Source organism: Beta vulgaris, chromosome 5 (genome assembly GCF_026745355.1).
Source record: "Beta vulgaris subsp. vulgaris cultivar EL10 chromosome 5, EL10.2, whole genome shotgun sequence".
NCBI classification, from domain to species: Eukaryota; Viridiplantae; Streptophyta; class Magnoliopsida; order Caryophyllales; family Amaranthaceae; genus Beta; species Beta vulgaris.
The window spans coordinates 6,411,449-6,525,941 of NC_079206.1; the positions used below are offsets into that span (position 1 = coordinate 6,411,449).

At 34.8% G+C, this 114,493-nt stretch overlaps 14 protein-coding genes across 21 annotated transcripts; 6 read left to right on the forward strand and 8 right to left on the reverse strand.

The window, feature by feature from the left end:
* Window positions 1-4,135: 4,135 nt before the first annotated feature.
* LOC104892431 (putative transferase At4g12130, mitochondrial) lies at window positions 4,136-7,703 on the forward strand. Its single transcript, XM_010678364.4, has 5 exons — window positions 4,136-4,799; window positions 6,130-6,383; window positions 6,506-6,604; window positions 6,938-7,096; window positions 7,183-7,703. The coding sequence occupies exons 1-5, from the start codon at window positions 4,360-4,362 to the stop codon at window positions 7,398-7,400; spliced, it is 1,170 nt and encodes a 389-aa protein (XP_010676666.2). The 5' UTR covers window positions 4,136-4,359; the 3' UTR covers window positions 7,401-7,703.
* Window positions 7,704-8,255: 552 nt separating this feature from the next.
* On the reverse strand, window positions 8,256-14,016 carry LOC104892432 (probable leucine-rich repeat receptor-like protein kinase At5g63930). 3 transcript variants are annotated; one of them, XM_048645088.2, is made up of 5 exons: window positions 13,068-14,016; window positions 10,961-11,038; window positions 10,245-10,505; window positions 9,265-10,152; window positions 8,256-9,132 (listed from the first exon to the last, which is right to left on the reverse strand). In XM_048645088.2, the coding sequence occupies exons 1-5, from the start codon at window positions 13,492-13,494 to the stop codon at window positions 8,654-8,656; spliced, it is 2,133 nt and encodes a 710-aa protein (XP_048501045.1). In that variant the 5' UTR covers window positions 13,495-14,016; the 3' UTR covers window positions 8,256-8,653. The 3 variants fall into 3 exon arrangements, with proteins under 3 accessions (XP_048501045.1, XP_010676668.2, XP_010676667.2); XM_010678366.4 differs by having other exon boundaries at window positions 10,961-11,091; window positions 13,068-13,205; XM_010678365.4 differs by lacking the exon at window positions 10,961-11,038 and having other exon boundaries at window positions 13,068-14,011.
* A 22,513-nt stretch (window positions 14,017-36,529) lies between these two features.
* Window positions 36,530-40,918, reverse strand: LOC104892433 (zinc finger CCCH domain-containing protein 39). The gene is made up of 2 exons (XM_010678367.4): window positions 39,407-40,918; window positions 36,530-37,133 (listed from the first exon to the last, which is right to left on the reverse strand). The coding sequence occupies exons 1-2, from the start codon at window positions 40,182-40,184 to the stop codon at window positions 36,883-36,885; spliced, it is 1,029 nt and encodes a 342-aa protein (XP_010676669.2). The 5' UTR covers window positions 40,185-40,918; the 3' UTR covers window positions 36,530-36,882.
* Window positions 40,919-47,811: 6,893 nt separating this feature from the next.
* LOC104892436 (L-type lectin-domain containing receptor kinase S.1) lies at window positions 47,812-48,582 on the forward strand. Its single transcript, XM_010678371.2, has one exon. The coding sequence runs from the start codon at window positions 47,812-47,814 to the stop codon at window positions 48,580-48,582; it is 771 nt and encodes a 256-aa protein (XP_010676673.2).
* A 3,359-nt stretch (window positions 48,583-51,941) lies between these two features.
* Window positions 51,942-52,721, forward strand: LOC104892437 (probable calcium-binding protein CML13). Its single transcript, XM_010678372.4, has one exon. It carries the CDS (start codon window positions 52,024-52,026, stop codon window positions 52,474-52,476), a length of 453 nt encoding a protein of 150 aa, XP_010676674.1. The 5' UTR covers window positions 51,942-52,023; the 3' UTR covers window positions 52,477-52,721.
* A 1,885-nt stretch (window positions 52,722-54,606) lies between these two features.
* Window positions 54,607-60,856, reverse strand: LOC104892438 (uncharacterized). Of its 2 annotated transcripts, XM_010678373.4 has the most exons (8): window positions 60,419-60,854; window positions 59,301-59,426; window positions 57,637-57,735; window positions 56,662-56,804; window positions 56,053-56,161; window positions 55,763-55,870; window positions 55,449-55,589; window positions 54,607-55,338 (listed from the first exon to the last, which is right to left on the reverse strand). In XM_010678373.4, the coding sequence occupies exons 1-8, from the start codon at window positions 60,503-60,505 to the stop codon at window positions 54,784-54,786; spliced, it is 1,368 nt and encodes a 455-aa protein (XP_010676675.2). In that variant the 5' UTR covers window positions 60,506-60,854; the 3' UTR covers window positions 54,607-54,783. The 2 variants fall into 2 exon arrangements, with proteins under 2 accessions (XP_010676675.2, XP_057250902.1); XM_057394919.1 differs by lacking the exon at window positions 57,637-57,735 and having other exon boundaries at window positions 60,419-60,856.
* Window positions 60,857-69,128: 8,272 nt separating this feature from the next.
* On the reverse strand, window positions 69,129-69,797 carry LOC125491529 ((+)-piperitol/(+)-sesamin synthase CYP81Q2-like). The gene has a single exon (XM_048645672.1). The coding sequence runs from the start codon at window positions 69,795-69,797 to the stop codon at window positions 69,129-69,131; it is 669 nt and encodes a 222-aa protein (XP_048501629.1).
* A 1,137-nt stretch (window positions 69,798-70,934) lies between these two features.
* On the reverse strand, window positions 70,935-71,920 carry LOC104892708 (cytochrome P450 81Q32-like). The gene has a single exon (XM_048645671.1). The coding sequence runs from the start codon at window positions 71,889-71,891 to the stop codon at window positions 70,935-70,937; it is 957 nt and encodes a 318-aa protein (XP_048501628.1). The 5' UTR covers window positions 71,892-71,920.
* Window positions 71,921-76,353: 4,433 nt separating this feature from the next.
* LOC104892710 (alcohol acyl transferase 2) lies at window positions 76,354-80,244 on the forward strand. The gene is made up of 3 exons (XM_048643920.2): window positions 76,354-78,469; window positions 78,849-79,058; window positions 79,309-80,244. The coding sequence occupies exons 1-3, from the start codon at window positions 78,026-78,028 to the stop codon at window positions 80,014-80,016; spliced, it is 1,362 nt and encodes a 453-aa protein (XP_048499877.1). The 5' UTR covers window positions 76,354-78,025; the 3' UTR covers window positions 80,017-80,244.
* A 2,533-nt stretch (window positions 80,245-82,777) lies between these two features.
* On the forward strand, window positions 82,778-91,362 carry LOC104892439 (hypothetical protein). 4 transcript variants are annotated; one of them, XM_048645087.2, is made up of 5 exons: window positions 82,778-84,335; window positions 84,428-84,502; window positions 88,611-88,742; window positions 90,363-90,488; window positions 91,026-91,362. In XM_048645087.2, the coding sequence occupies exon 1, from the start codon at window positions 83,101-83,103 to the stop codon at window positions 84,223-84,225; it is 1,125 nt and encodes a 374-aa protein (XP_048501044.1). In that variant the 5' UTR covers window positions 82,778-83,100; the 3' UTR covers window positions 84,226-84,335; window positions 84,428-84,502; window positions 88,611-88,742; window positions 90,363-90,488; window positions 91,026-91,362. The 4 variants fall into 4 exon arrangements, with proteins under 4 accessions (XP_048501044.1, XP_010676677.2, XP_010676678.2 ...); XM_010678375.4 differs by lacking the exon at window positions 90,363-90,488; XM_010678376.4 differs by lacking the exon at window positions 90,363-90,488 and having other exon boundaries at window positions 88,611-88,665.
* On the forward strand, window positions 86,991-88,145 carry LOC125497948 (uncharacterized). The gene has a single exon (XM_048645670.1). The coding sequence runs from the start codon at window positions 86,991-86,993 to the stop codon at window positions 88,143-88,145; it is 1,155 nt and encodes a 384-aa protein (XP_048501627.1).
* Window positions 91,363-94,880: 3,518 nt separating the features above from the next.
* Window positions 94,881-97,108, reverse strand: LOC104892440 (UDP-glucuronate 4-epimerase 4). The gene has a single exon (XM_010678378.4). The coding sequence runs from the start codon at window positions 96,636-96,638 to the stop codon at window positions 95,283-95,285; it is 1,356 nt and encodes a 451-aa protein (XP_010676680.1). The 5' UTR covers window positions 96,639-97,108; the 3' UTR covers window positions 94,881-95,282.
* Window positions 97,109-99,856: 2,748 nt separating this feature from the next.
* On the reverse strand, window positions 99,857-103,448 carry LOC104892441 (7-deoxyloganetic acid glucosyl transferase). The gene is made up of 2 exons (XM_010678379.4): window positions 102,841-103,448; window positions 99,857-101,359 (listed from the first exon to the last, which is right to left on the reverse strand). The coding sequence occupies exons 1-2, from the start codon at window positions 103,388-103,390 to the stop codon at window positions 100,398-100,400; spliced, it is 1,512 nt and encodes a 503-aa protein (XP_010676681.2). The 5' UTR covers window positions 103,391-103,448; the 3' UTR covers window positions 99,857-100,397.
* Window positions 103,449-104,478: 1,030 nt separating this feature from the next.
* LOC104892442 (hypothetical protein) lies at window positions 104,479-112,548 on the reverse strand. 2 transcript variants are annotated; one of them, XM_010678381.4, is made up of 6 exons: window positions 112,026-112,548; window positions 109,228-110,232; window positions 107,733-107,927; window positions 107,462-107,595; window positions 106,532-106,642; window positions 104,479-105,039 (listed from the first exon to the last, which is right to left on the reverse strand). In XM_010678381.4, the coding sequence occupies exons 1-6, from the start codon at window positions 112,215-112,217 to the stop codon at window positions 104,967-104,969; spliced, it is 1,710 nt and encodes a 569-aa protein (XP_010676683.2). In that variant the 5' UTR covers window positions 112,218-112,548; the 3' UTR covers window positions 104,479-104,966. The 2 variants fall into 2 exon arrangements, with proteins under 2 accessions (XP_010676683.2, XP_010676682.2); XM_010678380.4 differs by having other exon boundaries at window positions 107,462-107,616; window positions 112,026-112,547.
* Between the last annotated feature and the right edge of the window lie 1,945 nt (window positions 112,549-114,493).

A 114,493-nucleotide genomic window follows, 5' to 3' on the forward strand; every position in this document is an offset into this window, starting at 1 on the left:
TGCACTTAAAAAATAGAAGAATATCATATTATAGTTGTATATCCTATGTGCCGCAATTAATTACCAGTCGAAATTTCTATATTATTTAGTTTAGTTACATATATTCCCCAAAACATGCCTATTTCCTCGAGATTGTGATATAGTTGTATTGCCTATGGTATAGCCGTTGTATAAACTCTTTTCATTTACATATGAAAACAAAAGTTCAGTATGATAGAAAATATATGATCGCGACATCAAAATTAAGTGAGAGTCATAAACGACAATCATGTAGACAAGAATTTTATATCACTTCAAATAATCTGACTTTCGTGGACTCTGTTCACGTTAAAATCAGTGTGCATTAGGCCAAAAACACGTATCATTTATGAGCAAATTGATATATCATTCATAAATCCAATATATTATGCAGAAATCTACTATATACTCCCTCCGTTTCACAATATAAGGCACGCACGATATTCGAGGTCGAACTTTGACCATCAATTACTCTCAATTTATCTTAATAGAAAATTTTAAAAAATAATACTATTATAGTATTTTTCAAGACGAATCCAATGATATAATTTTTATAATTTTTATTTATCGTATTTGAGAGATATTTGTGGTCAAAGCAAATTTTCGTAAAGCGTAAATGCCTTATATTTTGAAACAGAGGGAGTAGTTGAGATTGAGGTGGGAGAGGAGCCTAAGCTATAACACTTACACATAGTTGATGCAATACTCCTTAATGCTACTTACGTTTTAAAACATCTAGTTTTGCACATCACATTTCATCATTCAACGGGTCCGTCCTATTTAACTTATTTTTACTTATCTAAACTTATCTCAACTTAAAAACTTGTCTGACCTTATCTTTACTTATTAGACCTTGTTAGTTTTTATTTGAATTTATCCGAATGTATTAGATATATTGCGAGAGTATCACACATTATTATAAGCCCTTATAGACTGTATTTACCAAGCAAGGCTTGACCTAGTCGTAAAGGTTTGGCCTCATAACTTTAAGGTAATGGGATCAAATCCAACTAGGAGATCTTTAGGGTGAGGTCACCCCTTACCATCACCCCTCCCTCCAGGAAGTCTGACCTGCAAACCTAGCTGGTTATACATGTGTCAGTTACCACTTTAGTAAACTTATTTTTTCTGATACAAGTACTAAATAAGTATAAGCTAAACAATATAGATCCAACATCATCGAACATTTTATATTTCCCTCCAATCCCAACACCTAAACAATTTTTTTTATAATGTAAAAAATTAAGACACCCTTTCTCATAGAAAGATCCTCACAAATTAACAACGAATTCACATGAAGAGTTTCTTAAAGAAGGATAAGTTAAAACATCTGTTTTTTCACCAAGTACCCCTGAGGTTTCATGAAATGCATCAGCGCAGGTACCCTCGTTGTTTCAAAAATGCACCAGATGCCTTTGTGATTTACATGAAATGCACCAAATACCCTTAATGACTAACGACATCAAGTTTTCGTTAGCGTTATTTACCATTTTGCCATCTCTAACACTTTAACCCTAACCTTAAACCTTAACCCTAACCCTCCCCCAACAACCCCTCTCCTCCCCCACCACCCTAGCAGCCCAACTTCGCAGCCCCCTCCTCTACCCCGCAACCCCCTCCCTCCACCCCGCAGAACCCCACCCCCCCTTCAGCGCTCCCCCGCAGCACCTCCCCTCTCTTTTTTGGAGTGGTTTAAGGTTCAAAATTTTTGAAATCTGGTGAGTTTTATTCGCATTTTTATGACGAATTGGTTTTCGAATTGGGTTTTCGAAGCATAGAAGGGGGGGAGATGGAAGGAAACTGACGATGGCTGGCTGAGAAGTGGGTTTTCGAATGTTCGAAGCAGAGAAGGCGAAAGAAGTGGGTTTTGCGCGGCTGAGAGGGAGGAGAAGGGGGCTGCAGGGGGTGGGGGATGGGGGGGTGGGGGAGGGGGAGCTGCTCGGCGGGTGGGGTGGGGGAGGGGGAGCTGCTCGGCGGGTGGGGGTTGGGAGCTGCTGTGGGGGTTGGGAGCTGCTGCGGGGGGTGGTGGTTGGATGGTGCTTTGGTGGTGGTGGGGTTAGGATTTGAAGTTAGGGAGGTTATGGTTAAGTTAGGATTTGAAGTTAGGGGGTTAGTATTAGGATAGAGTTAAAAGTTAGGGTTTAGTTCCCCTCAAAAAAAAAAGTTAGGGTTTAGTTAGTTAATTAAGGTTAATTAGGATTTAGGTAGAGTTAGAGGGGTTAGATGGGTTGATTAACCCTAATGACTCACGGAAACTTGACGCTGTTTGTCATTAAAGGTATTTGATGTATTTTATGTAAATTATAAGGGCATCTGGTGTATTTTTGAAACAACGAGGATACCTGGTGCATTTCATGAAACCTCAGGGGTACTTGGTCAAGAAACCGTTAAAACATTCATCAAAACAATTCTTAGGGTGCGTTCTATTCAACTTATTGGACCTGAACTTATTGGAACTTATCTGAACTGAACTTATTGAACCTGAACTGAACTTATTGGAACTTATTAAACCTGATTGGACCTGATTCAACTTATTGGACCTGATTGAACCTGATTGGAACTTATTGGACCTGATTGAACCTGATTGACCTTATTGGACCTTATTGGAACTTATTGACCTTGATTGAAACTTATTAGACCTTATTGGACCTGATTGAAACTTATTAGACCTTATTGAATCTGATTGAAACTTATTTGACCTTATTAGACAAAAACATTGACCATGAATAACATAAATATTACCACTAACGTAAGTACTACCCCTCAAATTTTTTTATGGAATAATAATTATTATAATTCGTCCTTTAAAAAATAATGATTATTAATTATCTCTTATGATAATTAATTTAACAAAAAAATTACTATTTATATATTTGCCTATACATAACTTTCATCACTAATATATCTAATAGTGTTGTTTTAATTTTATAAAACACTAGTAGAAAATCAAAAAATTAATTTTATAAAATACTAGTCGTTACTAATCTAAGCTGAGCAAAAGGCAGTTAACTTTCATTGTAAGGGTGCGTTTTGTTCAACTTAAAAAATTAAGTTTCAGGTCCAATAAGTTCAGATAAGTTGCAATAAGGTCTAATAAGGGCAATAAGTTCCAAAAAATAGATGGAAGATTCTAAGAATAATGCCGAAGATGGATGATGCTTACCAGTTGGCTATCATCGTGGCAACATGCACGCTACATAATTTTATTCGTTTACATGATTTAGGAATTCCAGTTTCACAAGTAGTTGAAACCATGGAACCAAGATCTGATTTAAATTTGACTGACAAGACGAGAACAAAGAATATGGAGATAACTCGGGCGAAAATTGCAGATGAAATATGGTTGGTTGTTGATGAAGAAAACGTATTGATTGAAGAGAATGATGTAGAAGATGAAGAAAGATACTCCGATGAAGAAAGATACTCCAGTGATGATAATGAAGCAATCAATTGATAACATTTATATCTTTCATAGTTATTAGTAACGAAAACATGTTATCTATAGTTATTTAAAGACAAATTGCAAAATATTGTAATTATAATAATTATTATTATTATTGTTAACCTTAATTATTTGACCATGATTATAATATTATTCAATAGCAATATGAATAATCAAATAATAGACAATAATACAAGTATAATACTATACATTATGGTACTTTAATAAAAAATTCTAATAATAACATAATCAGCTAATAGTAATATGAATAATAAAATAATAGACATAATACAAATAAATAATAAAATAATAGACACTAATACAAGTATAATACTATATAATCATTGTGATACTTTAATTAAAATTCTAATTATAACATAATCCGCTAATAGTGATATGAAATTATGAATAACAAAATAGTGGACAATAATACAAATGTTTATTAAACATTGACTATTTGGACCTTATTGGACCTTATTAGACCTGATTGGAACTTATTGGACCTTATTAGACCTGATTGGAACTTATTGCACCTGATTGGAACTTATTGCACCTGATTGGAACTTATTAAAACTTATTGCACTTATTAGACCTTATTGCAACTTATCTGAACTTATTGGACCTGAAACTTAATTTTTTAAGTTGAACAGAACGCACCCTTCATTGAGTAATTTCATCGAACACCTATCACTTACCCTTCTTCCTCTTCTCAACGTGTCCACACCACGAACATCCCCTCAACTCCCACGTGTCATCACCTGCTCCCACCTCGCCTTCTTCTTCCTCACTTCTCTCTCTCCTCCAGCCCTGCAAATCCTCTCATTTCTCTCTCCTCCATTACAACCACAAAAACAACATCAAACTGTAAAAAAAAAAAACCCAAACAAACAAATGCGAAAATGACCCGCCAAAAATTACCCCTTTTCACTCACCATGCCATCAAATTCTTCTCTTCCAAACATACCCACCTCGACAATGTGGGTCCCCTCTCATCCCGGCTCAAATCCCGGTCCGTTATCCGGTTCGCCGGTCCAGACTCGGTTAAATTTCTGCAGGGTCTTCTCACCAACGATGTTCGCCAATTCGGCGAATCTGTTCACGAGAAAGTCTCGAATTTAGCGACGTCGAATTTGCCGACGGTCGGAACGCCGCCGGTTTACGCTGCTATGCTTAACGCGCAAGGCCGGTTTTTGTACGATTTTTTCCTGTACAGGCCTCCCAGGCCCGACGAGAAGCTCGATCGGACCGGGTCTGGGCCCGGCCCGACGACGGATGAGGTGGAGTTGTTTGCGGATGTTGATGGGTCGATGGTGGATGAGCTAATTGACACCCTTAAGAGGTGAAGTTTTGTGCTTTTTGTTTTTGTTTTTGTTTTCGGTGTTTACGTGGTGTTTGATGAAATGCTTGTGAGAAGTTTTGTTTTGTTTAATGTTTGGGATAAATGATAATGACATGCACATCAACGTTTTTAGATGGTGTACACGCTAGTACATAGTCCATGGTGCACACATGGACATGGAATGTACATGGATAATAAGTCGAATGAACACATGTACTATCAAATGAACATATGTGCATCTCTCTTAGTACATGTTCATTGGTATTGATGTTTGTGTTAATAATCCAGTGCTTTATGTTCATCGTGCGTATGGTTTTCGTCATATGGACTTATGTATGTACTAATTTGGCCACATCAGTGTACATTTTATGTTGTTATTTGGAGAGTGACTAAGCGCGATGATGTATATGAGATTCAATCCCCTGTCTTGGGTGGTATAGGTATCCATACAAGAAATTTAAATGACAGGATAACTATTATAACATTTTTCTGATAATAATACTGTTTAGATTGTATATTAAATCAGTAAATGTTGGATTTTTATGTTAAGCGATAATATTACTAGTACAATACTCTCTACATGTAGTTGAGATGATGGATCTGGTGTATAAGATATTTAATTAATGCAACATTTGTAATCAAATGTACAATGTATGTAGTTGAAAACCCAAAAATATTACAAACAAAAAGATGTTCTGACCATTAAGGAACTATGAATTTCCCACTTGAACTTTGGACATTTAGATTATTTTATGATATGCACATTTGGACATTTACGGGGGAAGATTTGTTTTAGTGCTAGTTGTGCATTGCTTCAAGCATGTAGATAGGGTGTGGTCAGAAGAGTTATGCTACTAGATACTGCTTTTAGGAAGTTCAGGCTGTTCAGTGATATTATGACACTGTTTTCTCGTTTATTCTGGGCGGCTGGTGGTGGAGCGTGGGTAATTGGAGCAGTGATGGCAAATGTATTACTTGAATGATCCTGATATGTATAGTGAATTTTACTAATAAATGTGGCACTCGTGCTCTTGCTAAAGTAGTCACCTTCATCTTGGGATGTTTAGCCATCTTTTGGATATGCATCCCGGAGCTTGTATCAAGGAAAGGGCTAAGCCTTGAGCATTGATTTTAATTTTAAATGGATTAATCAGAAGTAATCACTTCTAACTAGCAGATTTGAGCTTCTAAATTCTGCTACTTATGTAGTGTTTGAGTCAGACATGTCGGTCTGCTTTTTTCTTAGAGTTTGCTGCCTTTAGTTTGGAACATTTTCTTTTCTTCAGCTTCACTTTGCACCTTCTGATTATGTGTTGCAATGATAATGTAGATACCGATTGAGGTCTAAGGTTGACATTGAGCACACGGGAGATAAATTCTGTTGTTGGCAGCGGTATGGTGGAATTGTGTCAGATAAATCTTCATCTGCTCAAGAGCCAGAGGTTGCTGGTGTAGGTTGGGGTGGGAGTATTGACAGCTCATCTATGTCTTCTTCACAAGGTGGTGAATGCGGGTGGCAGTGGTTCAGGGATCCTAGGTTGGATTGTCTTGGCTTTCGAGGGATATTCCCCTCTGGGACCCCACGTGAGTTTTATCACTATCAGCAGCTACTCTTCATAGTTTTTATGATAGATATTAGTATACGAGTGATCTTTAGGCTTTGGTAGGGAAGAATTGAGTGTAAAGATGTTCATTTGTTGTTGCAGCTCCATTGGTTGAGGCTGACAAAGAAGTTGCTGAAGAAAGCTATCTATTATGGAGATTAGAGAAAGGGGTTGCAGAAGGTCCCATCGAGATCCCAAAAGGTCCTTTCTTTACTAAATTCAATCCTTGAAGTTCCTTTCTTTCCCTTTCCTACTCTAATCGTGCAGCTCGTACTCAGAAATCTCCCGTCATGTTTCATGTATGTATTTGTTTTATGTAAATGGACTTAGGAGCTTTTGATTTGGTATAAAGAAAACAGACCTGTCAAATTTTGGTTTCAAATTGCTTATGTGTAACCCATACTCCTAAACAAAGTTTATTGGTAGACTTGAAACCTTTTTACAGCTATTTCGAGCTGTGATTCCTTTTCATTGGGATTACGTTGGATCTCGTTCGCAGCAAAAAAACTGAAATATAAGCATTTTCGTTTGCAGATGAGGCCATTCCTCTAGAATATAATCTTGCGGGTTTAAATGCAATAAGTTTTGATAAAGGGTGCTATGTGGGACAAGAATTGATTGCTCGAACCCACCATCGGGGTGTCATTCGAAAACGTGTACTTCCTTTGAAATTTGTTGACGATAATGGCAAAGGTGGGCTTAATTTCATTTTGCAATGTTTTCTTGCTTTTCTCTTTATGTTTGTTTGGAATAATCCTCATTTCTCTTTTCTCCACCAGAACTGGAGCAGAAAGTTGCTCCCGGGTCGATAGTTGTAGACGCATCATCAAGCAAGAAGGTTGGAACAGTGACTACTGCACTTGGTTCTCGTGGACTTGGTCTTTTGCGTTTGGAGGAAGCCTTTAAAGGATCCAGTGCACTTGCTATACAGGGAAGTGAGGATGTTAAAGTCGTTGCCATTAAACCCGAATGGTGGCCTGCTGAGTGGTTCCTGTGAATGATCAGGATTGAGCTGATACTGCTTGACCGTCATGGATTTCTTTTAAGAGAAGTTTTGCAGCTTCAGTCTGTAGGGCTTAGACGGTTAGACGAATTTTCGTAGTTGAATAAAGAGGCTGTTTTTGACCCATTGTTTCATCTTTGAAGATTTCATATAGCATTTAGGAGAATACAGAGTCAAGATACACCTCCGGCTAACATAATGTAGTCTAAGAGCTTTATCTAATAATACCATAAAAGGATATGTTGAACCTGGGAGGATAATTGATAAAAATCTTATGAATTTGAAATATTTTCCTGATGATCTTTTTTACTTTTTTTGGTCCCTTCAATTATTATTTGCGGTTTATTCGTTTGCATCAATACTACTCCATGCAAGTCCCTCCAGTGATACGATAAGTTGGACAGTTGAGCAGGCAACGTGAAGCAAGGTTAAGCCAAAATGCCTTCATTCATGCGGATTGACACAAATGCTTGTCGACATGCATCCATGAGGAGGTAGGTGTGCCGTATTGTTTGCTGTTGTATTATTTGTCAAGGTTGGAGTCTTGAAGATGGCAAACGGGTCATTGGGATCGAGTTCATTGTGCAGGTGCTGATGCATCATTCAGTTTGATCTCAGGTCAGTTCGAATTTCTATGCTAATTAAATCGTACTAAATATTAGTTTATCATGACAAATCAATCTGTGGAATTTCAGGCACGGTTAACTTTGATTGGTTTAAATCCAGATCTTTGGGGGAAGATAATTAGATCAAATTATTGGATGGGAATCAGGTTTAGTTTAGCTCTTCGAAAGTTATCCTGAAAAATCTGGTTAGAGCAAATTCACATTATTACTAAATCATCAAGCGGGAGGGGAACTAAAATAATCATTTAATGCCCTATATCATAGCCTAATTTACAAAACTTTACACTCGCAACTTAGCTTCAGCCTTCTAGGGAAAAGTTACAAAAAGAACTTACAACTTTTGTCATACATCCGGGTCAGGGTGTACCATTCTCACCCGGGTGTACCGTGAGCATGATATATCCAAGGCTATTATTTTTCTTGTTGCTCTTTTGAAAGCTCCAAGTTTGCACAATAAGAAGAGATCTGAGTGAGCAAATGAGCTAAAAATAGCCTTGATTGTACCATGCACCTGGTACACCTGAGTTTTCAATAAATTCACTCAAACTAAAATAAGAAACCTCTAAATCCAAAGGGAACCGTGGATGCTTAGTTCGAGATGTTACTTGCACTCTAGAACCACTATTGACTATTACGTCCATCTAGCTCTTGAACCACTACCTCCATGTTCGGTCTTTCGTCTGGAAGCTCATGAGTGCAAGCCAACGCGAGTCTCACCAACCTTGCAGCTTCTGTCATGGAGAAATTGCCATTGAGGTTCTGGTCAACAAAGTCCTCCAATTTACAAGACTCTGCTGCTGATCTCAATGCATTTGTTAGTTGTTGCTTCCCAGTAATAACATGGAGTACTACTACCCCAAATGAGTACACATCACTCTTTTCAGTGAATCGACCAGTAGTTATGTACTCCGGCGCAAGGTATCCCATGGCCGCACTCATTTTGAGGGCTGAGAAAATTGTGTCATCCGCTAGTATTTTACGTAACCCAGAATCCAAGATCAATGGATTGTAATGGTTGTCTATCGCTATCTTCTCTGCTGATATATTTTGGTGAACCACCGGAGCTTTATTTTCATTTTCTTCATGCAAGTACCGAAGTCCTGGATAAGAGAAAAAAGGAAATCAAAACCTCGATGAAAACAGTAATTAGCGGTTTGCTGATAGCTTATTGTATTAGTGGAAATCTATGAATAGATCAATATTCGGAGATCTTGTAAGAAAGTGAAATTCACCTTTGGCTATGCCTTTGATGATGTTAACCCTAGTAGTCCAATCAAGAACGCGATCATTTCCATTGCTAACGTCGAGATACTTTAAGAGGTTTCCCTTAGGAGCGAAATCGTATATGAAAAAACACTCTCCCCTTCCTCTTGAGCAACAAAACCCTCTTAAGCCGGCAAGATTTTCATGTCTCAGTGAAACTAGCAAGTTCAAACCCTTCACAAACTCTGCTTCCTCAGACTTGCAGCTATTCACACTAATACTTTTGATGGCTACAACTGACCCATCTCTTAAAACCCCTTTGAAAACAGTTGAGAAGTTCCCTCTTCCCAACACATTTGCTTCTGAAAAGTACTGTGTTGCAGATTCCACCTCCTCCAAGTTGTACCTGAAGTTTTGAAGAGCCTCCTGGGAGAGATCTCCACTATTTAAACCATCCGCTAAAGGGTCCCAACCTGTGGAGTATGCTAGACTGACTAGCGGCGAAGCATTCTTGCTATGTAGCTCATTAGCATGGTCGGTGCTGAACCGACTCTCGGAGGCGTCTACCGTGGTTGCAATTTTCTGTTTCTGCCGTCTGTATCTGATATATGTCAGAAATCCTACAGCAGCCAATGTTACTAAGCCTGTAATGACCCCAATAACGATAACAATTCGAGGGAATTTCGTGGGTTGTGAGCACGTAGGAGGGCTACAATTGGTTTGGAGGTCTGTTGCATTCTTGGATTCTTCATGTTTCGGTGTTGTGTGGTTGTTCAAGATTAAACCAAATGGCCGCGGTGTGTTGACATCTACATTCGCATTGTCAAATGAAGTGCAAGCTCTTAATTTGAAAAACGGCGCTCCACATAATTTTGTGTTGTTTTGATATAGAAACCCTGTATCCAATCTCTTCAATGCTGCATTATTCAACCAAAATGATCTGTTTAAGAAAAACTTCACCTTGCAAGAAAATCAATTAGGTTCTTAAGATGAGAGATTGGAGACTTACAAGTTGGAACAGTTCCTGAGAGCGAATTGTTCCGAACATCCAGAATTTTAAGTGGTTGGATGTTGGCTAGGGTTACAGGAATTGGTCCAGATAGATGATTGTAGCTTAAATCAAGCCTCTTTAACATATCTAAGCTGCCCAAACTTGGAGGAATAGAACCATTCAACTGATTGTTTTGCAAATAGAGAGCACCAAGCTTGCTCAAGGAGCTTAGTTGTGTTGGAATGTTGCCTGTCAAGTGGTTACAGCATAGGTCTAGCACTGCAATTTAATCAACTCCATAGTTAGATTATTGCTCTGTTCCAAGATTTTATTACTCGTTAAAATTATCCACTTGGCAGGTTCTAAGGGTCTGTTCTTCCTAACTTATTTTCAGTTCAGCTCTGGACAATACTTTTACTCTCACATATTACTATTCATTTCATTTCAGTTCGGTTTAGCTATTTTATGCCGAAGAGAACAAACCTTAAATTGACTGGGAATTTGGTAAATAGTAATAAATGAGGGTGAGGGTAATTTTTATTGTCATTTTGTTAAAAAAAAAAAGGTCCCAAATCAACTTCTATGTTAATAAAACTTAATCCTCAAAATACGTGTATTTCTTCACAAATTTCTAGTCCCAATTAATAGCACCTTCCAAAATGGTAATTCGACATCGAATTTTCTATGCAAAATTATTCTTACGATATTATCATTACCACCATTTATTATATTACCGTCTATCAGATGAGTAATGAGAGAATGGGCTGGATGAGTGGGTTTTCCACTGCCAAGTTGGAGGCTCCTCAATCCCACTACAGGCATATAGACACACATTTGACTTCAAGACTGAACCTCTTGCAAAAATCTACAAAAACAAAAGAAAACCAACTACTTTTGACTAGGACTAAAGTTTAGGTAAGATCAATTAGCCAAAAGTTTAGGAACAAAACTTCAAAAGAGAACCTTTATGTGTGCCAGTTAAGAAAAATCATACACACCCCATATTTGAAAGAGACTCAATATTTTTAATCATGTGGACGTATTAATTTAAAAGTAAACTTATAATCCATTTGTGTACAATATAATTTATACATGAAATATAATGTCGTGGGTAGATAATGATAAATTGATAATACATGTACATCGGGAAAGGAGTAGATGAGGGTGTGCAAGGAGCTCAACAGAACAGAACTTCCAAAATTATAAAGGTCCCAAAATATATTATTTTAAAAATTTTACTTCATATTTGGATAAATAATCCTTGTTTTCCACCCTTAACAAATTTATCAATGATTTATCTTTAAATTTTCAACTTTTTATCTTTAGAACTCTAATCTTCCATCTTTATTTTTTATAAATTTAAGGGCCCAATTTTTATGTTAGAACCAGAATCCCAAAATCTGCGAGACGACCATGTGTGGGAAATAAGCCATTACTTTATAAGAAACACAAAATGCCATTGCAATGAGAGGGAAAAAAAATATAGCACCTACATATAAATTTTGTGAGCTTATTATTTTCATTATATTGTTACCATATTATAATTTTATTTGAAGCATGTGCTCTTGGATCATTGGATACCCCTAATAGGCTCTCTTGACCACATGAAACAAAATCTCAATGGCATAGGGGGGGGGGGGTGTGTGTGTGTGTGTGTGTGTGGAATCCTCAATAATTGAAGTCCCTCCAACAACAAACAAATGAGCTTACAATATGACTCTCATCCAAGAAATCAAAGGAAAAGACAAGCACTCATTATCATGCAACCCACACTCAAAGATTTTACTCCATGTATGATGTTAGTTTCTCATTTACATGCGCTTATAAGATAAATCGTTATTTTATGTTGAGAGAAACTGAATTGAATTGAGAGAAATTGAAATGTAGAGAATAATTGAATTGAATTGAATTGAAAATAAGTCCAAAAGAAACAGGACCTAACTTCAACTAAAAACTACTCGTACGAACTCATTAATATTCAAGTTTTAAACATACAACCATCAAAATATTCATATCAAAATCTTTGTATCTAGTGTGGGGGACCAATATTGAGGTAATATGTATCACTTGATACTTTAAATAACTAAAAAATCATTATAGAATACTTTTTTTTGGAGTATTATGATTTTGTTTTGGAAAAATTAATTATGTTGATTGTCGATTTTGCAACTCCAAAATCATTGGTTTTAAATCTATAACATGCACAACAATTTAAAATCTTGGGTCCGCAATTGCGACTATATTTTATGAGTATCCAAGAATAATGACCTCCAAAATATCTTATTGTGTTTGAATATTCAAATTTCATTTTTAGATAATGGAATTCAAATACGAAACTCTAACTTATAAATTTAAATTCCTTTTCGGAAAACACCAGGAATTCGAAATAAAATCTTATATCAAAACACACCTAATTAAAAAGTGTATTTTTTTATAGTAAAAAAAAAAAAAAACCTCTCATAACAAGATTAAAAGAAAATTAACAATGTTTTCACATGGGCAACAAATATTAAATACTTCATATCTCGTTAATTACAAAATACTAGTAATCACAATTCACAAGTTGGGTTTTTCTAACCTATTTGTGTATTTTTTATTTTTAAAAAGAAAAACTAGGTCTGTTTTCTTATATTGAACCAGCTTACAACATCCTTTCGTATTAGTTAATTAAAAATATTATTCTCGAATTAGATATTAAGTAGGTATTAACTATGAGATTTATATCATTAAATAACTATGTCATATATATCAATTTTGTCGAATAAAGGTAAAAATAAATAGCTAAAACATATACACGAGGTGAATAGGTTAGAAAAATCGTAACAAGTTTTATAAACTAACCTTGAAGACTAGTCATGTGGGTGATCTCAGGAGGAACAATTCCAGATAAATTGTTGTAATTAAGGTAAAGATCAGTGAGCTCAGTGAGTTTACCAACTTCCCTCGGAATCTCACCGGAAATTGAATTATAATGCAAGTAAATCCCTGACAAACACTTCAAATCTCCGATCGCCGGAGAAAGTTTTCCGGCGAGTCCTCTTCCTTGTAATGAAATATTCGCAACTTTCCGGTGATCATTGCAGGCAACTCCGACGAAGGATCCATTACATGGGTCACCATCATTTTGCCATGTTTTTAAGACTTTGTTTAGTGGGTCTAATGAAGCTTTTATGTCCATTAATGCTCTTAATTCTGTATCTGCTAAAATGGGTTTTAATGAGATTAATACTAACAAGAAAAAAATGTTGAATTTGAGAGTTTCAACCATTTCTTGGGTTTTTTTTCACAATTTTCTGTTAGTTTTGTAAGTTTAAAACAGAGGAGTTTTTAGTTAAGTTTTTGGGTTAAGGTCTGTTTGGAGGAAGAAGATGTAGTGGGAACATGAAGTGGAGGAAGAGGAAATTGAAGAGGGGAGAAAGGGAGTAAGTAAATGTGTTTTCAAACAGGGCATATGATTTGGGTGTAAAAGGTGATAGCAGCCTTTTTTTTAGTTTTTTTTTTAAATTTTGTTGGTTATTTAATGCTTCTATTATTAATTTACTACTTGTAGTAGTATGAGATTTCACACTTGTGAATTCTTATGTGAGATTTTGAGTTTGTTTGTTTTTAATGCAGTAATGCTAGTATTTAATTTGTGGGATAATAGTGGGCCATTAGTTTGCAGAATTGTTTTAATAATGGCAAAAAAAACGACAGCTTTGATGGAAGACTAAGCTTGATTAGTGGGTAATTACCTCCAGCTTTTCTCTTTGATTTGTTGTCTTTTTACTTTTCCTCACATCATTGTTAATACTTACAACTGTTTGCTAGGATGAATAGTAGGGAAATAGTGTTAAGTAATAATATGGTGTTACAGTAACATAAGTTGATTTGAAATTTCAAACTAATATCCAAGGGGTGGAGCTTTGCCTAATTTAAAGTGAATACGTGATAAGAATAGGATCATTCTAAAGCATTCTTATGGATGATTATAGAAAAAGATTGATCTGGACATCCGAACTAATATGAAAAGGTGGAGGAAGAATGACACCAATTTGCCACCCAGTCTGTCGCCTGATTCACTTCCCGATACAATATACACATGTTGAATTTGAACATATATATTCAAACTTCTTCAGATCTTCACCTACATTCAAAACAAGAGCATTAATACTCCAAGGAGTCTTCCAAGGTTTTTTGATTGATTCAATAAACGTTATTTTTTTTTGGTAATTTTGGACAAATTAAGGAGTATTTTAGGTATATTCTAATTAATAATATGGGTTGTTTTGCATACCTATTTTCACAAGGAATATCAAAGATATTGAGATATGCAAACCGTGCACGGTGCATATATCCACCGTAGATTTGTAGTTTTTTCAAAAAGTGGCTTAGTTTGTATCTTTAAATTTGGAAACTAACAAAGTACTACCTCCATCCCTTTTTAATAGTTACATCACTTTTTCATCAGAGTTATATCACTTGTTTATTGGATTATAACGCGTAAATCCACATTCTCATTTTTCATGTAAGTATGCATTTTCATATGACTCACCCCTCTCTCTATATATCATTCTATAAAATTCATTCTATAAATTGCTAAAAGCATAACTTTTTACGTTATATTGGATAATTGATCTTAAGGATCTAAAGTAACTAGACAGTTTGGAAATATGCTTCGGTAAAGTTCTTGTCTCATACAAATGTCCCACAAGACTTGGTGATCAATTATATTATTGAAATTTGATTTAATTCAACCCTAAAAATATCTGATGGCTATACCATTGGATGATTCTTAGCTTGCAATTTTTATTGGGGTATTCTAATTGAACCGCATGATACCTATTGATAAAAAGAGAGATTAATTTTAGGAAGCAATTTCCAATTAGTTCATATAAACAAGTGTTCATTTAAAATTGATTAGGTTGTCTAATGTTCTTTCCTATAATAACTTCAATTTCAAATTTGGTCAAATTGCTATTTCAAGCTCATATAAATACGTATTCAATGATAATTCAATCTATTTATTAACTGACTCTCCTGAGATACATAGTTCACCTTCTACTCAGTACTCACTTAAGGTTGGGACTATCTCTCTCAACTAGACAATTCAAAGAATTTTCTCATTAGGCAGCTAGCACTATTTCCTTATGTTGTATTTCAACAAGCTCATGTTTTAGTTAATGGTTTTCGTTATTCTATTTAGTATTTTTTTTTGCTTAATTTAGGTGCAGCTGTTGTAAAAAAAATATGATAATTGATTGGATTATACTTATGCAATGACTTCAATTTCAAATTTGATCGAATTGCTATTATAAGCTCTATTAGAAATAATTATTCCTGAAAAGATCACAATTGGACAACAATCAGGACTTGATATAGATTATTAATTTCAATTTGATCCACAAAATTTCCACTTACTAGTAGAATTTGTTTTATTTGGAGAACATAAAACAATATCACTGTTAGACATAAAATTTTCATGAAATAATGAGATTGGAATATATATATATATATATATATATATATATATAATTATATATAATATATATATTATATATATATATATATATGGTACTCCATATTGGCCAATCTATAGAAAGTAGTACAACGTTGAGGAGCATGAAATGTCATTTTCGAGGGCAAGTATAGGGGTATGGTCAGATATTGGTGGCTGATAATAAGAGTAGCAAAATTAAAGAAAGGGAGTAAATAATATAAAAGATGCCAATTAAAATGGTAGGTTGTCCAATTTTCTCTATCAATGAGGGGGGTAGATTTTACGCTACGAGAAGTCAATTTTAGTTAGTGTTTTTGGTTCATTTTATGAAAGTGAAGTTACTTGGACACTTGTATTTTGTAACGGTGATTCATCGTTTATGCTTTCACTACTATTCCATGTGCATCCATCTTTGTCTCAAGCTAGCTACGCTTTAGCTTTTTTTTCTTTGTTTTGTTTTATCTCATTAGACTAGGGATATTTTCACAGTAAACAACATCAATTCAGAAAATATTATATTCTACCTAACACATAAGATTCCTCGTTGCATAATTAAGTCATTAACTTGTTTGTGTCCTCGAGTTATGGACCTTAATAGAAGTCTCTCCATTCTTAGTACTTTTTCCGTTTCAATTTAGTTGTGACACTTTTAAAATCACGAACTTTTAGATAATTTTTGGAGAGGAGAGAGATAGAGAAAGGAAAAAAAAAGGGTCTCGTGTGCTAGGAAAGAAATAGAGAGAAGTTATTACCCAAAATAAAAGTGTCACAACTAAATTGAAATTTCTTAAAATAAAAAGTGTCACAACTAAATTGAAAGGGAGGAAGTAGTTGAATTGGTAAACTTTAAAGAGTAAATTAACGAATTTTGTTGCAAGAAAGAGGAAAATAATAATATATACCTGTACAGTGAGTCTATTGGTGGAAAAAAAAGGTTGAATCTAAAAGAATTATAACGTATTTAGGCGTCATTGATAAATATCTACATATCATATGCCACTTATATGTATCAAAATCTATTTGTAAGTGACTATAATATAGCATTGTCTCATTCAAGAAATCATTGAAATACCAATTATTGAAATACTTGAACCCTCTACCTATACCATGAAATCATAGTATTTTAATTTTTTTTCTATGTAGCTTTACTTATATCTGAAAATTTACGAAAACTTTAAAAAAATTAGAAAAAAGTTTAGGAAAGTTTACAAAAATTAAGAAAAAGTTAGAAAAAAGAAAATAAATTTAGGAAAAATAAGTTGAAAAGAACAAATCAATAGAATGATTTACATCTAACCATCAATCTCCCCCCCAAAGGATGAGGAGCTAGCTCATGTGGTAGAGCACTCCCCTCTGATCCTTGAGGTCAGGGGTTCGATCCTTACCCCCAACATTATGTTGGGGTATTTCCTTGGCATGCTTTGCGATTTAATTTCCTAATAAAAAAAAAAAAAATCAATCTCCCCCATACATCTAACCATCAATCTAATGACGCACTTGCAATCTTTCACTAATATTTAATTTTCATGTAGACTATGTGCGTTGCTAAATAATAAATTTTAAAAAGTAAAAACTCATGTAATAATAAACAAAAAGCCTATAAATTACAATTCGTGCATCAAACGAGGTCAAAAACCAGTTCTTGTTCTAGACATCAATCTAACTTGTTTATATACAACATAAACACATGCACGACATGCATGGACCTTTTGGTAAACATGTGGTCAAAATTTTAAGGAGATATCAAATCATATAAATTTATTTCACATTAAATCTTAATGAATTCAAACCTTATAAACTTATTTTTTTTTTTATCCATATGAGCCACGAAGGCGGTACAAAGTACAAAGAAGGGGAGGGGGGATTCGAACCTGTGACCTATCGTCCACAGCACCTCAATCTTAACCACTAGGCCAAGACATCCTTGGTTACCTTATAAACTTATGGGAAATTCTCAATGGTACCATTCAACTATCGACTTTTCTCAATGGTAGGCATTATTCTTTTACCTTCCCAATGGTACCACTATGCTTATGACTTCTTAATTAAATTGATTTTTTTTATTAAAAATAAGTTAAAATTATTAATAGCTATAAAGTAGAAATACAATCCTACCCATTATCTTAACTTTCCCTCCTATAATTCAACATCCCAACGATTCATCACATTCCAATTACCCTTTTTTTTTTTCTTTTTGGATAAAAGTTCTAACACCTCGTTAATAACTTAGATGCACAAGTGCCCGACATATACAATCACCTTACAATCACCTTCCTGTAGATTGGATATTTTCACAATTTTCTAATATCACAATTAATAATGACTATATATGATTAGATTGTTGCAATCAAACGATACATTGACTTTTTAACATTATTGAATAAACCAACATAAAGCTTCCTTAACAACAGCCTAATGTTGCCATCACATAACTTTTGCAGATATTTCCTCGCAAAATAGTTGCAAAATTCGCGACGATTTACGTGTGAAATATAACAAAGCAAGATATTGGGATTTTCATTTGGTTTGCAACACATACGACGAAAAGGGTGAGGGAAGATGATGAGTGTTTTACAGAGGAAGGTGGTGTTGAGGCTTTTTTTTTAAACAGAGGGAGGTCCGATTTTGATGAGGATGAATTTTTGGTGTTGGGTAGTGCGTATGACAGCCAAATTAGATTAGGGTAAATATTCTTTTTTTTAATATTTATTAGTTACATTTACAGTTTAGCCTAATTTCTGTTAATAATAAAACACTTTAAATAAAAAGTCATAAATATAGTGGTATTATTGGGAAGATAATAAAAAAATGTCTACCATTGAGAAAAGTTGATAGTTAGATGGTACTAGTGAGAATTTTCCTAAACTTATTTCAAATGAAGAAAACACATACTTATTCACATAATTATACGAATTTCATAAACTTGTTTAGTCATCTATGATCTGAGGAAGATAATAGGGTAACTCTGATCTATAGGTTTGGCAAACCCTCAAGGAGACAAGAAATAGATAAAGTAGGGGTAACACTGCCTTAAATAAAAGCCTTATACTAATTATAAATTAAAAAACTTATATGAACCTGGTTCATACTAAATTTAGTAAATCTAATGCTAGTACAAGTGATTTATTGAGAAAAAAATCACTATGTAAAACAGTAGAATTAAAAGAGGAGTAACTGTAGATTATAATAGTTATTATGTGAAAAAAAAGATCAATATGTTATACTATGTAACTATTGTAATAATAAACTTATGTAAGAAAGGGTGACCATATGAAGAAGAACTCTCACTATGCTAAGTAATGGTAAATCAGTGCAACTTTAGACTGTAAATAGTAACCATATAAAAAAAAATCACTATATTACATGTGCGACTTTGATCCATACGAATATTATTGGGACAAGATCCATGCAAAATTAGCTTTTTTATAAGGATTGCGACGCTTAGCTACGGTCACTCATATGATTAGGAATGGCAACGGGTCGGACATGGACCGGATTATGCATAATTTGACTCCGACCCTACAGAAAGTCGGATTTTAAATCCGAGCCCGACTCCGAGATCCGACCCGGCCTAAAATCCGAACATCCGACTCCGAGATCCGACCCGACTTAAAATCCGGACATCCGACTTAAAATCCGAACATCCGACTCCAAACCTGATCCGACTTATTTTTCTTCCAATTGTTTAATCATTTTTTCTGTGGGAAAAGCCTATATAATACAACTGGCTGAAAGTCGAAGTCAGATTATACATAAATAATACATTACATAAATAAGAAAAAAGGATTGATTGACTCAAAGTCGGAGTCGGATTCGGATGTCGGATTATTTTATGAGATCCGATTCCGACCCTCCTCGGACTCGGAGTCGGATTTTTCCAACGGAGTCGGAGTCGGATTACTTTTTTGTCGGAGTCAACTCGGATTTTTTCCTTCGGATCGGAGCGGACTAGGGTCCGATTCGGATTGGATTGCCATCCCTACATATGATATACATACTTTCCTCCAAGCAGAAAGAGTTTAGTTGAAAAATAAATCACCAATAATTCACTATATCATGGCTCCTATGCTGGTGTCTTGTAAGATGTAGTATAGTGGTGTCAAAACAGGTTAGTAAACAGGTTCTGGGTATACCCACGGCGAACCAGGTCATACCCGGACAGGTCAGGATTCTGATTGTCAGTGCCCCAGGTCATGACTGGTCAGGTTTTGTTCAACTGGGTCGAACACATTTGAATCATATGGATTCCCGGGTGCCGGACAGGTCTGAACGTTCCGTTTACAAGTCGATCCATTCTCGAGTATAATTGCCCTTTGACATTTTTTTAGCCAGGTTTGCGAATATCGTATTTAGGTCCATGTGCGGTTGAGTTAAGTGAAATGTACTCGGGTTGAATTAGTAATAATCTTACTCATCTTAGTTCGATTATTTTAAACATCGGGTCCATTCGCTGTTGAACGCCAATTCAACTACGGGTAACTCCTGATCGGGTCATCTTGATTTTGTTATGTATATTGTAAATGAATCATATTAATAAAAGTATTAAGATCGATATATATATATATATATTATATATAATATATATATAATATATATATAATAATATATATACACATATGTGTGTGTGCGATAAATATAAGGATGACAACGAAAAATCAATAAAAACACCATATTGATTACCGTGATGTTTAATGTAGTCTTTTAGTCAACTCTTATTTATCAACTGCGTAAAACGACTCTAATGAGTAAAGGAGTAGAACGACTATTCGTATGTTTTAATATTATATATTATAACCAACGACAATAATAACGAGTATACGATCAATTCCAAACTTTATATAAACAAGTAAAATATAGTTTAATATAGTATAAGATTAACAACAATGACACTCCCTTGTCTTTATAAGCTATAATATTATTTAAGTTAATTGTTTTTATGTTATACTATAGTTTAATACTAGTATAATATTTGTGGTCTTCTCTTAACTTTGTATATATAAGTAAATGAATCGTATTAATAAAGGTATTAAGATCAACTATACATACATATGTGTGTGTGCGATTAATATGTGGATAATAACGAAAAACCAATAAAAACACTATATTGATTATCGTGATGTTAGTGTATTCTCTTAGTCAACTCTTATTTCGACTAATCAACTGCGTAAAACCACCATAATGAGTAAAGGAGTAGAGGCGACTATTCATATGTTTTAATATTAATATCACAATTCATAACCAACGACAATAATAACGAGTACAAGATCAGTTCCAAATTTCATATAAAGGATTTATTATTATAGTAATACAAATACGAAGAGGAATAATAACAATAACAATAACAATAACAATAAATAGTATAACAAATGATAATCATACATTCATAGATTTACAACGACGGTTCATATGACTATATGAGGTCTACCGCCTACGTGATTATAACGCGGGTTCATATGTTGCACAAGACTAATAATAGTAAATTATATCCCTATTCATTACCCCATAAAAGCTAAACACTATATGATTATCATGATGTTTAGTGTATTCTCTTAGACTCTTAGTCAACTCTTATTTCGAATAATCAACTCCATAAAACCACTCTAATGAGTGAAGGAGATAGAACGACTCTTCATATATTTTAATATATATATTATAACCAAAGACAATAATAACGAGTAGACGATTAATTCCAAACTTTATATAAATGATTTATTATTATAAGCATTATGATTGATATTTAAGTTTGAAAATAACTATTATAAGCATTATGATTTTCATAGGTAGAGTATGTTTACATGATGACTGATTGTGCTATTGATTATAAACTAGTCTAACAACTCTTAATATGTTATAATACTATAACAAATGACGATCATACATCCATATGTTTACAACGATGGTTCATATGAGGCCTGAGTGACTATAAACAAACTATTGAATCAATATGTTTAATCATTTTAGTAGTACTATACTATTTTAGATATTAGTCTTCATGTTAAATTTAGAAACTCAATTCACAATTCTAATTAAATAATAATAATAATAATAATAATAATAATAATATGCTAATTAATAAATGATAGTTATAGCTTAAATACTAATCATAATAATTTCAATAAAATAACCAAAATTTCAAATTAAAGTTAATAAGTTACTAAACCAAGACAATAATTAGAAAGATTATAACTTATAATTAAATAATAATTAAACCCTAATCATAATAATTTCAATAAAATAATTAAACACTAAAAATAATAATTTCAATAAAAATAACCAAAATTTCAAATTAATAAAATAATTGACTAATTATTAAAGTTTGAAGTTACTAAACCAAGACAAGAATTAGTAAGAATATAAAAAATATAAGATTGTGACAAGTCATCAATCCATGTGCTAGATCATTCTCTTTCCTATTAGCCAAAGATTAATGTCATGGATCATAAATTATAACCCTTGATTTTGGAAAGTATCAAATCTAACCATCAATCTCTCCAACACTCAAACTCAACTCCCATCTCTGATTTCCCTTTTCTTTTTCATCTCTCCTTTCTAAAACCCTAATCCCCATCCCTCTCTCATCCAACCACCCTTTATTCCTTCTGTCATTCTCTCTCCTCAACCTGCCACCCTCTCAACCACCCCACGGCACTACCTCCTCCCACTCCTCGTCGCCGGTCTTCGCTCCTCGTCGCCGGTCTTCGTTCGTCATCGCCGGTCTTCGCTCGGCGTCCCTGTCTTCGCTCGGCGTCCCTGTCTTCGCTCGTCGCCGTCGCTCGTCGTCATCTTCGCCTGTCTTCGCTCGTCGCTCGTCGTCGTCTTCGCTCGTCGTCGCCTTTCTTCGCTCGTCGTCGCCGGTCGTCGTCGTTGCCTCGTCGTCGTCGGTCTTCGCTCGGTCCGGCCAAATCTAGTTTGTTCAAGAATTTTTTTTTTTTCCATTTTTTAGTTTAATTTGTTAACTTTTGTGTTGATTAATTTTGTTTTTGTGTAATATCGTTCAATATTGTCCCCAGATTTATTGACTTTTGTGTAATTTCATATAATTTCATATTTATATAATTTCACATTTATTCTTTTTGTGTGATTTTTATGTAATTTCACTAAATTTTGGTTTTTTTGTATAATTTATTATAATTGCAGATTTATTATAGCATCATATGTTGTTGTTTAGTATAGTGTTATGAGCATTTGAGGTATTATTTGGTGAATATTAAAATTGGATAATTTTGTAGAAAAAATGAGGAAAATTAAGTAGAATATTAAATTGGGATAATAAATTTGGAGTATAAGATTTAATAAGATATTTTTTAATATTATTTGAGAATGGGGACATTATATAATTATAGAAAATATAAACAAGTAAATGATATTTCAAGTTTAACTCTTAAATTAAATTAAATTTATTTTTTTATTTAATTAATTATTAAATATAAGAAAATTTATAAATTTATAAATTTAAATGATTTTATAGATATAAAAAAATAATTAAATTTTAGTAATATCTATTTAAGTACGGTCGGGTTTGAGTTTTGATGCAGGTCTGTCTGAACAGGTCAGGATATAATCTTGCCAGGTGCCGGTCAGGTCTGGATAATCACAGGTCAGGTTTCGGTCAGGTCTGGGGACTGACCCTCACAGGTCGAACCAGGTTCAAGTCAAGTCAGAATCAGGTTGACCCAGCGGTCAGATCTGTTTCTGACACCACTAATGTAGTATTTAGTTACTGTTGTTAAGAATTTTTATTTTACCAACTTTGTTGTTCCATTCTTAATAATTTGCGAGGAGATCCCCAATTTCGAAACATTGTTTTCCAAAATTATGTAAGTACAAAAGGGATATGATATAATTTTGCTAAATTACTAGGTGTGCAAGATCTGTACTGAATTGTTAATTCAAATTTGAACTTTTAAAGGGCGATATCTTTTGTATGGTCTCTAATTGTACTGTTGTCGAAATCTATTTGGAAGATATAGCAATCAGCAAAGCATGGAATCTACAAACCTCAGTCCCTCCAATTTGGCTTGTGCATTGTTAGACGAGTTCTTATCACTGGGTCCACTTTTTACTTTTGTTACCTCGCCAAAATTTAGGAAAAAATGACAAAAATAATCTATACTACTACCGTTCAACTCAAAATAATCCTAACAATAAATTGATAACTTGTCCAAAACCAAAATGAATGATCTTCACTTTATAAAACGCTAACACATAACCTAAAACTTTTCCCAATTTCTCATCATTGTTATGTCTTGCAAAAAAAATCATTACAAAACCCTGTAAATAATAGAGACATAATGTTTTCCATGCAATTGTATGTCTTACTTGGCACTATTGAATCTCCATAACCAAACAAATTTAACAATCTTTTTTATTTGATTCAATTCTCTAAACATCTTTATTTTTCCCGATTTATGATAGATTTGTATTACCATGTGACATAATCAATACTTCTATATAAAAAAGTTTCTAATTTATGTACTTCATTCATATATATAGCTATTCCACTTCGGCTTTGCATTATTCACAAAACCTCACTATGACTTTATATTCTTACTAACACTTTGGCGTTCCTTAAATAATCGCTACATTTTTCTTTTATAAGAACATACTGTGAATTACTAGTTCACTACATACCCATATTTGGTAACAATTTCCTCTTACATATCTATTTCTCACATGGTTATAGCAATGTACCTAGCAAAAGGTTGTGTTCATATCATGATCGTGTCAAATATAAAAGGGTCGGAAAATCCTTAACACTAATTCGACCCATTTAATAAGACGAGTAGTGTCGTGTTGACCCGTTTCATTAAACATGTCACAATAACACTAACCTACTGATTCAATTTCCTCTTTGTATAGTAAAATAAGTTATACTTTTTGTCCTATTTTGTTTGCCACGTTTCTTGTTTAGGATGTAACCTAAAGATTGCCACGACATTACGAACATACTTATATTTACTTTATTTGGTCGTTCCATCATGTTTGTCTTTCATGAATACCAACCAACCAAAAATTAAGGGTGTGTTCCCTTGTTGAACTTATCTATACCTAAATTATTGGCACTTAAGTTATTATATAATGTGTGATAACTTATTAAAACTAATTGAAACTTTTGAACGTTATTGGGACTTATCTTGTTATGAATTAAGCGTTGGATTGTGTTTAATTAGTGTAGATTAAAAGTCAACAATAGAATATTAAAGAGTAACCAGTAAAAAACGAAGATAAGTAAATGGACACAAGAATTTACTTGGTTTGATTGATGTGACATGTCGACAGTTAGGGATTCAGGAGCTTTTCTTAATCTTTAAAGGAGGAAAAAAGGGGATTACGAGTATTTCAAAAGGCTTGAAAATTCATCACCCAATAATCACCTTTTATTAGACAAGGAAACCCATATATATAAGGGAAATTATTCATTGAGGAATAACCAATACGCGTCACAAGCAACAATGGAAAAGTCGAAAGAAAAAAGAAACGAAAAAAGGGCGAAAAAGCATCTTTCCAACGCATCCAAGTTAATGTAGTAGCTTCCCAACTTTTCTCCCAAACCATAGCTCCAAAATTAGATTTTCAACACACAATTAAAATATCTATATTTATCCGATTTTATTAAACTTAAATTAAGAGCTTTTAAGATGAAAAGAACACACCGTATATATATATATATATATATATATATATATATATATATATATATATATATATATAATATTAACACAATAAGCAAACAAATAAGGACAAAGGAACCAGCGCTATAACCAATTATCTCAAACCACTTACAAAGCTATACTATAATATGAGATTAGTCAACATCCTACACTTGTTTTCATGCCCTTTCGATTTTGTTGTATTTGTAAGATTTAGCGCTACTACGTTAGTGCGTGCATGGGATACGCAATTGTGGTCCTAGACTCTTACTACTCCCTCTGTCCCATAATATAGTGCTCACTTCTCATTTTTCACAAGAATTAAGGAAAAAGGAAGGAGTTTTAGGATTTCACAAAAATATATATTCTAGTAAATGTTTATTGAGTATTTTTGTCTTGGAACTAGTTTTTTTCTTCTTTTTCCTTTAAAATAAAATGAAAGAGCAATAAATATTCCTTGGAATGGTGAAAAACAATAAATAGGGGGCACATATTTTAACATAAAGTAAGGGGTATTTTGGAAAGTTTTATGTATAAATAAAGGATAATTTAGTCCAAAAATTTGATAAAAAAGAAATAGGCGAAACATTTTGGGACACCCAAAGAGGAATGTAAGCACTATATTATAGGACGGATGGAGTAGTAAATTACTCCTAGTAGTAAGTGCTAAATCCGGTGGATGTTTCTTGTCTTTCGGAACTTTGACATTGTTGTTAGCACTTCAATTAATTGGATGCGTGTCTAACTAATTGTGGAAGTGGAAATTTAACATCAAATAATGGGAATCAGCATGTGGTCTGTGGTTGACTAATGACTAGGACTCTTATTATAGGGTGTTCACGACTTCCCAGTTCACAATAGTGGTTTGTGGAATTTAGCAACCTACAGACTACAGGTGGTAATTGGTAAGACTCTTTGTTATGCCAATTTGAAAATTCAAATAATTTCTCAAATATCTGTTTTGATGGGTTTTAATTTGTAACATTGTTCCCTATATGCTTTTTGATGGAAATAAAGTGGAAGTGTGCAAGACTATGATAAATAGGGGAAAAGATAGAATCAAATGAGACATAGGTCATCCATAGAAGTTCACAATCATGTACGTAAAATATCATCATTATATCACCATAATACATTATCTTTTCTTGTAATAAAAGTCCAAATCTAATTATTTAATGCTTTTTCTTTATTGAAAATTTGGAAAATAAAAGCGAGTAAAGTATAATAATGAGCACTTCCTAAATAGGAAGAGGTGGTAGCTCAGTGTAGTAATACCCCGAATTCTAAGGCATTATCAAGGATTTGAATCCTCGTCCCAATAATATGTTAGGAATTTATTTCTAGGCTATTTAGTCTTGTACCCAACCTCTGAACTTATGTGCCCTGCAGACTAGTAGCCTAACAATGGGTTAGTTTTCGGACCAATTTTCTTTGCTAATAAAAAAAATGAACACTCCCTAAATATAACTAAAAGTCAAAGCCAAGACCAAGGTGCGTGGAATCAAATGGCTCTACCAAAATACATGAACATATAAACTAATTAATAAAAAAATACCCGAGGTATTGTCCGAACTGACAAATTACTTACTTCATAAAAGGTGTTAGTCATCATAATAAAATTTTTCCAACCCCCAACCTTATCATAGTATATAATACAACAATCATAAGTGAGTTCCACTCATATACTTCTTGTGGAACTAATTTAAATTATCGATTTTTCTTTCAGTCGTTGCATTATGTATTCGTCAAATTAATTTCACTGGATTACAAAAAATATTCTCAACTAATGATGCATCACTAACATTTAGGACTCTATGCATAAAAAAAAAGTTAGTTTGAGAAGGGTATTATGTGAAAATTTAAAAAGGTTGTATTTGAAGATCATACATTTACAATGTATAAAAACCTTCAATGTGGATTTTATAGAACACTACCTCAAACACTAAAAGCTCGCATAAAATATTGAATAATCAACTAACAATTTTCACCTTTATAAGAGTTCTATAACTTAGTTGAACCTCTAAAAGGTACTTCAAAAAATGTTGTCAACCACGCCCTTAAAACCCTTTGTAAACAACAACTACTTAATTTACAAAGTTTTGGTTGTTGGTACCTAAGTCAAAGTGAATATTGTAAGGAAAATTAATATTTACAATATTTATCCTAAACCAATGCGAAGATTATTTACATATATGATCTATTAAAACGATCTGAGATCAAACCTTGTCTTTATCATTGCCACACATGGTTGTCCAATAGATTTGTCAAGTGGGTCGGCCAGGTTGATTTTGGTTAGAAAATATTATATTATATTTGGGTTGGTTCACTTTTGTCTTCAATACTTTCTCAAAACCCATAAATTTCAAGTTTTACTTGACCATTGAGTTAATTTATTTTAAAATGTCCTTTATATTTACATTTCCAAACATGGTTATATAACTTGTCTAAAAAAAAACATATACGAAATATACATTCCAAATAACAAGTCATAATAATATGGTCATTCATACCACAAAGAAGATGTTTAAATAAGACAAAAATCATAATGTTACAATATTTTGCTCAAATAGACTCTCAGCTCATAACCTTACATTATTGTATAGAATATAACTTATTTTCTAGTCGAACTTGATCCAAAGTGTATGAGGTTGTTCGACTTCTAGGTAAATAGGATTCGAATTGCCATAATTAGTCAAAACCACTTAATCGAGTCATTTATTGAGTAGAGTTAGTTGTGTTTACCGTCTAATTTAATTAGTAAAGTCTTATAAAATTCGGTTTTTTCACCAAATGCCCTCGAGTTTTCACGAAATTCACCGGGTACCCTCGCATTTTTGAAAATACACGGGGTACCACTCAGTTTTACTATAATACACCCAAATGCCCTTAATGACTAAAGGTGTTAACCACTGTTAGTCATTAACCCTAATTATCTAATTTAAACCCTAATTAATCCTAATCCGAAAAACTAACCCTAACCTCTAAACCTAAACCCTAACCAAACAACTTTCTCATATTCTCATTACTCATTCTATCAAATCCGTATCTACGTATATAGCACTCTAGTGAAAATTAATCAGTATATGATTCATTTGACATGGACTAAATTGAATCTAAATCATCTGATTAGTACCTGAACCAAACAACTTGGTAAGTCAACATGATTTATATTGACTAATATGATATAGAAGTTTAAACATTAATAGACCAAAATATAATTGGATCCTAAATAAAAACTTTTGGTACCTTCTTTTGTGGCAAACTTTTGTTTTCAAAGGACTAAAATTTTTGAAAAGTCCAACGCGACAAGATCCAAAGTTAAATTTTCAAAAGGGTACATTTTTGGGCCTTGTAAGTTGTAGGGTCGTATATAAGTAAACGTGTGGGGCGTAAGCCTTGAAAAGTGCATTAAAAGTGCCCTTTTTCTATGGGTAGTTTGAAATACATTTGTTTCAATCTTTTTTTACTTTTCACGCTTTCTTATTTCTTGAATGGGCAATTAAAATGTTACCGTAATGTTATAGTGTTGGACCCAAACTGCAACAATCGGCCTTATATCAACCAAAGAAATAGAGTGGACTCACCCAATGTAAAACATGTTTCATCGAGTCATGAAAGTTTGGTGGATGAGTTTTTGAGAGGAACTATAATTAAATGGAGGGTATTGTGAGAAATATAGAAACGAGAGAGGGAAATAGATTAATTTTATTGAGAAGAGATCTAATATACAAATTTAGTTCTTATAATGGTAGTATTTATAGGCGTATAAATTACTGTATATAAATCATATAGTCAACCAGGGTTTGTTACAGGTTGTAGGACGGAAGAAGTATTTCATCAAATATTTATTACAATGTCTGATTGTAAATACTTGTCGGTGAACTTCACAATGCCTATTATAATAACTAGGGGAGCTAATGAGCTAGGATGGCTCACAAACTATTTGGATTCAACTCGCTCAAAGCTTGTCTCGAAAGGACTCGATTCAAATTCGAGATCGACTCGAGACCTTAACGAGCCGAGGCTGAGCCTAATGGAGTTCGGCTCGAAAACTCGCAAACACGTTCGATAAAATTTAGATTACTATTTTATATTTAAATTTGGAAGTCAACTTGACCTCTACTCCACTAGGCACTATAGTGCCACATTGGTTAAGAAAACAAGCACCAACCTTATTTTCTTTATAAATAGCTACTACTCCTTACCTCAACTTAGAGTTTGATTTTGTACCTCCTTGATTAGAAAACAAAAAATTATACTCTATTTTCCTCACAAAAACAATGAAGTATATCTTTAAATATTTGATTATTAAATAATTAAAATAATTGATAATTGATTATTTAAATGCATTTAGAGTCTTATTGCAAGTTGGATTTTTTTTTTGTAAAACATGAAGTCCCACATCGAAATTTTAGTGAAGTTAATAGGGAAACCAAGTTATAAAAGTAAATGTAGGATGAGTTTTTTCTTTAACATAACATCATCCCCTTTAAAAAATCATTATTCCTACTCATGAGTGGGAATATCTTAAAGTGGGTGATGTTATTAATGATCATGGGTTTGGGATAGGGAGAAAATTGCCTCTCATATAGCTTCAATTATTTCTTCTTTCCTTCCAGCCTGATACTCTTGTGTGGGATATGACGGCTGATGGGGAGTATTCTGTCAAGTTAGGGTCGATGTTGGCTCAGGGTCTTCATAATCCGAATTTCGAAAATGTTGAGTCTGCTTGGCTTTGAAAGCTGCATGTTCCTCCCAAAATTATTTTTTTTATGTAAAAAGCTTGTCATGATGGGTTTCCCACGAAAGATAGATTTAAAAAATGTAAAGTTTTTTCCATCATCAACGCATTTTATACTGCAATGCCCCTGAATATCTTTCTCACCTTTGTTTTGAATGTCCCTTCACTTTAGATGTGTTCGAATGTCTTCATGACAATGGTGATTGACCAAAAATTCCTCAGTAGTTCACATTTTCAAGTCAATTCTTCTTTCGGTTTTGGTTTGTTTATTGCCATTTTGAGCTTTCTTTGGAAGTAATTAACAAGTTTTCTTTTGTGTGGTGGTTCTTCGGGTCTGGTCATATTTTCTCCCGAAATGTTCCAATGAAGGCTAGCGTGACTTGTCAAGTTGCGCGGGTGCTTGGGAATGCAAATGGTGCCAAACACCCGTTACGTCAGCTTTCGTAGGAACGTTTCGGGAGAAAATGTGACTAGCCACGTAGAAGTCCAAAAAATGTCCCAAAAACAACCAAATGAACGTAAAAACAACCCCATCTGTTCATTTCTCGTGAAACATAAAATTGCCTTGGAATGAACATAAAGGCATCCATATATTCGTTCCAATCTACATGACTCCTTTTCAATGACCTCCCGTGGCGTTCAGAGCTCGGACCCCGAGAAAGTCCGAAAGCGTGTATTATATACTCCCTCCGTCTTTTATTAGTTTACCCCTTTCTTTGGGGCACATTTGCCGAGATACTAAGTTGAATCTTAATATCTCTAATTTACGATAAGCAAAAATTACAAAAAGTTGATATTTGGATAATACGCATTGAGACGAATCCAACAAGATCTCACATGACTATATTTTTCCTTAAATACAAATTACAAAAGATAGTCAAAGTCATGTATGTGAATAGTATCAAAAGTCAAAAGGGGTAAACTAATAAAAGACGGAGGGAGTAACTTCCAATTTTGACTGTTTTTCTGACATTATTGGACTTCTCCGGGCCGGGTCATATTTTCTCTTAAAACATTCCTAGGAGTGCCTACATGACTTGTGACGTTGCGCGGTTACTTGGCTCCATTTGCATTGCCTAGAAAAGCCTTTGGACACCTCATTTATTCACTCCTCGTCAAACCCAAAATTGCCTCGAAATGAACGTAAAGGCATCCGCATAGTCATTCCAAGCCATATGACTCCTTTCCAATGCCCTGCCATGTTGGTATGAGCCATCCTGTGGCCTCTGTAGCTCGAATGTCGGGAAAGCCCGACGTGTATTATATCCTTTAATTTTGGCTATTTTTGGGACATTTTTGGACTTCTACGTGGCTGGTCACATTTTCTCCCGAAACATTCATAGAAAAGCCGACGTAACGGGTACTTGGCACCATTTGCATTGCCTTGAAAAGTATCTTAACACCCCATTTGTTCATTTCTCGCGAAACCTAAAATTGACTCAAAATGACTCCATTCCAATGACCTCCCATGGCCCTAAGAGGCATCTCGTGACGTTCGGAGCTCGGGGTCCGAGAAAATTCGAAAGCGTGTATAATAACCTTCAATTTTAGTTGTTTTTGGGACATTTTTTAATTTCTCCAGGCCTGATCATTTTTTCTCTCAAAACATTCCTACGAGTGGTGACGTGACTTGTAACGTTGTGCGGGTCGTTGGCACAATTTGCATTGCCTCGAAAAGCCTCTAACACCCCTTTTGTTCATTTTTCGTGAAATTCAAATTGCCTCGAAATGAACGTAAAGGCATCCACATATTCGTTCCAAGCCACATGACTCCTTTCCAATGACCTCCCGTGGGCCTAGGAGGCATTCCGTAGTGTCCGGAGGTCGGGCCCGAGAAAGTCCAAAGCGTGTATTATACGTTCAATTATGGCTATTTTCAGATTTTTTGGACTTTTGTAGGTTGGGCCATATTTTCTCCCGAAACGTTCCTATGAAGGCCGACTTGACTTGTAACGTTACGCGAGTGCTTGGCACCATTTGTGTTGCTTCGAAAGCCTCAACACCCATTTGTTCATTTCTTGTGAAATTGAAAATTGCGTTGAAATGAACGTAAATGCATCCATATATTCGTTCCAAGCTACATGACTCCTTTTCAATAACCTCCCCTGGCTCTAGGAGGCATTTTGTGGCGTTCGGAGCTCGGTCCCCGAGAGAGTCCGAAAACGTGTATTATAACCTTCAATTTTGGCTGTTTTTCTGACATTTTTGGACTTTTCCGGGCCTGGTCATATTTTCTCCTGAAACATTCATAGGAGTACTGAGGTGACTTAAAACGTTGCGCGGGTCCTTGACACAATTTTTATTGCCTCGAAATGAACGTAAAGGCATCCACATATTCGTTCCAAGCCACATGATTACTTTCCAATGATCTGCCATTTCGATAGGAGCCATCTCGTGGCGTCCGTAGCTCGGGTCCCGGGAAAGCCCGAAAGTGTGTATTATATCCTTGAATTTTGGCTATTTTTGGGACATTTTTGGACTTCTACGTGGCTGGTCACATTTTCTCCCGAAACGTTCCTAAGAAAGCTGACGTGACTTGTAATTTTGCGCGGGTGCTTGACACCATTTTCATTGCCTCGAAAAGCCTCCCGTTTGTTCATTTCTCGTTAAACCCAAAATTGTCTCGAAATGAACGTAAAGGCATCACGTATTCGTTCCAAGCACATGACTCCTTTCCGATGACCTACCATGTCCCAAGAAGGCATCCCGTGGCATTCAGAGCTCGGACCCCGAGAAAGTCCGAAAGCGTGTATTATATAACCTTCAAGTTTGTCTGTTTTTGGGACATTTTTGGACTTTTTCGGGTTTGATAATATTTTCTCCTGAAATGTTCCTAGGAAGGCCGACATGACTTGTAACGTTGCGCGGGTGCCTGACACTATTTGTGCTGCCTTGCCTCTAAACACCCAATTTATTTATTTCTCGTGAAACCTAAAATTGCGTCAAAATGAACATAAATGCATCCATATATTCGTTCCAATCTACATGACTCCTTTTCAATGACCTCCTGTGGCCCTAGAAGGCATCCCGTGGCGTTCAAAACTCGGTCCCCGAGAAAGTCCGAAAACGTGTTTTATAACCTTCAACTTTGGCTTTTTTTCAAACATTTTTGGACTTCTCCGGACCTGGTCATATTTTCTCCCGAAAGATTCCTAGGATAGCCGACGTGATTTGTAACGTTGCGCGGGTGCTTAGTACCATTTGCATTGCCTCAAAAAGCCTATGAACAGCTCATTTATTGACTTCTCGTCAAACCCAAAATTGCCTCGAAATGAACGTAAAAGCATCCACATATTCTTTCCAAGCCATATGACTCTTTTGTAATGACCTTCCATGTCGCTAGGATCCATTCCGTGGCGTCCGTATCTCGGGTTTAGGGAAAGTCCAAAGCGTGTAGTTATAACTTTCAATTTTACCTGTTTTTGGAACATTTTTGGACTTCTACGTGGCTTGTCTCATTTTCTCCCAAAACGTTCCTAGGAAAGCCTACGCGATTTGTAACGTTGCGCGGATGCTTGGCACCATTTGCATTGGCTCGAAAAGCCTCTTAACACCCCATTTGTTCATTTCTCGTGAAACCCAAATTTGCCTCGAAATGAACGTGAAAGCATCCACATATTCGTTCCAAGCCACATGACTCCTTTCTAATGACCTCCCATGGCTCTAGGAGGCATCCCGTGGCGTTCGGAGCTCGGACCCCGGGAAAATCTGATAGCGTGTATTATAACCTTCAATTTTGTGTCTTTCTAGGGCATTTTTTGACTTCTTCGAGCCTTGTCATATTTTCTCCCAAAACATTCAATAATGTGTTAATAATTGATTATATTGATATTTTCCCAACATAATTAATATTTTCTATAGCGGACTGTGAGGTAGGAGAGGTCTCATTTGTCTCTTCTTCTACTCTCGAGAGCATTCATCCCACGAGCATTCGAGCGGGTACTAATCTCAGTTGGTCCCCCTCGTAATTTTTGTAAGCTAAACTTTGATGGTTCTAAATTAAGTAATGGCAATACCTCTTTAGGTTTTGTGATTAGAGATAGTGATGAACTTATTTTAGCTGGTGCCAAGTCCCCAGGCTCTAATATCTCTATTATTAGATAGTGATGGTGAAGTTATTTTAGCTGGTGCCAAGTCCTTAGCCTCTAATATCTTTATTATTCAAGCTGAGGCTTGGACTCTTAGTAAAGGCATCAAGGGAGCCTCTTTCCTTAACATCACTCATCTTAATATAGAAGGCAATATTTTAGGGGTCATTAATTCCATGAACAATTCTTGGCGTATTCCTTGGGAGATTTAGCCATTATTAAAGATGTAGGTGTGGATGCTCGTCGGTTTCAGGTTTGCTAGTTTCGTCACTGCTTTCGTGAAGCTAACAATGCTACTGATGATTTTATGGCTAGGAAGCGCATGATTACCTTTTTCTATTATATTAGTCTCCTCCTTACTGTATGGATTTCTCCCTCATCATCCACAAAGATGTTTTATGCTAGCCTCTAGATTAGGGTACTAGTATATGTTTGTTCTACTTATCAAAAAAAAAAATTAAGTTCCACATCGAAATTTTAGAAATGCTAAGAGGGAAATAAAGCTATAAAAGCATATGGGATGAGTGCGTTTATCTTAAACAAAACATGGAGTCCCATATTAAAATCTTAGCAATGCTAAGAGGGAAACCAAGTTATAAAAGCATAGGTATTATGAGTTTGTTTTTCTTTAACAAACTATGAAGTCATATATTGAAATCTTAGCAATGCTAACAGGGAAACCAAGTTATAAAAGAATAAGATGGGTGAATAAACAGGCTCACCTACTTTCTTGGGAATACTTGCCCTATATAGTTGCGCCTACCGCCCAATTGTAGCTTTAGTATTGACTTGGGCCTACACGGTTGGACCTAAGCCTAACCTTTTCAAATTAAGTTTCGAATCGAGCCTTGAGCAGAGCTTGGACTTTGTCTTCTCGACCTTGAGCCGAGCCCAAACATTTGAGGCTTCTCAAGCTTCTAGCTCGAGCCGAGCTTGACTTCTAGTATTTCGAGCCGAGCTGAGCATGTTCGGTTTCGGTTCGACTCGTTAATACCTCTATCATAACATATAGTATTTTGTTACTTTAGTGAGTTCTTTTATTTTACTCCATCTGCCTTTCATTCATTGCTCCATTTTCATGTTGGTGTCAAAATTCACAAATCTTGACCGTAAAATGTAATTGATAACTAAAAAAATTACCGATTAAGTCATATTAGATTCCTTATATAGTCTGTATTTTGGAACATTGACTTTTTATAATGAGATTTTTATGTATTGAAAACGACAACAAGAAACCATTTAGACATTTGCTTTACCACAAGTTCAATGTCATCAAATTCCAAATGTGGACGATTTTAGCTACCCAAACAATGACATTATGTCACGAAAGAAATCATAGCATTAAGCTAGATAATATCATTATGTTTTTGTCTTACCAAAGTTAATACTACCATAATTCAAAATTAAAGTTACATGCGATTAATTTAGGAATGGTAGGAAGAGGTTTTAGCGTTTTTAGGTCAACGCCAGATTCAAGGTTGCATGCACGCTAACGAACTCTCGGTTCGTATGAATTAAAATCCGGCGTATAAAACTAGATAGACTACCTGTCATGTCAATTAATCATATTCTTTAAGATATCAAATAGTCTATCTTTTAGGTAGGCTAGAGCCATAGTTTATTCTCCAAAACATAGGGCCCAAAGAGTTAACCTATGTACAAATATTGTTGACTGCAAATCTCAAATTTGCAAATTGCAATTTAAAATCAAGCTCTTCTTAGTTCTTAGTTTTAGGACATACCTATATGTAATTTTAACTTTGTGAAAAGTATGAGAAATTGGGGAAGAACAAATCTTCAATTGACATAGGAAATTTATAAAGGATTTTAGGGGGAAATCTTTGGGAAAAGAGAGATTAATGAGGTTTTAACTTTGTCATTTTCGTTCTTGGGAATTGAAGATGAAGAATGTAAACCTCCGATTTGACCGTTCTTCATTTACTCCTCCCAAAGTCCCAACTCAAGCCGCTTCTATTTGCCTGCCCTAGCCCAGGGTCGGCCCTGGCCACCACAAGTGAATGCCATAAAATATTGTCGAAATAAGATTCGAACTATATACCATGTCCTAAGATACGAATGATACTTCATTAAACTACCACCTCTGAATCACTATACATCCCTCACTATAACATCTGATATGATTTGGTAACAATCCTCTAAAATATTAAAAGTTCGTAAGGCAATGTGTTGCTTGCACATCCTGAGTGATCAAAATGGATTCGTGCCAATATCTTTTTCAGTTGGTACAATGAAAGATACTAAATGCTGCAAGAGTGCATTAGATAGAGACATAGAGTCATACTTCCTGTCAATGATTGTTATTGATCTATTTTGCCTCTTTAACATTGTATGATAACAAATACCGATAACTGTTATTCTATTGCTCTGCTATGAGCTCGATCTACATCTTGATGTATGAATTAATGATGAGTGAAAACAGTTGTTGCCTGTATTTGGCAACAATGTACTACAAATTACAAGTTACAAACCAAAGCCAACAAAACCTGAAGAATCAAAACTGGCCAATATTGCGCTTCAGCGCAACGCCAACACAGGAGAGAAAGGAATCACAACACATTCAAGCAAAACCTATTGATTAGCTATATGATAATACTAACTTGACCAAAATTTGTAGTAGAAATAAGAATGACGAATTATTACTATAGACACTCAGATAGCAAAGACTAGCATCAGAACCTTAGCTTTCCACTTCATTAGGTAAGGTGAAAGGCAAATCATCGATCCAATCACCATAAATGCGATTAATCTTCTTGGTCCCTTTCCATTTCAAGAAGCACTTCTTGCCCTGACCTTCTTGGCTTGAAGAGACACCAGCATCAATCTTCACAGCATTTGGATCGTTAGCAGGAGCATGAACAGGTTTAAGAGGGGCGAAGCTCACAACTGCTGCTTCAGCCTCAGCAGGACGACCACCAGGCAACAACAGCTCTGATACAATAACAAAACCTCATAAGGATTCAGAGAACATAGTGGTTCTAGTACATAAAGCTGAGACTGCACAAGATTATGAACTCCAATATAGTAGTTTTTTCTTCTCATAAAATCCATAATTGTATGGAAGCAATAACATTCACAAAATAGAAACAAAAATTACAAAATCTTTAGAAAACAAACAGGGATTCAGATATATTATTTTATCACCAAAGATAGAATATGCTACTCCAAACAGGACGAAAACAAATTTATCATCGACAAAAGAAGCAATAAACTACATCCTTTCGATGTTAAGCACTAAGCAGTCGTACTCCTCTACCTATATACAATGGACAGCTAGCGATATTGTGTCTGAATACTGTCACCAAACTAGATCCAAAACCAAGTTTCCAGCAAGTATCGTCAACAGAGCAAGGCCATGACTGGAATATTTACCTATCTCACCCACAGGGCATCAAAGCGATCACAAGTTTCAACCCTAAGCATCTGTCTTCAAGACTACTGTTGCCCTTCATTAAAACAAAGTTAAGGTGCCAAAGATTTGTTGCTTTCAAGCACTGGCGAAGTTATGCTGGGGAGGAAGGTAGCCTTCCCCTAACAGTCCAACACCCTCAAACTTTTTTAGGGTTTGGTATACTTTATACAATGCAATCTTTGAGTTCACTAATTATTGGCCCCCTTCATATAAATTGTCTCGCTTCACCTCAGGATTCAACCATCCAGGAGAAGTTGAGACTGTTACATCTGATCCAACCACCTTAATCCTGTAGTAGAAGCTACAAAGTCTTCTAAGCTTTACAAGTTGAAGAGAAGGAAAACGTTCTAAACTTCACACTGATGTACTATTCAAATAGTTCATAGCTTTGTTTGTGCCTTTATAAATGCAGGTGTTTACTCTAGCTTCCGTGTCTCTTTAATTTATTAAAATGAAAGAATTCTTCTACTGATTATTGGAACATCCTTTACAACTTCTCCACGATCTTGGCATTTCAAGGGGAGTAATGTTACTATTGAATTTGGGCGAACAGAAATATGCACATTGCAGATCTCCATTATGACAGGAACCTAATCATAAGAACGAAAAAGGCCAGAGAAAAACAGCTGCTGGAGATAAACTATTTTTCTACAATCATGAGACAGTGAATCAGCGATTCACATATATTAAATAAGTGAACCATGTATTTAGCGTATTGAAGCATGTTTTGAAGATATCTTATCTTCATAATGACAGGAACCTAATCTCAAGAACAAAAGGGGCCAGAGGAAAACAGCCGTAGGAGATAAACTATTTTTCTACAATCATGAGATAGTGAATCAGCAATTCACATATACTAAATTAAACCGCGTATTTGGCGTATTGAAGCCTGTTTCGAAGTTATCTACCTTAAAAACACTACCCATTTAACAGAGCTCTATCCTATTTGACAAAGGTATACCTAGGCACTAACAATGCAACTTAATTGCACAAGATAAAACCCAAATGAGGCAATTGGTGGGAGATTATGCCCTACGGGTTGTAAGTCCACCTTCCAGAGCAATGCCCTGGGGCCTGGGTTCAGGCCTAACGGTTGTATAGAGTGGGTGGGGTTATGAGAATGCTGAAGCTTATCCCCAAACAAAAAGAAACACAAATCATAAGTAGTCATATATACCCATAAACTAAATCTACATCATCTATGATTTAGCAACCAAACACCGTAGAAATGAGTTCCAAAAGTAGATTAAAGTCAATGTTCAACATAACTTGAATAATGTAAATTTACAAAACAGAAACGAATTTGAACACAATAAGACGAGTTTGTCATGATCTTATGATAGACTAAATATTTTCTCCATTCCTTGTCAATAACTAGAGTTCCTTTTTACGGAAGTTTACTTTTAATCTCTACATGCCCATTTTTAGCAACTTTTCCCTCACATATTTACTATGTGGTATTGGAGACCACTTGTCTCCCACATGTCTCTACTTAAACCACTGTCATGCCCAAGGAGTAAGTGATTACTCAACGAAATCTGCAGGTTAATCGGAAAGAAAAAGGAAAAGGAATCCACTACCCATATTAACAACTCTAACCTGTAGTTTCACAAGTAATTTACCAGTAAAACACATCTGAGTCATCTATGATTTAACAAACAACTATCAAGTAAGCAATCTTAAATATAGATTCATGGAGTAGAAAGACAAATGAGCCAATATAAGTAGCATAAATCTACAAAATAAACACGATTTTTTCACCAATAAAGCTGAATCTGTAATGATGTTATACCTGCTTGTCCATGCGCAAAATGGCAATTGTCACCAAAAGGGCAATGACCAGTTATCTCAAACTTAGTACAAAGCTTTGTTTTCCAATAAACCGGCCTTGAGTTCCCCCTGGATGCATCCACAGCGGCGATTCCATTAGCATTTCCTGGCATCCGATTAACCTCAAATTGATCATTTACCCTTGCTTGCACCATAGGTGGCCCTGTTGTACCAATGCTAATAGCAGAACTCTCCCTAGAACTATCTCTAAATCGCACCACCGAACTCTCCCTAAATTTGGCAGGCTCTTTGTGAAGAAAATTACACCTATCACCATATGGACATTCTTCTCCATTGTAAAATTTCTTACAAAGTTTCATCTTATGAATAATCCTATCATCATCCTCCCAATTCTCACCACCACTATTCCCTCTATCTTCAGTTCGACCACCCACAAGTTCTTGCCAATTAGGAGGGGGCTTCCTCAAATCCTCCTCCCCATGAGCAAAGTTACAGTTTTCGCCGTTTCGACATTGACCCATCCTAAATTTTGCACACAACCTGGTTTTGTAAAAGATTTTCCCAGTTGGTTGATTAACAGGAGGATTAGAAGTAGTTCTATGATTATGATTCATAGATCGATCATCACCCGAATTTTTTGGCCTTTTCAATGGAGGATTATCATGATCATATTCGGAATTTACCTCAGGTTGTTCATTAGAGAAATGAGACCAATACCCCATTGAATCTAATCCATTAGGGAATGGCACAAAAGGTGGGAAAGGATCAGAGAAACTCATATTAAATAATCTCTTGAAACCAAATATAATTGAGATGCAAAACCAATTAATCTTGAAACCCAAATCAAATCAAATCAAATAAATTGACGCTAAAGATCGAAACTTCAGACAACCCCACTTAACAAAATCAATCAAATTACTCAAAGATTGAATCTCTTGAAATACCCACTGATTAAAGTCTATCTAATTCCTCAAAGATTGAAACTTTTGAGATACCCACTAATTATAATCTATCTAATTCCTCAAAGATTGAAACTTTGGAGATACCCACTAATTAAAATCTATTTAATTCCTCAAAGCTTGAAACTTTGAGATACCCAAAAATAAATCAATCTAATTCCTAGACACAGAACAAGAATTAGAGAAACCACAAAACTTTGAATTATAAAGAGGATTATAAGAGCAAAACAAAGAATTGTACAATTGTATAGTATAAAATATATATATATATAACTATAATATATATGAGAGAAGGATAAAATATTTATAACCCAAGAAATCTCGAGAGAACATGAAAAGTAGTGGGTGGAAAATGTTAAAGGAAAACACAATTACAAACCCTAGCCGCCTAACAACCCAAAATTTTGAAGGGGAAAGAAAATCGTCGCAAAGTGTAAAGTAAAACAGAAAACCATCGAACCCTAAAAGCGCTAAAACCCTAACGGCTCCTACTCTTACTTTATGCATAAACCCCCATTTTCTTGATTAAAATTGTTTTGTCATAAACCAAAAAAAAAAAAAAAGAAAAGAGTACTTCATACAACATCCTGTATTTTATTTTATTAGTTATCCTATTTTAGTTCGTACTAGTATTTAAGTGATGGCCAAAGGCCCACTTTGAGCCAGACTGATCTGAAATTCCTTGCATTTGTAGCCCAATTTCTTTATTAGGCCTTTTTACATTGATGCAATTATGGGCTTTCTCCTAGCCTTTTTATATACTAGTATAAATTAATAGTGCAAGGGGGAAAAAACTCAAACAGCTAGTTTTTTTGCACCACGGTTTGTTCATTGCTATGGTTTTTTTTTTTTTTTTTTTTTTTGAAAATTTGGAAAGAAATGACTCTAATTATTTTTCATATTTTTTATAAGTCTCAATCTACCTATACAAATATATTAGAAGGTATACATGACAACGTCTATGCGTCATGTGACACCCTCCTTCTACCACTAGGATTTTGCCACGTGTCTATCAACCAACAATAAGTGAGATGATCATTATTTTAAAATATATATATATATATATATATATATATATATTATATATATATATATATATATATATATATATATATATATATATATATATATATATATATGTTGAACCATGGGCTCGAACCCCTTACCTCAAGTAAGAATTTTCAAACACTCGTCAACTGATCTAAAATCTTTTAGTGATTCATGTTTCTACAAAATTATAGATATCTGTTGTAATTAGCAATATGACAGTCAATGCCTACTTCTAGCCATAAAGTTTATTTTTCCTATTTGATTTCTTTTTTACCGCCATCCCCTCGCTCCATCTCATAATGATGTCTTAAATCGAACCGATGACCTAATAATAAGAATCAAGATACATTTCCTACTACATCAAGTGATATATGGTGAATCATTTTAAAATTAAATTATTAATAGATGAAAAATATAAGTACCCGGAAAATTGCCCGGATCTAAAAACTAGCTATTGAATTTTTCCTATAATATCGGTGTTTAATATTTTGTGACTTATATAGGTCCTAGCGGGTTACTTACCTGCAGTATCAGGTTTTATGTCAGTATCCGGGGCATACCCCGGACCTAAAAACTAATTATAGATTTTTTTCCTATAATACCCATGTTTAATATTTTGTGACTTATATAGGTCCTAGTGAGTTACTTACCTGCTATAGCTAGGAATGGCAATGGATCCTGGACCCGACCAGACCCGCTAGGATCCGACCCATTTATAAGGGTCTGGGTCCAAAAATTTTAGATCCAATGGGTCCGGGTCTGCTCCGGGTCCACATATGCTAGACCCAAACCCGCCCCATGGACCCATTTACATATTAGAATTTTTTTTTTACCTAAACTCTAAAATTTTGTGAGTTATGATTTTGTGAACTTGTTAGTGTTGTAACTCCACTAAGACATGTCACTTTGTAAGTTGTAACATTTTAATATTTTACGAGTTAATTCTTAAAAAAAATTTTAGAGAATGCTTTAACCATGGATACAAGAACCTATATATATTAGGGGGAAATTTTTTGATTACATATATTCAAAAATGTGATGAAAACTTAAAATTAAGAAGGACCCATTTGGGACCCAGTAAGGACCCGCTAGACCCAGCGGATCTGGGTCTGAAAAATCTAGACCCAATGGATGTGGGGCGGGTCTGGGTCTGTAAAAAAATAAACGGGTCTGGGTCTGGGTCCAGGTGGACCCGCCCATACTCGCCCCATTGCCATCCCTAGCTATAGCAGGTTTGATATGTCACATGTTCTCAGTTTGTGAATTTTCTCATCTCATTTTTGTTTAATGTTTTCACCTCTACCTTCATCCCTTTCAATTATTTGACTTCTGCGATTTCTCCTGAATTTCGTCACCATGATTGTTCAACATCCGGGAGGTTATTCCAATTCAAGACATTAATATAAAAAGCTGCTACTAATGTTGTGCCGCTCAACAACAAAAATTATTCCTTTGAACCATACATGAGCATATTCGTACTTGTAGTAACAATAAAGTAAATAGAAAGCTGCTACTGATCTTGTGCTGCTAGTGGTTGTTGTATAGTGGAGGTAGCTGAAGTGCTTGCTGCAGGCACGAAAGTTCTATGCTTCTTTGTCCTCCCACATTTTATATTTGGATTAGTTGGTGGTGGCTTTGTTGGGTTTTTTCATGTCCTCTTGCGGCCTAATCCACCACGATTTGTATACTTATTTTGCTTCTTGATTCTTATCACCAATTGGCTCTCCTCTCCTTCACTAGGTTCTTTGATTCTTTTTTTAAGCTAAGTACTACCTGGCATATTTCTATAAGGCGGAGGTGATTAGGCCATTGATGTTGTCCTGTCATAGAGTGAAAAGAAGGACCATAAGGTCTTGGAGTAAGTTGAGACATGATAAGCCTCATGCACAAAATCTTCTATACTAAGCCTCTGACTCTCCAGGCATCCTAAAGCATGGTAGCAAGGGATGCCCTACAGATCCCACTTGTAACAACCACACGTCTTCCATATTAAATTCACTACATATGTATCTCTAGTTGACAAATAATCCACCTCAAATTCAAGAACACCAGCTTAAGCAACATCACAATATGACACTTACTCACTGGCCTTATCTAGAGGTGGACATTGGTCGGGCCAGCACGCAGGCTGGGCTGGCCCGACACGAGCTTGCTCAAGGGACGTTCTGTCCCGGTACATTGTCCACTACGTGGGTCGTGGGCCTACCACGGTCAAGAAATTTTATTTCCGGCCGATCCCAGCACGAGCCCACCTATATGGTCCGTGACCGGCCCATGGGTCGAATGCTCATTTTCTTATTTTTTGTCTAAAATTGTAAAAAAAAAAACATAAAATACGAGTTAGGCCCGCGCGAGGCACGAGCTCGCCCTGCAGTCCACTGGACAAAATCTGCAAATTTTAGGTCTGGTCCGGCATGACCCCCATTCATGGGCTCGGGCCAAGCCCGTGAACAGGCCCGACCCGACTCATGCCGAGGTCTGGCCTTATTAATCATTCTCACAACATAAGGCATAATTTACACCTTCAAACTTCTTTTAGGCATTTCTCTTCGCATTACATCTCTTCATGACATACCTTATTATATATCCATTCCATCATGGATATGATATGTTTTGTTAGTGCCTGCTTCCCTGAGTACACCATTCAAACTTTCACATGCATTATTAAGCAACATACCAGACTTATACTTAGTTGTAAAAGCATGTCTACTCCAATGACAAGCTAGAATATCAGCAAGATATTTGTATGCTTGAGGTGACAACATCTTCATAGACTCCATTTGAGAATCATAATGCCACTGACGTAAAATTTGACAGATGCATTAACAATCATTACATTAACAATCAGTATATCAATATTCATACATTATCAATCAGTACATCAATATTCATAAATTAACAATCAGTACATCAAAAATCATACACGTACCTTAGTTGAGGCTATAGATGCTTTCCAAAATGACTGTCTATATAAATCTCCAGTGAAGGATCTTTTGAAGTTGGCCCATATCTACAACAGAAGCTCACCTCTGCATTTGGGCCAAGTGCACTAAAAGCATTTAAATTTACCCTGGAACAAAAAACTAATTGAGTTAATTAAGTATAGAAATCAGGCAAATTAAACAGCATTAAACATTTCTTAGGAAGTTTAATTTACCTTTTGTCTGTCAAACATTTAAGTGATGTTTGAGGGATTCCCTTCCCTAACCCAAATCACAGAATCTGCTACACTTTGAATATCCTTCACAAGAAGATCCAAGAACCATGCCCAAGTTTCACCATTTTCCACTTTAACAATGTCCTAAGCAACTGGAAAAATAATGTTATTTCCATCCTCAGCCACCACAGTGAGGCTGAGGCATATTCCAGGATGTGGCCCTCTCAAATCGCAACCGTCGACCCCAATTATGGGTCTACAACCTGCCAAGAAGCCTTCCTTACAAGGTTGCATACATATGTACAATCTTTGGAAACAAGGAGATTGGGTTTCAGTGTCTACTAGCTTCACCACAGCTGTTGAACCAGTATTATACTTTCTTATTGCCTCAAAATATCCCCACACCCTCCCATGTTGCTCACTTGCATCGCCATGGATCATCCTCGTTGCAATCTTCCTAACATAATAACACTTATAATATCATATTTCAACACCAGTTACCCTCATTACTCTTTGCAAAAAGTCAACTAGCTTCTAAGATGGTGTATTTCTCCATTCATCCAAAAACCTCTCAACCAAATCTTCTTAAGTAACCTTGTTGTTTCGGTGTTACCTGTCACAGTTGTGTTCTAACCTTAGACTTTTGAGTTGGAATATAGAATCACCCTTAACCTTTATGCAATGAACCTTGAACCTATTTTTTTTTCTTTTCCTTACAGGTGCATTTAACCCTTCTATTTTTCTTCCACTCACAACCACACCTATGCATACAATTAACACTCACTCTCTTGGTACCATTGTGCAAAAAGTAGTAGTTGTATTGATTGTCAATGGCGTGGTACCTCAATGCCTTCCTAAATATTGCACTAGATGGAAATTTCAGACCTAAAGACAACTTGATCTTACCTTTGAAGTCTATTGTAGGGTTAAACACTAGATACAATTTGCTCATCATAAGAACCAGACAGGTTGTGTACTTCATCATCAGATTCATTCAATTCGACCTCATCATTGGCCAACTCAATGTTTATTTCTTCCTCTTTAACATGCTCAGATATCCTTTGTTGGCCACTATTTCCGCCCAAGTTCCTAGTTACACTTTTATTTATGTCCTCGTCAACATCCTCAACAAATATATTATCATCACTATCATCCTCATAATCCCCTTCACTTAAGACTACATCACTATCATCCTCATAATCCCCTTCACTTAAGACTACATCACTATCATCCTCATCACATCAACTGACCCAATATCACCAATTGTTGGCTCACCCTTTATTGATCCTCTCTCACCCTCTGATAATCTATCCTCACCTTCTAGAATTGGATTCTTGTTATTAGAGTATATATGTAAATATTCTTGACTATGTAAATATTCATATCTTTAGTATGTGAATATTAGAGTATTATGATAGATTAGGCAAGTTAGTCTTGTATATATACTCTAATACTTGTTATGGTCAAATTTTACAGGTTGAGGTTGATGTAGTGGGCGACGACATGACGTTGAACTGCGTCAAAGGAATAACTGATCACCAAATAAATGAATATGAAGGATGACTTGGTCATTATTGTTTTGGATGTTCGCATGTCCGTTGTGTATTATTCGAATAAGTAGTCAAGGAACGTAGCATTAGAATAGGAAGATCATGGGAGACTGTTGGTCTTAACCTCTGAGATCCTTGGGATCGCGTCAAAGGGTGAAGCTGTACAAGGCGCGCGGATTAGAGAGAAAGAAAACAAGTTAACAAGACTCTACTGCTACTACTCTATGAATATTCAAGCATACAAAACACTCTATTAAACACTGCTTATTATTTCATTTTTATTTACTTCCAAAAAATTGTACTTAGATTTTCTACTGAGGTTGTATTGACAATCGTTCACTCTAAACGTCACTTTCATATAGTGGATTGGTAGACTCATATCCACCAACGGTTTTTTACCCATCTTCATTGGGGTTTTTCTGCGTCACCGTCTCATTGTGTTATTCCCTATTGATCTCCCTTACATTCATTTCCCCTAATTAATTAAGTCATCTTAGTCTGGTTGTTGATATCCCAATATTAGCATGTGGCATTAAGGCAAAAACGTAAACAATGTGACCCCCACCGTGGGGAGCACATGAACACGAAACTTCTTCATTTTATATAGACATACACCCTATAAAGATATTCAGATTGATAAAGTCCAAAAAAATATATATACATATACAATTTTTTATTTAGACTTCTATCCATAGTCATGTATATGTCTATTATTTATTTATTTATTTATATACTTCATTATTATTAGTAAATTGTAAAAGGCATTACATTCCATGTGTCTCATATGAGATTCAAGCAACCTATCAGTAAAATAACTCGCCGAATTTATAATGTTTTGTATTTTTTTTTTTTATTTTGATTAAGATATTAGTCGTCTAAAAGATGTTAGAACTTAGAAATTTGTCAAGGGACCAACTCAACCAAAAGCTTAAGCTGATGGTTGAGGCCCCAGGAATAGATCTATACTCTATCACACCCCCTCACGCAAGAGCCCTTTGGGCTTGAAGTGTGGATGCAGCAAAGGTCTCCCTCATACCTGGCGCGAAATATTCCACTGAGAAATGAGGGGTGGATGAGATTTGAACCCGTGACCTTTTTGTCACGCTGGCTCTTGATACCATGTCAAGGGACCAACTCAACCAAAAACTTAAGTTGATGGTTGAAGCCCCAGGAATAGATCTATACTCTATCAAAATTTCACTGTGATCATTTGTAACTAGTACCTTTCGATGACATTAAGTTAACCACTAAACTATCTTACACAAGTTTATACAAGCATTGCATGGGATAGCTCAAAGACTAATGTAACATGTTGGTTTGCGACTATGCAATAAGCACGAGTAACAAGGAGAATTTTTCACTTTCTATGTGGAGCATCAAGCATGGGCTATGGTACTAAAATCCTTTGCTTTTTGGGTGCAAAAACAGACTAAAATCTTTTAATAGAGAATGGACGGTGGAAAATCGAGATAAAAAGAACTAAAACTTTCACGTTAAGAAAATTACTTAATTTACCAAAAAGAAGAACAACAATTTAGAAAGCTCACATAAACAAAAATAGAAACGATGCAATCAATCACTCTAAAGTCTAAACCCCCTACAAATTACAATTGAAAGATCAAACCCACAAATTCAGTCCAAGTATAACTTCACAAAAAAAAAAAAATCCACAACGTACAACAACAACGATATGGCTACAATTTACGTTTACATGTACCCTTTACTCTTCTCTATTCTAGTGTCCTTTTTCTTCATAAATTCTCTTGCACCAGTTGAACCATCTATCTTATTTAGTTTCGAAAAATTCGACACGAGCTTGCTTAAATTCGACTCTAAAATCGGCGTTTATTGTGATGCAATGCTTGATGTAGAAGAGTTGTCTATTAAGATGACTAATGCCAAAAAATTCAGTGGTGGTATCGTAACGTACCAACAACCAATTAAGATAATGGAAGAGAAGAATCCCAAAAGAAAAGGCTCTTTTAGGACTCATTTTTCATTCTCTATGTCCCCTGAAAAAAATGAGTTTGGTATTATGTTTGTGATGAGTTTACTTAAGGGTCTCCCAAATGCTCTTACAAGGGACTTCATCGGTGTCAAAATTAACATACGACATGATGATACACAACTATTTGGAAACTCGGATGCGGCCAACCATGTAGGACTTTATGCTAGTACACCTCCATGGGCTAAGTTTGCCAACGCCGCGGATGCAAACTTAGTGCTGGATAGTGGCGAGAGACTGCAGCTGTGGCTTGATTATGAAGCGATCTCGAAACGAGTTGAAGTTAGGGTTGCACAATGGGGTAAGAAAAGGCCGGTTGCTCCATCGTTATGGCTATCAGTTAACTTGTCAAAGATGTTTAATACTCAAGATGTTTTCCTAACATTAGCCTCCATAACTGGAAACTCCACTCAAGTATGCAAGTTATACTCGTGGAGCTTCGAGTTAACAACTTAAGATTAGTTTAGTTGTTATTAAGGAGGGAATGATGTGCATGTGCTCTATTAGAGTTACTTATAAGGAAACTATACTCGTTTCCTTATTAGTTTATGACTCTAATATAACATACTTATTATCTCAGTCGACTCTCAATTCTCCTATAATAATGTAGTGGATGATTCTATGGTATATTCATCATTATGTTGCATGGTTTTACCTTATTCTTAAAGTAAGGGTTTTACATGTAATTTATTTTCAGTTTATTATTTTACTCTTCGATTTATATATGGGTTTGTTTAACTTTTAAGTAATGAGGGTTAACTATTGGATAAATATTAGTTCATAATTAACAAATTCTCTAGTGTTATCGAAGTTTTTTTATTTATATAATTACTTGTAATCTTCCATACAACAAAGAATCGCTCAGATTCACGTTAAGATAATGTAACAAGATACTAGTATGAAACTGAAGAAAGACTTATATACATATGAATATATGTTCCTTGTGCAGTTTGTAACAAGCCAAAAATCTTATTATTAAAACACGCGAGGATCGCAAAGTCATGGGCAAGAATTGTAACTAATACATGTCACTCAATCTCATACGCAAACGTGGCGCCACTTGATCTCTAACTTGACATTTTCCGCCACATACCATTTGCAATAGAGGGAACTTCCGACCTTTTATTTCATATGTCATGATCTTACCACCAAAGTTATGTCTCTTACATGTATCCAAATTTCAATTTTTTGTTAATTGCTTATATCTTATGAATAATATAAATAATATTATTATAAGAGAAAATGAATAGTACAATCTACTATTATTATTAATAAGCACGAGCAAGAAATGTAACCTGCTGGTAAAATTGTGATTGAAAATATACACAATTTTTTTTCAATTATACTTTAAATGAAATTGTAATCTCAAACTACGTACAAGCATCTAATATTGATCTCAAGCTATATACTTAAATTAATATTTTACTTAATTCAGAAAACGTTATATAAAATAACATGTAAAAATCTGGCATATTATCCGAGCCAACAACTAGTTAAGTTGTGAAAAAAAGTACATAAGGAAGTGCAAAAGGTTCAACTAATGCAAAATGGAAAATTATTAAGGCAATACAATAAGAAAAGTGGACGACCAGAATTCGACCACAGTGAGCTAGACTATTATTCTAATGGAGACTTATACTAAATTTTGCAAGACGTAGGAAAAGTAATCCAAAAGTTCAGTTAGCTAGAGTTGGAAACAAAGGCAATCAAGTCCCCATCCCTCTATAAGAAAGCTCAAAACATCAAAGAGAAAGCTGACATAGTCACATGAACAAATATAATAATGGCTCCAGTCTATACTATACATTCCTGTAAGGCTGTATATTTGTTGAGCTTTTACTTTCTTGTTTTGATGTTAGGTTTATGCCACAAATAAATAAAAAACCACCATGAAATTTCCTTAATTTCTACCCGTAATAAAGTATGTAATTAATTGTAAAATAGCCTACGTATCCGGAGCAATGATAAAACACTAACCGATAAAAGACTTTTTTACAAAAAGTAAATTGGATCGGAGGATTTAAACAAAAAAGTGGCTTTGAAGCCACTGTCAATTAGTGTTTCATCATGGCTCTACGTACCCGCCGTGCTCAACTACAGTTGTCATAACCGAAAAGATTACGGGCCTAGTCTTTGGGATTATATTACGCCTCCACAAGATAGAACTTTTCACAAATTAAGCTTGGCCTCTTCGTCTCAGGGTGTGTTATTTGTGACTTGAAATCTTGTAAAAATGACATATGATTGACTTTGAATGTACATATCTATCAATTTATAAATTTTTTTGAGTAAATGAGATTGGATTACCAAAACTTTTTAAGACGGTCATTTAGGATAGAGCAATTATTATTGCCGTAGAAGAATATGTTAGGGCTTGTTCTTCCTAACTTATTTTTAGTTCAGTTCAATTCAATTCAATTCAATTCAGTTCTGTTCAATTCAACAGTTCAGTTCAATTCAGATCGGTTCAGTTCAGCTCAGCTTTGGACAATATTTTTACCCTTACATATCACTATTCATTTCATTTTAGTTCAGTTCAGTTCAATTCAGTTCAACTGTTTTATGCCGAAAAGAACAAGCCCTTAGTCTAATTGATTGACGACTCTCTAACCATTCCCTTTCCTCTCAAAAAAAGTTTAATTTATTATCGCTTACAAAATAAGATCCTCAATTGTTCCCATATTACAAATACACTTTTTTTTTTTTTTGAGGGGATATTACAAAGAAACTTCATCTCACTTACCTAGTAAAAGATTTTGTTAATACTATATAGACGATAAGATCTCATGATCTATGATTTGGTAAAATGATCCCAAGATCTCGTGACCGTCATTTCATTCTGTAGAAGCAGCAGACACGTGTAGTTTAGCAACCTAGTGATTCAGTAAATATTTATAATTTAGAAAATCTCTCCGTCATTAAAAAAAATAATTAAAAACGTAATCTCCAAATTTTATTTATTTCCTAAGCCGAACTTATTTGAACCGAACTAAAAATAACTAGTCTAAACTAAAGTAAAACTATAAAAAGAACTAAACTAAAAATGTAAAGGTCTTATTTTTTCAGCTTGAATTGAACTGAAACGAGTTGAACTAAACTGAACTTTTGCAATATAATAATAATTATTATTGAAATAAGATGAAATGAACTAAAATGAGAACTAAATTGAACAAAAACTATCATCAAAAGAAGCTAAGAGGCTAAGATTATACCAATTGGTAGATGGTAAACTAGTGTCTACCATTAGAATGGTAGACACGAGCCAAAACGCAACCCAAAAAACATAAAACGCGTAATGTACATCAACGGTTCTTTAATGAATGTATGAAACTAATGTACATCAATTATTCTCCAATGAACATCGATCTCGACGATTCTCCTTTGTTGACCTTTATCTTTATGTTTCTTAGTTTGTTTATTGCAAATATTTCTTTATTCATTGCGTTTTCTTTGTTTGTTCATTAAGTTGAGTGGTTGTTCATCAGATATTTCCTCTTAAATTCATCTTTTCTTCTTGTTCATTGATGATTCAGATGTTCATTAAGTTTCGTGTGTTGTTCTTTTGTTCAACTTTCATCTTCATGTTGCTTAGTTTGTCCATTGAGAATATTGTTTTATTCATTATATTATAGTGCAAAACGCCGCCATATAGAATGATGCGCATCATTTAAATGGTAGACTCGTGTCTACCACCTCATTTGCGAGACTATACTACTATTCCAAATCAGCGTGATTTATAAAAAAAAATCTTAAAAAATCAAACATAGACATCAACCTCAAATTTCCTCCCACGTCTAACGTCTTTATAAATTAATAATTCAATGTATCCTCTATTCCTCTTCAATCAATCTCACAGTCTCACTCCCACAAGTAAACAACCAAATCCCAAAACAGAAAATGGGAAAAGAATACGAAGAAGAAGATCAAATAGCATCAATGAGAGAAGCATTCTCTCTATTCGACACAGATGGAGACGGTAAAATCGCACCATCAGATCTAGGCATTGTGATGCGTTCTCTGGGTTCGAACCCGACTCAATCGCATCTCCGACACATTTTGGAGAGAGAAAATCTTAATTCACCCTTCGATTTCCACCGTTTTCTCGAATTAATGTCTAAGTACATGAAATCAGACGACCAACCTTTCGAATCGGAGCTCCGAGATGCGTTTCGGGTACTTGATAAGGATTCTTCGGGTTTTGTTTCGGTTTCGGATCTTCGACATATATTGACCAATATTGGTGAGAAATTGGATGGGGATGAATTCGATGAATGGATTAAAGAAGTTGATGTTGGTTCTGATGGAAGGTTTCAGTACGAGGATTTTATTTCCAACCTCCTTGTCAAGTGAAACTCATCATGTTTCTAGTGATACTATTCTCGTCTGTCGTATTTTACGAAATTCTATGTTGTCTCCGACTTTTTGAAATGTTAAACAAGATTGTATGTTATTCAATTTAAAGTTTAGGTTGGGTAACGTATTGATATTTCTTTCTATTGCCACCACTTGTTGTAATATTAATATGGTTTGGTTTCAATACTCAAATAAAGCAGGTGATAGTCTAATGGTATTGGCATCACCTCCTATTCTAGATATGTTTTTATGCAAAGAATTTTATCTTACCTTAAAAAAAATCAATATTCCAATAATCAATGATCGACATATAGTTCTACTATCAATTTATTGAGTGACAGTTGCCAACCCTCTTATCATTGAATTTTTATTGGTTAGGAATATATTAAAATATTATTTTTATATCTCTTCTCTCATCATTTATTACATACATATCAATATTTTATTCTAATGTGTCTAAGAGGGTTGGCAACCCTAAGGGTTACTCAAACATTTTCCAAATTTATTATACTATACGATCTATTTTGTCCAATTTATTTTTTGATTATGGGAAATTAAGGTTCAAATCTTTGAAAATAAAAAATTTCAATACTCCCCTCAAAAAAAAAAAAAAATTTCAATACTGATCTTGTAAAGTTGAACCATGTGGATGCTCTATCCTTGAAAGGGTGTTGTTGTATGGGATCTTTTATAATTTTAAGATGCTCAAACTACTATACTTTACTCCCTCTATGTTAATTTTTTATTCTACCTATTTGTTTTTGGATGTGTTTAACACACACCTTTGGCTATTAATATAAGTTACATAGAAATGAATTTAACAAAATTTCAATATCATATATCGATAAAATGATAAGCTACAAGCGGAATATATTTTCTATTTCTTGTAAAACTAATCATGTATAATCAATTGCAATATTGCATAATTTACCTGAAACTTCAACTAGTATGTAAAGTAGCCGAAAGTAGTAATCATGTGGTATAATCTTTCCGTAGTATTTATTTTCTATCATTATACATTATTTAATTACTTGCTACAATTATTTTAAATAATAATAATTCATTAAAGAAATAATATATCATCTACATGACAAATTTTAGCTTATGTATGACACGAGTCACAACTCTAATTATAATTTTTGAGAGATCGAAATAGGAGGAGAAAAAAAGTAACTAGGGATTATTTGATTAAATTTTCTTTTTTAATGTATTGTTTTTCATAATTCCACTGTTTATAATTAAATGTACATTTTCAATTATAATAATAAAAACAACATAAACAGTCCACATTCATATAAAAATATAGTCTTAGATTAAAAGATTAGATGACAACAAAATTATGGTAGCTATTGTAAAGCTTACCAGAACTGAGACCCATTCTAAAACACCCTTCTACATTGTAATCAGTGAGATGTCAAACTCCAATACTCCACGGCTGAGGACACAACAAATTCAATCTAATCAAATTTTGCAGAAAGAATGAGCCTCAAGTTAAGCGAAAATGGCTATATAGCAATATGCTTGATTAGGGGTGTAAATGAGACGAGACAACTTGTGAGTTATTAGAGATCGACTCGGTCAAAGCTCGACTCGAGTGTGCTCGAATTGAACTCGAGCTCGACTCAGGATGTTGGTGAGTCGAGTTGAGGAGCTCGATACTCGCCCCGAAAACTCGTGAGAAACTCGAATACCTAATTATTAATAGCAAAATACCTAAATTTAACATTTTTCTACCGTATTGTTGCTTTTAACATGGGACACTTGCAACTACTCGAAATCTACTCGGTCAAAACTCGACTCGAGTGAGTTCGAGTCAACTCAAACTCGCATCATTGTCTCCCTAAGCTTGGTAGCATACAATGGAGAGGAAGGACAATTTGGTGAGTTCGACTCAACTCACTAAATTGCAAGTTACTCGAAATCTACTCAGTCAAAACTCGACTCGAGTGAGTTCGGCTCAACTCAAACTCGCATCATTGACTCCCTAAGCTTGGTAGCACACAATGGAGAGGAAGGACAATTTGGTGATTGGTCTTGTATGAGACCCACCTCTTGTTCTCTCTTGTTATAGTATAATCATGCTCTTTAAAAGAAACAGATGCGTCCAACAAACCAAATTTGCAAGACTTCACACCAACGGCAAACGGCTTTATATTCAAACTAGCACAAATAGCATTGCAAGTTTCATTCATTTCACACCATCGACATCTACAAGACTGCACACTGTAACACTGTACAATGCCCCATTCAAGCGGGAAGCAACGTAGGAAAGCTAAATCAGTCGACATTCAAAAAGAAATTTAGCTAGAGTTTCTTTTGTGGGTCTTGGTTCAACAAGTGATCAGCATGGTTATCCAGCAATTGCTCATTAGAGTAACTTGGTTTAATGTCATTTGGAAGAAAAGAGAGAAGACTACTATCTATATCTTTAGAGTGGTCGTTGGTATTCTTACTTTCACCACATTTAGATGAGTCCCGAAAGCTTTCAACATCACTGAGGAGTGGTTCCTTGGTGCTCTCCGCCTCATTGATTTGTAGTGGACCTGTGGAGCATCCTCCATCATATTCGGGTGGCTCAACTGTATCTTCTCCCTCGTCACCTGGTAATGGACCTTTACAACTGTCTTCGTTGCCCTTAAGCAGATCAGCCACTTCTTGGTGATCGTCTATCGGTGTGTTGTCGGAAGTATCATCTGTCTGTTCAATATTTGATGGATCTCTGGAGCTTCCTACTTCCTTGGAATGGTGATCATCGTATTCTCTCTGTTTTGCTTCATGAGAGTTATCAATATCACTGGGTTTTGGAGCACCTCGAACCAACTCCGGGCGAGGCTCCACTCCAACACGTCTAAGATGCAACTGCCAAGCACAAATTATTACATAATCATTTACCAAAGCTTGCGAAACACAAAGGTGATCCAACAGCCTAAAAAATATTCTAATGAGATGCAAATTAATTTGCAAGATACCTGAAGATGCAAATTGACTTCATCAGGTCGTGACAAGAATGGAAAATCACCCCCGGATTTTAAGTATGCTCGCCTGGCTCCAGGATACCTTTCGCTCACTTCATCTTTAAGTTGTTGGGGGATCGCACAATAGTCATTTGTCTGTAAAGGACATCAGACAGGGTTTGTCAGCCTTACAAGTTTGTTTAAAGCATATGCTATGCAGATAAGCCACTCTTAGAAGGGGGGAGGGGAATCTTCCGGCTTACACAGCATCATGCACAAGCTAATATATCATACATGGAAATTAAATGAATTCAACTGGAGAAACATACATCCATTACAGTTATAGCTGCATCTGACAGCAGAAGAGGTCCGATTGAAGCTGAATCAACTGTCAGAGTCAATCTGGATGCCAAATCATCCTTTGAAACTTTTTCAACCTATAAAAGGTTAGGAATGTCATGCTAAGAAAGCAAAAAAATTAATGATTGTTTCCTGAAGAACGTAAAATGCTTTGGTCTTGGATTAACAAAACAACAATATGAAAAGATGAAAATTGCTATACATAAATGGAATCAAGACAGGATCAATATGGAATCGAGATATTCATCATGGACTTCACCTGGGATACAACAAAGTCAACAGAATCTGCGATAAATGGCTCATGGGGGCCATCACGAATACCCGTCAAGACATATCGTTTCAAAAGGAATGAAGGAGCCCAGCTTACACTGCATAATTGCATAATAATCAGAGCATTTCCTATGTAACATGCAAAATAAAGGGGAAATCGTGTGAAAAAGATATTGGTACAATACAATCATACGTTATAATGGTTCCAGTAATTTGGATAACATTTAGAAACAAATTTGATAGAAAACAATTTGCACTCTTGCAACATCAAATCTTCGATCCCGTATAATTTTCATACAGATCAAGATGATTCTACCGAGTTCAATAAGAATTTTAAACGATTCAATTATCAAGTCAATGAGGACAGTGTCTTCTCAATGTAAACATAATTAATTGAAAGATGCTCGCAGAAAACAATACCTAAAGCAGTGAGTGCAAACTTAAGCCATTTTCAGATCAAAATCCTTCGCTTCACAATGAGAAACAATACTATAGGGGGAAGCACAAAGGGAATGGACAAGAAAATATTGCATGGAGTTGCAATAATGATTGACTGAAAAGTGAAAACTGATATACAACAAAGTGAATTTTGACTTACACAGGAGCCCAAGGCATTGAGGCTGAAAATGTACGTGTATCCAAAAATGTATTTGAAAGAACTAATGATTTTACTCGTCTTGGACGATGTTGAGCGAACAGTTGTGCCAAAAAGCCTCCAAGTGATGTTCCATAAATGTGGATCTGATGAATGAAATGTTATTAGGGCCATATAACTTTTCAGAATAAAAAAATGGTCAATGTACATACAAGCAAAACTATGGAAGAACATAGAGGCCGTGAAGAGCCATGGAAAATAAAGCAACATATACAGCATTTTCTCTTGCAGAGCATTGGACATGTTACTTTTTCGATGAAGTATCAGTAATTCGCCAAGTTATCACGGATAAAAAGTCATTACATATCATCAGGAGAATCCAGCCTGGCAAGAGCAGAAATAGGTTGCTTCAGTTCTAGGATCATCAGAAATGGGTATTGGTGTAGTGTCCTTTCATAAGTCGTAACACACAATTTTTGCTAGTGTACTTTTTTCTGCTAAACACCTTATCAACCATTAGAAGTAAACGTACGCAACTGCTATGCGTGTTCACAAAGAGTAACAGCTTCTTATGCAAACTGGGTGAATAAAGCAAAAAATGAAGTTTATTCACAACTGGCCTTTATGTTCTCAATATCTTCCATATCCCCAATAAGTCTTTTCACTTGTTCTTTAAGAGAGAAGTATTCCCTTCTGACTATGCATCTCTGTGCCAATGACCCTATTAACTTCCCATGAGATACTCCAGAAACCCTCCCATCTTAGTAGCTAATCACACCTAGAAAACTCTCTATGCAGTGCTTAGAAGAGAGATATATCGGCACAAGCAAGAATGCATTTGTTCCTACACATAAAGGTTCCAGGCCATATAACACTGACACAGTATCATGTAGTTTGAACCAGTCCAAGTGAGCAGGAAATGAATAAATTGCTAGGCTGTACATAAATAAGTGAGAGTGGAAGCTTTGACATGCTTACATGATGAACATCAATTGCATCCAAGAACTTTTCAAATGCATGAATCCACTCATGATTATTCCACACACGTGGAATATCAACAGAGATGACTCGATAACCCTGGAGAAGAAAATTGGCAAAGTAAATCAATTAAGTTCAAGATGAAAAGGGGAAGCAGAGAAACTAAGAGTTTATTGCAAAATCCAAATGCTAAGCATAGAGGAAATTTTCTATTTATACAAAATAAAACATCAACTCCACACCGAAAAAGAAGAAATACTGAATTGGTTTTGGTTCCGGTGAGAAAAATTCTTCTATGAGAACATGAGAAAACTTAGTAACCCGTTTTAACCAATATGTAATCCATTTTGTCTAAAACGTAACCATAAATTCCCTTGTGGAACCAATATTCCAAAAGGATTATATCTTCAAAGAAAAGGATTATCGTGTAATAGAGGATTACATTTTTATTAGAATGGATTAGTATTCCCTCTCCCGTTCTCATATAAGAAGTTTTATACTTGCTAAACTTATATCACTAAAAACCAAAGTCGCTCAAACACTTAATTTATAAAGTAACATAGCCAGTGAATAAAGATATATTCCAATTGTCATTGTTTGAGTCAGCACGATTGGAAAAATTGTAAGATAAGCATAATATCCTGCAGCAGTGGAAAAGGGGGAGTCACTCTCTGTTGGACTAGTCTAATACTAAAAACATTTTAAACAATCAGTCAAACACGATTTTGTGTAACAAATTCATTTCTTGAAGCTCCCATTAATTCCTAAAGCCACAAGGGAAACTTGAGATTATTAACAAGGCTTTGCAATCAATTAACATTCATTAGCTGTCTAGAATTGAGATCAAGGATGTCAGCTTAGTTGCTGATTTCCTATACAGAAAATGGGAAGAAGCAGCAGTCATATGAATTACCATTAGAAAGGTTGAAGATAAAGCAGTTTGTGTTATGCAGGGAAAGGAACACTAGAGCGTCATAGTGTAGAAAAACATTGTCAGAGTGGATCCTCTGAAACTCCCATCCCCATGTAGCCACGCCATGAGGCGTGCAGTGCTATTGAAATTTGAATGATGCATGTATCAGTTTCACCTTTGAATTTGCATGGGGGACACATTTAAATAGTATTTCAAACAAAGACAAGTTCTATCTCATATCTGAATCTTGTCAATAAAGAAATTATGGGAATACATATTCCATTTGGGACACAGATATTGTTTTATGAGTCATGATCACTCCGCTAGGATCTTATTCTCTTAAATTCTATGCATTGATCAGGTATCCCATCTCCATATCAAGATGGGTGTTTTCATGAAGTATAACGACGTAAGAATAATATACCAACAGAATTATCAATTGACTTGAAACTGGTCCATGTTCCTTGGATAAAAAACATGAAATATGGGAGCTCTCTGCGACTCTCACAGTTCATAAGGGTTCTAGTTTTCCAAAGCTGCGCACATGACATTACCAATAGGTGTTCCGTTGAATTTATGAAAATGAACATATCATCAGGAGAATGAGCTTTCGTAAACTAATAATTATGCGTTGATAGCAACTCAAGAGTTGGGAATATAAACAAAAACAGAAAGTCTAATAGTACATAATTTTCAAAATGCAGCTGTGCAGAATGGAAAAAAAAGGGGAGTCACAACAATCAAATAATACCTTCATCGACAATGCCATAATTTGTTTATAATACACATCGGCGGATCCTGCTGTCCCCGGAATGCAGATAAGTGGAGGAACCCCCTTTGGACCAAAGTCATAATATCTCCATTGCTTTAAGCCAACCTGTAGCAAAAGGCAGTGAGCTACCAAGTAGCATGACTAATAAAAATACACTATTTTGCAATTTCTTCCATGGTCACAGAGTGTACAGAACATAGGCTTCTTCCCAAGCAATCAACAAAAAGAACTGATGAAGACAATAAGTAGATCAATGGAACTATAAACCACTCAACAAAGCAAGTAAAACCTAACACACGAGTGGAAAAAAAGGAGTACTGCAGATTGTATCAAGCAATCGCAAAATTGAAAATGAAGACATTTGACATTGAAAATTCCCAATCTTTACAAGAAGATCTGAAATCCACCCATAATTGCCACATTATCTCAACCCCTCCTAATTAAAAATTCACCTTGCTTTTACTACATTATTCTTATTACTACTTTTCCCGTTCCCATCCTCTCTCAATGCTTGATTCCAATGGCATATGATTGAAAACTAACCATAATATTTTCTAGATCAATACAAGGAAACATCACAATATTATCGGACAATCCAAAATAGTATACATGACTACTATTTCCGGATGGAGCTGAGTATGATACCATACAGAACTTCAAAAGCAACAAAAAGCTAGGCACTACTACAAGTGATTGTCAAGATTCCAAGATAAATCCACTAGAACTAGTTGTCCCTACAACAAGAACAAGATCGATATCCGGCCCGATCATCAAGATACAATCCTAATTCTCACCAAGACTTCAAATGTACATAGAAAATTCACCCACCACAAAGTTTAAGTTCAAATTTCAATCAGTCAACTACCCTTCTCCAAATGAACACCATATTACTAAAATTTCCCAAGAATACTAATTCCAAATGCCCATAATTAAAAGAATCATCAAGATAATTACCATTATATAAATCAAAGCAACATGGTCAGCAAGAACTGAGCCTAAAATCATAAAAGATTGGAAATTGAGCAATTTGAAAGTAAATGAATCAATAATGAGAATAGGGTAATATTGAAAGAAGCAAAATTTGTAATAAAACTTACAGGAATTTGGTGGAGAGGAACTTGGGATTTGAAGTAGATGTAATCACCAGGAGCCGAGAATACGCCTTTGCCTTTGATGTTTTTCATTGGAGCTGATCTTCTTACAGTTTGCTACCGTTGAACTTTGAATTATGAATAAAAATGCAATGACCCAAGTTAATCTTAATTTCAGAAAATGCTTTGTTGGTTCAAATCAGATCAAAATCTGGGTCTTTCTTATTTTCTTTGAATCTTCATCAATGGATTGAACTGGGGGTGTCCGAAATCGGGATGATGCGGGAAGAGAGATAGAAGAAGAAGCACGTGATGGGTCCCCCAATAGGCCCAATTCCAGCTGCAAGTCAGCGATTGTTTTTAATGGGAAAACAGACATATGTTGTACTAATTTCAATCTCCACGATGTTCTTGATGTAGTATTTGCGGGTCAAGTACTTGAGAATAGAGGAAAAAGGTTAAAGGAATTCATACTCCTAAATATTGTAGTTGGAAGGTTCGACCTCATGACTTTAAGGGTATGAGGTGAATCCTCAACCACCTACATTAAGGGTGCGTTCTCTTCAACTTAAAAAAATTAAGTTTCAGATCCAATAAGTTCATATAAGTTGCAATCAGGTCCAATCAGGACAATAAGTTTCAATCAGGTTCAATCAAGGCAATAAGTTCCAATCAGGTCTAATAAGGTTCAATAAGTACCAATCAGGTGCAATAAGTTCCAATCAGGTGTAATAAGGTCCAATAAATTCTAATCAGGTGCAATAAGTTTTAATCAGGTCCAATAAGGTCCAAATAGTCAATGTTCAATAAACATTTGTATTGTTGTCCATTATTTTATTATTCATATCACTATTGGGTAATTAAGTTATTATTAGAATTTTAATTAAAGTACCACAATGATTTTATAGTATTATACTTGTATTATTGTCTATTATTTTATTAAATATTTGTATTATTATCTATTATTTTATCATTCATATTACTATTAGATGATTATGTTATTATTAGAAATTTTTATTAAAGTACCACAATGTATAGTATTATACTTGTATTATTGTCTATTATTTGATTATTCATATTACTATTATCTGATTATATTATTATTAAAAAATATTATAATCATGGTCAAATAAGGTTAACAATAATAATCATTATAATGAATGAAGTGAAGGAAGGCTTTCTTTTGGCTATGGGGAACTTTGAGATTTTTTCTCTTTTTTTTTTCCTCTCGCCTTTATAATAATACATAATGTGTAATTGGGTAGTTAATACAAGTTACAAGTGAGAGATGAAAGTAGAGTGAGAGAAAAAAAGTTCATGCATTCTACTACCTTCAAGTAAATGAAAGTGGTATGAGAATTAATGAGTTCTACTACTTTAGTCATAAATTATTCATATGTGTCAATTTCTCACTTGTTAGCAATAAATGTTAATCAACTTTTGATTTGCTACTAGTGCTTTATGAAATCAAAACAAGACTTATTAGTGGTGAAAGTTATGTATAAGCAAATATATAAATAGTAATTTTTTTTGTTAAATTATTTATCATAAGAGATAATTAATAATAATTATTTTTTTAAAGGACGAATTTTAATAATTATTACTTCATAATAGATTTTGAGGGGTAGTATTTACGTTACGGGTAATATTTATGTTATTGCTCGTCAATTTTTTTTGTCTAATAAGGTCAAATAAGTTTCAATCACGTACAATAAGTTCTAATAAGTTTCAATCAGGTCCAATAAGGTCTAATAAGTTTCAATCAGGTCAATAAGTTTCAATCTGGTCCAATAAGTTCCAATCAGGTTCAATGCAATCAGGTCCAATAAGTTGAATAAAGTCCAACCAGGTTTAATAAGTTCCAATCAGTTCAGTTTTGATAAGTTCAATTCAGATAAGTTCAGGACCAATAAGTTGAAGAGAACGCACCCTAAATAAGCTTAATGCACGCCAATGTATGTTTTTTTTTGTTTGTATAACATTATATTACAACCTAGGTTTTTATGAATATGACTGTATGTTTTTTTTTGTTTGTATAACATTATATTACAACCTAGGTTTTTATGAATATGACTCAATATAAAAAAAAAAATTACTTCCTTCTCAGTATATATATAAAAAAAAGAATATGGCTCAAATTGAAAAGGAGGATGAAGTTATTTAAGAAACTAACAAGTATAGTTCTATTGAACGAGCAAAAGGAGAGAGGGATTCGAATCCTCGATAGTTCTGAACAAAGAACTATGTCAGTTTTCAATACCGGAGCTATCAACCACTCAACCATCTCTCCAACATAAGTCAATTTTTATTTTATTCTTATTCCTCTGAATGAAACATAGTTATATGAGCTGATACCATCACAAGTTGTAGAAAAATAAATATAAAAGTAACAAAACCAGTATCATAAAGAACACAAAATTGTTTGAAATATATATAAGTAAGTATAGTTCAAAATCGGTATGATTTCATAATTAAAGTGTATGCTCTTTTAAATTATAATATATAAATAGAACATAACTCAATATGAAGAAAAAAAACGTAAAACTAGTGAAAAAAAATTAATTGGCTCCTTGCTTATATATATACATTTTAGTAACCAAACCCGTCCCAGTTTGTACAAAATCAAATAAAAAAATTCTTCTCAATACAATCTAATACATTTCCAATTGGTACTCATATATATACATTACCAATTTGCAGTTTTAATTGGAAGATGTACGAGTATTATTTATTCTGTTTAAATCTTTTAAGACTCAATCAAATAAATGTTTATAACAACTCTAAAGAGAATCCTACTATTATTTTTTAGAAAGATAAATAACTTTGAGTAGAATCCTATAGAAGCGAATTGTTATTCTTGTAAAAAAAAAAAGTATTGTTACTATAACTTAATTAACTCATACAATATTTCTCAAACTATTGCCTTTTATATGCACTTTGGTCCCACTCTTCATATCCTTCTACTTTTCCCACACCCTCACGCAGGGGCGAAGCCATGGGGTTTTGACAGGGGCCATGGCCCCCGTCCCCTTGTCAAATTTCTATAGAAAAGTGGTGAAAATCTCGGCCCTCCGAACTTGCGATTAGTTATATTGGCCCTCGTAACTTATATCGGCCCCCCTAGCTTATGTGTTCTGCCTTCGCCCCTGCCCTCACGTGTATAAATCTTGCACACGTACGTAAAATGCTCACCCTGCGCCAAACTTAATTGTACTCAAGAGTGCTTCAATTTTCACTTTCACATTCTTAGATACTATGAAAACATTCAATGTGTTCATTCAAGTGCAGGTTAATTTCGTGGTCAGGTTGATTTCATATCAGGTCGACCCTTTTGGCGATGATCCAAATTATTCGAACTTGAGTCCACCCAACGGGTTGAGGGCTACATTCAATGATTATTTTAAATACGAGTACTAGACCTATCAAAATAGTCAGTCAAATTGGTTTTTGGTCAGATGTATTCGGCTTCAGATCAACTTTACTCCAGATTCATACTAATTTCAATGTCGATCGAATTGACAACCTCTTAACCATGATCCAACTTATTTAGTTTCAGGTTGATTCGTCGATCCAAGGACGACTTTTAAGTTTCCATTTTGAGCATGAGTTGTTGTTGTGTCACTTTATAATTAAACGCCAAGTCGATCACAAGAAAAATAATTTAGGCAATCAAATTGACAGAACAAAAATAACTTAACACTAAACTAGCATGAAAACATACATTGGTGCAACTGCCACTACGACAACCACCTCCACTATGGCAATCACCACTAAGACATCGACACTCATAATGTTATTTGTGACTTGAAATATTGTGAAAATGGCATAAGGTTGACTTTGAATGCATATATCTCTTATTCTATAAAGAGTTTTGATGTGATTCAAATTTGAGGTGATAGCTTGTTCCAAGAGCTTTTCAACGACAGGACATATGTCCAAAATTTCACTGAGAAACGAGAAAATTATGGCTGTTTCAAGAACAACTAAGGAAACTGGAATTTAGTCCCGCGCCCGTCCGGGCGGGTTTTGGCTCGACCAGGCAACAGCGCCCGACCTGTTTTCACGGGTTTTTACATTGTTTTCCCCTAAGTTTTTAAGCCGTCATTAGAGTTATACTAGGAGACTATTCTAGGTTTTATTAGAATTTACCTATGTTATAAAAGGACTTTTTTGGTGATTATTGTTTGACACACAACTTTTAGCCTCTAGTATGACTCATTATATTATTCTTTCTGCTTTCTTCCATTATAGTGAAGAAGCTTTCGAATCTCCCACATGTGGGTGATCGAACCACGTAAATCCTTGTGTTCTCTTGTTTATCTTTTTTATTGATTTTCTCGCTCTTATTAGTTCTTTAATTTGTTCCGCATTAATCAAACACTACAACACCCTTTCCGAACAGATAACAACAATATATGCATAACTACAATAACTTACGTGAGAAAAAAATATGGTGGGTAGTTTGAAGCGTCTTTTTGCTTAACTTGTTTATTGAGACTAGTTTTTGGACCCGTGCAAAATGCACGTGAAGTTTTTATTAAGTAAATATACTTATATTTTAATGGTAATGATTGCCTATTTTTTAAAAGTGGTTGCATTCAAATGTGATACTATATTAATATGATGTACAAATTCACAAACAATTAATAAAATAGTAAACAAATTTAATTGTAAACTAAACAATTAACTATATTAACTATGTTACATAATAAAATCATCACATTGGGTAAATAATTTAAAAGTACGTGTTACCCATCTAAGTAAAGTTTGCAACGAATTACTCCTTACGATTACGAATGTTAGCTCAACTATATGTGCACGAATACCAAATATTTACACTCCCATGAAACTTATTTGAGGATTAAAAGATATTTTTATAATTATGTATTAGAAATTTTTAAGAACTTCAACCGTAATTTAATTAATAAATATATTTTTTTCATTCTAAAATACACAAAACACTTGCCGTTTTAGGATGTTTCATAATAAATGACACGTTACTTTAATTGAAAATTACTCCCTCTAGTTTTATTAGTTTAGCCACTTTCCTTTTTGAGTTGTCCCTTATTAGCTTATACATTTTTTTTTTCTGTTTTTTGGAATGGTCTCACTACTTGTTTATTATTATCTTTACTTTCGCACTCAACTTTTGTTGGCCCACAACACAATACGATATGCCAATAAATTAATAATTTATCTTTCCTTCTATGACCCACATATCTATTTCTTTTAAAACTCTATGCGAAAGTAGTGGTAAACTAATAAAACCTGGAGGGAGCACTTCTCTTTATCTCAATCTTTATCTCTATCTTCATCACATGAGTTCCTCTTTTTATTTCTCTCTATCTCTATCCTCTCCATAATCCTCCCCTCGGGCCCCATGTTTCATTTATTTTATAATAAATGACATATTCGTTAATAATTTTAATCTCTATGGTGCAGTTAACTTAACAAATAATTTTGCTAATCTTTTTTAACTTTTAGTAAAGTTTTTCTTATAGATAATTTGTCTTACTCCTAGACGTATTTGCTCGTTAAACTGGCCACTTGTTATTTCCTAAATCATATACATATCCAAACACACAAATAGGTAATATGGACCATTCTCTTCAAACGCTATGTTTACGGCTATCACCATCCTCTATTCTACTGAATTTCCTTATCCATTAAAAAAAGCATCCAACAAAAATCTTGATCCCAATCTTTTTTCCTTAAATCTAAATAGGAAGACATCAATTTTGGACACTTCAGGCAAAGAAAACAACGTTCTCTATCTTTTATTAGATTTTGTTAAACTTTGAAGTGCAATCCCCCAACTTTGCATGTCGTTTTAATTTTCTTTAATTTATTTTGATATTCGAGCTGATGAATTCTATGGAACTGAAGGTGATTTTAGAGAAGAGGGACATAAAGAATTGAGTTCAAGTTGAGACGATTTCTTGCCGTTATCAATTATTAATTTATGTTTTCAAGGATTTACGTTCTATTCATGTTGCCTCTATCTTGTGATTGTGTCGTCGCCCAAGTTATCACTTATCTCTTCAATCATAAATTTCATGATACTGTTTTACTATATTGTTTTAGAATTTGTTCATTGCTTCTTCTATATTGTTTAATCAAATATGCTAATACATATTCATAAATTGATTTACCTGTAATATTCAAATTTTAATTAGCTTTGTTATTTGAAATTATTTAGGATTTACGCATCCATATTATACGTATTAGTTCTTAATTAGTTGTGTTCATTGCAAGCTTTTCCCTTTATCTGGAACTTATGCCTTTTTTTATGAAGAAAAAAAGCAATGAAAAAGGCAGTTATTTTTTCTTTTTGAAAAAAGTGAGGTTTTACGAAAATTTAACTTTTCAAGTTGATATTTTAATGGATAAAATAAAATATGTAAATTCGTGGCTATTCTCATTTTTTTCTTCCTGTAATGGGTGCAAATCATCTTTAAAATTATTAGAATGGGACTTTTGTATGTATTTGTATATATAGCTAACTGGTAAACAATATGAATTGTAAGTTATATTATGAAATTTTTGTTTCATAAATTTAACATGTGATAATACAATCTTGAATATCATGGTGTAAATACTTATAAATATTAAATAAAATATTTAAGACAAAAAAGAGCGACAAAATAATTTATCCTATGTACTAATATAATTTAACAAAATTAAAGTGAAAATACATTTTCCACCTTAGTTATGGACCAACCATCATAATAATGTAGTTTTTGGACCCCGTGGATAATGCAAGAAATATTTTTTGTTTAATAAGACTGTTTATATTTCATCGTTACCTAATACATACATATATTTCATGATTGCATCAAAAATTGATAAAATATAAGATAATGAAATGTATATTTTATGATACTTTTCTTTAAATCATGTTATGTAGATTTATAAATGGTAAATAAAATATTAAAGACTTTAAAATATTGACATAAATCATTCGTATATTTTAAAATGTAATCTAGTAAAATGGAAGAGGAAATACGCTACTTACTTTGGATAAAAGATAAAAAAAAATGGCACTCATCTAATAAAATAAGCAATATATTTCATATATATTTACTTTTAACTGCTCTTTTAATAATAGTATCACTTGTATTTTTCGCACGCGATGCTTGCTTGGTATTTTTTCGAGACAGAAAGTCGTTTTTTTTTTTGTATAGGAATCAAAATTTGATTTGTTAGTATGAATGCATTAATACTTGTAGACAATTGTAATCATTTATGGTGGCTTAGTTATTATATAATTGTTTTCAACATTTTTGTTAACTTTTTTAATGCTATATTTGAGTTTGATTTTTTTTTTCTTTTTTAGGCAAAGTAGTTAATTTATTCATGAGGGTAGTAAAATAATGTCCTTGGGGAACACCATAGCTCCCCCTTCCTTTATATAATAGAGATATAATTGTGTTCAATATTTTTTTAACTTTTTTATGGTATATTTGAGTTTGATTTCTTTTTTTTTGGCAAAGTAGTTAATTTATTCATGAGGGCAGTAAAATAATTTCCTGGAGGGACACCATAGCTCCCCCTTCCCTTATATAATAGAGATAGATTATTTCGATACCAAACAAAAGCTTTCACATTGAATGTAATAATTTATTTTATAACGAATCAAAATACCTTCAAGATTTATATTTGAAAAGGTAAAATGCAAATATAGAGTAACATAAAATTCAATTAGATATTGTCATAAGTTGTAGTCATAAATCTAAAATATTTATCTAAGTAAAAAAAATTTCTATGTTTTACAAATATATTGCAATACTTTAAGAAAAAAAAAATGAATTTTTCGCAAAGATGAAGATTTTGGCAGCTATTATACAAAATAAATTTTGCTACTATATTATATTGATATAGTGTTGTGAAGAATCAGAGTGTTGAAGAAGAACGCGAGATTTGGAAAGAATCACCAAACCATGTTGAAAATCAATCATAATAATATAATTGTAGCAAATATGAGAATTTGGAAGGAATTGATTTGTTCCCATACACGCCTCATTGCCTCAATCAAAGAGGATTTGCAAAATATTACTTCAATAAATGACATGTGGCAAGTGAATGAGAGGGGTCGAAAAATCAAAGGAGCAATGAGAGGCGAGAAAGAATATGGGGCTGCCACGTAGGCTGAATTTTTCTTGCTTTAATATTATATATGATTCCTTTACTCCTATTTTGAGAACAATAATAACTTAGATTTCTTTAGAGCAGCTTAGATTAATTTTAAAAGTTCCACTTAATATGGGCTTGTTTGATAATTTTATACAAGGATAAGAAGGAAATTCTTGAATATATATTGCTAGTACATGGAATCAATTTTAGGAAATACTTCTATATTGATGTTTATTTTCATCTTTTAGAACAACATATATCAAAACCCATTCTTTAAAGCAATTGAATTTGTTGACACATAAACCCAATAATAATAATCTCCAAATCATACAAGTTAACTATGAGATGGAAAAGATGTTCACTTCTCCATAAATGCGTTTTGACTTTTAGGTATAACATATTACACCATAATTTATTGCGTAACATGCATAACGAAATTGACTTCAACAAAAATAACATAGACGACTATACAAATTATGACATGAATCTCATATCGTTTGAGTTTCTTTTACAAAACAAAGTGGTTTGTGCATGGGTGCGTGTTACACCATAAATTATGATTCAGACATTTGTGCTTCCCCATTTATATTTGAGAGAGTGTTCTTAACATAAAGGACTGTGGTCGTAGCTTCATTCTCAAAGCATTAATCTTAGGCATGGTAAGTCTAGCCCCTTCTTCCACATCCTCTATCTCTTCACTAATCCTTTCCAATTCAAAGGCTTGTATTAATGATCCAAGCGTTAATCCAATCATGCGCATAGCCAAACCTTCACCCGGACAAGCCCTTCTACCGGACCCAAAAGGCATGAGCTTATACCCTACTCGGTTTTCCTTCGTGCCTTCAATTTCGAACCTCTCAGGCTTGAAGTTCCTAGGCTCGTCCCATAGCTTAGGATCATTATGTATAGCCCAAACATTAGCCAATAACATTGTGCCACGCGGGACGCGATAGCCCTCCACGGTGCAATCACTTGACGACTCGTGAGGCACTAGCAAGGGTGCAGCGGGGTACATCCTTAATGTCTCTTTTATGATGCAGTGGAGGTAAGGAAGGTGGCTTAAATCTGACTCATTAACTAAGCGATTATATCCTACAAACTTTGAAATTTCAGCTTGTGCTTTAACAAGTTTTGCATGATTATTGAGTAAAAGTGTGAGAGCCCATTCCATGGTTGTTGCTGTGGTATCAACTCCAGCTATTATTAAGACCTGAATGCAATTAGAGTAATCTATTAAACAAGGGCATTCCATATGAAATAGAAGTGCTAGATAATCACATAATATTTGGATAACTATATATATAAATTTTGACACTCAAGCCGTGTTTTCATTCACCAAAAGAAAGTGTATAAAAAAAAAAGTAGTGTTTTCGATTCACCTGATTTATGTTAGAGATATGAGATATAATCAGTATCGAAAAATATATGTATGATATATTTTCCATATTATATTATTAAGAGAATAATATACTTATATTAAGATATTATTTAGTGAATAATCTACGATTATATCTCATATCTCTAACAATTTATTTTCACGTGATTTATTTATTTATTATTTAACTGGTATAATTTGACTTACAAACTTAACGATCATGATTTAATCAGTTTAACTTTAACTTGAATATTTTAACTAAAATAAAAAAAATTCTACTGATTACTCTGTTTTTTTTATTAGAAAAGATATTTGGTCTGAAGACTTAAATAAGCTTAACACTTGCTAAAAATATACGTTATACAATTTAAGAGTATAAGTTGTATCCTCACACATCTTTGACAACAAAAAATTGATATTTAATTTTGCTGATAAAATATGATAGTTTTTTTTTTGTTGAACAAAGCAACCAGCATATTAAATATTAGTCATATTAGAACGAGTTTTACAAATATGATAGTTGAAGTAAATACATAGCGTTAGTTTGTGTAAGAAATATATGTAGATATATCACGACCTAATCAAACAAACATTGTAAATTTGTTGTTAGCTTAAGGCTCTGTTTGGAGAAGCATTTCAGGTGACTTAAATGATTAGGTGCTACAATTTTAAGTCACCTTATATGATTAGTGATGTTTGGTGGAGGAACTTAAATAAAATTTAAGTCCAAAATTTGACTGAAATTGAGTTGGAATAAAATATAGCTTCTGAGATAAGGTGCTGAAATTTTATTATTATTATTATTTTCTTTTTATCTTTTTAAGCCTAAAAAGATATTTTCTTTTTATGTTTTTAAATTTAAAAAGATATTTCAGCTACAGTCATAAATAATATTACCAAACAGGTTATGTAATCAGCTAGCTTAACAGTTTCAGCACCTTAACAGTTTCAGCTGCTTCCTAATCAGTTTCAGCTCCATTTCAGTCAGTTTTGCCAAACATAGCCTAAACCGTTTCATAAGGTCATTAGAATCAAAAAATGCATGCAAGAAATTTTATTTGTTGAACTTACTACGATAAGGCCTTTGATAATCTGATCCGTGTAAATTTCAGGTTCTTTATTTTGCAATAACAGTAGAACTTCGATCAAACCTTTCTCCTGCTTATCCTCAAACATCTTTGATCGTTGATCTTCTATCATCTCTTGCAAGAAACAATCTGATTTCTCATGAACTTCACGTATAGTTTTCTCCACATACCCCTGAAACTTAAGCTTCCTCAAAAAAGGCACAAAATCTCCGATATTTGGCAACTCAGCTACCATAAATATATCCTCCACAACTTTCATAAATTTTCTCCCCTTATCATTATCTCCATAGTAGCTACAATCCCCCGTGACCATCCTCATCATGACATTGTACATAAGCTCCGAGAACACTGTCTTCATCTCTACTTCCACCATCCTAACTTCGCCATCCGACGACGAATGTACATACAGTCGTCGGATGAGCGACTTCACCTCGTCATGACGAATGGTGGAAAGGAGATTAAGGCGTTGAGACGAGAAAACCTCGACAGCCGAAATCTTACGTAGGTTGCGCCAATGTGGTCCATACCGAGCGACCAAGAGGGCCGTATTGTTGTACCCTAAGACCTTGGACACTAGAGAGTCCGGGCGATCAGCGAAGACGAGGTCATTTTTACGAAAACATTCCTCCGCGGCAGAAGGTGAAGAAATTACAAGTACCGCGCGAGAGCCAAAGTTGAACATAATGATTGGACCGTAATATTGGGATAGTTTTGCTAAGGTTCGCGCAAGAGGCTTATTTATAAAAGGGTAGAGGTGACCAAAGATGGGTAGCGAAAAAAATGGTGTGGGTGGATAACTTAGGATTTTTTGGATGAGTTTTGTGGTGAGCACATAAAATGCAAGTAGAAGTGGCAAGTAATACAAGAAGTGGAAGTATTGCATGTTGTTTATTTGCTTTTTACTTGACCTAAAAGGTATTTGTGATGATTATGGCATTAGCAATTGACTTCCACCTCCATTTATATAAAAGTTTGCAACGTCACAACTATAGATTATTAATATCAATGTATACAGAACTTCATGTTTATAAGGTGGAAGAATGGAGATGTTACGTAAGCTAGCGTGTGGTACTATTTTAAACTTTTTGTTCCAATATGAATCCATGATTTGTCCAGTCAAGAAAGCACATGCATCTACTATAATTATTTAGTTGGGGGGGGGGTTGTGAGTAGCTATGATGTGTTGGAAAACCCACTCAAAAAAGGGGTTGAATTGAGTGACTAAATTTAATCGTTTTTCGCAAAAACTCTGTTATGGCACTGTGCTATTCGCTCGTAATTCTCCGATTCGTATTTTTGCGAAAACTAAAACGTAATAAAATATGAAATTAAAGATCAAACACAATATATAACGTGGTTCAATCTCACCTCTGAGATCTACGTCCACACAAACCAAACTCTTTTATTATTTGAATCCTAGAATATCAACCTCTTGATACAATAAGATCCCCCCACCACTACTAACTCTAATAGTGCTCCCCAACACTTAACTCTAAGTGTTGCTACTCTCTATAATAATGAAATTACAAATAGAAAAGATCCTCAAAAGCGTGCTTCTTATTCAAGCAAATTAGAGGACAGTTACAAACTTCGAATAGTTACTCAACCTTATTAGAACTCAGTGCTATGCTCTGTGCTTTAGGAAACTGTTTTCAGCTCTCGAAATCTCCGATTATATTCTCTGAAAACGTGAGTTATGAAACTGAGTTTTAATTCCTTTTATACCTTATGGACTAACCGAAAATCCTTCTTAAGGATAGGATTTTCTTTTACTCCTAAAATTAAGGAATAAAATTGATTCCTTTTAGAAAACAGTCTTTATCTTCTTCATCTTTATCTTTAACTCTAAGAAGATAAGTTTTTCTCAAATCAATGTTTATCCAAACTTTGACAACAAATCAATGTTTATCCAAACTTTGACAACCAATTTTATTTCCTTTTTATCTCATACTCCTTTATTTTCAAAATTCTTTTTTCCAAAACAGTTTTCAAAATTCTTATTTTTTATAAAACTATTTTAACTCGATATTTTATTAAATCCGTTTTTTTCGAAAACTATTTAAATTCGATTTTTATAAAATCTTTTTTAAATCAACTTTTTATAAAATCATTTTTTAAATTGGTTTTATAAAATCCTTTTTAAAAATGTTTTCTTTAATATCTTAATATCAAAACTAAGATTCCCTTTTTATATAGAAATATGAAATTAATATGCTTACCTATTTTCTTAGCTCTAAGAAAATAAATAACCATTCTAATTTCACATTTCTAATTTTAGCACAAAGTTTAACACAAGGTTCCAATACTTTACATTACATAATTAAGAGTGTAACAAAATCTAAGCTTCCATATCTTCAAGTTCTTCAATCTTTCATGAATGTCGAGTCTTCATGGCTTTCTTAGATCACTGTTACACTCATACAAGTTATGGCACAAATTGTTTATCATTATCAAAATAACATGTGTTTATCATCATCAAAATAACATTGACTTGGAGTCACAACAAATTCCCTCTTTTTGATGATGACAAACAAATAATACTTCCCCCTCAAAATATGCACCATTAATCACATTAGAGAAGGTAACATAACATCATTCACATACATTCACAAGTAACATGGTAACCAAGATAATTTCATTCATTAGTCTAAGTATTATACCCATCTTCTCCCTTTTGACATTATCAAAAAGGAGAGCATCAACATGTTTAGCGAGTCAAAGTAAGATATAGTCGGCAAAATAATTCAAGTAGCTCAAATAATAAATACTAAGGATGTTGGTGCTACGTCATAATCCAACTCACAATTCGAAGTCATTAAGCAAAAACATAATCCAACTCACAATCCGAATTTATGAAGCAAGAAATAATCATGAAGGATCATGGTTGATAGCTAAGAATGTAAGATGAGGATATATAGGTAATGCAAGCTTGAAGATTTGAAATGGCAATTGGCTCAACAAGTGCTTAAATCCCCCCCCCCCTTTTTTTCCAGATTTTCAACTTCTGCAAATAAACATCATAAGTCTTTCTTCACTGTGACACTGTGTATGTTACTGTGCCACTAAACAATCTATTCCCTTTCAAATATAACTAATCTTCGGATATACTGGAATCCAAAATGATGATCTTCAAAACCTTAATAATTTTTTTTTCATATGTGAATTGAACTCCAAGATTTATCAAGTGTCTTACTCTCCTTTTCTTCTTCTTTTCTTTTCCTTTTTTTTATTCTTTATTTTTAGAAAAAAGAGTCAGACCATACAATATTACTAGAGTCAATCAATAAGAGATCAAAGGTGAAATAAGTTAATTCGAACCTCATTTTCTTCTAGATACATCTCTTGGCATTATTGTGCCTTGCACAGTGTGAAGCACTACTTTCATTCTTTCACGTATTAGTGTCTCTTCCAACCTTTTCATATCCCCCCTCTCGAGTTTCCTAATGCCATTATAGGGTAAAGGAGGTTAGAGAAATAAGAAGGGGGATTAGTTTACAAAAAGGGAGGGAAAAACAGAAGAGGAAATATATAAGAAAGAAAAATAACAAGTCATGTGACCTATACATGGATTTACTCACCGAAAACTACAATTAACATTGGAAACAAAATTAGGTAGCTAATGGACAACAAACAATAATGGAACAAAGGTAATTTTGTACAATATTTTATAAATAAGATAATTTCTGGCAAAAAAGAGCCTAAGTAAGGTAATTATGGATAAAAATATGTATTGTAAAAATTATGCAAATGAAACATTAAAAACTACTCATTGAGATGGATAGCAAATTAAATGGTATCTCATATAACTATGTTCATCCTCATGTTTAGATCATTATCAATACACAATCAAAGTGTGAATTGCGAATAGTAGAAAAGTCAAAATATTGCAATTAATATAATAAAGAATGGAGGAAGTATGAATCTGTAGAAATCAGTTTAACCATTACCAATTAATAATTTGTAATACAAACTTATCGATTTCAATTAGTAAATTTAAACTGTAATTGGTAAAATAATTTCATATCGGTAAAATTCAAGTGAAGTAAACTAAATTTTAGCGTTTGTTGTCCTCAACTTATTAGACAAAGTTTCATCAAAAGTTGTTAAGTTTAACAAAAGACAAGTTAGTTCCCACAAAAAAAATCATTTTTTATATTAATTAGCTGATATTAAGTTAGGTTTTTCTTCTGTTTTGAAGGTTTTTCCTTCATTCTTTCTTCTTTCTCTTTGTTTTTTCATCATTTTTCTTCTTGGTCTCAATTGTGAATCATTGTAGGAGCTTCCACTGGTGTTCGTACCGGTGGTAAGCCCCAAAAACCTTTTTAATTGCTTCCAATAAGTATATCCCATCATTAAGATGGTATTTATTTTAGGATGTTCCATTTCTTTTTTTGTTCGTCTAATGAATAAGGAAGATCTAACAATAACTATTCTCTGTAAGAAGCTAGAAGACCACGGAAGTATTTTCACCCAAACGACTGTGCATCAGCGGAAGTTAAGCCGAATCCGGGCAAACTCACAGATTGTATTTTTTATTAAGGCTATTTTTTATCAAATCTGCGATGTATCTAGTTCTAAGGTGTTATATACCTATGTTGGAATTTTCGATTTTTCAGGAATTGATTGTAAATGCCGTTTGGCTATCTCTTATGAATGAATTAAATTATTTTTCTTCCTGTCAAAAAAAAGTTAGTTCCCACAAAAATAATAAAATTTAGCAAAAATTAAGTTAAGTTCAACAAAAAGAAGTTATTTCACAAAAAAAAAAGAAAGTTAAATTCAACAAAAATAAAATAAATTAAGTAAGAAAAAAAACTAACAAAGCGTCCTTTTTATTAATGAGGTAAGAAAATGCAAGTTTAAAAGTGTACCAATTACCATATTAATATTACTAGTCTTACATGCACGCGATGCGTGCGATAGTGTGTGAAGTAGAAAATAAAATTAATTAGGTAGAAAAACCGACTTTACATTTTGTTTCTTTCAAAAACTGATGTTTACTTTAAATGTCCTACTTTCCCACCTTTTTTCGTTCAAATGAAACAGTTAGTTGTCTCTTTATTTTATTTTTCTTTTATTCCTTTTTCTATTTTTTGGTGTCCCTCATGTGTTGCCTTATATAATAGAGATATCGGTGTGTCTACAACAATGAACCCGTTCTCAATGTGTTATAATGTTTGAGTTTTATAAGAAGTTGTAACAACCCTATTATCGGGTAATTATTCTAGTAGTCTGTAGTCGAACAAATGATAAAAAAATGGAAGTCAAATTCGACGATTCTAATTGAAATTAATATATGTAATTACAAGCGTGTAGCTAATTAATAAAAAAAACAATAGTGAAAGTATTGTATCAGACGGTCTGACCGAAACTTTCGGTCGGACCATCAACAACTTCCATGAAACCTGTGCGTCTGCACAAAACCAAAACAAAAGAAAAGAAATAAGTTTGAGGAGAGAGAATGGACCTGAAACATAGAGAAATGAGAACCTGCGTCTGCACAAAACCAAAACAAAAGAAAAGAAATAAGTTTGAGGAGAGAGAATGGACCTGAAACATAGAGGAATGAGAAGAGAATGAGGAGACAGCTTGAAATGCAAAAGAAAGAGAATTTGCATCTGGGAAATTAAAGAAAGAGAATTTGCATCTGGGAAATTAAAGAAAGAGAATTTGCATCTGGGAAATCATTACAACGAAGGTGTTCGACTGGCAGTGGAGGAATCACCCAAACAACGAGTAATCTGAAGGATAAAATTACTTGAGATTTCCACCATTCACAACAAATTGAGGTTAGAAGTTTTCTTCATTCTTTGAAATTACTTGAGATTTCCACCATTCACAACAAATTGAGGTTAGAAGTTTTCTTCATTCTTTTCCTATTTTCCATTTTCAGTTGGACTTTATTTTGTTTCAGTTGAACTTTGTTTTGTTTCAGTTGGACTTTGTTTTGTTTCAGTTGGACTTTGTTTCGTAATATGTATACCAACTGAAACAAACAATGGACCAACTGAAACAAACAATGGACCAACTGAAACAAAAAATGGACCAACTGGAAGAAATAATGGACTAACTGAAAAAAAATTAAGACTAACTGAAAAAAAATGAAGACTACCTGAAAAAAAATGAAGACTACCTGGAAAAAAATTAAGACTAACTGAAAAAAATTGGAACCACCTGAAAGTCGTTCGACCAAAGATTATGGTCGGACGAGTCCGACACAATACGTTCTCAAAACAATATCTATACAAATATATAAAAAGACAACCACTAGGTTAAGTTGTATTTAATGTTATTATCATAAAGTATTATATTAATAAATGAAATTTTTTTCTTACCCGGGCATAACCCGGACCTAATAACTAGTTTGGTAACAAAACGTGTCCCGTTGTATTAAAATAGTTGTGTGCCAACCCCCAACATAAAAATACCTTTTCACCTTAGCAGAATAAAATGGTACATTCTTCCTATAAAAAAAAAAAAATAGTTGTGTCATATCATGGTGTATGCATACTAATTATTAACTAGAGGCACTTTAGGAATGGGGATTTTCCCTTACCATTCTCCCCTATTTTTAAGGGGTCTTGCCTGCAAACCTGAACCAAATTGACCTGTGCTAAATCTCGGTCTGGTTAGAACGCCTTCTCCTTACCTTTAAAAAAAATATTACCAAATACAGCATTACTAACATCAGCTAAAATTATCACATAAAATACTCGAAAACAAAAAAAACAAAAACATTGCATAATATGAAGTATAATCAACTTGTTTTTGTTTTTCAAGTACAAAAAGAATAGGTGAAAGAGTGCACTGTGCACACTTGACTGGTTTGATTAGCAATGAAGCCTGTAGGCTCATGTATCTATAAATTGCGTCCAAAGAAGCATATATATTCATGACATCTTACTAAAACATTAACAAAGTTATTTAAGTATAATACAATCAACAAAAATCTTCTTACATTAAAACCAAACCTTCCAAGCTACATACATTTATTTCCTTTAATTGATAGTTTTCATTATGGGAGGGTTCAAAGTAAGAAGGCAAGAAACAGTTTTTGTGGTACCAGAAATTCCAACAAAAAATGAATCAATAGTACTATCCAATATAGATGATCAACCAGGTGTTCGAGTTCAAGCAGTAGTGATCATGTCTTTTAAAGGGAGGCAATTAGAAGAAGGGAAAAATGATGATCCAGCAAAAGTGATCAAACAAGCTCTTGCTAAGACACTAGTCTACTACTACCCTTTCGCCGGCCGGATAAGGCCGGTAGCTGCCGGGAACAACCAGAAGTTGATCGTGGACTGTAACAACAAGGGAGCCTTATTTATTGAGGCAGATGCAAATGTTACTTTGGAGGAAATTCAAACTCAAATTCTTCCTCCATGTCCTTTGTTAGGGGAACTTCTTTACGATGTTCCTGGCTCAAGTGGGATCATAGGTTGCCCTTTATTGCTATTTCAGGTACGCATAAAAAAAACGTGAACATACATATTGAAACGAATCTAACAATTAATGAGATCAAGCATGAATTTTTTTTCTGTATAATTAAAAACATTGTGTATGAATTAAGTTGATGATCTTTTAAAGTACAGATAGAGTAATTCATTATTTATTTCATGATAATTCTGTTGATTGAGAAACATCTATACAAATATATTAAAAGGCGTGCGAAAACAAGAAATTGCATGTAATGTACATATACTAAAGTTTTAACCACTGGGCTAAGTTGTATTTAGTGTTACTATAATAAAGTATTATATTAATAAATGATTTTTTTTTCTCTAGTTAATATATAATAATTAAAGACGATAAATAATATACATAATTTTCACTAATGCAGGTGACGCGCTTGTTGTGTGGTGGGTACATCTTAGCTATAAGATTCAATCATACCATGTGTGATATGCTAGGATTCATGCAATTCCTTTACGCAATGGTCGAACTCTCAAGAGGTGCACAAGAGCCTTCTATCATGCCTGTTTGGCAAAGGGAGCTTCTATGTGCTAGGTACCCTCCAAAAGTGACTTGTACTCATCACGAGTATGAAAAGGTAAAGAGTCACCTTATTACTTCATAGACTATGCAGTAGCGCTTATTTTAGTAGTAATTGTTATTTTTTAATGGTAGGGAGAAGTATTCTAAAATAATTCGAAAACGGGTAAAAAGGATGAGTTAGGATAATGCTGCTTAAATTAATTTTTGACCGTTTACATTGAGCTATGTTGCAAATAAAAAGCAAACGAGAAAGTAGCTTTTATGGATCATTGATCGCATATTGATCCTCTTTTTATCTCAAATAGGCAAAAGACAAAACATATGAGCTAGTGAAGGAGGGTGGAAGCAACATGAACCAAGAAGGCTTCTTCTTTGGCCCTGAAAAAATTGAAGCAATTCGCAATCATCTACCATCTAATCTTCGACACTCGTGTTCGAGCTTCGAAGTACTATGTGCTTGTGTATGGCGATGTCGTGTATTGGCCTTACAACCAGACCCTGAGGACATAGTTCAATTTTCCATGACCGTTAGTGTACGGGAAAATAACATCATTGTGTTGCCTTTAGGATACTACGGCAACTCATTTGTTTCACCCGCTATAACAACAAAAGCTAAGGAATTAATGCATGATACTTCACTAGCTTATGCCTTACAATTAGTGAAAGAATCAAGAGATAAGGCGAATGAAGAGTACGCGAAATCGATGATAGATTATATGGTTATGGAAGGAATGCCAAACTACTACAAGCAAAATTTAAGTTGGATGGCAACAAATCTAACACGAAAAGGGCTTGAATTCGTTGATTTTGGGTGGGGAAGTCCATCATATTCTGGAGTTCCTAAGGGAACTTCACTTGTTAGCACTTTTACAAGGTTTAAAGATGCTAATAAGAAAGATGTAATAGCTGTTGTTTTGGAGTTACCAAAGGAGGCTTTGTTAAGGTTTCGAAAGGAGTTGGGAAGATTTGTTGGAGATGTTTCGCGGCCCATTTTTGCGAGATCAAGACTTTGATTTTGGTAGAGCATTGTTTCAATCATATAATGAGGTTCGTTGCTACTTCTTTAACAAGAATTTCCTCTAGGTACCCTCACACGGTCGTACAGGTGTCTAGGATCACTCACTCAGATGCCCAATAAGCCTCAAATCCCTCCATAAGTTTCATTGCTATTAATGTTTTGCTTACTAAATTTTTAATTGTGCGTATGAATTTTGTAATACAATGGAGAGTATTTCTCCTTGAAGATATGACAATGATATAAATTTGAAATTACAAAATTGAGTAATCACCAAATGGTTGTTATTATTGTTGTGAATTTTTATCATATACTCGGGTGTACCATGAGAATGGTACATCCAAGTCTATTTCTTTTGCTCACTTGGAGCTCTCATTATGCTCTTTTGCAGATTCCAAATGAGCAAATAAGCAACAGATTTCCTTGGATGTACCATGCACATGGTAGGTGCATGGTACACCCAAATGTATGATGAATCTACTCTTGTTGTTTAGTATAGCAACGTTCATATTTGAAGCCCGATTACACTAAAAGATGTGGTGGTAAGAGTACTAACTCGATAGAGGAAAAGGTGTTTGTGGCGAGCAACAATTATGGAATTATATTCTCATATTTAACTTATAAGTAACTAACATAAATGATAATAATATGTTATGAATATTTATGAAAGTATACTTTATTTAGTACTCGATCAGTTCCTTATTAATGTTCCTAATTTGACTTGTATATTAACCAATGTATATAATTTACTGTTAATATATGCAATTACATATTAGTAAAAATTCTAAAAATTCGATATTTTTAAAGTATTCAATGAGAGAAATCAAATAAGGATGCACATGACTATATTTCTTTTCTTATATATTAGGAAAATTTAGAAGATTCCGTATAATTCTATAAAGTGCCAACATTTCAACGAAGATCATCAACAAAGAACAGATAGAGTATAACGTTTAATAAAGATATAATATTAGATCTACCGGCTTAATTTAGCTTTAAAACATGGTATACAACACATACAAATTGAACGTGACAACCTACTAGTAATCAATGCGGTCAAATATCTTTGGCAAGCTCCATGGCAAATCCACTTCATCGTATTACGATATAAAAGCTCTTCTACACAACCGTTTCAGTCCTATCATATTCAACATATTTATAGAGAAGCAAACAAATCAGTTGATTGGATAGCAAATGTTGGTCATTTAGTTCAATCAAGTTTCCAATCAAATTTTTTGTTATTATTCTACTTCTGCACTGCACTCCATTCCATCATGGTAAACGACATTATAGGAATACCCCTCGCAAGGAGGGTCTCCTAAAATTTATTTTTTCTTACCTTATAAAAAAATTGTGTAACAAATGTCAGGCAAGCCCAAGTCGTCCAAGATTTTTCTTTCTAACTTTTTTATCCTAAAAAGTAATTATATTAATTGTGGTTAAGTTCTATAAAATTTTATGTGTTGCCTTTAGCTTTCACTTTTGGATATAGCATACAATTCCCAATCAATTCACGTATTTCTAAATTTGCATTTGTAAAAATTATTAAAAGTTGATATTTTCTCCGTTTCAATTTAGATGTTACACTTTTAAAATCACGAATTCCTAGATAATGTTTGGAGAGGAGAGAGATAAAGAGAATTTATTACCTAAAAAAAATTGTAACATCTAATGTGAAATATCCTAAAATAGAAAGTGTAACATTTATAAAAAGGATTTTTTGTCCGAAACTACCTTTAACTTCCAAGTTTTTGCTAGAAACTACCCTTATAAAAAAAATTGTTGTCCCAAACTACCTTAATTTTACAATTTTGTTGTTGACAGCTACCTTATGCCGGTTTTCGACGTTGACTTTTGTTTTTTCCGGTTTTTTAATGTCCCGTTATATCACGTGATCTCTTCAAACCGTTTTTTAATTTTCCCCACCATAATTTCCTATTTCCCTGTGTGCAGACTCTCTCTCTCATATCTCTGTGACACTTTATACCACCAATCCACCATTAAGTTCCTCTTCTACTTAAACTAAAATTGAAAAAATCACACTCCGAGTCTCCTCGAATCTCAAGCAATTTCCACAAGGGTAAACAAAAGTTATAAAAATAAGGTAGTTTTAGACAATAATTTTTTTATAAAATAGTTTCTCACAAAAAATACTTGAAAGTTAAAGATAATTTGTGACAAAAAAATCTTAAAAAATATGAAAAAAGTATTTCAAAAGAATACATCGGGATAAGTCAATCACATCTCATTCCACTATATTTTTGTTACTCATTAATCCCAAATAATAGTTAAATTTGTTAATCATAAATTTGTTAATAGGTTTAGAACGTATTACCTCCGTTTCCTAAAGATCTTCCTTGTTACTGTTACTAAAGATACCAATGAGAATTAATTTGTGTGGGGTGTGGGGTGGGTAAAGTAGGAGAGAGAAAGGGGTTAAGATAAATAAACAAATAAGAAGAGGTTAAAGTAAGAGAGAGAAAGAGATTAAAATTGAATTAATAATGTAATGGTGGACCATATGATAGGAACATGAGAGGTTAGGGGATAAAATTCTAAATAAGGAACAAAGTAAAAGATGGAAGATCTTTTGAAAACACACTTAAACGAAAGGAGTAAAGATCTTTATAAAACGGAAGGAGTAAATACTAAAAAGAAACGAAAAATTAATAAGAGTAGATCCAACTATGGCCTCCTTCCATAAAAGATCCTAACTTTGAATTATCTTACGGTAGTCCCAACTTTGAGGTATGCTTTACAAAAACAGTCCAAGTGGATCGGTTACATGTTTAAACGGTAATTAAAAACAACACCCCCTTAATTCACGAACTCCACCCAACCACAACCACCTCGACTCTCTTCCCGACTTGCTATGTTTGTTGTCAAGAGTTTTGTCTGCAAACAGCCATGGTCGGCCACTAATAGCAATAGCCACAAAATCTACTTGTTGTATGAAATCGCTGGCTGCCATTTTCAGGTATATTATAATTAGCTTTCCTTCTTGCACCCTAGTTAGTAGTTAAGGTATTTCAGTAGAGTCTTCATTATTCAACCTTAGCTTTCTCCTTTAAACTTGTTACCAATGGTTATTCACAAATGTCGTAGAAGTTTGCATCAATTTCATGTGCCATATCTTGAATTTGCTAGATATTGTCATTTTGAACAACACCCATCTTTTTATTCATCTAATTCAACATTGGTGAAACTTCCCCAAAGCAAGATAGGGATTTTCTGGGATTTGGATAACAAAACCCCGAATTCGGTTTCTCCTTTTGAGGCTGCTATTAAGTTGAAAAGGGCAGTTTCTTCTTTTGGGATTGTTAGATATATGATAGCTTATGCCAACCAACATACATTTAGTTATGTGCCCCCTGCAGTTAAGGTTTTTAGGAACCAAAGAAAGGTGTTAAATCATTTAGAAAACAAGGGCATTATCGAGTCCGTTGAACCGTATGTATGTCGGGTTTGTGGGAGGAAATTTAACATCAATGAGAAGCTTATTTCCCATTTCATGATTCACCAAAGGGAGCATCAGAAACGGTTGAAACAAATAGAATCTGCTAAAGGAAAGAAGAGGGTTGATTTGGTGGGGAAATATGCAATGAAGATGGAGAAATATAAGAATGCTGCTCGCGATATTTTGACTCCTAAGGTGGGGTATGGTTTAGGGGAAGATTTGAGACGTGCTGGTTTCTGGGTGAAGACGGTGTCTGATGAGCCACAAGCGGCGGATGTCGCTCTAAGGAGCCATATGGTGGATATGATGGATCATAGGCGAATACAGTGCTTGGTCCTTGTCTCGGATGATTCTGATTTTTTGGGTGTTTTGAAGGAAGCTAGGGAGAGATGTCTCAAGACTGTTGTTGTTGGTGATAATGATGACGGGGTGCTTAAGAGAAATGCAGATGCCTGTTTTTCTTGGAGGGAGATTTTGATTGGTAAAGCTAAAAAGCAGGCAGTTTCAGTTGTAGGTCAGTGGAAAGATCGGGACATTTTGAAGAGACTGGAATGGTCATATAGTCCGAAATTGAAAAGAGATGCCTATAAAGGAAGTAATGAATGTGATTTTGAGGATGTTCAGAGTGCGGATGAGGAAGCTGAAGATTCAATTGAAGAAGATGATGACCCTTTGCTCCGCAAAGATGATAAACCGTGGTGGGAATTGGACACAAATGTTGATGGTGCATCTTCTAATTCACTGACTTGATGGCAAACACATTTGACTCTTATGAACAGACTACCTATGTATATTAATATGATTGGTGGAATATCATGGCTGCCATGGAAAGAAGCAAATGGTTCTTTTCACTTAATCATGTGAGTTGTTTGCTAATTGCACCCTGTTTAATACTGCATGACAGTTTTTGGATTTTTTTTTACCTCACTTGCTGTCTGTGTTGATGAAACAGTGAGTCTTGATACTTGTTTAGTTGGTCTTTTCTGGGCTTGGCAAACTTCAGGGGAAAAAATCAGAACATCATCATGTAAGCTCGTGTTTGATTTATACTTGATTTTTAACATCAACTGATGTCAGTTTACTCGTCTTTTACTGCAAAATTGTTTGTTTATCTAGCTGAATTATGTGTTGCATGTGGTAAATTGAAGGTATTATATGTATAGGGAAGACAAAATTTCTGCGAAACAACAGAAAACTAATGCCTTCAATTGATTTAATCTTGGCGTCTTGTAAGTTGGTTGGCGTATTATATATAACAGCTTAAGTAACCTCCTTTGTAAATATTGTTATGATCTCATAAGCAAAACACATTGCACTCACATGGTTATTGTGCTGGTGCCTGGTAATCAAGCAACATATTATGGAATCTTTACATATATATTTGAAGGCGTTGTCAAGTTATTCTATCCTCCACGTAGTGCCTCCATCATTTAAACCCTCTTAATCTGCGACCTCAAGTATGCACATGAATGGCTTAACCACATTGAATTGATATTATAGGTCCTCTCTTGAAACAAAATATTAAAATGAAAATATACGCAGGAAAATTTGAAATAAAAGATCTAATCATCAATTTTCATAAATTTAGATGGCCACTTTACCAATAAGATCATAATGTTATAAGTTTGATCGTTCAACAACCCAGGGATTGCCCGAGCATGATTACTTCATTACTTGTTATATTATTTAATAAAATGTTGGGTAGAAATGTTTATCATAAGAAAGAAGGTGCTAATACAAATACGTGGTGTTTTATTGAAGCTGATGATAGAGCTCTATAACCACATATATATACATATATAGATTACGAGAACCTTTTTGCTCTATAAGTGAAGGAGAGAAGGTGTTCGTAGAATGCCGTCTGGCTAAAAGCAGAACAATCAACATACATACAAATGACCAAGTCAGGATATTAGAAATGCTTGCTTCAGCTCTAAACCTCTCAAATCCCCAGGCCCCTGATGGTACACCCCCGATTTTCTTTCAACATAACTGGGATTTGTTAGGCCCCGATGTGATCAGAAGTGTTAACTCATTTTTACACTCAGGCTTCATTCTAAAAGAACAAAATAAGACCTTCATCACTCTTATTCCCAAAAAAGATAGACCCCAAGAAACAAGGGATTTCAGACCTATAAGCTTGTGCAACTCTTCATACAAGATCATTGCAAAACTTCTTGCCCACAGATTGAAACCGATTATGGGGGATTTGGTAGATAAATATCAAAATGCTTTTGTACAAGGAAGGCAAATGACGGATAATTGCTTTATCTCATGAAATTATCAACTGGGTCCGTAAAAGAAAGAGTGGGAATAGTTTTGCAGGTATTCTTAAGGTTGATTTAAGCAAAGCATATGATAGAATTAGATGGGACTTTGTGGAGGCCTTGCTGAGAAAGATGAAGTTTCCCGATTCCTGGGTCACATGGCTTATGCAATGCATTACAACTGTGTCCTACTCTATCTTGGTGAATGGAGAACCCACTGAGACCTTCCTTCCCTCAGCGGGTCTCAGACAAGGCGATCACTTATCCTCCTACATTTTCATTTTATGTATGGAAGTCTTATCGAGGAATCTGTCGAATCTTCAAGCTTCCAAAGAACTAGAGGGACTCAAGATCGCAAAGAATGCTCCTCAAGTTTCACACCTCTTCTTTGCGGACGACGCTTTGTTTTTCTTCAAGGCGGTCCCGAATAACTGTTGGGCCATCAAAAATATTCTCACAACCTTTTGTGAGAAATCAGGGGAGATGATAAATTTTGACAAATCTCACGTAATATTCAGTCCCAATACTCCCCTGAAATTTCGAAGGATTATGAGGAAGCCACTGGGAGTAACGGAAAAGGAGAAAATTGGTACATATCTAGGGTGTCCCATGGAAGTTGACGGGAGAACTACGTCAGTTTTCAACAGTGTCATTACAAAAATGGGGGAAAAAATTTCGTCTTGGAAGTTCTCTAACCTGTCCCCGTCAGGAAGACTAATTCTGGTCAACACCATTTTAATCTCTTTAGCTTCCAATATTACTTCCACCTACTTGATGCCTCAAAAAATCACCCGGAAAATCACTTCGATGCTTCTAAAATTTTGGTGGGGATCTTCAATGGATAAAACACCAATTTACTGGAGGAAGAGATCCTTGATAGAGAAACATAAGTCAGAAGGGGGGCTCAGTTTCAGAAACATTTCTCACGCAAACAAAGCACTCTTGTTCAATCAGGCCTAGAGAATTCATAAGAATAAGGATTCGCTCATTCATCAGCTCTATGTAGCAAAACATAAGAAGGATCCCATTCAGTTAGTCATTGATAATGAGGGACCGAAGAATAGCTCCTACGCTTTTAGAAGTCTTCTAGGGGCTTGTAGGAGCTTCAAGGAAGGACTCTACAAAAAATTAGGAAATGGGAAGTCGATTAGATTAGAGACAGATAAATGGCACCCGTCAAAAAATCTCATTCCAAGAGATGCGCGAAATCAAGACTCAGAAACCGGCCTTACTTGGGTTTCAGAGTTAATGGATCAAAACAAAATGTGGAAACCGTCCATCATTTGGAATCAGTATTCTAAGGAAGATGCAAAAGAAATATTCGCCATCCACATTCCAAGAGCGGACATAGATGACGAGATTGGTTGGAGCCACACAAAATCGGGGAATTACACAGTCAAGTCCGGTTATTGGTTTCTAAGTGGAGAAAACCAACAGCAGCTTAATAAATCAACTTTCTGGAATCATTTCTGGAAAGCAGACATTTTCCCGAAGTGGAAACACTTCTTATGGAAAATTTTCAACAACGCCTTGCCGACAGCGGATAATCTCATAAAAAGGAAGATAGCTGGAATCAACCCAACTTGCTATCTGTGCAAGTCGCAAGATGAAACTCTAGCTCATATGCTTAGAGACCGCCAAATCGCCCAAAGGATCTGGAGCGGATCCCTTGGAATTGTGGCAGAAAATGGAAAGCACCTGAAGATTCAGGAGTGGATAAAGAATTTTCTCAATCTCTTCAAGAAAAGGAAGGAGGAGTGCCTAGACATGGAGGTTGATTTCATATCAACTTTATGGGCCATTTGGGTGCATCGAAATGAAGTCATTTTCAGAGGGGTTATTCCAAATCCTGAACGAATTATGATGATAGGTAAAGATCACTCCGTCAGGTTGAATACCAGGAAAAAGAGACAGGATCGACAACTAGCCAATTCCTCACAAGAGGAACACGCGGATCACAACAAACATCAATTCCAAGAATGGACAATAGGAAATAAAGCCTCAACCAATGTGCAAACGCTGGTAGTTGACGGGACTTGGAAGAAAAACGTGAAAACAAACCAATGGCAAGCAACAATAGCATGGAAAAATGTGAATAATGACCCGAAGGAGGAAGCTGCTTCGAAGATCTTTGCAAACTCAGCAGAACAAGCAGAAGCCTACGCTATTCTAAAAGCAATAGCGGATATGGAGTGGAGAAGCCCAGGTCTTATAATCAAGACGGATAATACGGAAGTTATTACGGCCTTGAAGAGCAACATTACCACCAATAAGAACATCGATAACATCATCAAGGACATCAAAAGAATAGCAAATAGTTACATTTTCATTTCTTGTATCAAGGTAGGTAGGGAAGAGGTCAAGTTAGCGCATAAACTTGCTACTCAAGCAAGGAAAAGCTAATCCTTCTTCTTGTGTTTTTTTTACCCTTTGTCAAAAAAAAAAAAAAAAATAAATAAAAAAAAATGACCAAGTCAAAGATTGTTTTGGGATATCATATACAAACTCAGTATGAACCTAATTTCATGGCTAGGATTCGACTTGAATAGGTGATTTACATGGCTGCCACCTTCTGCAATGCTTAGTGTTGGTACTTGCTAAATTTTGTGTCTTTGCCAGCATCACTGGGTTAAACCCACTCAATGGCTGAACCAACATGTAGTGTTCATGACGATATGATATTTACAAGATTAACCTACTTTTCCCCTTCTGAGGCCCTGTAGAAAGACTTATTTTGTTGGTCTTTATACTCCGATCCATAGTTTGCACAAGTGATATCAGACAAATCTTAGAATTGGAAATGTTTACATATGATGTTTCACTTTCTTTGTTGGATTTGACTCTAACTTCCTACCCTTAATTTAACAGAAAAGGGTGAGTTGGTGTGCCTTCACCTCTCTCTCTGGACACTGCCGACAGCAAGGTACAATTTGGAATTCTGTTCTGGTTTAAGCAAATAAGTCTCTGAACTTGCCCAGTTCTATCCCCACCTGTGGTCAGGTAGGTTCTCTATCATTTCTGAGAGTAGTGTTTAACATAATATTTGGAGTTCACTTTGGAGTTGATACTTGAAATAGTAGCTATTCTGTTGTCCTGTCTTAAGAGAGAATTATACTTGAGAACCATTGAACATTGTCGTAAAGTCTGAATTCTAAGTATCTGTCTTGAGGTCTGAAATCTAAGGAACTGAAAACTGAAGTCTCTATGACCATTGGGAGCTAGCAGAGATGATGAGAACACTGTCATGAACATTGGTGCTGAAGGTTCGACAAATTTAGTGCTAGACTAATAGATCAGCTTATTGATGATGTTATTCCATAGTAACTGTAAGAGATTAGAAACTAAAGGATGTAGGACAACTAGCACAGATAGATGTCTAACTAGTTTTTAGATGGTGACTCGTTCAGAGGATGTCAAACTCAAAGCTAACTTTCTTAGTAGAATTACTTCCTCAGTAGCAATGGCGAATCTTCTTATCCTGAAAAATTCAAAAAAAAAAAAAAAAACTACAAGCATATTGAGGGTCTTGCTCTTGCTACCACAACTACATGACAGGGAGGCCATAATGTATAGCGATACTCCAGTTACGGAAGATTCTTAGATACCACACTTTTGTAAACAATCTGGGAAGAGGTGGGGAGAGGGGTTAGCAATCATATTAGAAGAGATAACAGTGATAGTCATAGTTGGCTGTATGCAAAGGCAACAATAGACAAACAATGTACATAAGATAGTACAAGATAAATGGTAATGAAGGAGAATGGCCAAAGATTATGGTGTTGTGTAGGTTACAAATAGGTTGCAAGAATTGTTTTAAAGAAACTTCACGGACAAGAAAAGTTGACATATACTAATAAGTAGAGGCATAGCCGCATAGGATCAGAGGGATGCAATGCAATACAAAAAGTTGTGGGCCTCCTCTCAGCCTTATCTTTTGGCTGAGAGGGAGGAGGGGCTAGGGACTTGGCACCAATTCATCTTTTCTCTGGTCTAACAATATAATTCCATATTCAATGTTTGCATGCCAATCAATCAATCATGACTTCATATCTATGTGCATTTTTGTCATATAGCTTGCTTATTATGTCTACTAAGTTGCTTGAATATATATAGAAGACCACTGAGCTGCTTGCTAATAAGTTAGTGAATCCAAAGCTGTGCTTTATGTTTATAAACAGTTTCAGCATCCATCTAATATTTAGGAGGGCCACAAGGCCCACGATCCACGACGACATGAATTGTATTTCATAGTCCTCCACTGCCTGTTTCTGGCTGCTTCCTGATTCTCCTGAATCATATTGATCATTGTTTGCTGCGGTCTTTTGTCTAATTGTATTGTGCCATCAGAGGGCCTACTGCCTAATAGAATCAGCTACGAGTCAGTCAAACCATTGTAGTTTAAATTATTTTTCCTGCTTAGTATTGAGTAATGTTTTTCCTCTGCATGTAGTATATGAAAAGTTTGCTCTCCGTCCCCCTCCCCTTCTTCCACTTATGGCCAATTCTTGATTTTACCTTGTGAATAAGCAGCTAGCATGTTTTGTCTCTTGGAATATGAGCATCTGCCATGTTACATTTTTTTATGAGTTTAATAATTATTGCATTCAACATTTTTCTTAGCAAAATTTGTAACGGCGCACATGCCTCCTCGACTTTGTCTCCATTTTTAGCAACTTTGAGACAACATCAGGATCAAGTGGAAGCCATGATCAACCATGATTAAATTTGCCATAGTATGCATTAGAGGTACAAAACATTTAGGTATACTGGAAGGAAATTTCTTGTGGATGGAGTTTGGTTACGCCATTAGGGGAATGCTGATATCGTCTGAGGTTTGCTAGCTGATAAAGTCGTGCTGGAAATGGCATCTTTTCAAGCTTCATCACCTTCATGCACGCTGCAATATCTAACATGTTGAAGAAGTCACACCGGTGTAATTGTGTTCGACCATCTGATGCAATAACCCATTTAATTGTATGTGTTGCTAGGTGATGCATCATGGTCTGTGGAAATGGGTATATGAAATCGTTCTTTAACTGTAGGGGCCTTCCCTTGATCGTTCTTTTCACATAAGTTGCATATGGTGGTCTGATATAGATCCCATTCCCATGTTATTCATTTCCTCCTGTCTTGGTAATGGGAATTTTAGTAGCTAGGATAGGAAGAGTGATGAAACATACTTGATTGGATTTACTTTTCCTTGAATCGAACAAACCTTTACCTCTTATTTCTTCATTAGCGATAAAAACTTCAATGCTAATACTTTGTTTTGCTGAGATGTAGGTTGCAAGCATGGGAAACAATTTGGATGGCCCTTTCAAACAAAATGAGTTGTTACCACTGGCCTTTTGTTTCTGTTACGAGGTACAATGCTATGGCATGAATTCATGACGAATACCATCCTCACATAGATTAACTAACTAAGCTAGTTGACATCCCAGCAATTGCGACTCCGACATCGTCTTTATGTGGTTATTGTTGATCTAGTCAGTTTATTTATGGATGCCATTTGGCTGGCTTTTCACACTCTGTTAAGTGTGATGTACTATGATGAAATTTTGGATATTGGTGTGATTGTTTTAAGGATGTGATAATTACATAGTCATTTGTTTTTGGATTATTTGTCAATGATTTGAAAGGACTTTAACAACAAAACTTGTTGCTTAGTTGATTGCAATAAGATTTTTAAAGATCCAGAGCATAGTTACCATTAATATAACCCAGCAAAAAAAAGTCAAAAATTGACAAAATCAAGTTGTTGTAAATTGTAATCCTTACGCTATTGTTACAAAAAAAAAATGATCAGCAATCCCCCTTTTCGTTTGGTTGTTTTGATCAAAGTCCCTGAATGTTACCAGATTAATTCTACGAAGATGAATCTGTTTTATATACAAAAAAAAAAAAGCAATTGAAAAAAAACTGCTGCTTCATCTATATTAATAGGCAGTCCTTGGGTTATGAAAACATATGTTGAAATCTATCTAATAGGAGCTCTTATTATTACTCCGGTCTCATTAGTTTACCCGTATTCCTTTTTGGGATGTATTTTATTAGTTTATCCATTTCTTTAGTTTTTATTTACGGAATGGGACTACTAGTTTTCTATTACACATACGTTCAAGTTTAACATAAAATAATAATTTCTCTTTCTTTTTATGTCCTACAACATTATTTTTGCTCAAACTCTATACAGTTAAAACTCTGTGCAAAAGAAACGGGTAAACTGATAAAGATCGGAGGGAGTATATATGAAGGGAATAAATACAAGAGAAGCATGTTGTTTTTTGTGATTCTAAAAATTAATAAGTTGGTTTAATATATGTCCTTAATTAAATGAACATTTTGTGTTCCATTTTCTGGAGACTCTAAATAAACTTTTGTCATCTAGTATTTTTTAGTAAGGGATCTCGTAACTAGAATAAATTAATCAAGGAATGGGTATGGAAATGAAATCCATAAATACATAGGTGAGACCGTGAGATATCCAATGGCCAATAAAGTTTCCAACGTTGTTTAGTTGCAAAAATAACATATCTAGCAAGGTAATAGGCAACAAAATTATCATCTAAATACACATGAAACCATCTAATTGAAATAAAATCTCTACTATAAACATAAAACATATTCTAGAAAAAAATCTAGATCAGAAACATAAATACTCTATTATCGATTGGTAACCAAATTGAAAGATCGGGATTAGGATCTTGTGAGAATGAGCCAACTATATTGCGAAACTGAGAGCTTTGCCTTCAGCTACTTCCGTTGGCTACCAAGTCTTTAAATGTCGCACCACCAAAAAAAAGCTCGCCCATATGATCCCTAGCAACAGCTCCTAGCTCAATCCACCCACCCACCCTCACAAAAAGATGCATCAGAGTTGATTTTCCCGGAACCGGAGGAGGGGAGAGCCACTACCGACGATTACACACACCAGGAGCGGGTAAATGACTAAATTCTCTCCAATTTCACTTGATAAAATTCAATCCTTCAATGGATTGGTCTCAACCTAGATGAACTACAAATTGAAGTTTGATTCAACATGTTCAAGTGTCGGCAATTCTGTAAACACTCAATGTACATTTATATGATTTTTATACGTACTTTGCATAATTACGATTCCCAACTTGGTGGTTATTCTTATTAAGGGTTTTTAATTTGCGGGTTTAGGATTCTAGTTTACGAGGAGACGAAAGAGAAAGAGGGAGAAGTAAAAGAGGGGAATAATTGTATCTCCATTTAGATCTTGAAGAGGGAAAACATAAAGTGGCATTCATGGGAGCAATAAATAGTGCTAACAAAACTCTTTTGGATTTTTAAGATAGTTGGTATCAGAATTTGATACTCAATAGGTAGTTTTTGACAAAAAAAAAGTTTGATATATGCAACATTTCTCACATCTCATTTGGCACAAATATGACGGAGAAATGGTAGCAGAAATAAAATAAATACTACTAAAATAAACGTGCTACCATATAACAGACTAATCAAATCCTAATTGTAGACAATTCTTTAGCTTTTAGTCAAAACCAAACCCCTCAACAATGCCATTCAACAAGCCAGGAAACTTCTGTTCTTGAAAAAAATAGCCCACATACTGCAACTCTGCAAGACATCACCCTGCAATGTTCACTAGACTATAACCCAAGTAAAGTGGAATATATACAAGTACTCTTATCATATTTATAAAGTAAATCTCAGTCAATCTGTGGTCTGGTTAGTGATTACTGCTTTCACTTGCTAGCATTTTTTGAGGTCAAGGACTCAAGGTTCAGCAAATTCACAGTAGTTGTTCCTGCAACATTCGCGGCAAGCTACTATTTAATTGGACATGGGAAACCCTTCAACAGGTCAAGCACAAGCACATTGCTTCTCTCACAAAAAGACTAAATGTGTAACTCTCAATGAAAGGTTTATACTACTTCTAAATATGAGAGTATAGTCAGTATAGCAAGTTGACATTTTGATCTAGGGTTTTGATTCCAGCCCTGCCTGGCAATCTTTATTAATGTGCTTAAACCACAGGAAAATGCAGCACCTCAGGCCAAGATTCTGTATATTTACTCAAAACTGCACATGCCGAATAAAATATCGCTAGCAACACTCCGGAAAGTAACGTGGGCGCACAATTTTGCACAACTCAAGAGCTTTACAAGTCATGTAGCATCAACTAAAAACAAGTGAGAGCAGTATGGATCTATCAAAAGCCTAAGAAATGTGTTCCTTATTAGTGGCAAATGCCAGCTCCTCTACTAGCACTTCATGAAAGAGAATATTGTGGCAATTTCTAGCAATATCAGAGGTTCATATCAGCTTCTGCTGAACAATTTCAGTAAAATCCTTAAATCATTCTCTGTAATATTATGTATGTTCAGAAGATCAGGAGAGATATAAAACACCCAGTCAATCAGCCTCAATCAAAATGCTACAAGCAAAAGTCTTTCACCTTAAACTTCTGTGCACTGGCATAAGTGCATCATCCTATCTCATACATGTTGAACCCTATATTTACCATCATTGGCAAATATACAAGTATCTCATACTCCCTCCATCCTATCTCGTACTCCCTCCATCCTCAAATATACTTCTTGCATGCCTTTTGGACAGTCCACACATACATGTTGAACCCTATATTTACCATCATTGGCAAATATACAAGTATCTCATACTCCCTCCATCCTCAAATATACTTCTTGCATGCCTTTTGGACAGTCCACACATAAACTCTCTCTCCTCCCCCCCCCCCCCTCTCTCTCTCTCACACACACACACACACATATAGATATCCCATACAATCCGTATCTTCTATACTATCTACCAAAAAGCATTCACACCCTACTAAAAAACCAAGATTCCAAGAACCCTACATATAATTGACATTACATGTTTCATTCATAAACCTGCAAATGAATCTTCCTTAAAATGAAGCAAATTTGGGAGGGTTGGGAAGCTCCCTTTTCTTTCTCTACGATTATAATTTGTAAAGGGAAGAGCTAATAAGTATTATCGAATGATAGACTGCTTGGTCTTGAAGCATACCAGTGGCTACATCCACCATCACAAGACAAGCTAAATCTTTCATCACCTTAATGTGAAATATTACTCCAATCACTAAGTAGGATGAATATAGACACAGAGCAATAATCAAAGAGCAATATTTCTGAAAACTTGCCAAAGACAGCACAAGTTTAGACAACAACTGGTCTAGCAATCTAACCATAGCAGCTGATATTGAAAATGATAACAGAACATAAATGAAACAGCGTGGCGTTATTGAAACTGTAATTTTGTAGTCCGAAGTGAGAAGCTGTACATTTGCTAACTATTAGTGATACCTAATCCTAAAAGAACAAAGCAATATGTGGACAGAAAAACAATGTAGATACCTCCACTCTTCCAGTACTCCAGATGAGGTACGCTTCTGCGGACACAACACAAAACATGAACCGGAAAGGTCCAGTTCCAGCAGATTGGCTGCCGGCTGCCAGTAGGAAATACAAACCCCACGAAACACGAAACACGAACCACGAAGCACGAGTAATATCACCAAACAGAAGTAGTCTTCCTCTTTGTACCCGAGTAATAACTGAGATACCACCTAACAAACTTCTTCAACCCCGTCTGCAAATCAGTGGTAGGCTTATACCTGAGCTCCCTCTGCGCCAAAGTAATATTGGCGTGCGTAAACTGAACATCCCCATTTCTAGGCAACGGCAACACCTTCTTATTGGACTTGACCTTAAGTAGCTTCTCCAAGATACTAACCAACTGATTAACACTAACAGGCGACGTATTCCCCAAATTAAAGATCCTAAACTGCGCCGGCCCCTTCTTTTTCCCACCAGTCCCAGTACTCTTCTTAGCCGTATCCAACGCCCCTAAACATCCTTTCACAATATCATCAATGTAGGTAAAATCCCTAGCAACCGTTGAATGATTTGGTCCCTCAAACACAGTTATCTCCTTCCCCTTCAACATATCCTTTGTAAAGAAGAAATACGCCATATCCGGCCTACCCCATGGTCCATATACCGTAAAGAACCTCAACCCTGTTATCGACAACCCGTATATATGATTATAAGTATGTGTTATTTCCTCCCCAGCTTTCTTTGTTGCTGCATACAAACTTGCCGGTTCATCCGTTCTATCTTTCTCCGAAAACGGCACCTTCGTATTCAATCCATATACAGAACTACTTGATGCCCACACTATTGCTGGCTGTGGATTTGCAGATTTACATACTTCCAACAAATTTACAAGTCCACCAATATTACTATGCACATATGATTTTGGGTTCTCCATTGCATACCTTACTCCTGCTTGTGCTGCTAGATGCATCACATGTGTAAATGCTACTACATCAAACAACTTCCTTATTAGATCTTTATCATTTATATCTCCTTCTACAATGAATATTCCTGAACGTTCTAGAAGCTTCTGTCTTGATCTCTTTAAACTTGGATCATAATACCCATTGAAATTATCCAACCCTAATACGCCGTCACCTCGCCGCTTTAGAGCCATTGATACATGTGTTCCCACAAACCCAGATGCACCTGTTACAAGAACAGTCAACCCACGTGCGCCGCCCTGTTTAACACGTGCCGATTGTCTTACGTGCCGTTCCCATTCGTGACCACCCCACGTGGCGGATTGTGATTTGGAGACGGTCTCAAAGTTCGTCGTCGAGTCGTGACGTGGAGAAGCCAGGAAGAGGAAGAGAAGAAGAGAGAGAAAGAGGAAAGAATAAAGGGTCAGTTTAGAGAGAGAAGAATACCAACGAATTCTGTTGTTGAAGTAAATTGATGATTTTTCTGGCTTGAATTTTCCTGGGGTTGATGGGATATTGTTATCATCAACCATTTGATTACAACCAATTGTTGATTTTAGCTGTGACATTGGAGAAACAAGAAACCCTAATTTTTGATTTTTTATTTTTTATTTGGGGGAATTAACTTTCGGAAGATTAGGGTTTTTTTTGTTCTTGAGGTGTGGAGAAAAGGGGGAAGTTTCTTGAGGTGTGCGATAATGGTGGGTGGGTGATGGTGGGGAATCAAGGAGAGAGAGAGAGAGAGAGAGAGAGTTAGTTGGCAAATTTTAATCTGTTAACAACTGCGAAGTAGTCGTATAAGTGTAATTAAAATCATTGACGCCATTATTATTTCTTTTATTATATGATAGTGATATACTAGTATACCAGTATATTTTTTTTTGGAAATGTTTATGATTTTTCTTTCCTTATTTTGGTTTTTTATGGGCTGGGTTTTGATTAGGGGAGATTGGGATAGAAAGTTTGTCGTATTCTATTGGGTTGCTTGTTTTAGGAAAATTAGGTTTTATATTAGTGGATTAGTATGATGAATATTCTAGCCAATAATTGAACTTTTTTATATAAGTTGATTAAAAAATTATTGGCCTTCGGAGATTTCTAACATTATTAAATTGGGAGATTTATAACATTATTAAAGATGCAGGTGTGGATGTTCGTCGGTTTCAGGGGTTAAAAAGGCGCATGATTACCCTTCTCTGTTGTATTGGTTCCCTCCTTACTGTATGGATTTCTCCCTCATTATCCGCATAAATTTAGTAAAAGAGACGGTCTAATTTTAATATAAAAATAGACATGGTCACTAAATGAATTAAAACTATTCACCGAAAGAAATTAACCTAGCTAGTCACTATAGGGCTAATTTTCTTTTTAATATTAGGTTTACCATTGCCTAATTTTCGTTTAAAAGTAGGCAGTCTCTTACAAGACAAACTCTTATCCGCAAAGATGTTTTAAGCGGGTTCCAAATTAGGGTACTAGTTTAAGTTTGTTCTCCTTATAAAAATACATTAGTTGATTGAAGCTTTTTTGTTTTTTTGATAGGATAGTTGATTAGAATATTGAGTGATAATTTGATTATTATATTATATTTAAATATTCGGATGATTAGTTTGTTTTATTTTACAAACTTATTAATACGATTAAAGATGCGATCTTTCCATCTTTTGAAAAAGTTTTAAGATTAATCAGGTTCATTTAAGTGTTAACATAAAGGTAAACTTAAAAGTGGAAAAGCAAGAAAATTTTGTCTCAAAAAGTTTAAATGAAGATAAAGCTTTTTAAAGTAAGGGATACCGCATCAATAATCCACTTTTCATCATTTGTTTCTTATATGCAACATAGTGATCATTAAAACGGGAAAAAATTAGAGGTCTCTTTAATTTCAGGGTGTTGTGCTATGGACCTGTGACACATGTTGCACATAGTGACTTCAGAAAATTAGTTAATATAGAGTTCTGACCTTGTGAAGGAACTCGACTTCAAGTCATGGACTTGGTTTTTCTTGCTTGCTCTATTCTTCAAAGAAGTTTAGGTAACTTGGGATACTCGCATACTAGTAAAGTAGTAGTAGTTTTGGACTCTAAAAATTATATCTGGGATACTACTGGAACTTGTTTTGGATTCTAATAATTATCACTTCTCAAGTTTCGGGTTTCGATTAGGGTTATGAAAAACTGACACAACCCGTTTGCCAAACTCGAACCTTACCTAAAATAAATGGGTTTGGATTGAGATTTTTGACTCATTTAAGTAAATGGGTTGACACAACTTACCCATTTAATTAAATGGGTTAGGTTAAGATTGACATTTTCAACCCGAAATTAACCCATTTTGACCAGTTTAACTCATTAAAATATAAATTTCCTAAAAAGTTGGGTTAAAGTTGGTGAAATTTTTAAAAATACTGATTGTAGAACAGAAATACGAAAAGAAAATCTAATAATGCATACTTTTATGTGATTTTATTGTTGAAAACTAATAAATTTTAATAAAAATTTAATAGTAATAAATATGTAAATGGGTTAAACGGGTTATATGGGCAACCCGTTTAATAAACAGGTCGGATCAAGGTTGGATTTTTCAACCCGTTTAATAAACAAGTTCGATTTGGGTTGGAACATGTTCAACCCGTTTATTATTAACCCAAACCTGAACACGACCCGATTTGATGTTAATCAACCCTAGTTTCGACGTAGCATATCATGACGCTCACCTAAACTATAAATATTCAACAAATCAAAGAATATCAGAGGGAAACAAAGAAGAAAATTAAAGAACCCTAAAACAATTTCTTCTATCTACGGGAGGAAAAACCCTCCAATAGCTCTCCAAGATGGCTGTTTGCAGCAATACTACTACTAACATTGCTGCTCTTTCTTGCTGCAGGAAGTCTTCTCTTTCTTTCGAATCCGAAAAACCCATCATCTGCAACTTTTCTGTTGCTGCTTCTACGACCAAGAAACACCATAATTTGAGGCTGAATAACACTAAATGCACTGCTAATAACAAGCCTATAATTGATACTACTTTAACTCGGTTTCAGGATCCGGGTTACAAGTCATCTGATTTCGCGAAAAAAGAGGTTTTTAAAGAGATGTTTTACGTTGATAAGTTAGAAGAAACTGCTACAAAGCTGGATGATTGTGTCAAGCAACTACAAGCACGACAACAATCGTATCATAGTTCTTTGGTAGAGGACGTGAAGAAGAAGCATCAGAGTTTTATTACTGAATGCATTGGCAAACTCCAACATTCAATTATGAAAGTAGATTCATGCATTGAGGAACTTAATGATTTTGCAGCAAAAGGAAAGGAACGTCGATTTGTAAACTAGTCTTTGATATTACTAGTTACTATATGTTTCAATAGTTATACTTCATATTATTTGGCAGCATATTTTTTGTGTTTCTTCAACTTTAGTACTAGTTGTGATTTGTGCTTTACTAAAGTCAATATTGTTATCAAGCCCTTCTGCACAAGACCTAAAAAGGCCTCAAATTTTGATGTTTATGGTTTGTTTTAGTCACACAATATACTTCCTCTGTTTTATATTACTCGCTACACTTCTCAATTCACGGACTCCTTTTAGAAGATAGAAGTAGAGTAAAAAGAAAAGGGACCCATATGAGAGGAGAGAGATAGAGAGAGTTTATTGCCCAAAAAGGAAGTGTAGCAAGTAATGTAAAACTTCTCACAATGAAAAATATAGCGAGTATTATGAAACGGAGTAAGTACTATCTTCATCCCTTAGGTACTTTTTGTTCAACAAACCTCCAACACTTTCCCGTAGAGCTTATTTCTATTGCTTAGTATTATATGCTAAACGATGAAAAAGGCAACCTAACATGCATATATAACAGTTTCCAGACAACTGAAATTTTGAAAAAATCTGCTCAGATCTAGTATTGAACAACAAAAGACTTCATTAATACTGTACACTCAGCTTAATCAATCCAGACAACTTCAGAAGCAGTCGTCTGACTTATGCTTCTATACCCAGCTTCACAAGAGCTTTTCGGCACAACTTTCTGCTTCTTAGTTTTCCAAAAGGCAACAGAATTGCCAGGAAAATACAGATTTGATCTGCCAGAAAGAAGAGAGCTTGCTCCTTGATCACCATAGCCCCAGTATAGAGAAAATAGCTGACAGCTAGCTGGTCCAGTACTCCAGTTCCATATTATTAAGGACTATGCAACTCTCTTTTGTACCAGACAGTCATAAAGTGTACCAAACTTTGTTCAAAAGCTCAAAGTAGTTACAAGGTTGTAAATCAGTCTAATTGTATCATATTGCATCCAATATAACATCGTGTCGATTTTGACACTGTTTCAAAACTTATCTTTTGGGACTTCCAATCTCATGAATTTTATGTCCTCAATTAGACGATGTAAAGCTCGCCACGATGACCCACCTTCCCTCACAGCTTCACCTGCCAACTTTGATAATCGATTTGCCCTTCGAGAAAACTCATCTTTCCTCCCCTTCATAAGATCAATCACCATATGCTCAATCACACCCCGATCACATATATCTTTCATGTCAATTCCAATCTTCCACACGTCTCCAACGAACCTACTAATCACTAGTTGATCTATACCATTTGGCCAACAAAGCATAGGCACTCCTTCCACTATGCTCTCCAAAGTAGAATTCCACCCACTATGGGTCAAAAATCCACCAACAGCTCGATGAGCTAGAACCTCTTCCTGTGGGGCCCACTTAACTATAAATCCCCTATCCCGTGTACCTTCTAAAATCTCTGTTGGGACCTGTAAGGAGATCTCTTCACTCTCTTCCATTTCAACTACCATGCCTGACCGCCTAACCCAGAGAAACCGGGTTCCACTATTCACCAGGCCGTACCAGAACTCAGTTAGCTGGTCCATTGTTAAGGGCACCACACTTCCAAAGCTAACATATATCACTGATCCTGAGGGTTGGGCATCAAGCCATGCTATGCAGCTTCTATCTTCTTGCCATAAACTATTAGATGTTATTCGTTGCTCAGATTCTAGTTGTTGCCTGGTCCTCGAGTGGAGGTGGATAGGACCAATTGTATAGAGGTTAGGACAAAGCAAACGGAGTTCAGAAAGCAGAGGTTCTTCTAGGTCATCAAAAGTGTTGAGAATATGCCCTTGAGCATTTGGCAATTCTCGGAACTCTTTAAGTACCAGTTGGACATAAGGATCTGTCATGTCATAAGTTCGGCAAATACCTGGAAGGTCACACCACCTTAAGGAGGTGTCTGCTGCGCCTGGAATATCACTTACTGGTTCATCCAGGTCCATTCCTATGCAATGAAGCAGAAGCCAATCATGATCAACATGCCAATGAGATCTTGGTTACATGTCAAAAATCTAAGACTGATGTTTCTTTTTTGAAGGAATAAGACTAAGGTTTCAGGTACATAGTACATTGGCTGTAGCTTTAAGAACCCCTCTTCCTAGCACTGTTTTACGTTAACTTTTTATTGTCTTTGCGTTATATAGAAACTATTTAAAAGAAAAATGTTCAATCTGAATCTTCCGTCTTGACCTTTATTTATAAAGAACTCCCTCCATCCACAACTAGATGACATAGGTAGTGTATTTTACTTTCACAATAATTAACCGGAAAAAGCCTACATTCGCCAACTATTAATTGAGGTAACCTTCAGATTACGTTCCCTCTCCAAATGTTTTACATGAAAAATCATGATACATTGAAAATGTTTACATAGAACCAAATGGAGCCAAAGTGGGGGAAAGTGTGGCTTCCCTTGCTTCCATAAATCAAAGTGATATTTGGAAATATATACCAACACGAATCCAACAAGTACTAGATGACTATAGGGGTGTTTTAGTAGAGATCAGAGAGAGTTTTGGACTAAAAAGAAAGGTTTGAGATGAATAGAGAAGTTTAACTAGTCCAAGCCTTTAATGGAAGTGTTTGGTTGAGAGTGGATTGAAAGAGAGTTTTGAGCCTAGAAAGCTACCAGTAGGACTGTAGGAGCTTTTTGGGAAAGAGGCTTGTGAATTTAATTGTATAATGACTAATATATATACTAAAGTTGGTCAAATTTACTAGCCTTGTTTGATAAATAGAGTTTAGATGTTAGAATTTAGAGTTTGCTATAAGAGTTTTAATTTTTTGTTCAGCAGATTTGACTGTTGATTTAACAACCTTTTTTATAAATGTGTTTGACAACAATTAACTGATTGCTAAAAGTTTATTGTCATTTGTTTGAGTAAAATGATATTTATAAACATTTTAATACAATGTGTATTAGTATTATTGGACGCAAAAGAGTCTTTGAACATATTTGTACCGAATCCTATCAAGAAAAAGCTCCTATTAGGAGCTTTTTCATTTTGAGAGTTTTCATTCCAAAACTCTCTCTAAAACTCTATTAAACTCTAAAAGTGATCCAAAAGTCTCTTTTTGCTCCAAAATTCTAATTGCCAAACACCCCAACTATCTTTTACCAACAAAATGTCCATCAATAAATTATTCTAATATTTTTGTTGGTCATTTTACCTAATAAAGTATCAATAAGCTAGCAGCTATCTACCAAACACTTTTACACAAACAATTAATACAAACCGTCACTCAAATCATCTAATAGAATTAGCTAACCTCTAATTGACAAACCGGCCTATACATACGTACTATGTTCTCATGTAAAATTGACACATGAAAGATTAAAAGTGGAGGAGCATTTAACTAGTGTCAAAACTTCATATGGTACAACAAAAAAAAAGACATGAAAAAACGTCAAAAAGAGCATAATACCTTTCTTAAAAGGCAATTCCCCATAATCAACAAGCTTGGGAACAAGAAAACAGCTAGCCCAAACACAACAAGGACTCAACGTTGAGAAATAAACCACCGGAATCCCTAACTCATTCGCTCTCTCTCCTACCGACGTAAACACACCATCGGCGATCAAGCAAGTCGCCGGCGCCGGAGATTCCATAAACTCCGGCAAACGACGACTGATTTCAGCCTGGAGAAATCCGACCATGGCAGGAAACTTCGCCGGAGTTCGAGGTTCATCGCCGGAGATTCCGTCGGAAAATTGAGAAAACTTGACGTGCGGAAATCTAGAGGGGAGGTCAAGGAGTCTTTGGTGGACGAATTCAGCGTTAAGGAAGGTGATATTGAGGTGGTCAGAGGAGAGAGAAAGGAGGTGTGCTAGTTTTAAGAAGCAATTTATGGGGCCTTGTAGTGGTAATGGCAACAATAGTACAGATGGTATTATTGGTTGCTCTGCTTCTCGTTGACCAACCATTTTTCTCTCTTTTTGCTTATGTGGTGTTATGAGTAAGCAATTTGAGTGCATGCAATGAGTATAAATTACACTTTTCAGAGTCCATACCACTAATCCTAAAAACTTTAAAGGTGGGATAATGTAAAATAAGTTTAGAATATCTTATTATTGCACCTAGTATTACCATTACCAGTTATAAAGAAGGTAGGTTTGCATGATTTTCATTAGAACTGGTTATTGGATAGGGTATTTCAATGATTAAAGAGTTAGGGTCAAATTTACTGAAAAGTGTTTTATTGGATAGGATTAGTATTAAATAGGGCCAATAAAGAAATTCAATAATTTTGAAAAATAAAATAGGTTTTGTAAAAACAATAACATATTCGGATTCACATCCATTTAAACTTACTTTTGACTCTCTTTGTTCCTTATTTTTCTTGCTCGTTTGCCGACTCGCTATTGGCCCACTATCCATTTGGCCTGACCTGCCACGACCCTTTATGAGACGACCCTCTTATGATCCGACACGCACTAACCCTGACCCGACCCGCCAATAACTAGGTCTAATTTCTATATTGCTAAATTTGTTCTCGCTATTTCTCTCTTGTCTAGTAAGCCCCTATTCTTTTGAGGTGAACTGAATTAAAGTAAGTTGAATTGAAGTAAAATGATAAGAGAAAAATAGTTTAAATGATTTGAAGTTAACTGAAATTGTTCCAAGATAACATAGCATAACTGCATAAGTACTGCAACTCATTTGATAGGTGATAATCTCAAGAAACTTGTACTTTTAGATAAAAATTTGTAAGTAGAATTTCCCTAATTTATTTTTATGGTTATGAAATATCATCCCTAGACATGTGGTTTTCTTCACAATCTTCATTCTCACTCAATAGTCAATACCAGTATACCACGCTAAATTTTGGGAGGAAAATATATTTTTACTTAAATGAATTTTCATTACCATTAATATTGACAGTTTGACACCAATATTATAATTTATAGCCACGTACAGGCCTTCTGGCCTTTAGCATGGTAATAAAAAAAATGGAAATGTTATATGCATCCCTTAGGGCATCAAGATAAAAGATAAAATCTGCTTCAGAAGCACGCTCGCCGCTGCTGCTACAAGAATGGCAATTGTGTATTGAGAAGAATCATTTTCGTGTTGAAAAGAATCATTGAGATTGGACTTATAACAGTTACAAGATACAGGCTGAATCAGATCCTGGTTGCATATTCACAAGGATATCCAGCCAAAACAAAGTAAAAACACTGGAGCCGATATATATAATACAGCACCCACCTATGTTCTTGACCATTCATATATTCGGGCACTTGAGCCAAAATGATGCATTGATCTCCTGTCCCCATCTCATCTCAAACGTCTTTCCTCTGCTGTGTTCTCTCGCTGATCTTACATGGGCATACATTAGAGACTAACCAGTTCATAGTGTTACAGCAAGTCAACTAAACTGTGATGTTTCTGTTGTTCATTCAAGTGACCAGAACCAGAAGGTCGAGGAAACAAAAGACCAAGTAGGAAACATCATGAATCTGCGGAGAGCATCACAGTTGCAACCTGCTTGTTCATGAGAGTTTCACCAAACACTTTAGATTTTTGTACACTATTCTGGTAAACAGAATACTAACAGCCACCTCCGCTCTCAACAGGTAATGAGTCAGATCTGCAAATATCTCCACGACAAAGTGGACATACCCTGAACAAGGAGGAAAAAAGCATGGAGGAAGAGGGGGGAAAAGTCAGTCATATGTTTAAACTTCTATAGTGAGCATCTACACCAAGGGATCACTTTATTGTGCATATATTTAAAAAATGAATAATTAAAAAATACAAAAGGAGCAGAAACCAGTCTGTGGTAAAGTCTTGGATAATAACACGAAGAAAACAATGAGTAAGCAACCTAAGTAAGAATATCAACGATCACCTACCTAAAGCATGATTTTGCATAATAAAAGGAAACCCAACACACAAAATTAACTGATCTTTCCATCTATTGCTTCTGTGTGCTTTTGATTTTCTTCACTTTTCCGCTCTCTTTTTATGCTCACCGCCACAAAGCTTGGCCAGCAATAGTAACAGCAATGAGTACGAGGTGCATTAAGAACTCCCCACCCCATCTCCCTCACCTCTAACAATCCCGAACCACAATCAGGCCTCAACTACAGCCAAAAAAGACTAGCAACACTTATCAAGCATCAGGAACTCGAGATCAAGGCTTGACAAGAATCCAAAACTCTGCAAATGTAGACACTCCTGAGTGTAATTCATAGAGAATATTACCATAGCTAAGGTTGGTTCGTGGATCGCCAGCATAGCAAGTGACATTTTTTTATGGTAAGGCATGGTGTCAAAACAAGGCCGCATCATATCGTATCGCCCGTTTCGTAAAGGTGTAAAAAAAACCGCATTTTAGGCGGGTTTTAGGGATATTACATGGTTTAAGCCGATATTTAGCGGTACGACAGCCGCATCATCCCCGTTCCCGCATCACCGTTACCGTTACCACAACCGTGACCGAAACTGTAATTTCGAACTATCAGGTAAGGGGAGATATGGAAGGCATCAATATCACTGATTGATTTTTTTTACTGATTGAAAGTCATTTTTGCTGATCAAAACTGATTTTAACTAATTAAATCTGATAGCCCATTCTCTAGTACAAATCTTTACAAAGTTTACTGATGTTTACTACTTAAAAAGTTAATAACTAATGAAAATGATTTTTGTGGATTGAAACGGATATTAGTTTTTAAAGTTCAAGTGAAAACCTGTTGTAACCCCGACTTTCATTAATTTTCATCTATTAGATAAAGGGACACAAACATGCATATAATATGTGTCCTCGAAACCCCTCAAATATGTCTCCCTAGCGAAGACTGTTTCAAGAGGATAAAATAAAAAAGATTTGATCGGATAAGTGCGTTGGCTACTCTACGATTATTGTGCAACATCAATTGTTCAAACTAACTTCATCATGATGCATGAGATCTCCTCCTGCCTAGAAAAGAGAGAAGAAAAACCATCCACCAATTAGCATGGCAGCATAGCCACATTCCAATTGCTCCTAGTTATTATGCTTCTAATAATATCTGAAAGCAAATTGTTGCAAAGACCATGGTTTCCTGCTTCAGAAGTTCATGTATAAGGCCATAGAGAACATATGAAAATACATAGAATGAAATTTTTACCTGTGAATTTCCTTGAGCCACTTGTCAATACACTTCTTATGAAACTCATGATGACAAGGCAATATACGCATTTCATCGCCTTCCTCGTACTCTACGAGGCATATGTAACATCTGTTGATCAGTAAAACAATCAGAAGTCAAATTTTCGATTATTCTATTGCCCCAGCACTTGTCTAACCATTTCTCTCTCAGTGAGCACATGAACCAAAGTAGCATAATGAAGGTGTATATTGTAAAACAAATAATTTCATGGAAACCACCTCAAAAAGAGTTTGCAAAATTACAATAGCTGAATTACAAGACCACATATGACATTATCGACCCATACTAACCTCAAACAGACACTCTAATGGTTAAAAAATTTATACATCTACACATTGAACATTGTCTTGCCCTAGCACTTGTCTAACCACTTCCCTCACTTCTTAAGACTGAGCACATGAAGCACAGTAGCATAATGAAGGTGTATTTTGCAAAACAAATAATTTTATGGGAACTACCTTAAAAAAAGTATTGCAAAATTACAATAGCTGAAATACAAGACCACAAGAAATGACAGAGCCACTGCACCATGACGTAATGTGAAAACGTTAGATGTCTACCATCAAATCATTGTTGTACATGTGGAACATTGTCTACTGAGTAACTAAAATCTCGGAAATTTTAAGCATAGCCGTTAAGCATAGGACATTTTTCCTTAAAATTACCCACAACTACTTCAGAAAACAAAATTGAGATCACCCACTCATCTATATAAATGCGAGATTGACCTATAAAATGCTATAGTTGCAAGTCTTGTGACCCAAAGAAGTAATGCAGTCTGATGGAATAAAAGAGGCTAAAAGAACAAAATCTTATGACCATACAAGGGAAGTAATCAAAAATTCTCCTTCAAAGTGCATGCAGAAAGCAAGTGAAAAAGCGACTTACTGTGCAACATCCTCATTCTGTAATTTAGTTGACTTAGTGTATGCTTGAACAGGCAAGGATTCTACAACTTCATTAGGTGCTGGAACTGATCCAATCGAAGAAACAGAAGGTCGGGAGGATAACACCACTGATTGCTGGTGAATTTCATCCAGAACCTAGTTAAATATGTATGATACAATCAACTGATTTTTAAATGACAATTGGGATAATATTATAGGGGGAGGGTGCTCCACTATTCCACAAAAGAATCAAGTAAACAACTTAACAATACCTCAAACAGAGCCTCAGCTAGCATAACGATTCTCGATATGCTAGCTCGAGCACCACCATCATTATTTGAATTAGAATCTCTACTATTATTGCGACACGAGCAACGCCCAGTTCGATGCTGCCCAGACAGAATACAGTACCTCTCATGACCTGATAGATTCTCAAAACGACTACCCAAACGCTGAAGAGCACGTACCTGAAAATGTGAACATCGTAAGGTCAGGAAAGAAAGCTTCTCAATCATTCGAATAAACCTATCAAAGTAACCACTGCTGGATATGGTCACAGATAACATACAGATAGATCTGGAAGAAGCCACATGATAACTAACATTGATGAGAGAGTCGAGACAACGTTGCTTGACTTTTGACAAACATAATATGCTTTTACATAATCTAGCACTAGCATGTACCAGTTGGATCATGCATAAAGCACGGAGAACTAGAAACTTAAGTCTGTGAAATGTCCATATAGCTGGTTTTGCCATGAAAATTTACTTAATAAAACCGATAGCTAATTTGGCTGACTTATGATAAAACAATACTAGCAATTTATGCACGCGATGCGTGCTTTAGTTATTTTCTTTGTTGGTTATTCTTTTGCAATAAACCTTTTGAATTTTTTCTTTCCAAGTCAATTTTCTATAGTATTTGAATAACTTCAATTCTTCTTGATTGTGCTATTTTATAAGTAAATAATTTGAAATCAATGAAGCACATATAATGCATAAAGCAATTAAAAATTATATATCACTAACCTTTTGTTGTTTTCAACATAAAGTTGGAGTTGAAACTATGTGATAGTTTGATAATGCTACTTTAGATAAAGAGTCTCATTTTATTGATAAAAAATACAAGTTTCTAAATACATTATAAATCATCAAGGTTTTACATACTACATTATTGTCCATAAAGTATTTCAATAACACACTTCTAATTTTGTTTATGGACTTTTCTAATCAATGTATAATCATATGTATGTGTCATTTTAAATTTATGGTAAATTTTCTTATGTAAAAGTATTTTGTCAATTTCATGTTGATTGTGATGACTTTGAATTGTTTGGAAATTTCCTTTTATAAAATAATTTTGTCAATTTTTTGTTGATATGCATTGATTGTGCTGATTTTGAGTTGTTTAGGAGTGTTGTTTAAAGTTTTTTCTTAAAATACAATTTATTTAAGAGGGGTAAAAATGTGATTTCAGATGGGGACACCGTTGCTCCCCTCTTCCCTTATAGTATAGAGATGATTTTAGATGATCCACCGCCATACCTAAACCATGTTCCACCGCCATACCTAAACCATGTTCCAGTATAATCATGCATCATAAACAACAAAACTAGAACCTAACAATAAGTGTGCTGAGTGCATTATGCAAGGTCCATATAACTGATTCTACTATGAGATTTTACTTAATTTACCAAAAAGCTATATACTTGTGCTCTATTGATAAGAGCACAGTTCTATAAATTGCACCAATAAAATACAAACAGACCTGGGACCTTATTCTTCTACGTCGCTCCAAGAAATTTGATCTATGCTCCAGTAATTCATGATGCCTGCCTTCTCTAAGGTGTGATGTGTCAATATCATTGTTTTGATTAGCATAGTAGGAATTAGGCATGCTGGGTAGTGGATAAGGAGAAGGCATCAGAGAGTTGACAGAATTTCCATCAGAAGCAGCTGATCTGTCCTGCCGCAAAGGAGAAAGAGTCAAGTCTGAAAATGATGATCTACGTAGAACTCTATCACGGAGCCTACCCACACTTAAAGTTCTACTAAACCGAACATTGCGATCCGCTGGTTCTCGGGCACCATTACGACGGTCAACAATTCTCCTATTTAAACCTTCCACATCCATATGACTTCCAAGAGGGGGTAAATACACATCTGGCCTAGTTCTCTCACTATCATTATCCACCAGATCTTCTGCGGAAATGACCTGATTATTTTGCAAGGAACCAGAAAAAGTAGAATTTCCAGGGTGCCGACCTAAATTTATAGAAGAATCACCATGAGATCTGACTGATTCATTGGTGAGGCATGAAGAATTCAGACTGCTATTATGTTGACTCTCATTATGGTTAATCAAGCCACGTGAGAAGCCTCCACGCAGTTGAAGGTCCTCTTCACCACTTGATAAAGTGAAGTTTCTCGGAGAAGAAGGATAGGCTCTTGATGATCCCACACTAGCAGCTCTGCTAAGCCTAAAGCTAACACTACCGGGAACAAAACTGAAGCGAGATAAAAAGCGATTCGAATGGTTCAGAGATTGTCCTGAGAAAGCTTGAGATGAACTTCCATCAGCCCTCATCTCATTGTCTGCTCCATTTGCATGATCCCATTCACCAAGCTCAATACTCCTATTAGACGATACAGAAGGCATGTTATCAGGCCCATCAACTTTAGAAGTTTGAAAACACTCAACTTTCATTTCACCAGACTCCAGTTGAGGTCGTTGCATTCTAGTCCTACTAGCTTCAACATGAAGATCTGAAACCTGTAGGCATATAAATCCATAAGTCAAATTCATCATAAAATTTGTCTTAAGAACTCAATATTTACAAACTTAACAATAACAGTCAAGAAAATGTGCCTGCAATAAATGGCTTATCCATTGTGAAAATTGGGGAGAAATGAATATCAAGTACACCAGTAGTTCCATATTACTGTAGGCACACTTTATAAAGACATGTATATTTTCCAAAAGCAGCTGAAAGTAATACATTTTACATAGCAATACATGTTCTAAGTTGTCAGTTTCCTAATCCTTGAAGGAAATCAATTGAGAGAGGCAGGTTCCCCAGAAAATTTTATATTGAGTGACCTGTGGAGTCCCACAAGGAGCATCTGCACACTCCTCGGCCTCGTCTTAAACCTAGTGATCAAGCCTCATGTTCCCCCATACTCACCAATAATAACATCAAGCATCATTGACTCACCATAAATTCAGCTTGGACAGTCTGAAGTCTGAACAACCATGGAGGTGAAAAAATCTTACAACTACGTTCAATTAGTGGAAACAACAAGTGGAAAATGCTCAAACGGCAAAATGCATCTCCACCAACTTCACTAACACTTCAAACCTAAACTCACAGCCCCCTAATTTCACCAAGCTCAAACCTAGTTGCATTTATCCCTACATACTGATGATTCCAAAAAAATTGTGACTGTAATTGAATCCTTAGCCTCTTGAATCCAATGAAAAGGATTTCATGTGACTATTTATATTAGGAAATGATAAAATTCCTAGATGATGGTCTCCATGTGCGATTTCAAACCTTTGCAAAAGGGTAAAGAGATCTCTAAATATTTCAGCATTCAGACATGACTACTTCATGTACCATGTCATTATTACAATGAAATGACAGACACAATTAACCTATGAGCAACAAAAGAGTCCCCTGGCAAAGGAATATAACTTGGGTTAACAGATGTTATGGAACTGTTTGACAAGCTATTAGACTTCATCAGCGGCACTAGTACTCCCTCCATCCCTCTATGATTTCCCCAATTTCCTTTTTAGTTATCCCTTTAACTTGGTGGGGTGCTTGAGACCCACATCATTTGCAAACTCTACATTTAGCGAACTCAATCCATCAATCGAACCAATCTATATCAATTACTTCCTCTGTTTCAATTTAGTTGTGACACTTTCAAAATCACGTAGTCTGGACAATTTTTGAAGAGGGGAGAGATATAGAAAGAAAATAAAAAGTTCCCGTGTGATAGGAGAGATAAAGATAAGTTATTATCCAAATGAAAGTGTCACAACTAAATTGGAACTTCCTGAAATAGCAAGTGTCACAACTAAATTAAAACGGAGGAAGTATTTATAATAGGTTTGCATCATTAAGCAACTCCTTTGACATATTTAGAAAGAGGGGCGGGTAATTATCCATCTCCGCTGCGTGATTTCGCCATTATGACTTGCAATAATTAATATCAAACAGATTAGCATTATCCTGTTCAATGTATTCCCCTTTAGAGCTTCTTTCAGTACTGGCACGCAAAACCAAACAAAACAAGAAAATCACCCATCATAATCAATCCAAGATTTTCTCCATTTTCAGCAACATGACAGCACAATAAACCTAAGATTCCAAAATGCCATAAACTACTATATGCTGCTAAGCAATTAAAATAAACACACAATAACATGCACATTAACAATTTCCAAATCATATCTCTTCAAAATAAGAACAAAAGGGCCATTAAATTGAAAACCCTAAACCAGATTACACGAAAACTCCGAAAAAAATATCAATTAAAAACAACCGATGAATTAGTTACCTGATCATCGTCATCATCAGTGTCGTAAGTTCTAGACGACGATCCAAGGCAAGAAGAACTAAACACTCCTCTAGTTTTAGACTTTCTTCTTCCAACCGATGAAGAAACCGACGACGAAAACGACGACGTAGAAGAAACAGACGACACCTCACTACCACTACAACGACGCGTTTTGCTGCTGCCAGATCCCATCTTTATAACTTCAAAATCGTCGATCAAAATAATGCAGTGAAAACCCTAATTGCCGAAAATTTCATTATAATTTCAAAAAATTTAAAAAAACACTGTTCAGATGTAGTAATGACTAATGAAAGAACTAAAGAATTGAATTGATAGTGTAGATTAATTGTTGTAAGAAAGAAAGAAAGAGAGAGAGTGTGTTGTGTTGTAGGTGTGAGTGGATTGCGTGAAAAGGAGAGGAGTGCAAAGAAAGAAGGAAGCTTTTAAGAAAGGAACATGGCGTCTTTCCTGCCCTATTTTTTGGGCGGACATTTCGATTCAATTCTTTCATGAGATCATAAGCTTATGTCGGGAAAGGGAACCATACATGATATCATGGGTCCACTCATCTATTTTTTTTTTTTCCGATTCGGTAATTTACTGGCCCATAAGCAAATATTCACGCAAACATCCCAAATATAAGGTTGATGTCTTGATGAGAGTCGAACTCCCAACCTCATGGTTGGGAGGTGGGAGCTCCAACCATTGACTTTCACATAGTTCTTTCCCTCATCTAATTGGAACTTCGACTATTTGCCCTTATCCTAAATCTACAAAATAATCTTTTGTTGACTATTCATCTTTTGAAAATTTTGCATGATTACTCTTTAGAAATACAAAATTTTGAATAAATAAAAGGAGCAAAAAGACTTTAGTTGATGGCATATTATGGGCTACCTTAACCACATGTCAAATTTTGAAATTTTGAAATTTCGATATTCAGTTTATAATTAATTTAATGGAGGGGTGAGCAACGACTAATAAGTGGGTTTTATACTGACTATTTTGCGTTTACATTTATTTAGAATATTGCATTTGTAGAGCATTATTGATATAAAAAAGTTTTCGCTTATCTTATCATGTTTTTGGAATTATTTTTATCCTTATTAAGAAAAGTAAGCAAGCATAGCTAAATTATAAATGGTATGATAACCTAAAAAAATGCAGAAGCTCCTAGCAACCAGTGTTTTTAGGGAAATTTCTTGGGGTACCCTTGAGGTTTGGTTTAATTCTCAAAATACCCTTATTGAATTTTGAAGTTCAAAGTTTTAGTTTCAAGGGTACCTTAGAAAATTAATGCAGATGAACTTCGATGTATGATAAGGGTATTTTGAACCCAAACACAAAGTTCAGGAGTATAAGAGGAATTCCCAAAATGTAAGGGCTAATTTGAGAATTACGTCAAACCTCATGCCGGGTACCTGAGGAAATTTCCCATGTTTTTATTATCATCGGCGTCGTCGTCCTCCCTTATTCTTGGAAGAACCTAGATCCAAGATCTACCATAAATAACCCAAGGGATGTTCTCCCAAGCCACCAACAACATAAGGATGAAATAGTTGAAGAAAGAAGAAAAAAATGTAGCCCATGACATAACGAACGACTATAATAATCTGATGTAGTTCAGTGCATGCAATCGCTAAAGAAAATAACGCGATGCAGAACGAGTACAATAAGTTCATTCCCCAATTGTGTTCCAACATCTTACATTCTCTTGTAGTAGCAAACCGAACGTACAAATCTGAAGGATCTTTCCACCTTGTTGTCCAAATATGGAATGTGTCAGCTACTCGTTTCCTTATTTTATTGTGATATATATTATTAAATACAGTGCCCATCTTATAAGACATTGTCCATTGGTGCATCTTAATTTTCTAAAAACTATAATTGTACCTCGTTATGTTTTGAGTATACAATTTAGAACTCACAAAAACTAGTAATTGCATAATTAATTATTTTAAATTTTTAGGTGTTGAAAAAATATTATCCTCATCATCCATTTTAGTATGCAAGTATATTCTCTGAACTTGCTTTTTATTTTTGCTATGTACTTTATTTATCTTTATGTTGCGTTTGCGTGTATTTTCCTATAACTGGTAGCTTTTTTTTTTTTTTACCATGCAATCTCTTAACTTATGGATTTAGTTTTTACAATCTAATTTGTTATATATATGTTCAAATAGGTGCCATACTTAGTAGCTTTTACTTCAATATGTAAAATAATGTATCAAAAATCGAAACTTCCTTCTATTTTCCATGCTTTAGTTTCCTTCGTATATTGTACTAGGTGAAAGGTGGTGCGTGAACATCTAAAGTCCTTAGTAGAAACCAAGGCTCTATCTCTTCATATTATTTTCAGTTGATTTCAAATAAGATAAGTTCTAATAAGTTTTAATGAGTTCAAATAAGTTCAAATATATCCGAACACCGTATAAATGTAAGTTTCAAAAAGTTCATATAAGTTATAA

Bases quoted from the DNA above. Each gene is read 5' to 3' on its own strand.
- LOC104892440 (XM_010678378.4), bottom strand. From the start codon at position 96,638: ATGTCACAGCTAAAATCAACAATTGGTTGTAATCAAATGGTTGATGAT.
- LOC104892442 (XM_010678380.4), bottom strand. From the start codon at position 112,217: ATGGGATCTGGCAGCAGCAAAACGCGTCGTTGTAGTGGTAGTGAGGTG. The intron at 106,643-107,461 runs GTAAGTCGCTTT...ACTGATCAACAG, and splicing joins CAGAATGAGGATGTTGCACA to ATGTTACATATGCCTCGTAG. The intron at 105,040-106,531 runs GTAAAAATTTCA...CTCCTTGTTCAG, and splicing joins TGGCTCAAGGAAATTCACAG to GGTATGTCCACTTTGTCGTG.
- LOC104892433 (XM_010678367.4), bottom strand. From the start codon at position 40,184: ATGAGTTTCTCTGATCCTTTCCCACCTTTTGTGCCATTCCCTAATGGA. The intron at 37,134-39,406 runs GTATAACATCAT...TTATTGTATCAG, and splicing joins TTTTGCGCATGGACAAGCAG to AGCTGTTGTTGCCTGGTGGT.
- LOC104892708 (XM_048645671.1), bottom strand. From the start codon at position 71,891: ATGCAATACTTCCACTTCTTGTATTACTTGCCACTTCTACTTGCATTT.
- LOC125497948 (XM_048645670.1), top strand. From the start codon at position 86,991: ATGGATCAAAACAAAATGTGGAAACCGTCCATCATTTGGAATCAGTAT.
- LOC104892710 (XM_048643920.2), top strand. From the start codon at position 78,026: ATGGGAGGGTTCAAAGTAAGAAGGCAAGAAACAGTTTTTGTGGTACCA. The intron at 78,470-78,848 runs GTACGCATAAAA...TCACTAATGCAG, and splicing joins GCCCTTTATTGCTATTTCAG to GTGACGCGCTTGTTGTGTGG. The intron at 79,059-79,308 runs GTAAAGAGTCAC...TATCTCAAATAG, and splicing joins CTCATCACGAGTATGAAAAG to GCAAAAGACAAAACATATGA.
- LOC104892441 (XM_010678379.4), bottom strand. From the start codon at position 103,390: ATGCACTCAAATTGCTTACTCATAACACCACATAAGCAAAAAGAGAGA. The intron at 101,360-102,840 runs GTATTATGCTCT...TTCATTGCATAG, and splicing joins GGAATTGCCTTTTAAGAAAG to GAATGGACCTGGATGAACCA.
- LOC125491529 (XM_048645672.1), bottom strand. From the start codon at position 69,797: ATGGAATGCCCTTGTTTAATAGATTACTCTAATTGCATTCAGGTCTTA.
- LOC104892439 (XM_048645087.2), top strand. From the start codon at position 83,101: ATGGTTATTCACAAATGTCGTAGAAGTTTGCATCAATTTCATGTGCCA.
- LOC104892437 (XM_010678372.4), top strand. From the start codon at position 52,024: ATGGGAAAAGAATACGAAGAAGAAGATCAAATAGCATCAATGAGAGAA.
- LOC104892436 (XM_010678371.2), top strand. From the start codon at position 47,812: ATGGCTACAATTTACGTTTACATGTACCCTTTACTCTTCTCTATTCTA.
- LOC104892432 (XM_048645088.2), bottom strand. From the start codon at position 13,494: ATGGTTGAAACTCTCAAATTCAACATTTTTTTCTTGTTAGTATTAATC. The intron at 11,039-13,067 runs GTTAGTTTATAA...ATATGCCTGTAG, and splicing joins CCACATGACTAGTCTTCAAG to TGGGATTGAGGAGCCTCCAA. The intron at 10,506-10,960 runs GTAATATAATAA...ATTAAATTGCAG, and splicing joins CATTACTCATCTGATAGACG to TGCTAGACCTATGCTGTAAC.
- LOC104892431 (XM_010678364.4), top strand. From the start codon at position 4,360: ATGACCCGCCAAAAATTACCCCTTTTCACTCACCATGCCATCAAATTC. The intron at 4,800-6,129 runs GTGAAGTTTTGT...ATGATAATGTAG, and splicing joins CTAATTGACACCCTTAAGAG to ATACCGATTGAGGTCTAAGG. The intron at 6,605-6,937 runs GTCCTTTCTTTA...TTTCGTTTGCAG, and splicing joins TCCCATCGAGATCCCAAAAG to ATGAGGCCATTCCTCTAGAA.
- LOC104892438 (XM_010678373.4), bottom strand. From the start codon at position 60,505: ATGAAAAACATCAAAGGCAAAGGCGTATTCTCGGCTCCTGGTGATTAC. The intron at 56,162-56,661 runs GTAAGTCAAAAT...GCAATTATGCAG, and splicing joins TCAATGCCTTGGGCTCCTGT to TGTAAGCTGGGCTCCTTCAT. The intron at 55,339-55,448 runs GTATCTTGCAAA...TGTGCTTGGCAG, and splicing joins AAGTCAATTTGCATCTTCAG to TTGCATCTTAGACGTGTTGG.